Source organism: Sparus aurata, chromosome 5, assembly GCF_900880675.1.
Source record: "Sparus aurata chromosome 5, fSpaAur1.1, whole genome shotgun sequence".
Classification (NCBI taxonomy): domain Eukaryota; kingdom Metazoa; phylum Chordata; class Actinopteri; order Spariformes; family Sparidae; genus Sparus; species Sparus aurata.
Genome location: NC_044191.1, coordinates 1,692,241 through 1,818,422, shown reverse-complemented (window position 1 = coordinate 1,818,422; position 126,182 = coordinate 1,692,241). Strand labels below are relative to the sequence as shown.

The 126,182-nt window shown below is 39.9% G+C and overlaps 2 protein-coding genes across 2 annotated transcripts; one reads left to right on the top strand and one right to left on the bottom strand.

Annotated features, from left to right (window-relative positions):
- Positions 1–21,010: 21,010 nt before the first annotated feature.
- nr5a1a (nuclear receptor subfamily 5, group A, member 1a) lies at positions 21,011–45,729 on the top strand. Its single transcript, XM_030417297.1, has 7 exons — positions 21,011–21,261; positions 23,505–23,623; positions 23,889–24,030; positions 24,823–25,478; positions 35,087–35,206; positions 36,784–36,931; positions 41,448–45,729. Exons 1-7 carry the CDS (start codon positions 21,240–21,242, stop codon positions 41,699–41,701), a joined length of 1,461 nt encoding a protein of 486 aa, XP_030273157.1. The 5' UTR covers positions 21,011–21,239; the 3' UTR covers positions 41,702–45,729.
- adgrd2 (adhesion G protein-coupled receptor D2) lies at positions 45,671–93,845 on the bottom strand. Its single transcript, XM_030417295.1, has 25 exons — positions 93,305–93,845; positions 92,980–93,037; positions 92,564–92,803; positions 91,844–92,473; positions 89,620–89,742; positions 87,977–88,071; positions 86,408–86,698; positions 84,772–84,883; positions 82,551–82,685; positions 82,088–82,196; positions 81,570–81,675; positions 81,396–81,451; positions 81,075–81,201; positions 80,765–80,868; positions 80,393–80,495; positions 79,458–79,611; positions 76,356–76,489; positions 75,556–75,671; positions 70,851–70,971; positions 63,188–63,229; positions 62,995–63,048; positions 62,640–62,787; positions 56,323–56,381; positions 56,199–56,229; positions 45,671–48,130 (listed from the first exon to the last, which is right to left on the bottom strand). The coding sequence occupies exons 1-25, from the start codon at positions 93,347–93,349 to the stop codon at positions 48,123–48,125; spliced, it is 3,201 nt and encodes a 1,066-aa protein (XP_030273155.1). The 5' UTR covers positions 93,350–93,845; the 3' UTR covers positions 45,671–48,122.
- Between the last annotated feature and the right edge of the window lie 32,337 nt (positions 93,846–126,182).

The window sequence follows — 126,182 nt, the reverse complement described above, 5'->3', positions numbered from 1 at the left end:
GAGTCAGTCAAGGCTGCGGATCCCCCTGGGCACAACAACATCACTGACGGGCTGGGGATGGGGAGGGGGTGGATTTTATCCATGATTATATAAGAGTGCACAGCCTGAGCCTCACTATCTGCTGGGAGATGGCAGAACAGGCACACGATTATCAGTGTGAAGGGTGTTTATTTGCCTGATGTGTTTCTGGTCTCACCTTGGCACAAAGCATCTGACGCTGCCCTTCACAGACGCCAACAAGTAAAGTTATGTCATCTGTACCTAAAGTCCAATCCTCTGTCTCTTTGATGAAACACATAGATGTCTCATACACAGTGAGAAGACCTCAAACTTATTATTTGAACACTGCTTTGATCACAATGATAGATGTAACAGAAATGCAAATGATCAGAAATCAATGCGGTGATGCTGCCCATCCTCATTCCAAGGTTGTCAAATATCAACATTTTTCACAGTATTTGGTGTCTCATACTGTTCATCTGAAACACACCACTTTTTATCTCGATCTAATGTAATATTAGACCCCAGAATCAAATGCCATTCATTCACACCAGTACTTGGCCAACGTAGTCTGAGGAGCACCACTGTTTGTGTCCTGTGTGAAACCAAAAGTTAATCTTTTTCTGAATCAAACTGATTACTTTTGATGCCTAAACCTAACCAAACTGTGACTGTGTTTCTGATCATGTATTAACCACGTACCTTGTGCATCTGTATGGCATGCCAATGGCTGTGACAACGCTTTGGTATTTGGCATTCTGGGACTAAGAACAGGTTAGGTTGGGTGGTCTCTATAAGGTACCAAACCAGCCAAGAGAAGGTCAAGGTCAGCATAATTTGCTTTGCTTTTCAAGACATCTTTACACATCAGTCTGCACTGTGTTCATAATTATTTCACATGGTGAACAGTCAGTGAAGGCATACTAACATTAAATCATCATCACAACAAGTGTTGGAGTTACAAGTTACTCGAAAAATGTTTTCAATTCCTCTTTGCATGTTTCTCATTGAAACATAATTTGATAATTAGACCAATCACACATTGGCAAAAGTAATTTGTGCATCTTCACATCCTTTCCGTTACTCAGTTCACTTCAGTCAGAGGTGCCTTCAAAGCAACTATGCTCACCCATCATGTCTTCACACGTTGTCCAGCTGTGAGTAACACCAGGTGTTTCCTGAATGTAGGCTTACCAGCGGTTATAATTACTGGACCAGCTAAGGACATGTAATTCAGCAGGAATCACCTTTCTCCTCTTGTAGTAGCGGCTATCATCTCTGGTTTCTGCACCGCACTTGCACAATCTGGACTGGTCTGTCCACTGACCACCAGCTTCCCATGCTTTTCTTCTTCCTCTGCAACTGTCTAGCTGGCTAGCCTCTGTCTTACCTCTTCCCACCAACCTGGTATCATGCCAAACTGTGTAATAGACCTGCTGGTCCCAACACGTTTGGCCTTGCCTACCCGCGATAACAATGTTGTCATTCTGTGGTCAAGTTAGCGATTTTAAATATGCATGTCTGGTAACACTTTCAAATTAAAGGTATCAGAACCACTTGGTTAGGTTTAGGAAAAGATCATGGTTTGGCCAAAGATAGCTGGTACTTTAATTGGCTTCACCTGGGTTTAGAACCCTGGTCTTCTGTCCGGGGTAACATTCTGTGACCTTTCCTCCCATCAACCCAGTTCCCCCCCTCATGTGGACCCTCCGGCTCTTTATATGTTGTCCTGTGTCCTTGTCATTCTTGCCCCATGCTGGTATTGCACTTTCTTACATGCATGTACACTTGCACGCTGTGGTTGCTAGTGGATTCGGCGTAAAACGCGTTATCACATTTGTACCAGCTTGCCGATTGCCTTTTCTCTCTGAGCAGTCTGTTATTTGATGGTGATTTTGTTAAACTTGTCTTTGCACTCTTGGTTAAGAATGTCAAAAGATAAAATCTGGACTCATGATCCCTGGCTTTTGGTCTCTCTTGTCTGTCCTGGCGCTGTAGTGCAAGGTTGCTGCTGGCCTTTCTTACCACATGGTGCAGGGTGCTCTTGTCTTTATTACAGTCCTTACAGTATACTTTGTCCTGTTCGGCTCATACTTCAGTCCTCTCAGAGACCCTATGGGTGGTCTTCTATTTGTAGTATTCACTTAGGTTTGGGAGTAAGTCATTGAGAGACTAATAGGTTGGGTAGCTAACTAACCTTTAAGTATTAAAACACAATGACTTACTCAGTTAAGGATTTGATTGAGACAGCAACCTTTTTCTAGGTATAAATTAACAAATCATATTGTCCTTATATTGTAGCATTTATGTTTGTCTTCCTGGTTTGTTTTTGTGACAACATAGCTTGTAAAGGTAAAGTTCTTATGATGCTAATTCATGGATTTTGATTGCTTGGATTCCATCGATTCATGGATTGTGGGCCATCTTTACACAACCTACCAAAGAAATTTTCCACAATTGTTCAAAAATGGCTGCTGTCAGATAAGCCTGTACAAATGCATTGTAACAAAGCAGCAAACATGCTGCTTTAAATGACGTTTGTACTTTAATGGTTCGTGTTTACTCATTTTCTCTGCATACAGAGAAGCACTGTGTCAATACTATTGCTTGCTATTTCAACTAATGACCTTGCTTCACAAGGAAAAGTTCTGCGTCACTTGAGTCTCACTAATGGAACAGCATGACGTCAACTGTTGTCCTAAGGAGATGGTTCAACCAGATGAGTTGCTTGAAGAATATTTTGTTCTAAATAAAGAAAATACACCACAGTGTGTCTCTGCATGCAATGTCTTTATGTTTAACTTTGGTGAAGATGATATGTAATGTTGAAGGACTGGTACAGTCCTTCAACATTACATATCATCTTCACTTTGCACTGTCTGTGGACACTGTCCACTGTCTGTGTGGACTGAAGCTGTATTATGATAATGATGAATGATAAATATCTATATTTTTGAATCATGAATCCATATTGAACATAATTCTTTCAATGTTTTTCTATACAGTACAACTAATCATTATGAAAATAATTGTTGTTTGCACAATGTGCAATACATATGGAATAATGAAACCATCGTGTTTGGATTGGTTCCCTTTCAATATGAAATTTTGTCTGGATATATAGATGAATATGAATCTATATATGTATATATATCGGTAGCAGCACTAACAATAATATCACATCGAAAACACGAGGGAGAAAGAAGTTGTCTGTTTCCACTTTAAGATGTTCATCACAACATTCTATTCATCAGATGAAGCATCATCCTCCAGCGTTTCAGTTGGAACACACATTAGTTTGGTTTTTGCCTACTGTATTTACGTCAGTCAGGACACATGTCAAGGCTAGAACTGGCTGTGCAACTCTGCCTAAACTGTTCCGCTCTGGCGTGCGCGCCACCATTCTCCTGAAGTGTGCCTTCACCAGGTGTGGTCCTCCTCCCTCCACACTCCCCCGCCTCCTCGGCCCCTCCTCCCTTCCCTCTCCCTCTCATCTTGTTCCCCTTGACCCTGACCCACTGCAACCTCGACGCCGATAACGGGAGAACAGCCCCGCCATTCCTCACCCCTTGCCAACTGACACACTTCCAGAGGGGGATAACCTTGTTCCCTCACATTTCTCTGATGCCTCTGCTGCTATTTGCTTAGTGCTCCTGAAAGTGCTCTCTCCCTGTCTGTTTTATGTCTACTTCCACTCTATGTCAATGACCAATCCATGACATAGCTTTACAAATAATCCGTCCCAAATCCAGTAAATCCACTTTGTGATTGTCACCAGCATTACAACATATCCAACATTACACAATAGTGACTCGCATGAACAGAGAGGATTGGCCATTTAAGGCAGGAAATTAATTCTGCATTTTTTGGGGGGATAAGAACAATACAGCAGAAGAGCAAATGTGACATCCAACACTTTGTGAAACAGTAATAACAACATATAAAAGAAAGCCTGGTGTGGAGCCTTTTTATTTGGCAGCAATGAGAACCAGTTGTTACCAGACATGTATTTCAGACAAGCAGTGACAGAATCATAGCACCAGAGATATATACCACTAAAGCTATCACCAGTACCTTTGTTGCAAGGATGGATACATTTTAATAAAATCAGAGCATGGGTCCTGCATTTACAGTGGATGTTGTTCTTATTCATCAAGTCTGCTGGATGCAGTGCCTGAAATGCCAAAATAAAACATGTTCAGGTTTCTTGCAACAGATTTGCATTGTCTTTGCTTTCCAACTCATAACCTGTTCCGCATTTTAATAATACTAGGCATTTACTGATTCATTATTGAGGTATATCAATGTTGAACACCAGAGTTTCCCTCCAGATTTTCACTCCATTAAAACTTATCAACTTTTTGAATTCATTTTTTAAAATTCCGCTAATTGATAATGATCAGCCCGGTCTAGTTTTTTACAACTAATTTGCAACAGCAAATACTGTATGTTTTGAAGGAAATGTAATTACATTTTCTCTTGACATTTGACATAATGAGGAAATGTTTCTAACATGACTGACAAGTTGCAAAAATGTCTATACCGAATGTGTTGAATAGTTTACTGACATTTTAGCCTATTTCTTTGGTTTCCTGCCAATAAGCTATCCAGCTGTACACTATCCACAGTGACTTGAGCATTGTTTAACTGTGATGGTTATGTTTAAGCACTGGCAGCACTTAGCTAAGACTAGTGATAGATCATGGTCTGCTCCAATACAGTAAGTCAGCTGTGACTTGAGATATCACATAATTTTTTTACATTTTACATTATCATTTAACAGAGATCACGATCTTTTCCGTAACCTTAACCGATGTGCTTTAGTTGCAAAAATGTACATTCATGTTGTTAAGACAATTTAGTAATATTCAAACATAATATATTGAATAGATTGTGATGATAGTGTCAGGACATGTTGAGTATGTGCTTAACAAACATGATTAATAATCACTGAACATTACGCTTAAAGGACTAATAGCCTGCAAAGACACCCAGCTAAGATACACAGCTAAAACCTACAGCTCATTATCATCTTCACTGTGTGTTTAAATCCAACTGATATGTGGCAATATGCAGCGTTCTAAAATGACGTGATGCTATCCTAGGACAGCTGTAGCTCAGGAGGTGAAGCGGGTTGTCCAGTAACTGAAAGATCGCTGGTTCGATTGCCTGGATCCCGTGGCTGCATGTTGAAGTAACTTTGAGCAAGATTGCTCCTGATGAGCAGTTGGCAGCCTCTGCCATCAGTGTTTGAGTGGGTGAATGTGTTGTAAGTGCTTTGAGCAGTTAGTAGACTGGAAAAAGTGTCCATTTACCATTGGTAAGTCTTAGTCACTACTTCTTTGAGGCTGTCTTGACTTCTATTTTCCTTTGGTGTTTATGATTATGTGTTTGCTACAAGAAAGTCATGGACCGATCAAGATGGAAAAGTGGGTTTTAATAAAGGACCAGTATTGCTGAGGGTGCAACAGAAATTGTAGCAAAGTTGCAACAACCGGAAGCCCTGGTTTATTAAATACTGATGACACACATGCAGTTCTGGCTCAGATTCTATTGTCAGTTTCTGTCAAGTCACAAGTGTAAGTGTGATGTAAATTTAGTTTTTAGGTCTACATGTACACGAAATCACTGACCGCTAATGTTTAAACATACCTGCTCTCTGTGTACATTTTGAAATAGTTCTACAAAGCCAGTGCATCAGTATATGTTTTATTATCTGGCTTCACTAATCCCAATAATCGCTGTCACATGAAGCTGGTTGTCAAATCTATAAGTCAACCTAGGTTTTCCTCATCTAGCCATGAGTATGTGCACATCAAAGGCTGCATCAGACCAATCAAAAACATGTACAAGTCAACTATTTGATGGTGAACATGGCGCTTTTATATGCGTTGATCTGTTATCTCCAACATAACCTGCTCCAGAGGAGATTAGGTGTGCAGCATTAGTTGCTATGGTGATGTACCTGGTAAGAAGTGGACAAGCATTTGAAAACCAAGAGTTAACCCTGAAATTAAGTCCTTCTGTTACAGCTAATCTGGTTGGGGTGAACAGGGACATTGACAATAAGAGCAGGTTATCACTTTTATGTCACGTGGATCTTTAGCGGCTGTGGAAAGGTGAAAAATATAATTTGATTTTAGCCAATGTGTTGTGCATTGCATGTGCTCATTTTACAGTGGCATTAAAAGGAATTGAGTGTTCATGCTTCCTTTTAGACATTACTTTCACCATCTCAGACCAACATATGTTCTTTGTTAACAATCATCGTGCAAGACTACATTTCAAAACAAACAGCTGAAATGTAGTTTTTGGTACTTTTGCAATTTATCCTACAGCCATATACTGCTTACCAAACAAGCACTTAATAGACATGATGAGTTATGTGAGAGGCACGGTTACTAACTCTTGACTATACTGTCACTATTTGTCACGTCCTTTGAATGTACTATTGAACGTTCTCACTGACTACATAATAATAACTGGGGGGCAACTCGACCAACATATGCCCCCTTACCACAGCTGGAATGGACAAGCATTTCATTCACTGTGAAAGTAAAAATGTCCTTTCTCTCAGTGTTTGCTCGTCATTCAGTCGGATTTGTGTGGTTTTGTAAAAGCCTCTTTTATGACAGCTAATTACCAACCAGCCTGCTGTGGCCTTGAAAATGAATGTGATTCTGGCATACACTTCAACATCTGGTGTCCAGATAATAAAATGTCCCAGCACCACACACATAATGTAATAAATTCATGCTCAACATAAATAGTGATAAGACTGGCAATTATCTAGTGGGGAAAAGCCATTTAAGGAAACCAAAAGGAGTTCGTTTTATATTCAGTTGTTATGAAATGCATTCAAAAACTTTTAAGATCTCTCTCCAAATTCTCAGAGGGGAGTGTGGGTCAAGGATTATTCGAAGGGGGCTCGGATAGAGTGTTTGGCATGGCTTCTGGCAATATTTGGACTTTAAGATGTGTGCAAACTAGCAAATAATTTCAGAGTGCAAACGTTAACATAGACAGGTGTTGAGAGAAGGGTGTGTTAAACATTGTCTGTATTAACAAAAGCTGTTAATAGCCTGTTGCATTTCTCTCAATGAATATACAGTATATATGATCTTGTAGATGTATTGATTATTTATTTCATGATTAATTAATTAATTCCATTTTACTTTTATTGCATATCTATGCACATGCATATTTGCACCCATATCACAATATCCCTTACTCATTTTGAATACTGTAAACTAAATCCCTGTCCTTTTTCTCTCTTATTCAAACTTATGTTAAAAAATAAATAGGGTTTGAAGGATATTTACCTAGTCACAGTGCTCAGATTACTCTCCCAAGTCGACATTGTCTAGCTTAGGAAAGGAAAAAATACACAAATTAAATAAATAAAAGATAAGTAAAATAAATTCCAAAGGATGGAGTAACGTAAACTAATAACAAAAATAGTTATAGTATTAATGATTTCAGTGGAGGAAATAAAAAATAAAAGAAAGCGGAAAGAAAAAATAAACAAAACACACACACACATCTCTCTATAAAAGCAAGGAATCTGTGTGTGTGTGTGTGTGTGTGTGTGTTCCTCAAATATCTCTGCGGATCAGGATCAGACTGACCTGAGACTTACAACATGGCTGCTGCTTGGTTTAAGGGTGTGCGACGTCGCATTTGTTTGGACTGCAATGATACCGTTAATAAATTATTTCATAAATGCTTTACGAATTCCGCTAGCATTGTCACCGTAGCCACCTTAGCCACGTGCGCACCAGAGCCAATTACTGCAGAGCCCGACTCCACGACACACCTTAAGAAACAAGCGGATTTATACCTGCAGCAGCACGAGCTGGACCGGGATTTTGCTGGCGGTTCCGTTCCGTTCTGTGCATCTAAACTGACTGTTGTGGATTAATGAGACTAAACGAGTCCGGACCGAGTCTGTTCCGGTCTAAGGAGATCAGATACACAAGGACAACAAACTGGAATAGGAATCTGTGGAATTCGTGTGTAGCTAACGTTAGCTGCTAGCCCACCCACACGGCCCACCTCCCGAGTCGACGGACCGGACACACCGGCACGTCCAAAACCAGACTTAAATAACCGGGTAAATAATGTCCGCCACGCTTTTTCGCGAACATTGCCGTCACGCTTGCTTTGTGTCTGGTGCAGGAAGAAACGGTAAACACGGGCTTTTGTCACTTAAGTGTCAAAGCAGCAAGTTTGGTTGTTGAGGAACGGGGGAAGTTGTGGGAAGGACGGAGGCGGATGAATGACAGGCAACGACGGTCGGTGCAGAGACAGCGATAGAGACAGCGATATTGAGAGTTGAGAGATTTGTGACATTTGGCATGTTTGGAGTGTGTAGTTAGTGTGTTATGTAGTGTTTGGTGTAGTGTGTTTAGTGTGTAGTGGAGTCGGTTTTTTGTTTAATGAGTCAAAACAATGAGGAGACTGCTGAATGTGGAGCAGGCAGTGCAGCTCTTCATTCAGCTGGAAGGAGCTCAGGCAGATCTGAGCATTGCCTGCATTTAAATGTAAATAGTTACATATAACTTTGTAAATTTTTAAAATGTATACACATATGTAGCAAACAACAACTTATATTTGCATTATAAGTAATAAAAACCGGTTTGTTAAACATATTTGTGGTTTTCACAGTAAAAAAATCTAACTTTTTCTACTCTGATTTTATGTTTTTTTTGTGATTTTAGGTCCATTGTGTTAATACAGTATGTCAAAATAAAAAAATTAAGAAAACCCTACGTCAGATTCACCAACTCGTTCGTAAGCCTCAGAATTGTTCGCAGCTGTGTTCTTACATTGATGAAAGCCGCAGGAGCAATATATATGCCATTGTTTTGTGGGCCTTGGATGGAGAAATGCCACGTATAAATAGCGTGGGGGGGTTACTAATTGATGGCATGTTTCCAATTTACTTGATTTATCTTAAATCATTGGCACATTTAATTTATTTTAGAATTTAAATTCTTTGTAAATTACCAAAAATATGAAATAAATAAATAAATGAATAAATATGACAGAATTATCACTGTAATATTGCATTTTATTGAACTACACAAGAGAAGAAAACACAACCATGCCAACATTTCGGCACTGAAATGTGCGTAAGAGTACTCCTGAGTGTTCGTAGGATTTGTTCTTGCCTAAGAAAAAATCCTAGATAAGAAAAAAATCATGAATGCCACAATCTTCGTAAAATCTTCGTAATTCGGACTTAAGAACAAATTTGTTCGTAAGAACTGTTCATGAATGAGGCCCAGTGACACCAAGTAAATATTTTTTAAGGTGAAATATAATGGCAAAATTAAAAATAGTCCAAAACAGCCAATTATACCCTGGAATATCGGATTTCACAACAAATCTAAATATCCCTGACGTCCCACCTTCAAACACAGCCTCATTTGGCCATCCATGAAAAAGCTACTTAACCTCCCACTTTTCTATAGGAATACATATTTCCTACGCACTAGTATATGAAAATAACTGTAGGTCCTATGTTTATATAGTGTGAAGGGGCCACTGACTTGTATTATATTTTGCATCCCTGTGATGTATGATAACAAATAATTCACCTTAAACCTTGAAAAACAGCAGAGCAGTGACACTGAGTTAGAGTATTTTAAGGGTCTGAAACAAACCAGACTCTTGCTCTTTTCTCTTGAATATAGCTGAGAGTTTTACTTATTATTTCCTTTATAATCAATATATTTCAAAGCACTAAGCACAGACAAACTGTTTCACATGTGAATTTCTGCAAACCAAGTGGTTCCTTCCAGAGCTGCTGCCAATGGTGATGGATTACCACACAGGAGATATATTTAAGAGCGAGCAAGGTTGCAATTGAATTTAGCCTTAACTAACAGTGTTTTCCTATTGTTAACTGAACACAAAAGCCAAGTTCTGAGAAGAGCACTGTCAAGAATAGGGGCTGTTCAAAATAAGAAACCTTGTCAAGGGCAAGAAGAGATGGTGATTTATTATGTACCCCCCCAACACACACACACACACACACACACACACACACACACACACACACACACACACACACACACACACACCACCACCACCACCACCCCCACCTCCAACTCCCTGCATCAATACTGTACAGCTCTTACAAGAGCCCTATGCTGTACAGCATACACTTCTACGATAAGGTTTTTGTGTTGTTATTGATTTGGTTATTCACTGCCCTGATAATGACTTTCTCACAGAATAATGTAGTACCTTTGTGTCTGGCACCCATTTATGAAAGAATGGCTATTTTTAGGTTGTTAACAGCTTTGGATAAATACATCAAGTCAAAATAACAGTGAAATTTCTACCACAGTAAAGTATGTTACTGAATCATGTTTTTTTCATTAGTTTGTTGGTTGGTTGGTTTTTTCAGAGGATTACACGAAAACTGAGAAATGTAAGAAAACTGGATGGAGGATGGGTCTCGGCCCAGAATAGACCTCATTAACTACTGCACTTGAATACAGGGCAACATCCAGGAATTTTCTTTTCACTTTCGTTAACATTATGAGATGGGGCATTTTTCATTTCAACTGAGTTTCAACATTTTCTATAATTTCTTAGTGGATAATATATTGATCTTGATGGGATAAAAAACAGATGTATTAAGGTGACTAGCATCTATGACTGAGTAAAAATTTGATGTGGATCCTAGATCTGGTAATCTTAAAGAATGGATAAGCAGTTATTGGTTTAATATTGGATTAGGTTTCATTGATTTAAAGAGGACTGTTAGGCCTTGGTGGAGCTATGTGCTCTACTGAGTTCCGTTCTAGTTTACTCATTTGTTCGTTTGATATCTTATAATTGAAAAATGAGTTTTAAGTTAAAAAATGCTTTCTTTGAATCTATTTTTTAATTAACTCATTCATTTGCTCATTTAATTTCAAATGAAAGGCATTTTCTAAAATGCCTTTCATTTGAAATTAAATGAGCAAATGAATGAGTTGATTAAATAAACAACACCAAGCAACAGCACCAAGCAACAGTATATTTGGCCATGCCCAGCAAAACCGTTACAATACAAATCTCCCCTTTTCCAACAACTTCTCATACTCAAACAAATGAATAGGTCTCCCAAAATGACAAATGTCACCGTTTCCGAAACAATATGACTGTTGCAGAATACCAGTTGAATATGTTTAACGGACCTTCAGCCTATGGTTGCAGTTTGGTTAGGATTAGGAAAACATTGTGGTTTGGTTTACATTTACATTTAGCAAACACTTTTGTCCATATCAGTTTAAAATGAAATAATTAACAACAACCTCCCAAAAACAAACATTCATAGTGGTCGCAATAAGCTGCTTTAATTTTCAGTCGATATGGTTGTTTTTCTGATGAGGGCAGGCTCCCCATTTCACAAATGATAATTGCTTGAAAATTGATGATACATTTGTGAGTCCTAGAGGGCTCAAATGTATGCCTGCCTGAGTCACAATGTTTGTTTGGATTTGTGAGACATGTTAAAAGTAGGGTAAAGGGAGAGATCTTTCATATTGCAAATTTGGTCAGATAAAGGGGGTCCAGAGGGCTAGCGGTTGGCTAACGTGAGCCAGGGGTCAAGCCACAGCTCTTCCACAGAGGGATGCTGCTGAGAGCCTACAGCCAGACACAGGCACAACAAGTCCTGGCAATTTTGAGAGCGCTCCTCATTCATGTTGAATTTGTTGCTCAGGAATTTTGGTACCATTGGTATGATGAGGCAGTCTTTGTGAAACAGCTGAGGGCAAAGTCAATCAGCTTCAAGCGTGGGTGATCAGGTCTCGTCAAGATATGCTCCCATGCTGCTTCTACCAGATGCTACAGAATAAGTCTTTCAGCAGATCATGCAGGACAAGCAAACAAACTGTGCCAGATTGCAGAGCTCCAACAGGGCCTCTGGTGTCATAGTGCAGTACTGATTGGCTCACTGACAGGTAGAAAGAGGTTGCATTGACTGGGTTAATCTCAGCTGCCTGTCCTGGGGCTCCTGTCCAGTCTGGTTAAACGTGCATCAATACATTAAAACACAAAATGTATAAACAAATTAAGTAATCCAGGCAGGGGTAGAGTGGTAACTGCCATGTCCTGCAATTAAAATGACGCCTTTCTTTCGAAACCAAGATTATGTGTTTGCATTCCATTCAGCATTTGTCTAAACTCAGTACTACGAAATAGCTGTGCCCGCTGCTTTCTCACAACACACAAGAAGCAGCAGCCTGGTCAGTGGCCCTGTGCCTCTAGGGTTAATGTTGTAGTTACCCTCCAGTGTAATTTCTGAATGTTCCCCCCAGTGTAGTGTAAAAAAGCAAGAAATGTCTCTGTTGGGGTGTGGTTTGATGGGTCATATGCAGGACTTTCCTATGTGTGATAAATTGTCAACATCGATTGTTTTTATTCATTAAGTGTCAATAAGTTAACTTGCATTGATAGCCTAACCTAAGATACCTAAGGGACTTGCCTGAATGTTATCTTGACACAAAACATGTTTTTCAAAACCAAAGAAAGAAGAAGAGTTTTTGTGCCTAAACCTGACCAAACCACCACTGTTTACAACACAGTCCAAAAGTCAAGATATGTCCTGATATTTTAACTTTTTGTAAGGAATCTTTTTTTTCAAAGACTAGTGGAAGTTGTAAGTAGTTCTTGGCCTTACTTGAGCCCTTCATGTGCAAAACTAATGCTATAGTGTTAAGTACAGTGTCATAGTTTGAAACTCAAGGCTTCTGACCATGCTGCTGTATCTGACGAGTGGCGAGTCAGAACGTGTTGGGTTAGAAGGATTATTGGCTATGTATATTGGCTATTAAAAGTAAAAATGTCACAAGGCAGTATGTGCATTTTTATGTTATTGTTATTATTCAATTATGTAACATGTGAGCAGCATATTTATGAATCATCTGCAATGCTCAAAGGAAATGAAGATGCAGCTTTCAGCTGCAAAAATATTTTTAATAAATTGGATGGTGGTGAAACAACTTTGTGAACTCTCGGGATACAAAACGTAACTTAAACAGTCTTGTCATGTCTTTTGGTAAAGTTTATTTGGCAGTGACATTCCAAAGTTGCAGTTTCAGTTCAGTACAGTTTATACTCACTGCAGAAACAGTATGCTAAGACAAGTACTTGAAGGTTCCCCCACAGGCTTGTGAGATTAATTGAACCTCTTTATTGACACCCTGTATCATGTTCCAAAGGTCTTTGTTTGTATTGACCTTAACATTGATTTTATTTTACACTGTCACCTATTTTCAATCCTAAACATTTTCAGATTGTTTTGATAAGTCACGTTTGGTCAAGTTTATAGTCCTACTACTTCCACCTGGAGTAGCAGATGTTTGCAACCCCCACTTTTAGCTGGTAGCATTGTTTATACATATTTTTTTGGTCAACAATTTCAGCTCTTTGATTAATTTTAGTTATTTCATCTTCAACGGGCATCACTGACGTTGGTTATTGCTCATTGGTTATTGTACCAATACACTTCCCTAAAGGTCTTATCTAAATGGAGGTTTCTAACATCTGCTGGAAAGCCTAAAATGAGAAAAGATGAATGGAGGCTGTTGTGGAAGCACTAATATGTTAGTCTTGGTTGCTGTCTGCTACGTGGTACCTGTGCAAGATCAGATTCTCTCCAGGGAAAACAGCAGTTGATTAATGGTTCTCTGAAAATGTCACTTGCTTACTCACATATTGTCTACTTGAGAGTCATAAATGGGTGTCTGCTATTGGGGAGTAGTATAAATAAGTGGCGAGTACCACTAATAATTAGGTTACATTGATTATCTTCTGTCTTTACATGTTGTACAAATGTTAAAACTTTATATTACATGAATTTGTAATACATCGTTGGTCAGTGATTTAAAAAAGAGAGACCAGAATGTCAGTCAGTGATTATAATGCACCAGCAGGGGGCATGAGTCAATCAGACAAGTAAACAGCTATGATTTATTATCATCTTCAATATTGCAATGCTAATGCAGGTCAGTTGATAGGCTGAATTCCCTTTCTTAAGTAAATTTTAAGAAGCTGTTATAGGGATCAGAGAGATAGATTAGGGTTTTTTGTTTTGACCTTGTAGGATGACAGAGAGGAAAACCCCTGCCATGTCTGCTTTCTCTCCATGCTATTGTAGTTGTTCTATTTAATTTCCCTTTTCTAAGTGGTTTGTTGTGGTTGTGCCCTGGCTTGGTCAAGGACAGACTCGGGCCACTGAATGCAAGCTGTTTAGTGCTAAATCTCACTATTCTTCTTCTCTTATTGTGGAACATGGAGCCCTGGTGCCCTCACATGTTCTCACAGCTCTCCTCTGTGGTATAAATGAACCAATTAGTTAAACATAAAGGTTGTGACTGTGTATCCCATTTGGAAGACAGGCCTCTCTTGAGGGTTAGAAAATATTTTCAGTGCTAAGGCCAATCATGGGATCAGTGGCATTTGGTAAGGTTCTCCATCATTTGAGGTGATTCAAATGGAATATCATTTGTGTCAAAATTAATCTTCTTTCTTTCTTTCTTTCTTTCTTTCTTTTTTTTTACAATTTGAGCAGGTCTGGGACAGATTTATGTGACACGTGAGGTTTTGTGCATCATATTTTTCAAAAAGGACAATTCAGAAACATTTAAAGTAACAGAAATAGTCAAAGTATAATATAGGCTGTCAACCGACCGTGTTACACGACTTGTTTTCCGGAAACATTAATCAACCCTGAAGGTCATGTACTGTATGTTTTAGAGTCACGCATGGAAAATGAGAGAGCGTGTGTACTATGCTGGAAAGTAGCCAGGCAGTGTGGCGCAGGCAGGGTCCTACAGGATGACACTCGAAGGTCAAAACCTGATAACTGGACTTTGCATAGAATGGACATAAACTGCTGAAAAAATAAAACTGATATCTGACTGACAGTCTCTAATTCAGCGTGGTCCCAAGGACATTACTAAGCGTATAAAAGTGGTGGGGACAAAAGATGAAAAACGCATTAAACAATAAGGAGATGGTATGAGGCCAGAGTGGAAAATAACACATAATAACAACAACATCAACAACAACAACAACAACAACAATAATAATAATAATAACAATAATAATAATAATATCAAAATAGATAAATGATAATAATAATAACAACAACAATAATAATAATGACAATAACAATAAATCAGTCAATAAATGAATGAATCGTTGTTTTGATGCTGCACATTTTAATGTTCAAGAAGCAGAGTGATCATTACAGTTCATGAGTTAGCTTCAACCAACCATGACTCATTCTAAGGTTTAAATATCGATATGTGCGAATGTGAACTAAACTGGAGTATATTAGATTATTTCTATTTATTATTTAACCATGTAAATAAAGAAAGATTCTATTTTTTTTCAATCATTTATTTTATTTTTTAAAAGTAGTACTTACCTTGTAGGTGCAATGTTCAACAAGTGAACATATAAAGCACGAAGATCTGAATATGTTAGCAAGATAGGCTATTGTAGTTAGCAAGGTAATTAGCCCATTAGCTATCTAGTACATTCTGATTTTATAGTACATGCTGATCATATCTATTATCTAATGAACAATAACAGTGTTCCTGCACATGTGAAGGCTGTTGCTTGGCCTTAGTGAGTAGTGTATTGTACATATTAGGCCCTGGGTAACAATTTTGTGATCATTTCACATGAGAATCAGCTGTAGTCAGTTTCAACTGCAGGTGCAGGAGTGTTCTCATTTATTAAAATGACATGGTGCCAGCAATTTCTTTTGGTTTTAATCAAAAAACACAAAAAACACAATGCTTTTAAAGAAGTGACTGGGAGAACATCTGCCATTTCAAAAAGTGGTGAGGACATGTCCCCAGCATCCCCAGAGTAAATGACACCGATTTATCAGTGGTCCTCTTGGCTGATTGGTGAGTCACAGATTAACCAAGTGTCCCTGTAATCTGGACAGTTACAGAAGATGTCTCCCACCCTTTTCACAGAGAATTTCATCTTGTTCCCTCTGTGCAGAGGTTTATAGTCCCATGGAGTAATACAAGGCAGTATGAAAATAGTTATGTTCCTGCAGCTATCGCTCAGATAAAGCAACAATTGCACAGATTGACAATATCTATATTAGTATATTAGTTTACTTATTTTGATCTGTATTTTGTTTGAGATAAATTTAAATACAAAAATATCCAAACATATGAAAACTATTGTGTTTTTTTGCAGGAGAAAAAATCCTCCCAGATAACTGTTGAAGAAGGGTGGCTGAGCTGTCCATGAGGAATTTTTGAGTGCATTTTTCCTACTTTTATTGAATTATCACATCTGTGGAGGGCAGAATAGATTGTTTAAGTGGCAATTTTATGGAGAATGTAAACCAAGCTTTTCTTTTCTGTCCATCTAATGAAGGTCAGCTTGAATTCAATGAGGAACAATGAGGAACTCATCTTAATGCTCATTCATTCACAATTCTATGTAAAATGTGGATGTTCACTCTTTCAGATGAACCAACTATATTTTGCCCCAATTCAAATCAGCCTATAATGTTGATGCTCTCAAACTTTGAATCATTCTCTTCTCTGCTATTCTTGGCTGTAATTTCAGTGCAAATTTGTTGCGACCCTCCTCCTGCTCCCTATTCACCTGTAGTTCACCACATCTGGTGCTGAGGTACTCCTCATCACACCCACATCTTCAAGCACTCTCTTCATCCCATCACCAGTGTCTGGGCTCTATCAGGGGGATCCCAGTACCACTCTCAATTATTCCCTTAGAGTACAACGAAATCTTCATGGGGCCTAATCACCAAACACTAACATTTTTCACCGTTATTGTGCACTTGACAATAAAATATTACTGTTCACTCAGAATTACATTTCTCCTGATTAAAATAACATATACAACATATACATTCTTTAAAGCGTGTGACTCCAAAAACTAAAAAGCTTGTGTACTGATATGGCTGAGTTTTGGGGAAAAAAAGGGGGGCGACTTAGGAACTAAAATCTGTTGCAGGGGGTAGGAAGGCATCATGACATAGCATGACAAGCTGTAAACTGGAACAATATTTCAGGTTTGGAAGTGATGACAATTTTTTGACTGATGGTTACTAAGCAACACAACTCAGACCGGATGTCCACACACAGTGGGGGACAGAAGAGTTGTCTGTCATCAGAAGTTCACACACTTGCTAGGTTGCAGGGCATTAATTAATGCTGGATGTGCTGGTCCAAATGTGCAAAAATTACAGCTTTTCTGGAGTTGACACATATCAGCAAGTGAAGAAGGACAGTGAGAGTGACTGGTAATCCTGACAGGTTGTCGTGGGTCTATGTCAGCATCATTGTGTGGGCATCCATCAAAAACAATGGCTGCAGGTTTTTTTTTATGTGTGGGATAAATGTATTTAAGTGGAAATGATGTGGCTTTTTAATATTAGATGTTTTGCATTTTAGCTGTACACATTTGTTTTTCTGTGTTACATTTGGTGACTGACATTGCAATTTCGGATTTAAGATTAGCGCCATACCACAAAGTTCAGGTTAAAAAGTATGAAATATCATGATGGTCAGGGTTTTGGCCTGTCAGAATATTTCTGCCATCAGAGTATCTCATCCTCTGTTGAATTTTTGTATTTCAGAACATTTTTGTTGGAAACTGTGTTTTCCACTAAGTGCAATATTGAATAGGCTGTGTATCTTTATAGTTCAGTTGACTTTTTTTCTCAACAACACTGGACTCATTACTGTGTTCGTAACAGGGGATAAGAAGGCAGCTGATCAACGAAGGATCAACAAGCTCGGAATCTGAAATCTTACAAATTATCTTCAAATTTTGCAGAACATAGAAACTCATGCTCCTGTAGCTTTCACCCAGAGTGATTGCAGTGCTATCTTCTTTTATCCACAAAGATCCTGCCACTCCAGCAGAAAACGGTTGTCAGTGTGGGGGTACAAAATGAACAAAATATAAATGATGAAGTCAAAACACGAGTCAGGCCTCAGCCCTTTCCCTTTATTTATTGTACAAATATATCTGGGAGACAGAGACAGAGCTTGTCTGAAGCTGGGGCTCCGCTGACCTGTAGCCACAGCACACTTGCAAAACAAAATTGTGCCAGAGACAAACAGCAGATAGGCTATATTTCTTGGCCTCAGTGACAGAGGGCCTGGCTCAGCAGGGGCCTCCGGCTTCAGTCAGCCTGGCTTGTTTTCTGGGCAGTGCTCCCTAATAGCTGGGTGAGTAGATATAGACTAATCGGGGACCTTGCAGTGACTGTGGGAGGTCAGGGGTGAAACAGATTGATAGATAGAACCTATCTCCCTGTGTGCATCTTCTGCTGAGCAAACAGTCTAATGGCAGAGATGCTGTGCACGTTTTTTTTTTCCTTTTGCTCTCTTTGTCAGGGACAGGGCATGGGTTCACTTAATTTACTAATCTCTGTTATAAAGTTTCTGCATCTACTATCACCAAAACATGTAATAAAAATGTATGAATGGGGAAAGTGTAGCTATCATTGAATACTGACATGACATTATTGTATTTAAAATCTACACTCATAATTGATTTAAATTGATTATATCAGTAAAACTGACAAGATTAAATGTCGACATTTTTCTCAGGGTGAGTATAGTCTTACATCTAACAGTCATGATTCTAGGTAATAATGTGATGTAGCTTGTCAAAAACATTAGGAAACCATGCAGCTGCCAAGGTCCTTACATGTATCTAAAATATATATTACCATGTGTATCATGGCTGTCCTTAAATTCTTTCTGATTTCGTAAATAAACATTTCCAGTTAACATTTGGCGAGCGGCTGGGTCTACCATGTACAGGTTTCAGCGGAAACATTATTATCAAAAACAGTTGGACAATTTAGAGTCACCGATTAACCTGAATGTCAGAGGAAACTTGAGCACCTGAAGGAAACCATGCAGACATGGGGACAACATACAAACTACAGAGAGAGAGGCACACACCGGGCATCAGAACCATCTTGATGTAACACGGCAGCTCTAAACACTTCACCACCTCTGTTCAAAGGCTGAAGCCAGCTTCATTTCAGCTTCAGTTTGAGTTGATTTAATTTCAGCTTTCCTATCTAGTCCACACAATGCAGAAGCCTACTGTATACACAAGCTTTAGCAGTTAGTAAGAAGGGACTTTTGTGTTTGTAAATTGCTTTTTTTTTGTTGTTTCATAGTGCCATTCAGTGAGCTTACCTTAGCATGCAATATCTGATCATGTTTTATTACATACCTTTAGCTTTGGAATTTGTGTGGCTTCTTTTCCCAAGCTGGGTCAAATAACGAGGAACACTAATAAAACATGTTGGGTGACAGTGAGCACATTCCAGGGCCTAAGGACAGGTCATGTGAGTCAAATGCATTTAGCCAAAGACTGTGGTTAGGCCAATTGTTGTACAGTGTTTACTGCAGTTTTAACCTATGGATAAAAACTCATCTCATTGGGGATTAAATTAGCAAATAGTGTATTCTAAGTATTTTCAGACACATAGACAAGCTCCTAAAGTACTGGTAATATGTAATATGTATTTTAAATATATTTACATCAATGAAAGGATGCCCCCAAGGTATCAATATTTGCTTTTGTAAACTGTGATAAAGACAAATCTAAGTTGGAAAAGGGTTACCTTTCCATGGTTTATATTTTGACTTATAAAAAAGAGTTTAAACTCTGTGAAAAAGGTAGTAACTCTTCTCACACAATGGTCTAAATGGGACAATTCTGGTAAACGGATATACAGGAAAGCCAAACAAACATAGGACCCCACCTCATCAAGGACATTTAGAGGTCTGGAAATTGTTATCAAGAGTGATCGCCCCGAGATCACGAGGAAGAGGAGCCTGCAGATAGAGAAACCTACACTTTACTGCAAAGGCTGAAGCCAGCTGACAGTCCAGAAAGTGACAGTAATAGTCAGAGTGAATGGATGTGGATGTCTTGTGTTGACTTGAGTCATCATTGTTCTTCCTGTCTTTAAAATTACAATGCAGTTGTATACTATAGCTGAGGACCCTCAGCTTTGTTCATGCTTCCACACATTGACCCTCAGCAGCCTGATGGATCCTCAGCAGCCACCCACAGCTTCCTGCTTCTGCTAACAATAGATGGTTTGACTTTCCATAGCGCTTACCGAGCAAAATGCCCGCACACAGGCAATTAATAACAATGCCAATGAACTTCATGCAGCTGAAACATGCTGAAAGTGCTGGTATGACTCCACAATGTATACAGTCAGCCAGTGCAGATAAATATAGAGATGGACAGAATTAAACAGCCGGACTTGTGTCAATAGCAGTGTAAAAATAAAACTGAGAACAACTGTGTGTGTCTGTGTGTGTGTATGTGTGTGTGTGTGTGTGCATTATTATATTTCAGCATAGGGTTATTTAGTGCAACATCAATAAACATGGTTGTATGTGTACAGTGTACTGTTTTTTCAAATGTGATAATGATAATGCCCTACAGCATTGCCATCATAATATTATTTTATATCGATTATTATTATTATTATTATTATTATTATTATTATTATTATTATTATTATTACTATTATTATTGTTGTTATTATTATTATTATCACTGTTTTTGTTATTTGCCGAACTATTCATAATAACATATTTTACAGGTGCAACTTTATTCTATGTTCAGTTGATGTGATGTATTCAGCAGTTTGTCATCTCAAATTTTATTGAAAAGCAAAAGTTTGTCAATGCAAATCTAAAAATGTAAAACTTTATCTGTGTCCTGAAAAGGATTTTTTTCTTTTCCCCCACATTGAAACACCGCTGAATCCTTTCGCCTGTTCTCGCGTGTCTGCAGACACTACGTGTCTCCTCCATCAGCACCTCCCTGCTCTCCTGTCCAGGCATTTTCTCAGAGGAGGCAGCGAGCATCCGTCACGTGACTCCGTGTCCACCAATGGCCCTACGGCAATCAAACTTCTGTGATAAGGGAATCGCAGTAAAGAGCGAGCGGATTGACGGAGTTTCACTCTGAGATCCTCAATGGTCACCAACACACACGTCCTGGCCCCTCTGGCTCTGACAGCAGCCGTGGTACAGACAGTGACCGACCGTCCGGATTTGTACTGATTGGTCTTTTTTATTGTGTTCTCCTCAGCAGCCCATGCAAGGCTGCATCAACACCCACATCCAGGTTCTAACTGTCTGACAATCATCGGTGACAGGCGGCGGTCCGCTGTACAAATGTTGGGAGACAAGGCTCAAGGTAGGTCTGTTTACTGCTCTACAATCTGTGGTCTGCATTCACAGCTAGCATGTCAACCACACATTGATTATGTTCGGGTCAAGAAAACAGTTTAAATCCAGTGAATTCAGGTAAATGCTTAAAATAACCCAAGATCTTCTAGAAATCCCTTACCTGTTGTTTCATTATTAAGATTAGCAATTATCTGATGAAGAAACAGTGACGTTGATATCCAAACAGCCGCGGCAATTAACCCATGCAAAGACCGCCACTTTTGGAGAAGGGAATAAAAAAAACAACAAGCATTAAAAATCATACCATATATTGTGAAATATCAGTGATAACAATTAACGCAACAAAACAAAACAAAATGTAAATAATACAATAGATAAATAAATATAAAATATGAAAAAATTAATGTAAAAGCCTATTTAGTAAATAGAAGCCTAGTGATTCAACTGTAAATGTCATGACTGTGACTGTTCCATTAGAATCTCTTCATATCCAACAACAACAAATAAAAAACAAACAAACAATGAAACAGGTTAATGCTAGAAGAATGTGATGCTTGTATGTCTGTCTATGAGCATAATGATAATGATAATAATAATGATAATACAATTAATAATAATAATAATAATAATAATAATAATAATAATAATAATAATAATGATACTAATAATTCGATATTTGGTGTTTGTCTACTATTATGCTATAGCAAATATGACATAATATACTACACGTGTGTTGCTGATTGCACGTGGCAGCTTCCACCATCCAGCATCAACCCGCGGGACCCCACGCAGCCCTGCAGCGCGTGGACTGCCTGCTTCACGGGGCGCGCGGTGCCTCTGTGTAATGTGTTGTGTCCGCGGCTGCAGAGTGTAGCTCCACAGCTGATGACGTGGCCTCCTCCATCATATTAATCTGTACATAAGAGAAACGGTCCCGGAGGCAGTTCGTCGATTAGACTGAGAGCTAAAGGCTTCATCTGTCACCTTTCAGGCCGGTGCCTGGAGCCGAGGCAACCGCCTCTCACACACTGTGGTCGCTGAAGGAGTCCACAAATAAATGCGTGTACACAGTGTGTACCAATTAGCTGGATTCAGTGCAGGTTAAACCTCCTGAACAAACAGCCACATTTTATTCTGAAATAAATAAAATTGACGAGCATTACATACCAATTAATTTCCTATGTAGAGCGGGTTCAAACTCATGGATTTGATAAAAGGGGTCTGAAGGGAGAAAAATGTGGAACTATTTTTGTTGGTATTATCAGTTATTAGTCGGAGTGGATGAACGGTGCGGCGGGTTATAAAACCTCCGTTTTAAACAAGTATTATTTCAAAGGAACCATTTCATAATGCAGGCCAACACAGAGATGACTCTACATCGACTGTATGTATAATGTTCATTACTACAGTTAAACTCAGATTTATACCTTTAGGATAAACCTACGTTTTGACAACCTTTATTTTTTAAATTCAACAGGACTTTAATACACAGAGCCCCGCCTTGTTCTGAGTTCATTTTATTTATGCCCAAACCCAAAATCACAATGCATCAAGGGCGTTACAATCCGAAGGCTACAGTGTACAAACTGCACGAATGTGTTATATAAATATAGTAATTAACGTAGAACAAAGAAATACAATAATAGGCTAAATAAGTCACTCATTTTTATGGAAAGTCTAGGGCATTTTAAAATAAAATCCAGGGGAAGTTTATTTAAAAAAAAAAAAAAAATAATAAAACAACCTGCCTTTATTCACTTAAATGTATTTTATCGTACATTGAAACAAACAAACAAACAAACAAACAAAAATGTAGATAAAATCAAATAGAATCAAATTAAATCAAATCAAGTAAAAAAAAATAAAATAAAATACAACTCGGCAAACTTCAGCCCTTCCCCATTAAATCGAACTGCATCAAAGTAAAGGCAAATTGACGAGTAACTGAAAAGAAAGAAAAACAGACATTATTCTTTTTAGTAATATAATGATTCTGTCTTTTCCCGCGTTCCACGCTCCGTTAAATATTACAAATCTTCGTCATTTAAAATAATCTCAGGAGTTTGAAACGCGATTCAATTGAATAAAACTCTATTATAAGGCTCATTTAAGTTTATGTAGGCTGCGCTCTCTCAATTCATTAATTTCTCTTCAGAAATGATCGACGAAAAATTCTGCATGTGATATTTGCATTGTTCGCTCTGAGTCACATTATATTTGTGTGTGTGTGTGTGTGTGTGTGTGGACCAGGTGTGACTCTGAAGGTTATGGAATACACATATGACGATGACCTGGAAGAGCTGTGTCCTGTGTGTGGAGACAAAGTGTCTGGATACCACTACGGTCTGCTCACCTGCGAGAGCTGCAAGGTAACACCGCGAGCCTTTCCCTGGGATAGACACAGGTACAGGTACACGGAGCAGTAACGGAGTATCCTGAGCAGTAGACGAATCAAATGAATCATAGTTAAAACACCCACACCAGGATTGGTGGAATGATTCTGGCATTTAAGATTCCCTGTTTTTAAAATTAATTTATTTCGACCATCGACTTTTATTTCCTTATATGTTATAAACCATTTACTCTCAACGCGCTGTCTACTCCGCTGTTTCTAACGGTCATGTGTTTTTTTAGGGTTTCTTCAAGAGGACGGTGCAGAACAACAAGCGGTACACATGTGCGGAGAACCAGGAGTGTAAAATAGACAAAACCCAGAGGAAGAGATGTCCTTTCTGTCGCTTCCAGAAGTGCCTCAGCGTCGGGATGCGGCTAGAAGGTATCCTACATGTTAACATCAGCTTGCTCAAATACGTTCTTCTTCTTTTTTCTAAAAAAATTCATAATAACAATAATAAAACCGACAACGATAACAACAAAACAACAACAATAACAACAACAACAATAATAATAATAATAATAATAACAATAATCATGTTATCAATCGGGCATCTATTTATATTATGATTTGTTTGTTTGTTTGTATGAAATTTGTTGGGGCTTATATTTTTGCCATTGTTACATATTTCTTATTACATAACTAAATACACACACACTGATTCTATTCATTTGAAATAATTGTACATTTTCACCAAATACTTACTGTTCATGAGTTAAAAAAAAATCAATGGAAAAAAAATTGCCCCTTTTAAATATCTCTTGATTTTGGGCTGGTGGCTCTCATGCTGTTTCCTATACACATGAGATGGGATTAATTCCCAGACAGCAATGCAGGAAAGCACCTGCTTCCGTAGCAGAAAAAGGACACATTCTTGACTTACTGATAAAACCCCTGAGACTCCCCTGTTTTAAATCAAAAGCTCTATTTAGGCTACAAGAAGGAGTAGAGCTTCACTGACTCGGGGGATTCTTCTCAGCCCTAAAAAGGGAAGCAAAAATGAACAACATGTCTGTTGTTTACTCAGTCGGGATAGCTGGGGGTACTGGTGAAATGTGAGTTATGATTTTCCTCTGTGCAGTTACAGTTCAGTGCTCATCCAGGAGTTTTAAAAGGAGATTTTGGTGTCTCATTTGTAAATCTGTGTTTCACCTCTTGTCTCTTGTGTGACAGCGGTGCGCGCGGACCGCATGCGTGGGGGGAGGAATAAATTTGGCCCCATGTACAAGAGAGACAGGGCCTTGAAGCAGCAGAAGAAGGCTTTAATACGCTCCAACGGCTTCAAGCTGGAGAGCGTAGCTCCTCCGCCGGCCTCTCCTCTGCAGACTGACTACAGCTTCACAGGCACCCTGCACAGCCTGCCCACCATCTCTAAAAGCCTGCTCCCCTCCACCCCAAGCTCCATCACCCCAACAGACTACGAAGCCAACCTCTATGGACCCCCATCCTTGGGCATGGCCATGCAGTCTCACGTGCCCCTCACCACTCAATACCAGTACACAGCATTCCCCGGCCGGGCGATTAAAGCAGAATGTCCCGACTACACCAGCTCCCCCGAGTCACTGACAGGATACCCCTACCCAGACATGTACCCCTCTGCCTCACCGCAGCCGCCCAGCCTGCCTCCGCTGGTGCTGGAGCTGCTGCGCTGCGATCCAGATGAGCTGGTGGTGCAGAATAAGATCGTTACTCATCTGCAGCAGGAGCAGAGTGGTCGGGGCCGACTGGACAAGCCCAGCACCTTCAGCCTAATGTGTCGCATGGCAGACCAGACTCTCTTCTCCATAGTGGAGTGGGCCCGGAGCTGCATCTTCTTCAAGGAGCTCAGGGTGAGTCCCAAGTCCTTTCTTCTATCTTCATGCTCACGCAGGCAGACACACGCCTACTCTAAATGGTGGAGAATTAAGTCACGTTTTACAGCTGCACTAACTCACAATTTCTTTTGTGCAAAACTCCAGTCTTTACAGCTGTCTATACCACAGAGTTCAAGAACAGCACTGATTTGTCTTCCTTCCAATAATCTTGTTTTATACAGACTCTACACAACCCATACTTTGACGAATTATATCTTATGAAAAGGCAATCCTATTTTGTGAAATTTTTGAGGCCTTACAATACAATTCTATTTTTGCCAACTAACAATGAACTTGCTGAATTCTCCTGCTTAGACCAGAACAGATCAGTCCAGTTCAGTCAGGTTAGTTGTGATGTCAGTATCACAAATTCAAACACTGGCTGAATATATTCTCTAAAAAAATAAGCTAAGAACAAGCACAAATAAACATTAGTACCTCAAATTGTATATTCATGTGAGATTTGGAGTCCACCAGTGCCGAAGAAATGTGCAAGAGATGGCTTATGTAAGGTTTGTTTTAATACAGTTCAGAGACAAGATGTCTTTCCAGTATGAAAAAAAATATGTTATGAAAATCAACTTGCAGAAACTAGAGACCTGTTTCACGTAAATAATGTCAATGTTATGACCAATTTGATATTTGCCAATGTTCATGTTCACTGCGATGAATCACCTAGTCCAAGCATGTCTTAGCAAGTGGCTTTTCATACATTGTGGTAATGATGGGAGATGGGAAGGAACAAAAATCGAGTCTGTTTGACAAAAATAATATAGAGCATACATTATTATTATTTTAACTTAAATATACACAAAAATTGAAATAGTCCTAATTCATCAAGAGAGAAAAAAGAGATTCTAAAAAATAATTTATTAAGTTTTATGTAATGACAGTATAGCAACTTTATATTATTAAATTGTGTTGCATCATACCCATTTCACACACTTGATGTAGGTTATATATACTGTATATGGTCTGGTGTTTCATATGAACACATACGCACACTGAGTTCAATAATGTTTAGTAGAAATACACAAGAGCACTAAATCACCACAATATTTGTTGGCAATGTACGCTTCTGCAAACCACAAATATTTTGAAGCTTGTTGCAACATAACGTTTATTTTCATTCTCAATTTTCAATTTATGTTGAGGCTACACCATGCTTATGCTCTGTTTGGGTCAAGGCACAAAAAACAATTGTTGTTTGGAGAAGATCGTGTTTAGGCCGAAAACAACTATTTTGGTCGCACAAGCAAGACTGGAGATGTCCTGAACCCCTGTCAAAAACACCTGTTTTTTTGTCTCCACAAACATGGCTAGAAATTGGGTGCAGTGGCTTATACATGCTGAAACACAGTCTCTAGCTGTGGTCACTGGCTTGGCAGCCTCCTCACCTGTAATGTGTACGAAGGAGTGAGACTGAAGTGTTACAGCCATTTGGTGGAGTACTTTGAGCATTGTAAAGATGAATGTTCGTCGCTGATGTTCTCTGTGTGATGAACAGTAGCTGAACACACACACACACACACACACGCACACACACACACACACACACACACACACACACACACACACACACACACACACACACACACACACATACATACATCAGTGTCCCACTCCATCATCTCCAGACACAGTGCAGTATTGGACAGTGATTTAGTAACCCAGTCAAATTGAAGTTCCACACTGGAGAAATCAATGCTGTTGTTGCTGCTGCTGCTGACAATATGGCTGAATACACTGAGTGAAAATGGAGGATTATAATTCTTTCTGACAAATCAGGCTGGTTACAACAATGAAGACAAATTGTACCTTCTTCTATGAGTCATGATATTATCAGACTGTGCTGACAAACAAACATCTGTCAGCAAGCCATGGTCAAACTAATTCAACCAATTACAGAGTTTAACGAGCAACAAAGGCTTCATTCTGGCCTTGGTGAGATTTGGTGAGATTCCTTCCTGTCTTTTGATCAAATACAGTTTATTTACTCTGGTATATTCAGAGCAGGTCTGCTCCTTTTCTGCTCAACACTTGTTCACTTGTTGATATTCATTGCTTGGACTGGACATGTGGTCCTCTACAGCTGGTTACTAGGTTAATACACATGAACATAATCTGTTTCTAACCACACTTGGCAGGACTTTAAGCACCTGGGATGTCTATTTAGCTCAAAATACTAAATACTTAGCAGAACCGAATCAACAGTGCGGTATCACTCATCAGTATTTCAGATTAGAGCAACATGTGTAAAGCTTTATCGGGCTTCTTTCTGTTTCGATACTCTGCTTACATCAACAGAGTGAAGCAGATGTGCCTGTGTCTATAGAAACTGCAGCCTGGACCTTTAAATCAGGTTTTGGGCCACTAGACACACATCACTAGGGATGGGTACCTTTCACATTTGAACCGATACGGTACCGATACTCGGTACCTGTGAATCGGTACCGGTATGTATCGGTACCTGTTTTCGGTACTTTTTTGCGTATATGTGTGGTAATTAAAGTTATTTTGTATATAAAAAAACAATAGTCAAAACTTCTGAATTTTTAATATTTATTTCTCAATAACATCAAGGAACTCCAACATAAAACTTAAGAGAACTTGAGAAAAAATGTGCGTGGGGGAAAGTAAATAACTTACTCTATAACATTTTTCACATTAGAAACTAAAACAAACCACCCATTCAAGAACCATACCACACATCTTTAACAGTTCTTTTTAAGGAACACGAGCATATCTACTTTATCTGGCAGGAGCCGAGCCCGTTCCATGCTGACTGTGTCCCTAGCTGTGGAGAATACTCTCTCAGACGGAGTGGAAGACGCTTGCACACAAAGATATTTTTGTTGCAGCTCTCACTGTAACTGAGGGGCGGGTAGAGAATAGGGCAGACGGACCTGTAGATCAACATAAGAGTGTAACATTACGTTACGTGGAACTGAACCGATTATAACAACAAATGCTAATCAATCATTGCAAAGTCACTTTAGCTCATTATTTAGCCTACCTGGAGCTGACAAACTTGATGATGATGCCTCGCTAATTGAGTCGTGATCGTAGGCGTCGTCATCGATTTTTGACGGCGGATCTTCTCCCGCGATGCTGGCTGCAGGTGATGAGCTGCCAGCTGCTATGGTGCCTGCTGTGGGAGTCGTAGTGGCCTGCGTTTTAAAGCTCTCCAAAATGGTGCACTCGTCCGCCTTTAGGAATATTTTGTGTTTGACCAAGTGCTTCCTCAGGTTTGTCGTATTGACATGGCTGGCCTTGCACTTGGCATCACAAATATTGCAGCGTGCATAGTCTACATCAATCTTTGAGAAATGGAGCCACACCCACGAGCGCTTTCGGTCCGCCATGCTGCTCACTGTGATCATCAAGCCGCCACTGACGTAATCACGCTCTTCTGCGTCCACTGCCATCGCCGCGACTTCCGCTCTAACTGACACCCGTGAAGGTGCGTTCAGGTACCGAAATGTGGTACCGATTGACTTCACGTGACGGTACCAATAAAAGTACTGAATTTGGTACCAATCCCTACTATGAAACTAATACTTACATACTTCATATGCTACATCCGGTCACATTAAAGGTAAACTGTGGAGTTTTTCACCACTAGTAGCGCTATGGAGCAATGTTTTCACAAATGGGTCCCTGTTTTTTTTGTCATAACACACATTATATCAAACAAAGGCAGGGAAGATGAAGACTGCAAGCTAGTAAACATGAATGTTGTATTCAAAAATCCTTTTATCAGCTTCATGAATGTTTTATTAGAAAGGAATGCATTTTTGCATGTTTGTTGGGCCTCAATGATTCAAAAATAGTTTGGGTGAAAAAAAATCCTTGAGCAATGTAATTTTCTTCCCTGAATTTTTCTCCACTCTGATCGAGGCTCTAAGGCCAGAGGATTCAGTTCACTGTACAGATTGTAACACCCAATGGGGCAATGTCATTGTGATTTTGGGGTTTGTTAATAAAATTTAGTTGATTTGATTTGAATGTGAACAGAACTTTTGTTTAGAAAACTCCACTCAGCACCTTTAAAGGGTTAGTTCACGAATACAAAAAAATTTAAGAGATGTTACGGAACCTGACCTGCTGCACGAAATGCAACATTGCTGCGTATGTTGCATCATCTTCACTAACATTAATGGACCGTCAGATGACTTCTGGGGTGTAGTGTTAATGAACAAACCATAATCATGTTAAAACTGATAATGGCTGTGGTCTGTAGTGCAACAGGTATGCATAATGTATTTAATAATTTCAACAGCTACATCTCTTTGTAGAAACACCATCTCTGCCATGTCATCTCACCACAGAACCCACTGACAAAGCTTTAACAAAAGTAATTCCTATTAAAAGAGTTGAAACTGTGTAAATTATACAAAGGTAGAAATTCTACAAACAGAGAAATCTTAGAGATTAGTATGTCAGATTACCAAAACATGTTGCATGGTAAAGTACTATTGGAATTGTGTAAGAAAAGATGTTTTATGTTTTATATCCTAATTGAGTTTTTTGGTCATTTGGTGTATACAGTTAAACCCTTTAACTGTATTCTTTGCTATGAGTGCTGCAGTAAGGACAGCAGCTGTCATCTCTGTTAACAGATATGATCACACCACTAATGCAGCAAAATGATTTGATGCAACAAATAAATCAGTTCATCCTGGTATTTTGTGTTCCTGTAATGAAAAGGCAATGCTGAAATGATCTCACAACATTTAACACTTTTCTCCAAGTCCAAATACCAAGCCCATAGTATGAAAAAGACCAAAAATGATGATTGAATTCTCAGTTTCTGAGAACATTCAGAAGGATTAGTCTTTTTCATTGTTACTTTTGTATTTTATGTGTCTCAAAAAACAAAGACCACATTGTTGTACTGATGTGATTTGTTCCATCTTCTCCGACTAACAACAACAAGGTATCTTTATAGTGCAGTGTTAGGGGGCTGCTTGGTTGAGATGAAATGCTCATCTGCATTACTGACACAGGAGAGAAGCACACAGGCTGCTCATCTGTCATCATCGTTCAATTGTTTTATACAAATATAGATCTTAATAAACCTTTTACTATTGAATCCTACCCAAATTATGCAGATTATTTATGTAGTCTACATAAATGTTTAATATACTTTTCCATTTGTTTCTAAATTATGTTTATATAATGATTTACATTTTCTGTTGAAAGCAACTACTGTATGAGGGAGTCGCTGCTTTATCTGAGACTTCTTGTGAAACTTACTCTCATGGTTGCTCAACTATTTATGACATCTTAGGCACAAGATATATTACCTTTCTAGTTACAACACTGAGAAAACATTTCTGTATTACAAAAACTGCTGCAGAGACCAGGCACTTAAGTTAGGTTAGTGAAGAAGTACTATTTCTGTTAAATGTAAAAAGAGTAAAGTCTACCATACTCATGACTTTTGCATAAAGCTAAGACCATCTCCTTCTTTTCCGTACCTTAAGCAAGGGCTGTAAACACCTAAACATAACCATGAAAACTTTAAACAGTGTTGTAGTTGCCAAATTCAGGCATTGTATTGTAAAATAAACAAATCTGTTGTTTTCCATTTTCCTGTTTTTATAACATTTACCACCTCAAAACCTCATGTTATAGACACCTGCTACACCCCTCTTTATAGTTGGAACATCTGTATGTACAGTAAACAGCCACCATGGACAGTGAGAACAAAGCTGTGCATATTTTGCAGGGAAAATCTTGTTCAGAAAGAGCTATTTCTCTGGGCTGGATAATTACATTCCATGCAGACGATAACAGGGAAATGTCGGCTCTTCACAGCAGCCCCGCACTGCGCTTGTCTACATTGTTGTTAAATTGTGAGCAGAATGGAAGCTATTGATTGTTGCAGTTCCCCAGAGGTGGCTTTTGTCCTGTCTTGTGTTTGACCTTCCATTCACCTGTTGAACATGGAAGATGTTGCCAAAAGAAGTGCACACAATAAATAGTCTAAAGGTTCAGCTACTAAAGGTAGTGTACTGCAGACAGTTGCTTTAAAAAAGACCTGTCTATGAAGATTTTGAAGAGTTTTAAGCAGAAAATGATATAGTGCTTAAAATTATAACTAGAGCGATACTGTTTAAAATTGGTGTTGATAAACGTGCCATTTTTACATGACAACTAATCTAACAATTTTAGTTTCTTTTGGTAATTTTTTCTTTTTTTTTTTTGGTTGTGTTAACGATTTGCTTATGGCCTGGCTAGGTTCTGCTACAAAATCCCTTTGATTTATTAAAAATACTTTAAAACGCTGCCTCGAACAGTGGTCTCTTGCTTGGGAGCTGTCTTGCCCAGCGGCCATGAGATCACCATCCCCTCCACCTCCAAAACAAGGAATTCAGCTAGTAACACAATATGTAATCTGAACATTATGTAACATGTATTCTGGAATTTCTGATATTAAAAATATTAATCAGACAAAGTTGAACATATTGATAATTTACAGAAATGTACAAAGCCAGCATTTTATTCTGGTGACTGGGCTGATATCTGATGCTACTTGAGGAAATTCTGAACATTGCCACCTGTCCCTCCAGGCCAAATACTACTCCGCAGCACTCAGCACACTGAAGAGTATTCTCACATCAATACAGCTACACAGTACGGAGACATTTTTGTGCATGGTTGAAAACAAATACCACTCGGGACATATTGGGCCTCCACCAATAGGTCCTCAAAATAGAAAGAAATGATTTGGTTAGCAAGTATCAGAAGTACATACTGTAAATATGTCTGTTTTCCCTCACAGCAGCTTGAATTCAGACTTGTTGGATTCAAATTGTTGCTAATTTCTGCTGATATGAGATGTCCATTACAACATAAGCCATTGTTTCTTGAGATGTGGTCCTCATATCCTTCAGCCTATGGATATTCTATCATATTATAGGCTATTATATTATATGATATGATATGATATGATATGATATTATATTATAGGCTATTATATTATATTATAGGCTATTATATCATATGATATGATATTATATTATATTATATTATATTCTTGCTCTCAGGCTCCCATCAAAATGCTCATACAAAAGAACACAAGTGTGTAACACACAAGTAAACTCAGGGATGAGGAAAGGAAAATAATGAAAGATCATGCAATATACATTTTGGTAGACCAGTGTCTGGTAGTGATGAAATTAATAAAACTGTAGAGTCAAGGTTGTGCAATAATGTATATGCTTACATTGGGCAGTGTGGCTTAGATCTGCAGTCTAATTCTATGTTATGCTCGCCTGCCTTAAGCATAACACTTAACACAATAGGGAATCTCCAAATAGGGCCAACCAGTAAGAAACCGTGTATTATGTAGAGAATGAGGTATTGAATAGTTTAACCAGCTATATTGGTGATATCTTTACCTTCACACATGTAAAAATCAGTTCCAAAGCTGTTTTGTTATCTGACCTAAGGTGTAAAGATTCCTGAACATCTGAAAATCTGAACTCTAACCCATTGGTGGAAAAAAATAGAATACTAAAACCAATTCATAGGACAACCCAATTTCCAGAATAAATGTTGGCAATGTATGTTTCTGCAAACAATAGATATATTGAAACTTTACATTTCTTTAGGTTCTGTTTTCTATTATTATTTATTTATTTTTATCTTGTGAAAACACTGTGCTTATGTTCTGGTTAGGTTTAGGCACAAAAACTACTTGGTTAGGTTAAGGAAAAGATCCTGTTTTTGCCTTAAGTACCAGTTTTGGACTATGTCGCCACAAACACAGCTGAAGATGTCTCATGGTGTTGTGAAACATACTCACTTTTGTCGCTTTAAACACAACTGTAAATTATTCAGATGTCCCCTTAAAAATATCCAGTGATGTCATGCTTGAAAAGGTTGAAATGCAGTCTTGAAGTGCAGCCACTGGCTTTGCAGCCTCCTGGTCTGTAACTCCACCACCATCCCCTGCACATTCCAATATGAAAGACAGATCACAAACATATATTATGAATGTGATATGACAGGATTGATTTAAATGTCAATATGGTATAAAGTCTATGACATGTACAAATTCAACCATTTTCTTGGTTTAAATTTTAACTGTCAACATTTCATTATGGAGACGAGATGTTTTTGAATTTTAAGAGTCACCAGTTACTTAATCTCATACCTGTTAGCATAACAAGCAAATTGAGAGGGGTGTCTGTATAAAAAATCTGTGTAAAGTGTCCTCAGGACTAAGCTCACTGCTTTTTTCATGACCACCTCTGTTCTGCTGCTGTCATGTTTGTTAAGTAGTCCATTTAACTCCAGAAAAAAGCCTGCTGCCTCGAGCTACCAGAGTAATGTTCACACAGTATATTTCATCTTTGAACCAGAATTATGATGCACACTTTTTATTTTCTGTGACAATCCCAGAGATTTTTACTTCATGGCTGTGAGATAAAGTGTGGCTCTCACAGGTAAAACATGACAGTTGACAGGTATGTAACCTGAAATATCACTTTAACCTAGTATCACACTCCAACATGGACAGATAGAAATATTGAGAATCCTTGTGGGAGATAAGATAATGCCCTTTTCCTCAAGTTGAGAACATTAAAGTTTTTTTTTTTTTTTTTTTTAGAACAATGTTTTTGGCTACAGCTGAATGTCCAACTCCTCTTGGAGAGGAAGCGCAGTAGGTCACCGAGACCTCTTGCTTCCTTAACCCCCTCCTTTATCACTGCACACCCAGACCCCCACCAATGCACTAGTACAGATGAGTGTGTGGCCAACAAGATTGGACCCTCTCCTCAGCGACTGATATATAGTTTCATTCAGCTCGACAGTAATTCTGTCAGCTCCGTGTCAGATGAATGTGTGTCTGGGGCTATTAGCAGCTGCGGCTGCAGAATTACTGACTGCCGTGTCCTTCAGTTTACAGACAATATTGCGTTTGGGAGGGGGGGCTCAATCTGAAAAAAAAACACACACCCATCCCCCAGTGCAGAGCAGATGTGACTGGAGCTTAGGGAGAGGTGAGCAGGTTGAAGAGGTTGGAGACTAGGCTTGTAAATACAATACACGGGAAACAGAAATAGCACCAACACCCAGGACATCATCACATACACACTCACACACAAATACCACAGAGCACAACTCCAATTCTCTTCTGTCCTTGTTTTTATGGTCTCTTCATTTTCCATTTGAGCTGTTTTTGTCACACACTTGGCTCTGGATTAATAACATTGACCGTAGGATAGATATATATTTTTTTCTTTTAAATCAGAATCAAATTTAATGACTCAGTGAGACAGATGAAAATCATAGAAGATATTGGTTCCATACAATATGAACATAGAGGCTTAGTAGATAGTAGATAGCTTAGATAGTAACAGAAGAATGATGAGGAGCACTGGTCTGTGCAGGTTCCAAAGAATATCAATCAAGATTTTCAGTAAATGACGAAGGAAACAAGCTACAATATATATGTACATGTCAGAACAGAGTGAACCCCGTACTATAGACTTGCTGCTTTAAGATTGTGTTTTTTTGTTTCAGTCATTTTCTTTATCTGCCTTTGTGTGTGTGTGTGTTTCCTGGAGGTGGGAGATCAAATGAAGCTGCTGCATAACTGCTGGTCTGAACTTCTGGTCCTGGATCACATTTTCAGACAAGTGCAACATGGACAGGAAGACAGCATCCTGCTGGTGACTGGCCAGGAGGTAACAACTCCCTCACACAACTTCCCACCAGCATACTGGACACTCTGCTCCATTTACTTCATTCAAAATGTAGTAGAAGTGGGGCTCTTTTCCAACTCTGTGTGTGCTCAATCAATCAAATGGACCAACTTGAAAACCGAATAAATGTCGGTATTAAAAATCTTTTTGTAAATGTGCAGTCACTTGTAAGGCTTGAAGGTTAACAGCAATGTTGATGTGTTAGATGGAAACCACTGATTTGACTATTTTGCATTCAATCTCAAAATATCTTTAAATGTGGTCATTTTCATGCCAAAATCTACATGAACAATATGTTATATTGGATCTTTCCATAGTTATCTGTTTTATCAGCTTCAGAAACAGATGCAAGTGGGATTCTGTTAGGGTTAGGGGTCCATTAACTTAAATTAAAGAAGTTAACGGATGAAATATGTTGATTAATTCAAATTAAAATGTTAATTAATTCAAATTAATATGTAAAAAAAATCAAATGTCGGGATTTTCATACTTTGTGGTTCATGAGGAGATCTTTATGGTGGGCTGACGGTGGCTAACATTTAATGCCATACGATAATCCGCTGTATCAGCGGATCAATCTCAAAGGAACAGTTCAGCCTAAAAATGAAAATTCAGTCATTATCTACTCACCCCATTATGATGGAAAGTTAAAGTTTTTGAAGTTTACAAAACATAATGTTGCACATGTGAAGTGGTGTAATCTTCGACCCAAAACAAAACAAAAAGCATAATATTGCATCATACAGTTTGCCCGACGTAATCCAAATCTCACGAAGCCCTGAGATCCCAAATTGAATTGAAAAGACGTTAATTACACTCTCATGCACTGTCACATTTTTAGCTCAGCAGCTGCAGTGCAGATTTTGGCTTAAAAAGTGTAAAGAACATTTTTTCAAATCAATTCTGGATCAGTGGGGCTTTCAAAGAAGAAGTCCTCTAGTGCTTTTTTCCACTTGTTTTTTATGTTTTAAAACAACTATGTGTCAACTAGTTGGTGCTTATTTAATAGAAAAAGGAAATTGGTTACGTTACAGCTGCTCCCATTCAAAGTCCAGAAATATGCAGAAAAATAAATAATAACAATAATAATAAAAATAAAAATAATAATGATAATAATAAAAGGTCTAATTTAACCCAAACCATGTTTTCCTACACCTAACCAAGTCTTGTTGTAACTAAACAGCAAAAAACTGAAAAGAAACAGAAATAGTGAAGTGAATTTTAGAACAATTTTAGAACAGCTGCAATCATTGAACAACATGGATTTGAGCATTAGTTTGAGATTCTTCATTTTGAAAAAGTGTGATATCCTTTTAAAACTAGTTAAAAAAAAATGTATTTCAAAATATGTGTGTGCTTCAGTCACCATGTACCCTGATACTTGAGGACACTGCATCCTTTGACACGTAAACTGATATTGAGTATGAACCCCATTCTCTTTCTGAAACATAACCAGAAATACAGGAGAGTAGCTGGGGTTTTAATTTGAAGAGCTTCACTTCAGAATCTCATGAATGTAAATGACTTAATTAAAAATAACCAGTAGCCTCTGTCTTCAGGTCGAGCTGTCGTTCATCCTGTCCCAAGCTGAAGCAACTCTGTCCAGTCTGGTCCAGAGAGGTCAGGAGCTGGCGGCGAGGCTGCGGGCCCTGCAGGTGGACCGCAGAGAGGTCGCCTGTCTGAAATTCCTCCTGCTGTTCAACCCCAGTGAGTCAGACTCATGTTTGTGATTATTCACTGTGCTGTACTGTATATGCATATGGTGTAAAGATGAAGTACTGAATAATGACTTACCGTCAGTGATCATTATCTGGCAAAACATTTAATTTTATGAAAAGAGATGTTGTCATTATAGCTTGTATTTGACATGTTGAGGTTTGTAACGCTCAAACAGGAAAAACTGTATTAATCTTTCATTTAGGCTATAGGGTCTCTTTTTCATCTTCATCTATTCCTTAGAGTAAGAGTGATTCATTCTTCATTGACCTATCCGTTTTCAAAGACCTGACCTTACATGTGTAGCCTGTAGATGTGTTTTCAGAAGAATAGCAGGTTTGGATGTAAAACTCAATCAGCTTCTGGGGGCTGCAGGGCCATACTGATGCTGTCGTTTAGCGGAATTTGAATAGCAACTCTGACATTTTAATGAAAATATTGTCACAATTGCAAATTATCTGCAGTACTTATTTATCTGTGAGGTTATAAGCGTTTTCTGAACTGGCCTTTTTCCCTCCAATACATTCACTTAATTAAATTTCTAGGGTTGACAAAAGCCAATATTAACAAAGACATCCTCCTCCATTGTCCACTAATGGCATTCAAAGGAAGCGTAATGGATGGGTCTATCGTTCGATGGCAGGACCGACATTCATGTAGTGGCTTGTACAGATGGAGAGAGCATAGATTTGGCTTGCCCAGATTCCCAGAAGTGTTTGCTGTTTAGCGCTGGCAAAGCGCGGAACAAAGAGCTTTTGAATGGTGAAAGCACTTGTCATAGGCAGAAAATATTTGCTGTCTTTGCCTGTGGCTTCTGTGCTCACGCTCACGCTCTCCCTCTCCCTCATCTTCAGAGTCAGGTTTGTCGGGGGTAATTTAATTGCCCTTAAGCAGTTTGAAAAGATGATTCAGAAAATTGATTCAAAACATTTAATTACTGTGTGAATGGATTCTTCAAGATGGGCTCAGCTGATGCTGAATGCTGGTCCACCAGAGGGCACGGCTATTGTCTAATACACACACAAACGCAGCCATCCAGCCTCCATGCACTCACCTCATTCAACACACAAAGTATAGATATAGCATATATAGGTATAATCTAGCATCTCATTTCATAAATGAATGGGTTACATGTAACATAGAAGATGCTACACTTCTTCATTATATTAAGTTAAAATGCTAACATACTCAAACTAGACAAATTGGAATTTCTCTAAAGAAAATGGTCAAATGTTATACTGAATATAACTTTGAGCAGCTTGAGTGCAAATATATTATCTGTATGGCCTTCAAAATCACACACAAACTGGTTTCCATGCACATGTGCAAATTTTAAGCTAGATTTTTATAAGAATCTGTGAAGACTGTTGCTATGAAGGAATATACCCTGCAGTCAGTTAGGCTTGCTCAACAGCACAATATGCAGCATTACAATTTTGTTTGGTTTTCAAATTACCTTCTAATGGACACAGTGCTTCATCTCAGAACCTGTTGTACTTACCACATGCACTCTCTCTCCACCTGGGTCTGCCAGCAAGCCCCAGGGTGCAACTGCCACAGCTGTGGCCAGTAGTTAAAGTGAAACTCTCGCCAAAAAGCAACCGAGGCTTTATTTGTGATTGAATATGAGTCAAACCTTCGTGTAAAACCATCATTACGACGAAAGAGGCACTTTTAAGATTTATTGTGGTTTCGTTTTCTGGCAAGCTAATTTTCCAATGGAGTGCAGGGGCATTTAGCGCTAGCATCAAAATCGCTATTTTTAGAACAGTAAGAAGGCTCGACACAACATGAAACTTTGCTCGTAGCATCACCAGGGTCTCTACTCATGAACACGACCATTGAGAAAATTGTTTGTGTGCACATAGTTTACTAAAAAGGAGGTTTTTGAACTACCCACTGTGGCAGACAAAAAGTGTCGATCCCCGAGTGTGACCTAACAGGTGGGAGTTCCACCATTACACTCCTGCCTGTTAGGTCGCACTCGGGGATCGACACTTTATGTCTGCCATGACGGCGGTGCGCCGGAGGTCCTACTGCTAACGTGAGTTGTCCTTCTTTTTAGTAAACTCTGTGTACACAAACAATGTTCTCAATGCTCGTGTTCATGTGTAGAGACCCTGGTGATACTACGAGCAAAGTTTCATGTTGTGTCGAGACTTCTTACTGTTTTTAAAACAGAGATTTTGATGCTGGCTCTAAAGTGCCCCTGCCCGAAAACGAAACTACGGTAAATCTTAAAAGTGCCTCTTTCTTCGTAAAATCGTCATTTTAACCTACCATACATCTCTCTATCGCACCCTTGACAGACAGTGCAGAGGCAAAGGGATATTTTCTGTTAAAATGTTAGAATCTATGGCTCCGACCATGGCTCTGAAAACAAAAGAGCCAAAAGAGCCAGTTTACTAGTACAAGATTCAAGATTCAGGATAGGTGAATGAAACAAGCCAGGTCCACCCCTTCTTAGGAATAAATACATTTCCTGCTGAATCGGTCTTTCTCAGTCACGTGTGCAGTGGACCAGTCGACGGTTTCTGTCAGGAGTACCAGAGAGAATGAGGTGAAGGCTACTATATATACGTATATACTATACGTAACTTTCTCTTGTGTTCTATTATAATCCCAGGCAAAATTCAGATCTGGTCCAATGACTTTATAAAATAGTGACTTTATAACTTTATGAATGACTTCACTCTCTCATAGGCCGTCTTGGCAGTGCCTGCCTCCACCTAACTCCCAGCTATTAAGAATGGGAAAAGAGGTGGAGCATTGGTGATGCTGAAGCAGGCCGAGTTACTTAAATCTGAAGTAGCTCTGGGCTCTAGCTGTCTCTTTCACAGCTCTGGCAGTTCCAGCTTCTGTCTGGCGTTTAACGCAGGTTTCTGTCCCTTGCTCCAAGTTCAGTGACTTCAGTTAGCTGAGGTGAAGCCAAGGAGAGGGCTCATGGGTACTTCTCAATGAAAGTGGCCACGCCCATAAATATACATAACTTGTGCTTTTGCCACCAGAGCAGACTCCACCGTTTCTGTATTTTAAAACTGAACAACTTACAAGTCTTTTTCCTTCAACACCATCGTATACCTTTTTCACACTGGCCAAAAAACCCACACTGGCTTTACTGCAGTAGTCACAGGTATTTATTGCCTCCGTCCTGGCTCAGCTGTAATGTGAACGCATCTGGGTGAACGTGCTAATTCACCTGTATTTAAAAACAAAGTATATACGTGAACATTTCTGAGTAAAAAAGGTATTGCTGTCATCAGCAGTATTGACTTTGCTCCGTTGTCATGAAGGTATAAAGTATACTTGTATAAAACTCCATTTAAATCAGCAGAGACTAGTGAATGAAGTCAAGAAAATGTTTAATCCAACAGCTGATTCAATAATTGTGTCTTGTCAGAAAGTCTTTGGCGGCTAGGGAGATTTTTGTGAACAATGGGTGTCTGCCCTGAGCAGCACCAAGAAGACTGCTGCCATGGAGTCCATACACTGGTAGTGATAGTGGTTGATAACATTTCCGAGACAGATGAAACGGTGAAGCTGATGAAGTTTGTGAATCTGTGAAGTTTGGGTGGTGATGGTGAGGTGGAAGGTGTGTGCAACATAGCAGCATGAATGAACTAGAGGCAGAGAGCATTATATTTAAAAAGACAGCAGCAAGACAATAGGCTAACAGGGAAGATATGTTGCTGTTATTGGATAGATGTGAGCAGCTGATGTGAGCAGCTGATATCAAGTGATAGCCCCAGAAAATGATATAATATAATGATAATAATGAGTGAGCATGAATGACAGGAGTAAATGAAAGGATGGTTTGAGAAATAACCCAGGGTCTGAACATGCAAAAGAAGTCTTATTGTCTGAACCTTTGCCAGAGTTTCATTCCCTGATGGAGACTGTGAGATGCAATTGAAAGCTCCAGAAATACACCTAATACAGTGAGTCGCCACGGCAAAACCTGTGTGGTCAATATGGTCAAATTAATAGGTAAAAATGATCAGATTTTCTTTGCCTGTTGTGTAATTTAAATAAAAAAGAAAACATTTTAAAAAGAATACAGACACTTTTAGGAAAGGCCAGGTACATGCAGCATTGTAATTTTTAATTCAGTAATGTTATTGCACAATTTGTATCAATAGATCCTGCTCCTTTATCTTTTCAATGACATGGATTTTAATTACAGTATAGTTTTATTCTTTAAGATTCTCCAAATTATGTTTGGAAAAATCATCTCATTCAACATCTGTCTGGCTCATATACATGTATTCTGTTTCTACTTGCTTCAGCACACTCAACACACATATACTTCATATATATATGTATACATATATATATATATGTATATATATATATATATATATATATATATATATATATATATATATATATATATATGTATATGTATATATATATATATATTCTACTTCATTCTCAGCCACACTCTGCCACATTAGATCATTTATATTTCCCTCACTGAGTTGTGATCCGTGTGTGTGTTTGTGCGCAGATGTGAAGCTGCTGGAGGATCAGGCATTTGTGGAGGGCGTCCAGGAGCAGGTGAATGGGGCTCTGCTGGAGTACACCCTGTCCACCTACCCACAGTTCCAGGAGAAGTTCAGCCAGCTGGTCGTGCGGTTGCCAGAGCTGCGCTCCCTCAGCACGCAGGCCGAGGACTACCTGTGCTACATGCATCTGAGCGGGGAGGTGCCCTGCAACAACCTGCTCATCGAGATGCTGCATGCCAAGCGAGCGTGTGTGTGAGGGACGCACCCAGAATGCTTCACCATCATGTGTTATTTCTCTAGGTGAGACTGAGTGTGTGGGAGGCAAAGTGCGAGTGAGATGAAAAAATCAAATGAAGATGGACAGGTTTATATTGGGAGGGTTCATTATTGAGTTAGAGAGGAGAAAATGTTCTTTAGAGTTTGGAATTATAAAGCTCCATCTTTATACAAGGCTCATATAAGGATTCATGTTTGCATATCTTACAGAGCTACATAATGTGACCATTATAAACTGCATTTTCTACCCTGTTTTCAAAAAAATCTAAAATTAGATTTGCCTGCAGAGTTATATTAAATCCTCTTTGACCAAATATTGCATGAATCCAAAATCACAGGCACAATTTTCTACATCATCCACGGAGCTGCCCAGCATACATTCAGACTGAGAGGAGCAGGCTCCAGCCTGCATCAGTGCTCAGCAGTTATGGAAATGTGGTGTGAAGATGACTGTTGAGATATCCATAGCTGCAACCTACATCATTTTAAAACATCCACACCTAAACACCTTACAGATTTCACTACAAAACAGTTTCGTAGACTGCTTTGATTGAAATCCTTTTGTCGGATTGGGTGCTGGCTAGTGTGAAGATGAACTGGTATCATCTGCTGAATGCTTGCTGGGTGAGCTAATGTGCACTTTTTAAGGCCGATTTTGTAGCCTCTTTTGAGAAATCAAATTTTAGTGTTTTGAACGAGCTATTTTTGATCCAAACGTAAGATGTGACTTTATGATTCCAAGGCCACCAACACTCTTGTGTGGTAATTATTATTATTATTATTGTTATTATTTTTAGATGAAAACAGACTTCAGGATAACATGACACTCTGTGGTCTCATCAGACTACACTAGCACTGTATCGTATATCTGCACTGATTGTTCTCATCACCAACCTTACAAAAAACCCAAATATAAAAGCTCTATGGGGTTCATTGTGACTTGTTTTAATCTATTTAGATGTTAATATACTGATATATCAAAGCCATACACATAGTGATGCTTTGTAGGTGAAGTAAAAGGAAGAAGAGAAGAGAGAAGAGCAAACAGAGGAGGGATAAAGGATAAATAAATGTACAAATGGTAAGGGAGGGAAGGATGACTAGCCAGTATTTTTAAGTTAACATGTTAAGCAAAAGGAAGCTTCCTCTGTAAGTGTTTGCACCTTGGTTTTCACAACAGAGCCAGAAAGAGACGACACAGGGAGGAAAAAGACGGATCTGGCAACGTTTGGATTCAGTTTCTTTATATAATTGAATTTATTTATGGGTCAATGCCCAAGAAACAACAGACCCTGAAAAATGACGGTGTCATGTTCACTCCTATATTGTGTCACTTTTAAACAAAATTACACGTGGAATAGGGATTGACTGATCTGAGTGTGTGGAGGCTGAAACTGAAGCTGCTGCAAGATGTTTTTTTTAATACACACAAGTAAAATGGTTACATTTTCCAAAGGTATACTTTCTTGTAAATAATGTTTATGCATATTTTTTTCTTATTGTCAAAAAATCTCATGAAATGACCAAAACCAGCAATGTGTTTCTGACTACTCCCTTGTCTGTCTTTGGCTCTCATCTTTAGGCCTATTGGTTCCTACAGAATACATAAACCCTTAAAAGCTGCTGACAATTCATTGGTATATTCTCAAAGATGACTAAAAAGGCTGGTCACTGTACATCTTAGTAAAAGTTACTCTAAAGAAAGAAATGGTGTATTTATTGGGAACTATTTCATACTAATGTATGAAACATTGACAATGACAGTCATCAAATGCCTCCAAAATAAAGCACATTTTCTTCATTCATTGTTAAACCATCTCCAAAACCCTGAACTCCTCCCTCTTCATGTTACTGCATATGTGAACCAGTAATGGTGACGCAACAGCTGTGCACTAATGAGCATATGTCAAAGCTTTTAGCCCTTCTTTATCCTCAGTGAGCTCTACACAGTTGAAATGGCAGCATCACGGGTGCACATGTTAAGTATGAAGCAGCATTGCTGCTGCTGTTGTTGAACACGTGGGCATGTCTTTGTCAGTGGCTGACAACAGGACAGCGATGTAGTGATTGTTGATTTGCCTTTTCTTTTATTCTTTTAGTTTCTTATTTTTATGAGAAGTGGTCAATTCATCATTTTACCCTGAAGTCATGTCAATATTAACCAGTTTCAGTTTGGAGTTATTTCGTTTTGTAAAGCTCTAAAAAAAATATGTTGAATTAATTTTAAAGCTGTCACATTGAGCTTACATTTTTTGTTGATTCTGACGGCCCATGTGGACAAACACGGTATGAGTGCCAACTCTTCCTGTGACAAAGATCTTGATCTGGCATGCATTTGAGATGGAAGCTAGACTGAACTTTTTTGTTTAACACAGCTGTTTACAGGATGCATTGTGATGAGCTAGTATGTATTTGTAGCTATGTAACCTTTTTATAACTGTAAATGATGATGGTGAAACAAAGTTAACTTTGTTTTGATGCTGCATCACCAGACTACAGAGCAGCTTCTTTCCTCAGACTGTGAGCCTCCTCATTTCATCATCAGCTCTTCACCATGAAAAATTGTTTTCATTTTTCGACCTGAAAAATCCAGAATTTAACCTTGTAACAGGCATTGAAAATAAGTATAATAACTAGAAATAGCTAATCTTCTCACTGATGGTCTTGTTTGCTTACATAGGTCATATAGAGGCATCCGTGTTGTTCAGACTGAGACTGTTTAAAAATTTAAAAACATGACTCACAACAACAATGTGTACAATTTGCTATATCTCATCCACATCTGTCGCCATATTTACATGAATTATTCTGATGCTTATTTTCCTGGATGTGGCTAGGTAGCTAGTTGGCTGTGTAAGAAGACGTCTCTAATCTTTAACCTGCCTACTGAGCTCTGATTGGTTAATTGTTTCTGAAACTGGTGGAATTAGCAATTTGTGAACACAATCCAAGAATCACTTGTTGTGGAATAAGACAAGAGAGAGACAGTATTTCATACACAAAATTATCTTTTGTTTTTTTGAACATTTTATGTCTCTATAGATGAGTGAATGAATAAATGAATGAATGAGTACATAAACAAATAAATAAATAAATAAATAAACAACTTAGTGTTTGAATTTTGCTCTTGCCAGGTTGATGAGGGTTACTATCATGGGTCACTAAAACTTAAATAAAATAACAGATATTGCTGAATATTGTTGACATTTTAAGCTAAATATCTCAGACATCTAGAACAGAAAACTAGACAACAAGGCCTTATCAGCTCCATACACAGTATCATAAACCTGAACTATAGGTCCAAACCACTGTACAGTGTATTTGTAGCAGTCAGTATTTTATCCGTGGCACTTACTGTGTTGAAAAGTAACACTAATGTATTATGTCCCAGACTGGACAGATTTGTGTGACACGCCCTTTATAAAAGCACACGACTCTCAGCGATGATGACAATGTAACTGATATTCACTGTCACTGTCATCAGGACCAGCAGTGTTTGTAATACTGTGCAGCTCAACTCTCTCACTGTGGACATTTAAAATCATTCCTTGTTTGTCAATTGACTTGGCAGGGACCGCTATTTCAAGATATCGTAGACAATCACTCCACCTGCCTTAACTTAATGCTTATTGTCTGCCTGAAAACACACACACACACACACACACACACACACACACACACCCCTTTTCCCATTGAGATGGCTGTGTGTAATCACTCTGTATAGTATATTTATGTTGTGAAGTGAATATCTACTGCAAGATGAAGATACATTTCAACACTGAAAAAGTTCTCCGCTTTATGTTGAGGTCAAATTGCTACTGTTGTGGTATTGATTCTCTTGATATTGCCTTTGTTTTTGCTCTTTGACTTTTTCTTCTCCTGTGAGTTGACAGTTCGTCCCGTCTTAAACTGAGATGTTTTTCTCCCAAAAGTGAAAGTGACCAAAACATTTTCTTTAGATATATTTTATTGTAATAGCATTAAACCAATAAAATTCAGTGAAGTAAAGCTCCACTTGTGTGTCGGCTATTATTGCATAGCATCCATCAGGTGTGCACAAGTTATACACCAGCTCATATATACAAGATTTCACACGGCAGCAAAGTGTGGCTGTTATTTAGCCTTGTCTGACTTATAACACTCGAGAGGAATCATTGACATCAGTTATTCTAAAACAGTTTTAGAAAGTTGTCAGTCAGAGTCTAAAAAATAGGCATCAATTTTACTGTGAAATTTGTGACTTAATTCTCATCTTTTGAGGATGTGATTACATTTCATGGTGGAACCCGAACTACTGTGTCTAACAACACAACAGAGAGAACACTTGTCAGACTGTAACAAACCTTTGGAATACAGTAGCTAATATTCATGATTGTGATTCTTATTTGAATACATACAGCAATTACAACATGATTTCTGGCAGGTTAGACTACAAACAATGACTACAAACACACTCATACTGCTGTCTGTTGGTATTTAACAGCTTCAAGCCTGTTGAGCTGCAATGTCTGAGTCGTATTGAATGCTTAATGTAATCATCTATTTATAACAGTGAGACTATAAACAGACCCTCCAGCAAGCCATAAACAAACTTGGTGTTCCATTCTGACAGTGTTTGGCAACTTAAAGACATTTCATGATCCACAGTGTATTGCATTTTGGAGCCATAGGCCTTCGTTCTTTCTGTTTATTGATCTTTAGAGCCATTTACATGAAACATGAGGGAAGAGGAATTAGGAGTGAGATACAGACCAGCAATATTGGTTATGCACATGGGCTAATAAGAGCATTCTTACTAAATGTAATTATATGGAAAAAAAAGGAACAGCAACTGTTGCTTCCCAGATTTTGTTGCAACGACAAGTAGGCACCGTCATGGAGTATCACCAGAATTTAACTCGAAACTGTGTTTGTCTAAATGTCTTTGGTAAACACTGTTGCTGATGGATGTGGGTCTTGCTAAGATAAAAACATTTCAGCTAAAAGTAAAGAGAATAATCTCTCTCTCTCTTTCTCTCCCTATCTTTGTTTTTAATTCAAGGGTTAGTTCAACAATTTTGCAAAATAAAACAACAACAACCCAACAATACAGTGTACTGATTATGATGAATCATTCGGAGGAACAAAAGTTTCTCTCTGTTGTACAAATTCTGAACAAAAGATATTCACATTGAAGTCTGTGGTAACCAAGACAGTGTCTTCTGAGAAGACATGTTAACCTTTTCGGATTCTAGGAGTGCAAAAAAACCCCCCAAAAAACAGCCTGTTCTCAGCCCCAGCTCATCACTACAGTAGCCTGGTCAGTGGCCCTATGCTTAAGTATGACGCTGTTGTTCAGTAGTATAAAAAACAAGAAAAGTCAGAGCCATGGTGGCTGAATGATTCACATGATTTTCATCCAGGAGAGTTGGAGTCTTACAAAGTGTCAAGACTGATTTGTTACAATAGTAAGGCAACTGACTAAACTAGCATAAGTAACCAAGTCGTTTTTGGGCCTTAACCTGACCAAACTGTAACTGTTTCACAATGTTATTAACAGTCAAAAAGACATCATATGTTAAAACATGTGAAATTTTTGGTAGCAAGGTTAATTTTAACAGACAAGCCAGAAGTTGAATATTAGGTAATATAGCTAACTTAACCACAGAGCCATTCACATATAAAACTGACGGTAGCTGTTCCCCCAGTTAATAAATTCTGTGAAGATTTTTCACAGTGCTCAATCATTTCTTTCTATCAGCCTAGAGCCTTGAGTTTTAACCTATAGTTTTATTGACTAAATAACTAAATACATCTTCACCTCATCACTTGAATTAGTAGAAATACTCAATGCTGTTGTGAATGAGTTCATATTTAGAAGTTTCTTGTCCATGAGGGACACCGTTGCTTCTGGAGCTTCGCTAACGTCTGTTTTAGAGGGAGGTGTGAGCGAGGGAGTGATTCAATCTAGAACCACACAGCTACATGCCGCTAAATACTCGATTCACTGTACCTTTAATACAAAATTGTTACTTTCATATAGAGATCTTGATATGTCAACATTAGGGGTAAATTGCAGTTGGTAAATCCAACAATCTAAATACTGCACTACTCGATTTGTTCCAAAGCTGATAGTAATCTGCTACAATACCAAAGGATTGCTGGCCACACAGAACACGTTGTGCCATGTGCTAAGTGGTTGAGGGAACATGAGAAAAGAACAGTGACAGTTTTAGAGAAAGTGGAGTTCACTTCTTCATCCCGACTTCATTTTCATCCAAACTCTCCATCTGAGTAGAATGTAAGTATGTGTGGTGGCCTTGCATTTCTTCAGGTGGAATCTGTGTGCGTCCTGTTCTTCCTTCTTTCAGCGTGATGTGTGTTCATTGGAACTGAGTATCAGGATCCACTCCATTCGCAGTTCAACAACCTGTGGTGAAATAAAGGCATTAGCTACGACTCCCAGCTCAATCTGATGTTTAATGTTTTTGCATTACAGGAGTGCAAGTGTGTTTGTGTACAAAAGCGAAACAAGAAAGGAGGAAAATGAAAGGCAGAGTGAGAGAGAGCAGGTGTTGGAGTGGTTAATGGCTGATAGTGTGAATAGCCAGCGCTGTCCATTCTTGATTAAGGGAATGAACTTCTCCTTTGTCTCGGCCTTCAACAATGAACACCCAGTGGCACTCAAACACCATCCATCAGGCGTTCTTCACACACTGCTAAACATTTAATGAATCTATTACAAACTTCTTTCTCCTTAGTGCCAGGCAATTTAGAGCTATTGACAGTGACTTAACCCTCTGGAAATATGGGACCATCTGTTGTGTCCGCCTGCACATTCATATCAACAAAAGACACTGGGGCAGGTTTCACACAGTCCAAATGCTGTACACTGTGCAGGTAAATGGAGAAAATCAAGGAAAAATAAAAATCCCTGTCGCTCTTTCTCCTCCGGCCATTTGTTGGATCGTGTGTGAATCTTCTTTACATCTCCTGTCCTATTGGTGGCTGCGCTCTGAAGCTTGCACTCCTCACACATGTTGATCCACGAGGATTTTAGAAAACGCATACTGTTGACATTAAAGGAATGGTTCAGCAAAAAATGAAATTCAGTCATTATGTCCTCCCCCCAGTGCTACTGGAAAGTTTCATAGTCAACAAAACATTTCTGGAGCTTCACAACAAAACAGCATTGCAGCATTCTCCTTAACAGCTGAAGTAGCTTGGAAATTGTTTTCAAACATAAAAAACATCATAAGATGGCTTCATATAGCTCTTGTTGTGTAATCCAAGACTTTATTTACACGCTCCATGTGCAGTTGAGCTCTTGCCCCCGCTTCACATGGGGTGCATGCTAACTCTTTAAGCTTAGTAGCAGTGAAGAATTTGGCTTAAAAAGGGCATAAAGAATGTATCTTAAATTTGCTGTGAAGCGCCAGAAATGTATATTATAAATATATTATCCTTTCTACAAACTCTCAGTGCCTTGTGATGTTTATCACAACAGAACAATAACAGCTATTCTGTTTTCGTATGTTTTATGTATAAGTGAAACTTGAAAGTTACAAATAATCAAAATTCAGACCATCGTTCCATAATACACCACCACTAAAGAACACTTATGCAAACAGTAAGATTATAAACACAAAGATTCAAGAATAATGACAAAAATATAAGTCAGTTCATTCAGTCAACTCAAATGAGATGCAAATACATTTTTTTCTTATTTTCCCCTCAAGGCTACGTCAAAATACTCCCTATGTAGTGTAATATAAAACAAGACAGAAAGAAAGCAGGTTGAGCTTAATGCATTCATGACACGAAGAACCGTGAAAGATACAGAGGAAACAGGTGGATGCTGGAATTTAAAACTCACAGTGGGTGAACAATACACTGTAATTTTCTGAAATATATGATGGCCTTGACCCAACTCATTTCAGAGTGTGAATAAATGTAATCATACATTTATTTCGCATCAGCATTGAGAGATCATTGCAACCCCGTAAGTCTGTCTTCACCACAGGGTCATCATGCAGTACAACCAAGGCCCAGGGATAAGGATTCAGAGCACCTTCAGTGAAATGTCCTCAAAGCATGTGACTCATTGAAATGTAATTGGACGGTCTCTAGGGCACTTGTGGGGCTTTTCCTTACACATATGCTGGCTTGGCTTGATTCGGTTTGATGCGGCACTTCAGCCCAGCTGGCAGGTATTTGCATTTCCTATCAGCTACCTGCTTTAAGTGATGACATTCTTGTCTTGAGTATTTGTAAAAGGGTCAGTTGATCCCTGCAGTAATATGGAAGAATAGCTGCAATTCAGTAGCCCCATTCACACTGCCGTTTGCATGCGGGGATCCTGCGCAAATTCTCCGCACCCTCCTCTGTGTGAAAGTTTCAGATGAAGAGAGGGGGGAAATTTTGTTCCAGCGCTGATCCGCCTCTGGAGGTAGTATCAGGGCCGCATAATTGGTGAGCCGTCCCAGTGTGAACGGATAATCCGGAGGTGCGGAGCTGATGGTGATTATGTAATTATGTAATTTTGCGCGAAAAACTTAACTTTGTCACTTTCCAGGATGTTTGGTGGGTCAGAATCTCAATCACTACACATTATAACAGCACCCATATGATTATAAACTGTCCGGACAGGGGAAACACCTGGGAAACACCGATGTCGGAGCCGCAGCGCCGGCTTTCTGTGTGAATTACAGGCGGTAAGGCGGAGATGCTTCGCTCTGTGTGAATCACCACAAATAAACAATAAAAGTCACCGATTATGTGGTAGATTCTGGCATGTTATGCATCATGTGAGTCTAATTTACCACTTTCTGCTACATATAAATGGATTTGCATTTATATAGCGCTTTTCTAGTCTACTGACCACCACTCAAAGTGCTTTACAATACTTGCCACTAGGGCTGCACGATTCTGGAAAAAATGTGAATCACGATTTTTTTGCTTAGAATTGAGATCACGATTCTCTGGCACGATTTTTTTCACAAAACGTTTATCGCACTGATGAACTTGATCAAAACCAAAAAAAAAACATTGTAGTATGGCAGAGGTATGCCTCTGCCGAAGCAATGTTTTTTTTGTTTTATTGAAGTTCTATCATTGATGAGAAATGATTTTTACAAAAGTAAAAAAAAAAGAGAAAAAAGTCTCCAAGATGATAGGGCACCTTTAATCCCTCATGTTGTACAGTGTTTATTAGGGCCGTATCCTTGGCTAGGTGATCTGTGATAGCTGCTGTGGTCAGCTTTCTAAAACGGAGGCGTAATATTCCTTCTTTTCCAAAAGCCGCCTCTGGGCTATAGCTTGTTGTAGCGCAAGCTAGGAACGGTCGCTACTTTCAAATTAAAAGCCCCCCGCTAAGAACCCAGTTCTAAACTCCAATGGGGTGCAATGTAAAGCTCTTATTTTGAAGACAAATTTGTTGTCCTTGTTCACAGCCCAACTTCGGGCTTCACGTCACGTCACATGTTTATGTATGCATATGTGGAAGGATACGGAGAGTTAAGTTTCTTTTTTATCGAAAGTAAAGCTCTCGTCTAGCAGCTGGGCCTCGCGCTGTATTCCGCCGCTCGCAGATCAGCTGTTGCCCAGTTACGCTAGTGCGTAGGGATACGGGGGTTCTGCGGTTGAGAAAATGTAGTGCCAAAAGAAAGCGCGGTCTGACTGCAATGTACACTTGAACTGATGTAAACATTTTTAGGTGAGCCTTGTTTTTGTTGGTTAATTTCGCTTTTTTGCTGAACCCCGTTCACTGCAGTACAAAGCTGAGCGTCTGGGCTGGAGCGGCTCTCTACTTCTCCAAACTGAGGCTGCGCTGATCGGTGATTACGGTGGGAACAGATCGACTATAGATATGTACTTTATATGACCCCACTTAAAAAAAAACCGAACTATCCCTTTAACTTTACCCCTGACTGCCTCCTGCAACTCTGATGGTGGAAAACATTTGCTTGACTTCCATCCGGGGGATATTTAACGTTATCTATCGCTAACCTGCAGCTCTTTAAACTCTTTGAACAAGTCTGCATTACAATACATGTCTGTCAGCTGAAAGTGGCATGAGTGCTCCTGCCGACCGTCCTAGGCTTGTTGAAAAAGCAGACTGTTCGTTGCCGACAGTAAGGGCAAGCCCACGGACTCCACAAAGCCCGTCTGTAAACGGTGCTTTAAATCCGTAATGACCACAGGAGCCAACGTGTCTGTCTCACTCTGCTCTGTGACTGTCCGTCACCGTGAAACCACGCCCACTCTGTCTGCAGGCAGTGAGGAAGCAGAGAGAAGCTGCACACAGACACGCTGTCACACAAAGTTCATAAAGCAGACCTGCCAACCTGGGCGCATTTTGCGTAGTAAGTACGCAATTTGAATAAATACGCTGGTACGACTCGCCCCTCTAAACTACGCAAAAAGCTGCGGACATGTGAGTTTGGTGGCAAATGTGCGGTACACATGTCTGACAACACGATGCAGCAGCGTGGTGAAGCAGTTTCAGCCAATCATTGTTGAAAAGCGGAGAATAACGAGTCTACCGAACCTATAACAGCCCCGCCCCCCTCCTCCCTGCCTCCTCCTGCCCTCTGCCTCCCTCTCCGTCCTCCGTTCCCCACTCGCTGCAGTTGGCGCTTAGAAAGGTGAACTGTGTGTGTGAGTGTGTGAGTGTGTGTGTCAGCGGACCTGCCAGCTTTTGGTAAATGTGAACCGTTACGCGTAACGTTACTTTCACTGTGGAAACATTCGAGCAGAAGTCTAAGTGAAAAAAAGAAAAAAAAAAAAAAAAAGATTTGCGAGGTGTTTTTTCTTGGCAAACCTATCGATCATGTTCCCCTAACGACCCCAATGCATCGTCAAAGAAAAAGAGAAAGAAGAGGCAGCGGTGCATCTGTGTGTGTGTGTGTGTGTGTGTATTTTAGCCTTTATATATACTAGTTTATTGCCCGTAGGAAGCATGTATTTCTATAGAAAAGTGGGAGGTTAAGGAGCTTTTTCATGGATGGCCAAATGAGGCTGAGTTTGAAGGTGGGACGTCAGGGATATAAGCGGCTGTTTTGGACTACTTTTGATTATACCATTATATTTCACCTTAAAAACTATTTACCTTGCCTTACTTGGTGTAATTATTTTAAGCACAACCTCACATGTGTGACTGTACAGTAATTTTTTCATTTTAAGGTACTATATTAACACTATGGAGCTAAAATCACAAAATAACATAAAATCAGAAAAAGTTAGTTTTTTTAACTGTGAAAACCACAAATATGTTTAATGGACCAATTGCATTAGTTATAATGCAAATATAAATTGTTGTTTGCTAAATTGGTGCATAAGTTTTTGAAATTTACAAAGCTATGTGTAACTAATGGAGTTATTATAACTAAAGTTCAGGAACAGGACCACGCCAATCCACTTGCCGACCTGCCACCCAGGTCCAGCCACCTCGTCAACCTAACCACCTGCGCCTCATCAATCTAATCACCTGCGCCCAATCAACCCAACCACCTCCACGCTCGATCTCATCACCATTCCAGCCTACATAAGGTAAGCCAAACCATCTCTCTCCTGTTCGTCGCACGTTCTGATAACCCCCCCCCCCCCCAGACCCTCTCTCTCTCCACCAACCCTTCTCTCAGGACCACTGGCAGCCCAGCCTTCGTCACCACCATTCCACGGCAAGGAGACACCAGAGTAGGGACCCGGGCCATCCAGCACACGAGCGGGGGGGAAGATGAAGCCACGCCCGTAAGGACGCGCGCTCATCGAGACGTACCCCACCCTGAGTCTCGATCATCTCCCCCCCCCCTCGGCCACACGATGGCTCGGCCACCCCCTTTCATCCACCGACCCCGGCCCCCTCCTCCTCATCCAACCCCCCGACCCTTCTTCCTCATCCAACCCCCTCGACCCCCCCCTTTTCGTTCCGTCCTCTCCAAATCGTCTCAATACATAATAAACTATTTCAACCGTTCAACTTGGCGTGGTCTTGTTAGTGAATTTACATTTAAATGAAGGCAATGCCTCAGGCTCCTCAGCTCATTCCTGCCTGTTCCACATTCAGCCGTCTCCTCCTTGGTTTGCCTCACAACACGACTCCACTACTCACTAAACACACTACACCAAATACTACATAACACACTAACAATACACTCCAAACACGCTATATGTCACAAATCTCTCAACTCTCAAAACTCGCTATCTCTGTCGCCGTCTCCAACACATCACTGCTGCTGTCAATCATCCGCCGATGTCCCTCCCACATCTTCCTGTTCCTCAACAACCAAACTTGCTGCTTGGACACTTTCGTGACAAAAGCACATTTTTACTGTTTCTTCCTGCACCAGACACAAAGCAAACGTAACGGCAATGTTCGCGAAAAAGCGTGTTGGACATTATTTACCCTAAATCCAGTTTTGGACGTGCCAGTGCGTCCGCTCCGTCGACTCGGGCGGTGGGCCGTGTAGCTAGCGCTAGCTAGCGGCTAGCGCGGCTAGCGCTAGCTACACACGAACATCCACAGATTCCGATCCCACTTTGTTGTCCGCGCGTGTCCGGATCTCCTCAGACCCGAACAGACTTGGACTTGTTTAATCTCATTAATCCACAACAGTCAGTTTAGATGCACAGAACGGAACGGAACCGCCGGCAAAATCCCGGTCCAGCTCGCGCCGCTGCAGGTATAAATCCGCTTGTTTTTTAAGGTATGTCGTGGGCTTGAGCTCTGCAGTGATTGGCTCTGGTGCGCACGTGGCCACGGTGTGCAGTGATTGGCTCTGGTGCGCACGTGGCCACGGTGTGCAGTGGCTGGCTCTGGTGCCCACGTGACTGTGGTGGCTCCGGTGGACAATGCTTGCAGAATTTGTAAAGCATTTATGAAATAATTTATTCACGCTATCATTGCAGTCCAAGCAAATGCTTATTGCACACCACTGAACCACGCAGCAGCCATGTTGAAAGTCTCAGGTCAGTCTGATCCTGATCCGCAGAGATATTTGAGGAACACACACACACACACACACACACACACACAGACAGACAGAGATTTGTTGTATTATAGATAGATACATTGCAGATAGAGTAGGCCTGTATATAAGGAGGAATGTGATTATTTATACAGTTTAAACATGTAGCCAACAAATCTTTTGCAGCAAGTTTTGCAACCACTGCCATGGCAGATGAGGGAGATGAAGACAGGGAGGGACAGGGCAGCAGACCTGCTAAAAAGAAGAGGGTCCGTGTCCCCCAGAAGTTTTTGAATAAATATCAAGAACAGTGGCCATGCTTGCAACCCTCTAAAGTTCCTCATCATGTATTTTGCACAGTGTGCAATTATGATGTGGACATAAGCCACCAGGGAGCTGCAGGTAATATATAAATTAGCCCGGTGATGTGTGCCTATGTGCTGTAAGCCAATGTAATTATTACATTCTTGAAAACAAAAACACCTATTGCAATATCCAAATTAATTATTACCATTTTAATTAAATACATATTAAAATAATTAATTATAATATTATATCATATAGCCTACTATATATTATTAATTAATTAATAATTAACAGCATTTTCATGTTTTGAAAGTGTTGCTGTGTTCCATTGAAAGGCTGTCATGATAAGGACATAGCATTTTTTGGTTTTCTGTTGATGAGTGCAAAATTTCTATATTTTCTTTATTAAAAGTATTGCAATCAAAAATATAGGTTTTATTGTTTTTTTTATAACGGCTTTCCAGCCAGTGAATGGGGAAATTACTGCGTGCAAAGCAATGGAGTTGCAAAAGTCTGCGAAAAAAAGCCGCACAACACAAGTGGTACTCAAAATATTTTGACAAGTTGGCAGGTCTGATAAAGTACCGATACTAATAAAACGTGAAAAAGTATTGTTCTTAACAGCTGGGTACCGCGGTACCTTTCTAGTATGGGTTTACTGTGCAACACTCCCATGGACACTTCGACATGCAGCCAGGGTGAGCTGGGATTCAAACAGCGATCTTCCAATCACTAGACAACCCACTCTACCAGGTAAATACCCCCTGAGCTAGCCCCAAACACAGACACAGAGACAGACAAATTACACAGACAGTGTACTCTCCAAATTTTGGGATAAACGTCTTCTGCTCATTCAATCACCATTGATCTCAGCAGACCAAAACAATGACTGGACAGCAATTCAATTACACTGCACCATTAATCTAATAAAAGTGCAATAACTGCATTTTGTGCTGTTAACGCTGCTATCAGGGAGTCAAGACACTTTACTTATCCTCCAATAAAATTTCCTTCATTGCAGTTTGTTGAGTATATGTAATTATTTATTAATTTAATTTGTGACAATTGCTGTCTCAATACACCTGACAGTTACTAATTATGTTATGTGTCCGGTCCTGATGCTTTGTCATTTCTCTTTTTGGAATCAATAACTTTTGGCTTCAGTGTTCATTAAATCTTATATCAACTCTTAAAGTTTTATATCAAGTGATGTTAGAGTTTTACCTGATGGCTTGAATCCAGTCAGCAGTACTACCTGTTTTAAATGAAAAGACAAACACAACGCCCAGTCATATAAAAAGAATGATATATGATAACAGTGCAGTTATATTATATACAAATTACTTACTTGGTTTCCTGATGCTGGTTTTAAAGAGAAAGTCACAAAACTCTCTTTTCTGAAGCTCTCTGAAAGACAATAGCACAGCCATTTGTATTTAAAGTTTGCAATTCTCTTTCTGGACCAATACACTCTTGTATCCAAGCCAAAACATGAGAAACAAAGCACAACACAAAGACAGCCTCATATTCACAAAGAGAAATAAAATGCTAACAGTTTGAATGACAATAGAACATTAATAGAATTCTTAGAATAAAGTTTTTTAGTTCACTCTGCATGCAGATTCCTGTTTGTTGCCTTTCTATCTCCAAACAATACTGTAATTTAATCATGGCCTTGCTGCTGCTGATAAAATAAACTGAGATGTTAAATGAAGTGAAATGGCATCATCTACAATCTGATGTTTTTCATAGGCTTATTCATCATTTAATTATTTCGGTCCCAAAGTGTAGGGAAGGTGCAGGAGTGTCCCATTCACAGCAGCGATGGACACGTCAGCAACTCTCACATAGAGTTAAAGATGAAATGATGTCAGCAAAGACCATCATTGACCCTAAATGACCTTTAATCTGGAAGATGAAAACTCAAAATACCATAAATCATTGTGTCTATGATGTAGCACATTGTTTTTATTCAATTATATAGTGGTTGATGATGTGTTTTTATAACTAACCCTGAAGTCAGCACCCCTTTTGTTCCCCGATAAAAAGCCTGATTATTTAATTGTATTTTGCATTATAACAGACAAATTTCTATGTGACAAACCAAAGATAGTCTTCACAGCTGAACGCGTAAATTAAATCTCTAGCAGTAAAAAGTTAATATTAAGTTATAAACAGACAACATCACGGTCACATGATTTAAACGTTACTACACGGGTCTATACAGGTGTTCTATAAACTGATCAATGTAGAAGTTATAAAGTTAGAGTTAGAATAGTTTGTAACTAAAGTGGGCCTGTAAAGACTGACTAGTGAGTAGATAAGTCTCCGTGTTCATGGAAGACGTTTAATGTCCCTGACAAACTCTGAAACCTTTCTATTTTGTGCTGACTAAAGTGACAGAGAGGCTATAAAAAGATTGCGGAAGAGTAAACCTGTTCACAGTCATACATACAGTGACACTTTTAGGAGGAATGTGACAGATGACATAGGCGATAACATTTGGAGAAAGCCTATAAAAATGGTGGTGGGGTCATTATATAAAAAAAACAAAAAACAAAAACGATAGTTCTCTATTACTTTCATGTTTTTATTGGAAGACAAGTGCACATTATCTAAGGGGCCGTCCACATGGGCGAAAACGATCTTTTTTTTCTCCGTCTTCCTCGTCATCGTTTTAAGAATATTTGCGTCCATACGGATCCACTGAAAACGACCGAAAACGCTGTAGTTCATACTCCGGGCCTCTAGGTGGCGCTTGACATTCACCAAAAACAGAGAAGAAGACACAGAGCATGCGCATTAAGCTTGCGCGCTGTAAACAGACAGTAGACGGAGAAACCGAACACAACAAGAAGAAGATGAAAATGGCTACTGCAAGGAAACCAGAATCGTTTGTGCGGACCGTTAACGAGGTCGAACTGCTGCTGTGACTCACACTCGACTACAAGGAGAGGAAGTTGCAAGAAAGGCTCAATATCTTCTGCGGCACGAACACGAGCATGTAGGCCGCCGTTGTTGTTATGGGACGTCGCGGGGTGGGGCGATTGCGTCATCGTTTTTGATGCGGATTCGCCGTCCACATGAGAACGGGAGGGCTGCGTTTTCGGATTTCTCCACCCTGAGACCCATTTTCAAAAAAGTGCGTTTTCAGGCGCTGCGTTTTCAGGATCCGTATGGACGGTCGGCCAAAACGATGCAATACGTGTGCGTTTGCGAAAAAAAAGTTGTCGTCTGACTGGAGCCTAAATAATGAGGGGGACGTGACTTTGAGGGGCCGTCTAGACGAGAACGCTCTTTTGCGAAAACGCACATGCCGACCATCCACACGGATCCTGAAAACGCAGCACCTGAAAACGCACTTTTTTGAAAACGGGTCTCAGGGTGGAAAAATCCGAAAACGCAGCCCTCCCGTTTTTGTGTGGACGGCGAATCCGCATACTTTCCAAAACGATGGCGCCATCGCCCCACCCCGCTGAACCCCGCGACGTCTCATAACAACAACAACAACAATGGCGGACCACATGCTTGTGTTTGCGCCGCAGAAGATATTGAGCCTTTCTTGCAACTTGCTCTCCTTGTAGTTGAGTGTGAGTCGCAGCAGCAGTTCGACCTCATTAACGGTCCACACAAACGATTCTGGTTTCCTTGCACTCGCCATTTTCAACTTCTTGTTGTGTTTGGTTTCTCCGTCTACTGTCTGTTTGTTTACAGCGCGCAAGCTTAATGCGCATGCTCCGTCTCTTCTTCTCCGTTTTTGGTGAATGTCAAGCGGCACCTATAGGCCTGGAATATGAACTACAGCGTTTTTGGTCGTTTTCAGTGGATCCGTATGGACGCAAATATTCTTGAAACGATGCCGAGGAAGACGGAGGAAAAACAGATCATTTTCATCTGTGTGGACAGGCCCTGAATTTCCATCCTAATCCATGCTGATGTGGGAAACAGAAACTACTAACAAGTAAACTAGTGGAAAAAATAACATGCTGCATTGTCATTCCTGAAGTTGTGGTCAGACCTGCTGTAAATCACCTCCATACCGTATCCCCTGTTGTCAAACTGACCTCAGTCTGTCTTGTAGGCTGAGTTCATCCCCTGTGCAGTGCCATGCCATGTTCACTCACACCGGTCACATGGTTAGTCCCCCTATGATCCGAGGTTGCAATTCAGACAAACTCTAAGGCCACTGGCTCCAGGGCTAATTGAACCATGAGTTATGTAGTTGACAGTAGCTAGCTACAGCCAATGGTAGCAAGTAGGAGCAGCAGATGTTGGTTACTCTGACAGACTGAAGTGTTTCCTGTGTAATTCTGTTGACTGAGTTAGTAGAAGTTGGTGGTGTGGTGTCATTGGCTTCCCTAGTTTTTTAAAGGGAAGTTAATCTTCTGTTGGTATTATCCTTTTGTGGTCTTGTTGAGACAATCTATGATTTTGGTAATACAGCCTAAAGCTTGATCTGGGAGTTAAGTTTTATTTTGTAATGTGTTAGACCCCACAGTCCCTAAACCGCCCAGGTAACGTAAGATAAGGATTTGCTGCTTTTATTTGTCATTAAAAATTGCAAAGAACAAAGTCTTAAAAAGAAACTGAACATTGCTATTGAACATATTCTCCATACTAACATAACAACCAGATAATTATTTAACAAAGCAAGTGCGGCTGAAGTTATGTCCCATAACCATGGCACAGTTTGAAGTGGATGCTGTGTAAAACTCATATTCAGGTTTGTGATTGGCAAAGGACAATAAAGTAAAATATACTGAGCGCAGAGCGTGATGCATCGCACATAGGGACATTTCATACCTTTTCGTGAAATCTATTAGTTTGCTCCATAGTGCATGAATCAATATTAAAATAATGTATTAATGTTTGCAGTCGACATAGTATTTATGTGCCTTTTGCAGAGCAGAAAACATAATGCTGTCTTTCCACAAGCACTTTTCTAGTCAAACCGTGCCTCCCCACCTCCAAGCTGGCCGTGGTGACAACTCATGACTGTGACCAACTCGTAACGAGCACCCATCTCCCCCCTTAAATCGATACTCAAGTCATGTCTGTGTGGGAAACTTGAGAGAAAGAGGTTTTTAAAAGTCAATGTGTTCAGAATTTGTGCTTTCTGTACTTTTGAGCTTCAAACTGAATCTAGTTTCTCTCGGCTTGTTTGTCCCTGGAAACATCTGCTGTGTTTTACTGTTTCAGGAGTCATGTTCAGCTACTGCTTCTGAAAAACAAGTTTCCTGTAATGCTGCTTCACAAAAAAAGCTGTAAAAAATGACTCAATAATGGAGGTCTTTATTATAAAGAGGTTATAGCCCAGCTGTGGTGGAAAAGCAAAATCCTGGCTGCACCGAGTCAAACTGAGAAGAGCCAGGCCAGCAGATGTAATGGAAAAACAGCAAAACATTCTAAATGTATAAACTGCACAGATATGTAAATGTGAAGTGAAAATACAGTTACCCTGCATCTTAAGTGCTAAAAGGTTGGTAAACCCCAATATTTAAAAAGTCTGCACCCGGGCTACCATCAAGTTTAATTCAGTAAATCAGCTGGAATGCTCGTGGCATTTTATTTAAAATATTCACCTCTTGTTCACCTTGGTGACTGCAGCTTTAAGCACTCCCTGAGGCTGACCACTACCCAGTTCTCTTGTCCATCCATCTCCAGTGATGGCAGTCTCTTAATTGGTGTATTAAAATCAATAAATAGTAACTGTGACCTGCAAGTAGAACAAACTAGGGCTGTCAAAGTTAACGCGTTAATCGCACGTTAACGCAACATCCTCTTAACGCCGTTAATTTTTTTAACGCGCGATTAACGCTCGGTATTAAAAAAAAAAAAAGGAACGCGCATTGTTTGATTTACAGCCGTCAATGGCACCTGTAGTCTTGATCCAGAGGGTGGCAGAAGAATAAGAAAGGGAATCAGAAGAAGAAGAAGCAGGGTTGGCGTTCGGGAAAAACATGGTGGACTGAAAAGCGAAAGTGAAAGTAAATGGAGAAAGGACTTATGAAAGGCAAATTCACTTTCAAAACACTGCCAGATGGTTTGGTCCATAGGACAAAAGTTATCTGCACGTACTGTCGACATGAAATGAGTTACCATTGAAGTACGTCGTCGAGTCTCAGATATCATTTGCAAGTCAAACACACGGCAGATGCAGAGAGCCCCCCCCCCCCAAAAAGCAGACATCACCATGTTTTGATCCCATTTAGGGTGAGGGGATGTTTTTTGAGCCTTTTATTTTCCTGAATGATTTGAAGTGTTGAATAAACATTTTCATAAAGCAAGCATATTTGCCCTTTCTTATGTTGTATGTATTAAGAACATGAACAAAATACATTAAGGTACATTTAGAACAGAAAAAAATGTGCCAAAAAATTGCGATTAATTTGCGATTAATCGCGAGTTAACTATGGACAAAATAAGATTAATCGCGATTAAAAAAATTAATCGTTTGACAGCCCTAGAACAAACTCATCTGTTTACCACATCAGTATGAACCCAAAACAGATTTTGTTGTGATCTGACTGCAATAAATGGATCAGAAGGACAGCAAAAGAAAAAGCCTGAACACATGCCTTGGCATCTTCAGGTTTAAACCATCAAGGAAGTTTATCATTGCAAGTCCTTGTGCACATATGTGAATGCTGCTGGAGGATCGCAGGTAATGTCATTAATACTTTCCTCATTAAACATGTATTTCACCCACTTGTTATTGATCATAATTATATTTTTATGACCTGTCCCACCTGACCCTGACATGAGATCTGCGCACATACAGGGTGACTCATAGGCAGTCTAATGGAGTTGTCAATGATTGTGAGATGGCAGAGGCTGAGGGTCTAGCAGCAGAGGAGCGCATACCTGTTCCTGAAGACGAGTGCCACTGTTTAAATGCTCCTAGACTGGCACACCTGGCTCTTAAAGGGAATGTGAGATGGCGTCCTGATTGGTTTTATTTATGTTACATCCAAAAGACCCTCATAACTTACTCAGAGGCATTTAGTGCCTAGAGTGGCATATCTCCTATGAGAACAGGGCAGTTTGTGTTGAGTGAGTGGAGAGTGATTTAAAATAATGTACTCTGTGCAGAAAGACAGTCGATGGCTGAGCTCAGAGGAGACAGCTGTTAGCCACGGGAGTAAACGGAAAGTTTAGCAGGGAGGTTTTCTCGTGGCACTAAATGTACCGTACAGGTAACAGTTTGACCAAGAATAAACTCTGCAGCTCCTCGGTACACAAGAAGAACTTGTGTTTGAATGACAGCTATCACTATCCCTGCTAATATCCATGCTATTGCTATCCATGCTAATGATGTGAATCGTGCTGAAACGACAGCTTCTGGAAGCAATGTTATACCGTCCAACCATTAACCACAGCCTATTGTCAGTTTGAGATGGAAACTTTTTCATTCAGTATTCTCTGCAGCGTTTAGTTATCACCTCCATTATGTTTACAAAGCTGCTGTGGAACATGTTAAGGGACATAAGGTCAAGAAGCGTGTAATGTTTATCAACACGTTATTTTTTTCAACGTTAACAATGACAATATTAACAATTTGACTGTGTAGTGCAGAAAAAAAAAATTGTCCACATCGTTACCAAATATCTCCCCTAGGATTCTGGCACATAGCACATAGCACAAATAACAAGCTAGACAGCCTACCATTTTTGATGACCAGTGATGTGGAGGATGAGCTGGGGGGCCCAGATGTCTCACTGGTCTCGGGGCTGGAGGGGGTCAGAGGACTGTGACCCCAGGAGGGAACTGGGGCCCTTTGGGAGGGTAGGAAGCTGGTTGGCTGGGAACAGTTCTGGAAAAAGCACCAGAACTAAATCAAAAGAGCTTCAAAGTAATGTAATTACATAAAGTATTTGCACTTGTCTACTACACCACTACATTACTGAAAAACTATCCACACGAATGCAAAGATAGAGTTCGGTTAAAAAAAAACATTTGTAAAGAGGTACTTTATTTTTGGTACTGTGCTGGACCTGATCATTGCTTTATACTCACTAACCGTGAAAGATAAGGCCTTCCTCTTCTCTTTGATCCTCTTTATAGCATTCCTCACCTAAATGAGAAACAGTGTTTACACCAACTGACTTGTCGAAAATGCTGGCTGCCTCTCACACTGCGCGAAGATACATTCTGAAATTCTTCTGCAGTGGTGACAGATAGATGCAATGACAATGGACTGAATGTCTTCTTACCTCACTGTTGTAAACAGCATACACTAAGAAGATATACAGGCCCTGTGGAGAGGAGACAGGCACTTTAGGTAACACATGTGAAAGGGGGAGAAGAATATACTCCATTCATACAGCTTTTATTGCAAATATCTTCTTTAAGTCCACTTAGTTCCTCACTCTGTAATGTCTGTGTCAAACTCTTCTTTCTCTTAACCAACAACCATGAATTGCAAAATACCTCTTCATGCTCTCTATCTGTGTGGTTTTCTACTCCCTTTTGGCATGAACTTCACTTGCATTAGACAGGGTGTGGCTGACCTGAATCCAAATTGGATCTCTTTCGTCGTACTATAAATTTGACCAAGAAGTGTAATTTGGAGAAGGTTTTTTTCTTATATTGCAGTTCAACGTCTTGTATGTCTAGTGATGAACTGAAGAGGTGAGGATACCACAAAAACATGGCCCATCAGCAAGTACAAGCGTTAGTAGCTGGCCAACGGCCATAGATGTAGGACATGTGTTCACTATACGCTATACATAAGAGTGGCCATTTTGAGAAAGTCGTTCCCGAAATGCACTCACAGGGCTCTATCTAAGCGCACACTGCAAGTGTCATTGCTAGTTTCAGACTGATGCTGTTGTCATTTTCACACCTAGCACCCACCTTGTGTAAAAAACAAATATACCTACGCCACCTGTGCACCCCTGGGCATGTTGGTTTTAAAGTGAGGTGTGGTTGGGCACACTGATAGTGGATGGCTATCTAGAGGCAGCAGAAAGTGACTGCACCACAGACCAACAAGAAGATGGTCTGAAGTCAAAGGCGCAGTCTGTTTCCTGCTATTTAAGGATGTTCAGGTGCTATTATTCAGGTGTTAAGATGCATCTACAGAGGCAGATCCACACCGTGCATATGCTCAGATGTTATCATTTAAGAGGCTGCCTTTACTTATTTTAAACACCTTTACATGAACGCCGTAATGTCACTGTAACAAATATTGTGGCACATTTAATCGGCAGGCAGCAGTGCTCCTCCTCCTCCTCCTCCTCCTCGTCCTCAGTTAAATATCAGTGTATTCTATCATATGCAGTCAAATAGAGTTGCTGATGGGACAGATGATTGTGAAATGGCAGGGTAGAGGTTCCAACAGCCGAGGATCACATCCCTGTCCCTCAGCGAAGATGAGAGCTACTGTTTAATATGCTCTCTACAACATCTCATATGAGCATTTTATCTAGCACGCCAATCTTTAGGAAAACATTGTTTGTTAGTGCCTTGCAGAACATACAACAATGTTTATTGAGCATTTGGTTAAGGCTTGGATTAGTTAGGGAACTTAAACTACTTTGTGAAGAGCAGTACAAGATTGTGGAAATCGTTGGAAAAAATAACAACACTGGCTGTTGGCATGGGAAAGCAGATGTCTGAAGGTGCAAACAGGGACGCTGAAGAGAAACTACACTTCAAACTACAAAGTACTGAGAGCTGAACACAGAGACTTCTGAACATCTATCGCAATGGGGGCTAGTCACAGGATGGTTGCAGTTGTAAAACATCACCCCAGCATGCAATCTGAGGGTACACATATGTGAGAATGTACATAATGACCAAATGAAAAACTAAAAAAACTCTGCTGTTTTGGTGTCAGTAGCATTTGTTTCTACCTGCAGGTTTGCCACATTGGACATGTCAGCTGACTCTTTAGTACCTACAACATCAGTGGGCTCAATATGCAAGTTGTACTTGTTTCTGTAGTTACCTATAGCTTTGCTTGCATAGCTGTGTGCAAATACAGCAAAATACGTCATCATCTCCGTATTTTTCCTGTTTTCAGGGTGACGTTTGTTCTTCAATATTACCATTATAGCCCTTTTTGACAGAAATTCGCACTGACTTATGCAGCGCCGGTATAAAGCTGGAAAGTTTCACAGATACATTGTTTGCTCTCAATGACATCACATTATCACCATCAGTAAAATAGAAAACAACATCCCTCTCTGAAAGCCCTCACTCGCAGAGGGGGATGTTGTTTTCACTGAAGTCTCGGTCAGGAGGGCTGCCTGTTCCACAATAAATCTAATAAAAAGACAGGAACTACACCAATACAATAATGAAAAGCAATGAAGGCATTATAAGTTAAAGATTTTTGCCATTAAATCACCCCTGTTCTGTGCCAGCTGCCAGATTAGAGGCGAACAAAACTGTGCCCCCATTTCGCCTATGCAACTTTCTGACAGAAAGAATATTGGCGCAATATTCCCACCTTGAAAAAGTGAATGGGGCTAATGTGTCACTGTATTGTCATTTGTATGATGTCTGTGTCGTCTATGTTGTGAGCTATCTTCAGTCCTTGCTCAAAGTCCATCATTTTCAGTATCATCCCAATTGACATATCATTCCATATTTTCTGTATACGCTCTTCTCAATCTCAGATAATGTACCCTAATTCACATTCCTCTATGTGTGACAAACACCACTGCGCCGTCCTGACCGATAACAACTGCTCATTCTTTCTTCTTTGGGCAGTCCGCTTGCTTGCAGTACACTTTGTCTCCAGTTTCATATTTCTCATCTGTGTGACAAAGCTGTTTTTCTGCATGCTCTCAGTATTCTTCTGTCGGTTTATTGGTTAGCGACAGGCAGGTTGGGATTCTGTCCAAAAAAACAGCTGATAAGGACTGTCGCCATGGACATTTGCATGTTTTTCCTCCATCAGAGCCCAGTCCATTGCAGTGTTCCAGCCACACGAGTTACATGTCTTCATTTTCCATATTATCTCAGCAAGTGGTTGGTGATGTCGTTCCTGAAGTCAGTCGCTCCATGCTGTAGGCAGCTGTTGATAAGTTTTCTGCCATATCTCTCACTTCATCTGTGTTGAACAGTTTTCTGAGTGGACAATTCTGTCATGGACAAAGTGTTCAAATTCTCACTATTACAGAGGAGTTCTTTCTGGTCAGAATGCTTCCTGGACTGAAACGAGTGAACTGGTCATAAATGTGGAGATACCACACACCTGGTTCAAGTTCATGTAGATCTACAGCCACACTACATTTCTGTGTAATTTTACTGTATCAGTTTTCTGCAGGATGTCGTAACATTCTGTCTCTTTATTGCCTGCACTCTTCCGAAGCCTCTGTAGTCTGTCAGCAGATGCATGACCACATTTTTTAAGAAGCTTCAACAATATTTTCTGTTTTGTTGCAGAGCTCATTGTTTCTGTTATTTTTATATTGACACACTGGCTTTTTAATGTTCATTCTCCTGGTCTTGTTTTTGTTAATGTTCACACAGTCATTACCAGAACTTGTGAAATCAAGTTTCACAGGTTTGTTTAACATCATTGCTCTGTCATTTTCCCTATCCAGTACTGTACCCGTACAAATGTAAGTGGAAAGCAGAATCTGGTCCACTTATGTTTGAAGGAGAAAGGATGTGGACCTCGGGGATACACTGGTTTGGGTTGGACAATTATGGAGTGAACGATTCCGGCCAGAGAATCAGGTTTGAGAGGATACTTAAATTTCCAATGCAGGGAAATTAACACCGCGAAGGCGTGGAATTTAAAAAGGAAGATATCTTTAAACTCAATCCTCAAATTGTACATACGCAGTCTTTCAATCGTTACATTAACACTTTTTTAGTGCATACCATGATGCAGCTATAACTCACAATGGCAAACTGGAAAATACATCTATGTAGGCGTTTTAACAGAAACTCACTATACTCTACTCACACAAGCATATTCTCATCTTGATCACTTACGCACACCAACCCAAAGGGAGAAGGAAGAGGGCATAAATTGTCTGTGCTGAAGTTTACTGCGGAGCTCTCACCGCTGAATTTCTGCTGTTTTGAAGCTCAAGCTGGCAATTTGTGCCCTGATGTCTTCGCCAGTCAGCTGAGGGCACACTAAGGGCTTTTGTACAACAATAATGAACACATCTTGGCCAGAGAAGACAGCTGGTTTGAAGTGGAGTAAAATGATCCACCTACTTCAAACTGGAACGACCATCTTTGAACAGAGGAGGTGGCCTACGACATTACTGATCACCCACTTACAATGCTGTACTGAGTTCCTTAATGACTCTGTAAGGACACTCCCACACAGATTCTAAAAGCCTGAAACTCCCCTCCAGGTAGTTACAACTGAGGAAGCCTCTTGGATGAGAGGTGAAACGTCTTAAAGAAACTGAAACGAGTCCAGTTGCCTACGATACAGCACTTAGAATTACCATGACCTGGATGACTGAGAATCTTCATTAATTCTGAAGTTATTATTCAGTGCTGTTTTGGCCTTTTAGCTCTAACTGTCATACTTTACTTTTATAGTCTTTTGAAGCAACCCTTCAACAGATATAAAAGAGAAAAAAAACTTTGTTTTTGGTAAAAAGAAAAAGATGGTCTGGCGTCATCCTCCTACCTACATGAGGAAGAACTCCTACTGTAGTGTTATCTGCTCTCAGCTGGACACTGGCAGTAAATCTAAATTAACTAGCAGTTCTCTGGGGGTCACCCAGGGGCTAGCTCATTTTGATAAATTAAAGACCAAGGAGTAGCACGGATGGATGAGTGGGGTAAGTGAAGATATCTAGGGAGGGAGAGAGAGAGAGAGAGAGAGAGAGAGAGAGAGAGAGAGAGAGAGAGAGAGAGGAGAGAGAGAGAGAGAGAGAGAGAGAGAGAGAGAGAGAGAGAGAGAGAGAGAGAGAGATGTACAGAATTGACAGAATGTGTAAAAAAAACAGACAGTGTATGGTAAGAGGTTGAAGTGAGAGAAGAGTGTCAGGAAGTAACTGCTATGTTATCAGGGGAGGAGGGTTGGAGGTGGATGTGGTATGACCTGTCATTCAAAGGCCTGACTGCCCACACACACACGCAAACACACACACACACACGCACGCAAACACACACACACGCACGCAAACACACACGCACGCACACACATGCACACACACCCTAATCTTAACCTTCGACTCAAAAATTAGTTTTCCCCAATTAAAGACAAGGGAATACACTGTAGTAAATACATACACAAAATGTATTAGGCTAATTGCTATGAACTGCTGGGTTTAGGCAAAAATATTGAGGACCCAAATGCAATACTCTGGAGACAGGCAGGATTGGGAACAAAAAAAAAAAATCAAGCTTTATTTAATGAAAGCTGAAATCTAAAAACCATATAATCCCAGAAACTAAGAAGAGCAAGATGCCAAAAACACGAAGTACAAACACAAAATCTAGAACAAAGTGTCAACAAAGAGGGGCAAATCTAAAACTCAGGAAAAACAAGGGGGATTAAAGCAGAAAGATGTAGCCTGGAACACAAAATTGAAAAATATACTAAGCGGAGACACTGGAAGACACAGGAACAGGTCAGCAAATAACGCAGGTGAGTAACACAGGACGAACCGACAAAGATGTCAGGGAGCACAAAGACTATATACACACAAGAGCTGATGACCAAACAAGACACAGGTGAACACATAAAAAAGGCGAGAAAATCACACAAAAGGAGGAACTGAAAAGCAACACACAACACATGAGGGCAAAACTTCAAAATAAAACTGGAAATCACAGAAACACAAACTGAAACATGAAATGAACCCTTATGCTCCCCAATAAACCAAACGATTAATCACTTTATGTCTACTTGTAAGACAAGATATCAACTCTGCTCTCCACCCCATGAAATTAACAACATGAAACTGATCTGACTAACACACATAAATAAATAATAAGTGAATACATACTGTAAATACATAAATACATTAAACTGACCGATTTACCACCACAACTACAGTGGCTCTACTAAATAGTTTGGAGTGTATGTTGTTTCTTTCATGTAAGATTGATATAGAATAAATAGGTGAGGTGATAATGTGCTTTAGAGAGCAATTGTTGCTTTTAAACAGTTGCTTCTCTCGCTGTTCGTCGCCTTTGAACCATTCCAACAGCTGCCAGTAGTCCCTCATAAGACACTGATTGTTTCGACAACTGCATGTTCTGTCACATAGTTTGAAGCCTGGCAAGAGGGATTCTTGAGATTAAGTGATCATGCAAAGTACAGTAACATTTTGAATGCTTATTGTATTTTTGTTAGATTCAATCCTTGGAATCTTTTTAGCTGCTTAATACTCTGCTACGTCCACTATAGTTTCTAACTGTGTCTGTTTGCCGTTTGCTGAGGAGCAGGTGTGCAGTTGGTTTGTAGAGCTTTTTCACTGAAAACAGCTTGCTTCGTTTTAAATACAATAGAGGGTGGTTGGAATTAACCCAAATAGTAAAGTTTTAGCTAGACTGCAGAAACATATGCTGAAAGTAATCTCATTATAGCCAAAAGATGCTGCAGATACATGTGATAATTCTTTGTAGGTTAATCTCTACACAAGTGCAACACATTGTTTTCACATTGTCATTTGATACATTTTTACCATTGAATATTGAAAATAGCCACTTCAATGGTAATACCACTATGTTTTAGTTTGCCAGTTACCACACATAATCTTAGACTCTTAGACATGATTATTGCAGATGTAGTGATTTACCTAATTTTGCGATATTGCAATTAAAAAAAGAAAAGCTGCAGAACCGTCATGGGACTGTGACCATATCTGCGGGTCTATCACATGGTTATTTTTTACGTGTAAAGCTCATTGATCTAACAAGGGAAATCAGTATGTATGTGTTCCACTACTACCAATAAACATACTGTAACTGAAAATACCAAATAATAATAAGAACTTTCGTGATCCTGGTAGTGCACTGGATAACAAGAGGTAGGGAGATTGGTGGGACGGGGCCCATGGCTGACCCCCGTATCACACCCCCCTGGATGTCCTTGTAGTCCTGCTGTACAACCAGAGGGAGGGTTAGGCGCTCTATTGTTTTGCAATATGTAGTCCAGTGGCTACCTTACACACACGCTTTGGTCATGGCTCACTACTTTTATTTTACTATGGATGGAAAGAAAAAGGTAAAATGTAAAAACGACTATGTATATACATATGTATATGGATAATAAATGCTGAACACATCACATATATTATTAATAATATTTTTCAAGTAATTCTTTCTCTCTCTTTTTTTTCCAAATATAGTGAGAAATATTGTACAGTGAATTATATATTGTGATGATATCGTACCGTGAGGTTTTGGTATCGCTACATCCCTGATGATAATGATCAAGATCCCGTGGGTTGGGGAATAAAAGGCTATCAGTTTTGTCCCATGTTCCAATGCCAGCACAAGAAGATAGCTCCACATTATTCTACATTTTTGAAGTGACTTGTCATTTTCGACTTTATTGCAGCAACACTGTCATTATCATGGGAGAAGAAAGCAGGCGTTTTAAATTAAGAGCAGGGGACTTTGAGATGATCACAGCCCATGGCATCTTTTGACCACCCAACCTGCCCTTTTGATCCAGGGAGAAAGAGAGTTAGAATAAGAGCCATGCTAATTCAGCTTGGTTTAAAGCTGCTCCTGGCTAATGTCTGGTCGCAGGTAAAGGAAATGGACAAAATGGGACAAACTAACGTAAAATCATAGACTGTTGTGAGACCTGAACCTCGGTTTAGGCAGTTTTAAATTAATTTTTTTATTATACAATAATCCTGACTGCATAAAGCATGAGCTTTGGATGTGAAAATGAGATCAACTTTGCAGAAATTGTGTATCTCTGTTTACCTGGAAGGCATTGAGAGCGATGAAGATATAAGCAACTACTACAGACAGATGGACAAGCACTCCACACAGCCAGGTCAGACCCAGCACGGGCAGCAGGATAAGAACTGGACGGGTAACAGCCCTGCAAACATACACAAAGCACAACAATGATGAATGAATATAGGATGTACATTTATCACACACACATAGCCTCAAGTACAGATGCACTAGAGTGAGGTCTAACAGACCGCTGTGTTGTGGTGCCTTTTGATTCTGCAGTACTCTGTAAACCTTCTTTTTGTCAACCTTTTCAGAAACATGAATATATGTAGACGGAAGGAGACAGCAGTATTTTCTTCTCAAATATTTCCTCCTTGAATCCTCATCAAACATCTCTGCACAGCTATAGATTTTACCGCCTACCACAGTCGTACTCCTGTGCCTTTGCAATCATCTTTTCAATGGTGCTTATATGGCCAATAACCATTTCATGGGGCAAGGCGGAAAAGGTTGCCTTTGTTCAAACCACTATTGTTGTCACACTGCTGCACCTGGGTAGAAAGATTGAGTTTTCAGACTACACTGTGTCTGCAAGGACAAAGCCGGCACCCACTTCTCTCTCTTCCCTTTTATTTTTGAAAGATGTTTTCCCTCTAATCTCCTGAATTCATGTAACATTCTAGAGCTGGCACAGACGTCAACTTTCAGTCTGTTTGTGAGGGAATGATGAGACCCAGTGAAAATGGAGATGCCGTTATAGAATTTCCATTAGGCTAAGACAAATGTGTGAAAAGAAATTTGGATTGAAGTTGCATGTTGGGTTGAAGGACTTTTTACTTGAATATGAAAAAAGAACCAAGCCTTTCCTCAGGCTTGGTTCTTTGTTAGTAATATTTAGATGACAACTGCACATTCAGTATGAATCAGCTAGTCATAGGCAATGGTTCATTAAAGAGCATGTTCATCTAAATTACAGAGAAACATCATTTCTCACTGAATGGTGAATAGTTTTGGTTTTGTTTGTCCAGGTTTTGAATTCATTTTTATATTTTCCTTTTTCAGATACAAAAATGAAATGAACATGAAATGGACATATGGCAATAAATGCAGTGGGTGCTGTGGTTATGCATGTGTGTCAGGCAATCTATACTCATCTGCAAAGGTCTGTGGCAGAAAATGTTGTGTCTTTTTTGTTTCCTTTAATTTGTAGCCTAATGCCCTGGTGTTAAGTGACAGGGATGTCCATTTATCAACTTCTCTGAGAAAATGACTTTAAAATCATGCTGAGTGATTTGTCAGATAGGTATTTTTTCAGTTTGTTGTTCTCCTGCTTGGTTAGGTTGTTGTGCAGCTGGGGCATCTTACAATAGGGTCCACGCTTTTTCATGGCTTCTCTTCTGCACTGCAATGATATTAATTGTCTCCTTGCCATCATGCAGTACGATAGTAATATAAGTGCATGTTCTTTCTGGATATTCTCCTTTGAAGACAGTGGACCCAAAACAGGGGAGCCCTCTTATTTCCTTCCTTGAACCCAGGTGATGTGAAAGACAACATTTAACCCAGTCTGTTCACACTGCTGCCATCTGACAAAAGATACAGAAGTACCTGCTGCCATATCACTAGATTACAGAGCAGCTTCATTCCTCAAGCTGTAAGACTCCTAAAGTTATTGTGTGCACTCCGGCATGAGTAGTTTTTATGAAGTTTGATTAATTAACCCATTTATAATGTTTTTTTGTGAGTATAATAAAGGGATTATTGAGGAACAAATGAGCTTGAGGCTGTGTGCCACTGACAGAGGGAAGGCAGAAAATCTAACTAATACATTGTAAAGTGTACATTGGGGTTGTCAAATGTGTCAATACTTTGATTTTCTTTTTGATTTCACATGCTACAATCTATGTTTATTTTATATTTGATAGTACTTAAAGTACCAACACTATAAAAATGATCTAGGGGCACATTTTCAAAGCAAGGCAGCACAAATAAAACAATGAGAAAGAAATCAAATGGTTCTCAACCTGTGGCTGTTGTGGCATTCTCTCCAGCAACAAATCCACCAAATGACTGGAGGCAGAGGCAAAAGTAGACAGCACTATGTGAGTGGATGTCAGAATAGCCTGCAAGCAACTTTTTTTTCTGTTAATAAAGAAATGTTATTCTTTAAAGCTGCTTAAGTACGGTGACAACTAGGGGACCTCTACACATTTGGCAAATCTGAGGGATCAGCACCCTGAAAGACATGAGAGAGGATATAATATAATTTACTGTAATTTATAAATGAAAATCCAAGTTATGTTAATGATGCAGCAATATGATGCTGATGAGCTGTCCCCCAAGTGAGCTATTGTCACATTAGCAGCTATTGTAAAAGGCTAAGCTAGCAAGCTTTTTTTTTTTTTTTTTTACCTCAGAGCATGGCGAACGTTAGCCAACGCTGGCTGCCTTGAGCCATGCTTAAGTTTGCCAGTTACTTTAAGCAGTGGCTGGACAGCCCAGTCAATAGGATATAATATCACACCAGTGGATGGTTTTAAGGACACCTGGGGAAATTTCCATCCATTTTTGTCATGTCACAAGTGGATGTATTTTTTAAGGAGACCTGCTGACAATTCATGTGGTTATTGTATCGACCAAAAAGGTTTTTGTGAAGCCACAGTTTCTTCCTAACCCAGTGTCACGGTGCCTGTGGTGGCAGTTGGGGCTTTTGTTGGTCTGTTTTCCCCCTCCTTTCTCCTTCATGTGCACCCTCCCTGTGAGTGGCTGTGTCCGTGGGCGTGGTCACCAGTTCCCGCACCCATTTCCCATCAGCTCATCATCCTCTGGCTGGATTAGCCTGGTCTCTCCACTACTACTACTAGATACTAGATGCTAGATTGTTCCATTGTATATGGTTGATATAATCAAGCTCAAGTTATTTCCAAAGTGGATTTTGTCGCTACATGCTTTTAGTGTTTTTTGCTATTGTGCTTTTGTCTGAGATTGGATCTCAACTCATGATTTTGCTTTTTTTTCCTCCTCTGTCTTCAGATTTTCCAGCATCTCTCTTCTCAGCTCTCAGCTGCTTTGGCCAACCTGAAAACTGTCACCTTCATCTCCAGACCACACCAACCAACCTGCCTGCCCTCACATTTCTTTGTTTAACTTTTGTATGTTAAATAAAGACCCTTTGACTGTTTCTCTGCCTCCGGTCTCTGCATTTTGGGTCCACATAAAACCCCCAACCCTCACACCCTATGCAAGGGTAATAATAACTAAGCCTAAACAGAGAATACACACAGCATTGTGACAAGAGATAAATAGAAAATTCAACCTGAGCATGAATGTAAAGTTTCAACATAAAGAAATCTTCAGTTTGAACTTTTCTGTGGTTTTGCAAAAACATACTTATTAGCTAACATTGAGTATGGCCTAACTGATCTGTTTCTAGCTCCTTCTGTTTTGATTCTATAAAGTTAAAAATTAAAAATGTGTACAAGGTAGGAAAAATCCAGAAGAGTAAAACTAATCTAAATCACTATGAATATTACAGATGTTTTGGTATGTGTTCAGTGGCTTTTACTGTTTGAGCACCTGTTTGGGTTAATAAAGTAAGAAAAATGTCAGACTATTTTTGTAACTTTGATTTGATTGTTTTTAGCACACTGGTATTATATCTGAGTTTAAATTAATTCTGTTATTGTGGCAATTTTGGTGTTGTGACATTAGGGTACATTGAACAAGAGAGACTGCATTGTTGGTATCAGTCATTTCATTGTTTTTTAAAGGTCATTATGAATATGTATGTATTATGATTTGCAATAAAGTGTGACATAAAAGAAAACACACTTTAGCAATATACAGACGATAGCATTGAACAGTTCCGTGTGTTTGTATGTATGTTTGGATCAGAGGCAGTGGCATGGACAACATGATAGAGTGTTAATGTTATAGTGGCAATCAATATGATTTAACCACAATAACATGGGATTTGATGACAATAGGGAAAACATAGCCATATTTATCCTGTAACAGGAACATAAAAGTAGCAGTATTTTTGTAAGACGACTTTGATGATTCGGAATTGCGTTTTCAATGTGCTATAACAAATATGAAGGATCTAGATGTAACAGAAGGCCTTTATACAGCCCTCAGTGTTTATTTATTGAATGGCAGAAACTTGAAAGTTTCCAATTTACCTTTGCTTTTGCTGTTTTGTTACTTTTTTAATGGGTGATTCATATTTTTCAGACAGTGATCATATTGTAAAGTGTCTAGATGAACTGAAGAACTGAAAACCGCTTGATGGAAGCATTTAATGTGGCAGCGCTTGAAAAGAATAGTAGAATGTATGGTTGAATGTAGTTTTAATAAAAGGCAGATCCTTAGATACAGCACAAACACATTCACACACACACACACACACACACACACACACACACACACACACACACACACACACCAAACACTCACATTTATACAGACACTGAGTTGTGTTAGGACCAGGTGCTAAGCTGATAAGCCCTTCCAACTCCCACAGCAACTCCCGAGCCTAAACTCTCAATCTCTCACACTGTCTCTATTGACTATGGCTGGCTTGACCGAAAAGGAAACATGTATGAGAGAGAGTGTGTGAGAGAGAGAGTGGGTGCACAAGAAAAAACGACGCATGAAAGAAAGCAGACAAAAGCAGGAGGAGAGAGAGAGTGTGACAGAGAGAGGTAGAGAATCCATTCTATCTCACCAGGTGAGGTCAAAGGTCTGCATCTTTGATGCTGAGCTTGGACTGAGCATCTTAGCACGGCGACGAGCGCTGGAGACGGTCACCATGACAACCCGACACAGCACAACTGCATTGACCTGCAGGCAGAGGACAACAGCATCAACATGGCCTCCAGCAAACATGAGACGTACCTCTACAGATCCACTTGGCCTCAAGCTCACCTTTAGAGGAGGAAAGTTTACCCTCCTCCTCAGGCTGCAGGAAATCACATCATAGTCATCAGTACTAGCTACTCAGTAGCTGATGAGCATAATTTCATTTTTCATTGCTCCAGGCCTATCCGAAATTATAAAATAGAACATAGAGGAAAAATAGAAGGGAAACTGAGAAGCTCAATCTGATAGCTTGCTACTATGATCTTTCTGTGTTGTCTGAGATTTTGGAGGATGGTAATACAAGGATTATATCACTCATGTTTAAAGGTGTTCTGTGGAGTCTGCAGCACTTAGTCTTTCTAATAAAATACATTGCATGTATCATTGAGGCCCTGGAAGAGTGTTTCCTTAAAATATTTGTGAAGGCACTTTTTGAATATTTATAAACTTGCTTTTTCCTTGTGATTTAGGGCAGAAATGGATCATCCACGTATCAGTTTAGGTCTGTTCACATGTTTGCACTAGATGCAGACAAATAGGTGACTCACTCATCAGAACATTGCTTTATAGTGCTACTAGCTATCAGCTAGCTTTAAATAAATTAAGAAATATAGCAAAGACACACACACACACACACACACACACACAAAGAATGTGATTACATACCGCCAAGACAAATATAACAGGTCCCACAAAGGCCCAGATGGTGTCAGACCTCACATTGAGCCAGCAGTGATCCTCTGCCTTGTACTCGTCCACTGATACTGCCAATGTTACACCAACTATTAGAACAGGTAGTCCTGGAAAACAATTTAATACAAGATGAACTATGTCCTATGGCAACAAAAGAAACAAAAGAAGCTGTGTGTTCAGACATATTTATGGATAGGACTGCCGTAGCAACAATTGGACAGATTATTTAGTCTGCTCTGTTTGCTCAGTCTATTTAGTCTGAAGGGGAACGTTGTGAACATTTGCATGTAGAGCTGAAGAACACCTGAATATTGAGTGTTTGTGTTCTCAGCTCATAAGCGCCATAACACACTCACAGACAGATTTGGGAACATGAACAGTAACAGCTGCAGGATGTTGTTCTTTCTAAATGGGTTAAGGATGCAGTATGGAATAACATCACACCGATCACATGTTGTATGTGTAAGCATCAACAGTGGAGTGAAATATCAATAAATCATCATCAGGTTGGTCAAAGAATCTGCAGTCCCACTAGCAGCCTCTATAGGCTAAGAGCACAGAGGCCACATTGGATCCCATGGAGCATGAATGTGTGCAGTATGACAATCTTCCTGTCCATTAAAGAGATCACTTATGTGTGAAGTGAGACTTGTTCCTGTGGATAGTGCAGGAGGAGTGGTGTTTCCACAATGGAAAGGGTTGATCACCTGGGGAGCACACCTGTGTTGAGTATATTTCATTACATCAGCCAATTAGTTTTGAATATTTATTGTGTGTAAATGCAAATCTTGGTCTGATGGTAATGTTACAGAGAAGGTAATGGGGTCACCACATCGGGGGTCATCCTCTGAGGACTATTAATATCCACAATGTATTTTATAGAAGTCTGGCCAGGAGTAAAGATGCTTAGCTCTAACCACAGACAACCACATAGAATTATCACATTTTAAGAGAGTGTTTCTTTTTAAACTGGTGTTTAAACATCAAACATTAAACATTTACTTTCTTCTGTGCGGTTTAGCGGCACAGTAAAAGCATTAAGCATTGTGATTTGAGTCAAACACGCGCACACATACACAGACAAAACAGACAAGATGAGAGACAGCAGTCAGAGATTATTGACCAAAACAGAGCTTTAAATCAATAAAGAACTCTTACATGTTCATCCTACGCATGGACAGCTCAAAATCAGCATGACTCATATATGACTGTAGCAGTTATCAAAAGCACCAATAGGCTACTAGACAGCAGAGAGCATGTCAAGCAAACATACCCACCAACCATGACTGTGAAATGAAATACGTTGGACTGGAGTGAGTTGTGAATCATAATGCTTGAAAAAAGGCTCTACCCAGTTTGTCTGTTTTTAGTGAAATGTGTAGCCTATAAAAGAACCTCAGATTTTCTCAGTACCTGAAGTGCTATTGATGTATTTTCTTTACATATTTGGATTCATTATGGACTTTGAATGGAGCTCTGTGCTTATCGATATGGTGCTGACTGGCTTTGGACTGGCTTCTGAACATGTATTGTCATGCCATCATAACAAAAAAATAAAATAAATTAAAATCCTACATAGCAATTCACATCTGGTTGTGGTTCAGTATCTTTACTGCCAATATTGCAGTACTTACATACTGACATAGCTATATTTGATATAATTATGGTCTATAAATGGCTAAACATGGTAAAATGTGCAGCTGGTAAATCACAATCAAATAACAGTTTCTATGTAAAGCATGGACATGTACTCATAAGTTGGCCAGCATGCTATGAAGCCCTGAAACTAACAAAATGTAGTAAAAGCTAAGGACATAAAATGTGTGATGATATACATGATGTGAATTAAATAATCTCTGCATGTCATGTAGCAATGTCATGTTCTTGATTATTTTATTTCCCAGAAGGAATGAAATAGAAGAACTAGCCATGTTAGCTGCCTGCCTGTGCCCTCCCCACCTGTGTGTCCCCACATGAACTCTCCCTATCATCAGTCTGAGAACAGCAACATGTCCCATTCCTCCAGCAGCTGAGCCAGGAAAAAGTAAATCCCACTCTCAGTAACATTACAAGTGAAGTTGACAGGGATGACTAAACACACATTAAGTGTGAATGTAAACTCTCTGGGAGACTATTGCTCTGGCCTTCAAGCAAATTGTGCTGTAGCACTTCAAAGGCAGAATCATTTAAAACACTTTTCCCTGTTTTTGTTCTTTTCTGCTTATTGTTGTTCTTAATTCTGATTTGACAGCTACCTCGCAAAGATTATTGCTCTTTTTTTGATTTCATCTAAATTATGCACAGTGAGCGAGAATAAGTTAGTGTGTTGGAACAACCACGGAAATAGAGTCATATTTCGATTTAAAATGTGACGGCCGCATTTTGTTATGTTGCATAAAGACATAGTGAAACCAATGACAGTACAACTCCATCAAATTTAGATGCACTTCTGTTTAACGGTCTATAATATGTGTAAAATAAAAGCTCTGATTAAAAAAAAAACACATATTCATGCTTACTGATTACCTGAGAATGAAACTTGGAGTTCAATAGCCATATCAAGGTGATGATTGTGGCTTAATCACTGAAAGTCATTATCAAGAGGAAATAAAAGTACAGCTTAAATTTATTGACTGGGAAAGTGATGTGACTGTTGTGATGATATCATGATGCAGGACCATTGTGTGGAGGATGTTGACTTTATAATTTCACTAATTATGGATTACTGTCCTGTAGACCACAAAGTTGCCTATTATTTGATCGTGTGTGATAATGATATATTTTGATATATTGTAATGGAGAAAAAAAGGCATGAAGTTAAAATAAAAAACACGTATCTCTGCTGTTCTTGTCTTCATCACAGTAGAAAAGCAATATAAAGCCAGTACCAACATATATCTGTAATTTCTGCTGCTGGACAGGATGTAACATATGGTACACCTTGTACTGTTAGAGTATTGTTGAGTTTTAGAATATTATCATGGCAGATAAAAGAAACTGATCCAAATCCACAATTTACTAGGTCATACATCAAACTCCAACCTGACAAGCCACTAAAGGGAGATTAAATCATACCCCAGCCAATGAGGTAGTAGAGCTTCATCCTTCGGTCCTCACTGATGTTGACAGAGACGACTTTGCTCCAGAGCAGCAGGCCCTCAACTAGCATCCAGGAGAAAGAGGCCATGAAGAAGAGGTGCAGCAGTGCAGTCACGACGAAGCACGCTGCCTACAGGATAAGAAATATACACAAAGATGCACAGTGAGGTAGGCGGCAGTGTTCACTACACTCATGAGATGAAAGGGACTATTCTTTGAGTTTGTACCTCATCAGTGGAACAAAACAAACATTTTATCCTCAGAAATGTGTGCCTTAAAAACACATGGAGATCATCAGTAGATTTCACGACAATCTCTCATTTATACTAAACTGCAAAAGTCTGAAACAGAGGTCTGCAGCTAACGCTAATATTTCTTATATGCAGGTACAATTTGTGGCCTAATGTTTGGGTCACAATAGCGAAAAAAAGTCAGATACCCCTGTGAAGAGACTTAGAATATCTACCCAAAATTTCAGGTAAACCCAGCAATCAGTTTTTGTAATACTTTGATCAAGTGTGAGTTTAGAGGAAATTCTAACTGACCTGTCCTGGCCTAAGGGAGGTGCTACTGACAATGTCAAAGAGTCACCAAATTAGCATCAAATCTTTCTTCAAAACAAGAGTGACCATCACAGTTTGATGCAGAAGAAGAGGGCAACTATCTATCACATTAGTTGCAAAAGATGACATGATTATCTTCTCTTCAAAACGTTTATAAGTCAGCCAGACAACCTATTTTTTCAGTCAGCTTTGTACTCTTCTTACACAAACACATCATTTTCTCTCAATAAGAAGCAGGTTGTCAAAGTTTATGTTTTAAACTTTTAATAAATGTGTGAATTTTATATAGTAATTAATATTTAATGTTAAAGAGAAAAGCTTATTCCACCCACTGTAAAACAGTCTCACCTCATAGGCAGATGCCCAGTCACTGCACATCAACAGCAGCTCTGCGATACCCAGAGCAACAATCAGGTTCTTATGGACAGTGGTACGGTCAGATTTAGGGACACTGCACAGACGCGTGTGCGCATGCACGCACACACACGCACACACACACACACACACACACACACACACACACACACACACACGATAAAGTGAAGATCTCCCAGTATTTCTCACAATTTTTCAAAAATGTTCCACTATGGTGCTGTTGACATGTCTGCAGAGCACAATGTTCTGTTTTTTTCTATTTATTGATGTGAATCTAGCAGGGTTTATGAAATGCTTTCACCCTCTATGCTTTACAGAGTGCACTCGGTGATGTTTGTGACTCACCCCACAGCGATGAAGAGGATGAAGGTGAAGAGGAGGCCACACAGAGACACTCCACAGCCAATGAACGTCAGCACCTGCAGAGCTTTTTCGTTCTCTGGGCTCCTCTAACAAAGACACAGACACACAGAGGCAGACACAGGCACACGCTCGTTCATGCGCATGCACGCACACACGCGCGCATGCACGCACACACACACACACACACACACACACACACACACACATAGAACATGAGCTGTAAATAGCAGCACATACTGTAGATGAAAACCTAATCAAGATACACAGTGATAATCTGAAAGAGGACTGTTACCTGGGCTTCATAAACCTGGAGCAGCAATGCAAAATTGGTGGTGTGGTTGCAGTAGCACACAGTGTATCCATATTGTTTGGACACTACCTCACAACCTTTGGTATTCCACCACCCACCAGCCTCCGGACTAGACACAAACAGCACATACTTACATATCTAGCACACACAGGAATATCTAGCACACACAGGAATGCTTGGAATGAAAATATTCTCCGATCTAAGTGTTTTTCAGCTATTATCACATTATTATAGTGCAACAAGTTAGATAAATGTGGTTACAGCGGAATCTGAGACCTCCAATTTGTTATAACTGGTACTTACATGAGACCAAAATCCCAGAAGGCGCATACTGGATCATACACAGTACCAGAGGGATTCTGTAAGAAATATAGAATATGTCATGAATATGTTTAATATATTATACATTTAATTCAGGAAAAAAACAAAAAACGCTGGAGATGTCAATAAAAGTTCAAAGTGTAAGATTTTGTTGACCTGTACTCTGTGCTGGAGCTGGAAGTGAACTGCTGTGCTAACAGGCTGGTCGTCTCCCAGCACTGTGGTGGATATGACAGAAGAGCCCAGAACGGTGCCCAAATACCTGGTTATGTACACAAATTCACACATCATAACATAGACTCAAAGAGCAAATCATGGAAGAATATGCAGAATACTACATTTTATGTTTCAGTTAAAGTTTGGTGTATAGATGTGACTTTTTTCTAACATTATAACTGTCATGTTAGCTGTTGTTTTTTTTTAACAGTGAAGAGAAGAGTAAAAGAACCTGAAGTCACCACCCACCAATTGTCAGATGATAATAAGTAAACAACAAAAAATATCACAAACATAAATATTATCTAAATTTGTTCCATAATTCTCTTGGTACCTTGGCATGACAATTTTATTTTAGTGATAATTTTTCAGTCTTTTGAAGACTGTGCCACAATATGTGGTGCACAGCATTGTACTGTGAAATGTGTGGTGATAAAATCCATTTTCTTGTATGTTACCTCTGGCTGCCATCAGTGACAGTAGGAACCATGGTGATGTTCTCTTCAGAATTGAAAAGAGGCCGCAGAGAGCCATACCACGTGTTGACCAATGTGAGCTTATGGAAGCCTACACGTTCAACACAACAGCAAGATGAGGCTTCAGGTTAAATCAGACAGCCAAATAAAAAAGTACAAAGAGAAATGTAGTAAATTTAGGAATTGCTTATTGTTCAAAATAAATAGTTGTTGCAAAAGCCAACAATGCGCCTCCATCTGCACTTCACTGCAAGACCTTGGGGGTGTAAGTAGATGAGTACATGCTACACATTCAAGTCTATCGTTAGTGCATTGCAAGACTTAGGTTAATAAAATGTGCCTCATCTCTTTGCAAACACTCAGTGTTGTGACATACAAGTCTGAATAAGTGACTGCTGTAAATGCAAGTGGAGGAAGATGATTGGTTCTTTCAGCATTTTCCTACCATTGTTACGGAGATCCTGTATCTTCTGATGTGGAACTGAAATACAGTCTATGTTGGGGTGTTTCTCTGTCTCAGGCCCACAGAAGCTTGATCCTCTGGATCCTTCCTGCAGTCTCTGCTGCTGCACCTCCAGTTCTGACAAGGACACGACACAAAGCAGATCAAAGAGTTACTGTTACATTTTTCTGATTAGAGAAGCTTAAGTAAGCATATACTTTATTTGACAAATTTCCTTTATAAAGGAAATTGTACTGAATAATGATAAAATAAAATAAGTAAATAATAGACTGTTTTGTCATGTTACGTGCATGTTACAACATGAGTTTCTGTTTCCAAGCCTTTATGGCTCCTTTTTCTGTGCTTGTCAAACATCCTTTTTTAATAACTGCACCGCTTAAACAACAGTAATGGTTTGTATTTCAATCAAGATTGATTAACCTTGGCTGAAACAGTGTTACCATGGCAACTTTGGCATATTTCTGCTGGATTGTAAGAAGGCGGTACTTTATGTTATCTCAGAAATCTACTTGAGATTTTTCTTTCTGCATCTTTAGGTACTATGCCAAGTGACAGAAAATTTTACACTTTAAAAGAAAAGTTTAAGAAGTTCCATGAACAAATCTTACCCAAGGCTGTGGTGAGTATGTCATAATTCATTATATTCAAAGTTCTTCCTTAATCCTGCTCCTTTCTGAAATCACTTTAATCATTTGACCTCAGCACTATCGTCAAAAATAGGTCCAAGCAATCAGACAATTAGAAAGGTTATAAAGATTACAACAGTTTGACCAGATTAGAGTCCACTGTATGTGAAGTTCAAATTGAAAGAGAGCACTACTGAAATGTTGCTTGTACTATAATTGCACTGTTTGTGCGCACACCAACTTTGAACATACGGTACTGAAACTGCGATGGATGTAAGACACTCTGAGCAGCAATTTTACTTAATATTTAAGTAATTTTAATATTGTTTCACCTTCATTTTCTCTTTCACATTAGTTTGACTAACCAGTGGGTTTGTTTACAGCCTGTCTGACTGCTACAAAAATAAAAGTGCTATGATAAACCATAGTTTGATTTAAAGCCCAGAGATAAACTTGAATGTTGATCTCCTGACCAAACCCTGAGTAAACAATTCACCAAAGAATGACTTGAAGGCTAAAAGATGAAAAAAAATTGAAAAATTTAAACTCAGTTGGAGCTTGCAGCATTCTCCTAAACATCTGCTGTAGCTGCAGCATTAAATTGGTTCCCTGCAGCTAAAATGGCAAATGAATTTGTCAAGGCAATATTCACAGTCTCAACACACAGTCGAGCTCATGCAGACGAGCTTCAGACGTATTGCAATAATGCATTCACCTTAGCAGCTACAGTGGCTTTAAAAAGGGTGTTGACAAATAATGTCTTTTCAAATCAATTTGGATTCTGGAGACTTGCCAATTGTGTTGTTTTTCTTCATGTTTTAAAATCAGTCTCCAGCTACTTCAGTCATTTAGGAGAAAGCTACAACACTGTTTTGCTGTGAAGCTCCAGAACTGTTTTGCTGACTACTAATCTTTACCCAACTTCAAAATGGTGATGACTGTTTTTTTCATTTTTGGGGTCAACTTGTCCTTTAATGGGACAATTAATCAATTAATCATTAAAGCTTCCTCTAAAGAGCTGTACATGGCTTTAAGATGAAATAATGTACACTTTTCTGGCCATTCTGCAGGTCCACAGTTCTTCGGATGTGAGTTTTTGGGAGACATTATGTATGCATTTGGGTGTAGCTGATCACATCATACATGAAACATTTGATTTGATTTGGTGTTAAGGTACTGGCTGATTATTGTTAGCAAACATAGTCTGGTCAACCATGATTTTGATTACGACATAAAGCTGATGAAACATAATGAAAAATTGCATAAAGTAACAAGGATATAAAACCTATTATCCTTAATAGGGTTAGGGTTAGCTTTTTCCTAGCTTTCTAGCTACTTCTGGCATGGTTTTTGTGCGTGACTTTTTTCAAACTTGGTGATTATTCTGTTACGATTGGTGAATGGATCTTTATTCTTCTAATAGGTCAACTATTACATAATTTAGCAATTCTTTTCATTCAGTGCAGCCATTTTCATGATGGACCTAGACCTAACTTGAATGTGTCTTCCTTTAGTTCAAATTCCTATATCTGTTTAAGTGTTTTAATTTAATATCAGTGCAAGTGTGTGTGACTCACTGATGTTGGGGCTGTGAATGGTCAGGTGATCATTCTCTGCCAGTAAGCGAGGGCTCAGGCTGGTAACCATCCGGTCAATACTCTTGACCACATCCATGGGGCCGTTCACCACCTAAAAAACACACAGAGCACTGGCATCCTAGGAGCAGCAACATTCCACCTCTTTGGCCTGCTGTGCACAGTCAAGCTAAAGAGGTTCATTTCAAAATGCCATTCAAATGCCACATAATGAGAAAATGCTTTCAGTGCGGTTCACTGTTTGCCACGGTCTACGCACAGTTTGGCTGAAGAGGGCACACACATTTCAATAGACTGGCCTACAGTGCAAGGTACAATTATGGTTTTGCATTGTCTGTTTTGAAATCCCTCATTCTGAATACAACGTGCCCATCTAAGAGCTGAGCCTTGGAGACAGAGCCGGAAGCAGAGCGAGGGAGGTTTGTGGATTAGAACAAGCCACAGTTTTTCAAAGTGCTGCTCATCCATTGAGTCTGGGCTGAGGTGACCTTGGAGCACACAGAGGCCTGGGGGGAAGGGAGGCAAGAGCTGAGAGAAACGCAACACTTGTCAGAAAGCAACCTCATCAAGTTGCACAGATCAATAGTGCAGAAGTAGAAGCGTTAAAATAGAACTTGGTAATAGAATTTTGAGAGAACACAATGTACCGTAACTGTGAACTAAGTTTGAATATGGTTTCCTCTTAAAAACATATTTTTCCATAAGTATGTAGGCTGCTGTAGTATTTGTCAGCTCTGTTCTACTATTCTTATTGTAACTTGATCATTCCAGTGCAGATGACGAGCTCTTATGAGAGCGTATCTATAGAAACATACTGCTCTCTAGTGCTTATGAGCTGAAATAGCAGTCTATCTATCCATCTATCCATCTATCCATCTATCCATCTATCTATCTGTCTATCTATCTATCGAACATGTGGTCAAATGCTGAAAAGACAGGGTAGACAATCACTGCAGTGAATCTATATCTGTAACTGTCCTATCTGTCTAGTATTAACATATTTGTTTGGTATTGCATTACTGGAATGACTTGACCGAATTAAGAAAAATAAAGCCTACTTGAACATAACTTCTAAAATATATAGCACAATCCATAAATTAGGTCACTGTGTAATAAGTGACAAAGCTTTCCTGTTGCAAGACAAATGTTACCGGTGGGCCTGAGATGCATAAAGTGTTTTTGTAGTTGCGCTGAGCTGGATGTCAGTAAAGAATACAGTGTGAAGAGTTTTAAAAAGTTAATTTAGTATGGGAAATACGTTAGATTATAAAAAACTGTACAGGGTTGTTCCACTGAACAGTTTATTTTTCCCAGAAAGCCCTGCACAGCCTGTGAAAACAGCTGCAGAATGTCTTCTGTGGCTCAAGAGGATTTTTCTAACGTTTCTAAAAATAATCTGATCATTTTTTCTTGGCTTTGGTTTTTTCAGTGTCATCAGAAAGACCATGTCACAAATTGGGGAATAGGGTTTGAAAGACCAGTTTTTGGGAGCTTGACCTTTATTTGAGACCAACAGACATATCTTGGCCTCTCCAGCTTTAAAATTGACCATGTATCATGGCTGAAGATGAGGCGTGACCATGCAGTGCTACTGTATATATATGTATATATATGCTACCCCTTTGATGGCCTGCCACTTGAGAGCGTTGTCTTCACAGATAATGCTGTCTGCCACATTGATAAAGTGCTGGCCAAGCTCCTTGATGTTCTCCTGGCTGCCGTTGGTGGCATCAGTGAGGGGCTGTATGGGTACATCAGCAGCGAGAGACAACAGCTGTATGAGGGACACCATGTCTGTTGGCTGCAGTCCCTCTTGCTGGGTGTCCTCCAGGGCCCGGACAGAGACGTCCAACAGGGCAGATGCCTGGGCCAGGCTGCTCAGCTCTGAAGGCTGCTGCCCCAACACTGCCTGGGGGTGGAGGAAATGGGTTCAAAAGAGCTATAGCTACTTCTTCCATTTTGTCATCACATGTTTTTATATTTATTACAGTAAAATCACTGGTTGAGGTCAATCTTTCATGAGACCAAATCGGAAAGCCAAAGAGTGCTCAATCTCTTATAGCAAGGAAGATTAATTACATATTTGTTGTATAATTTTTCTAAACCATTCAGGAGCTGTTAACTAACTACAACATTTATTCTAAAATGATTTTTTACATTATTTTTCTGTTTGGCTGATAATAAATTCTGGTAATATCCCTGTAAATGATTAATTTTAGTTTTGAATAATTCAGAATGAAAATGAGTTGTTCATATCAACATACAACATTAAGCTGTTATCTAAAATATTGATATCAACATCAGCTTTTAGAAATATATCAAATTCTGGTGGAAATACACATTAGACACACAATTGAATGTCTTATTAATGAAAAAAGGTGTAATAAAAAAAAATAAAGCTTCATGCAGTGATGAACAGGCCCTCACAGTCCACGCGCGTCAGGGCATGCTGCTGTTGGGGTGTGCTGTGTAGATGTATTCAATAAAAGACCCTCTACATGTTTGAGTAGATGGCAAATTGTATGTGAAAGTTATAATAAGTTGATGGTTTTATGGCGAGGCATCAAAATGGAGCACGCTACCAGGATTGACGTAGGTGAAAGCTTTTGATAAGTTTTGTCGACAGATACTACTTGCAAAGTTTGTTGCAAATAGGTCAAATGGCCTAGGAGGAGTTTAAATAAAAAAATTTTTTCACAAAGCCTTAGTGGCTCATGGGGAAGTAGTCATCTAGGTTTCATGTCATTCATGTCATATCCAACACTTTGTGTTTTGAGCAAAATGTAAAGGAAGTTGTTATTTAATAACTTAAGTATTGTTTGGAATATCAAAATTGTTTTAATAACTTTTTCTCAGGAGAGTCCACAGATGCTGTGTGCAAAGTTTCGTGCAAATCGGTGAAGTCGCCTGGGAGGAGTTTGAAAAAGTAGGTTTGTGACATTTTCGTGAATTTGTGAGAAAAAAAAAAACCTGTGGATATAAGGTTTTTGAAATTTGATCACCTGCTCAGGCCCTAAAAATGGGAGCTGCTTTGCTGAATGCACTCTCTGGTTAAACTGAAGACAAGAATGAACTCTATGTTAGGTGGAATGTTTCAACTAATTACATATTTAAAGACGTGGGGAAAGAAGGGACAGTTATATAAATATAAACCATATATAACCAATAAAACATATGGGTTGTCTACCTGGGTTTTGTTGGAAAGCTTCATCACATGGTTCATAAAGGCAGTGGGATGAGAGTTCCGAGAATCACTCATCTGCTTCATCTTCAGGTATCGCTCTATGCCAAAAACAACATAACATCAGCGTGAATGATGTAATGGCAGGATATTCTGCTGCGCAAAGAACTCATCCTTTAGCTGGTCAAACCTGAGCCACTGAAGCGTCCTAGAATAAACCAATGAACTCCCAACAGAAACTGACCTCTGATCACCATGCTGACAAGACAAGACTTTCCTCACCTAAAGCTCAACTGTCATAATGTAATAACAGCAGGCAAATATCTGATATATTTCTACTCTTCATTTGATAAGTTATAATTCTACTAACCACTGACAGTACCCACTCAAAGTCACAGATCAGCATTATCTCACAAAATTAAATGACGTATTGACTTCACATCATGTCTTGTATCAGCATTATCAGATGGCTACCTCATGACGAAATTTTCATACGTACAGCCTGTTGTGTTTAAGCAAGATTATGCTGTAAAGAGAGATCCATGAAAGTGAATGTTATTAAATACATTCTATTTGTTTTACTGATATTCAGCTCTAGCATCAGTCAGCAGAAAAATGCTGACTCTACATATAAATTTAGATGAAATGTATTTTGGAAAAACAAAATGAGCGCCTTGCAGTTCAATTCACTATCATTTTGACCACACCCATCAGTGAGAATTGAGCTTGATTATCCTCACCTTGTTTCTTTGTCTCCTCGGCCCTTCCTAAGTCATGGGCAAAGCACCGCACTGGAGTTTTATTTGCAATTTCCGCATGCTAGTTTGAGTCCAGATCTCAAGAGTTTGACTGGCAGGTTAGATGCAGCACTCTAATCTAAAACCAAATGCTTCTTAAATGAAAATGGCAGTGAATTGAAATGCGGAAAGTTATGATTGCAGTATGTTAACCTTAATGATGCAATAATACTTAAATATTTAAATTCAGTTAATTAATGAGTAACAGTTTTATATTAAAAGCTACATTACATTTCATGCACTGAAACATTTTTTTTTTAAATGAAATGAAAATATACTGATAAGTAATTATGTAATATTTAAATTGAAATAGCATTTAATTTCCATGAAATTACATTTTAATGAAAAAGTAACTGTTTTTAATTAGTTTTCAATTAAATTTATGCAACATCCTAACCTTCATATGGAGAGTACTGTTGTATATGTTAAAAAGCGGTATAAAGCCTTTAGTGGCGCCAGAGGAAGTTGCATGTAATCTGACAAATTGCCTCCAGTGATGTCCCTCAGTTGCTAAGTTGCATTGTGGGTAAAGTAGGTGAACATTTTTGAAAAGAATGAAGAATGCTTGGCATAAAAAATTGATTTCTTTAGTTCTGCTGTAATAATTAGAATAATTTGCCCAGAATAAGTCCAAAAGAGTTATATGTGTAGGAATGGAATGCCAGACCGGTGGACTTTCAAAACCTGAAGTATAACTTGATGCAAGTTACACAATAATGAATTGACTTTAGAGTCAACATGTCCAGTCACAATTACCTTTTACATTCATTTATATTAACAATTAGAGTACAAACCCTGACAATACCTGACCACCCCTTTTTCCTGTTGGACAGTGTGTTGTGTTAGGCTCACCTCTGCTGCTTCTGCAGATAAACGGCAGCAGATCTGAACAGTCTGTCTGGCCAAACAGTGGGAGCTGATCTGACCAGCCCTGCAGCGTCTTGCAGTCCTGCAGCTCCATCTGCTGATGTACTGCTACAAACACACACACACGCAGTTACGTGCAAAAGACAAGGGTCAGCTTAAGTATGTCTAAATGTCCTGACTACTACAAAATATGACCAAAGTATGAGGTAAATATGAGCTTTGATGAACAAAGAAAACATGAATTCATTACAAATTCAAATATATTATAAGTATGAAAACAAATTAAGCTTTGTTTATTACTAGAAAACGTGACCTCATGGATCTTGTAAGAGTGAAATAAAATTAGACAGTGGGGGAGTTCCTGTTCACCACTGCATGGAGCTCTGTTCCTCCCCAAGCTACCCACACACTGTCAGTTGTGGGAAACCCCTCCATCCATCCCTCCCTTCCTGCTTCTCAGTCCCACTTTCACTCCCCTTCATTCTGTCCACTTAGTCAACATAATGTGTTGTCTCTATGTCAGACTGCTCAGTTTCACACTGTCTGGGTTTACAGGCCTTTACTAAGGAAGGAATTATTTCTGAATGGCTCTAGTACTGTGAGACTGACAACTTAGAGAACCACTGGATAAGTTATGCTACCCATCAGACCCAAAAATGTGAGCTGAAACACAAAACATAAGAAAACAGGGTCGGAAAATGAGACAATAATGTAAGCTGTCCCACAGAGAATGTTATGAACGAAAGTCAATGCTAAATATATGAACAATACTGTAACATGAAAAATAGAATATATATATATTGACAAATGGAATAAAGGGGAACTACAGTTCTGCACACAGTAGTCAACTTTTACCTGTAATGCTTTATGGAAAACATATGCAAAAAAGATATATGGAAGATACAGTATGATGGATGATGAGGAGGAAGTGGACTTAACAGTATACAACTTGTTTGATGGATAGCTTTGGTAAAGCTTCACTCCTCTAAGTTTGACATTCTGCTGGCATTAAAATCACTGTCTTGGAATGTATTGAACTGTATTTCAAAGACACAGTATGGGGTTAATTCAAGACTGGAGCATTTCAGCGGTTTATACTTCCATAAAGGTGGGAGACTCACAGCAGACATGTTTTTGAAAAATCAAATCAGGAGAGGTCTTCTGACGTTTGGTCCCCATTTTAGATTGGCCATAATGCAACCTCAAGACTCATACATTATGTTTACTGAGCAAGACTCCTCTTGACTTCTGTTGGCTGATTTGGATATTGTTGTTTCAAGCCTGATGCACTAGTCTTACAAGATGTCAAAAGTTTTTCTCAGGTGTCTTGATGTGGATATCTAACTCCATCTGAGTTTGACTACCTTTGTTTTCACGTGTCAACTTTTAAAAATATAATTCCAGTTTATTGTAACTTGGGTATGAGTTTTGTAGTTTTGCTCCTTAGTTCTATTGGTTATAATAATTTCATACTTCTAAATTGCTGAGATCTCAGGATACAACATTGCCACAAGTCCAAGGTGTGCTTCTTGGTTAAGTCCAACAATATGTCATGAATGTTAAATTGTTACTAATTTCAACAATGTAAACCGCCTTAGGATGCAAAATTACTTTTGTTGTTACCTTACATTAAAGTCATACTGTAATGTAGCATATCGTTATCTGACAGGGTGGAAACAAACAAACTGTTTATCTGGAATAACTTGGAGGTATAAAACGTCACCCATCAAGGTACTGCCAATCAAATTATATGCAAGCACACACTCCTCAAGGATTACTTTATCCTGTCAGCTTTGTATCTCTACTGATGGTCTCGCAATCTCTGCAACAGAAGTTAAATGACAATAAAATGACCATCATAGTGATAACTTTCTGGAAATGTCAGATCAAGTTTCATAACATCCTAAACCACTCATGGATCTGTTACTCAAACTGGACCTCCTGGACTGTATTTCATTGTCTCATCAGTACCAAAAATCCCATCAATGCAGCTGCTGTTTTCAGTTGGAAGCCTCACTTACATGGTGCCCTGCCTCTCACCTTCAGAGACATTAGTTGTTTAATTTAATCTTGAAAGATTCTGGAGGCCACAGACAGACATTTTGTGGACCCTGTGAAATCAATCAGTCCTCCTGACCTATTATGAGGCGCTTACCTGAAAGAGACAGTCACCGATATGGAACTCTGCATATGCAAAATTTGATCTTACCTGGGCAAAACAAAAAGACCTGCACCTCTTTGACCACTGGGTGACTGCTTAGATGGTCAAGGTTCCAACTGAAAAGCATTTCCTTGGTCATGGGTGAACATGCATTGATAGCGAGGACATGCCTTTTTTCCAGTGTAATATTCCAAACATTCAGGTCAGTGATATTTCCAAAAAATGGCTCTGTGAAATTCCCTCCAAATGAATCTTGGTCCTGACCCAGAATGAATATCCCATCTCCATATATATCTCTGGAAGTATCTGTGCCTGAGCCCATGTCCTTCCTGTCCCCATCCACATAGATTGCCCAGTCGCCACTGCTCCGGCACCATGTGACACAGATATGATGCCAAGCTCCATCATTGGAGAAAAACGCCTTGTATGGCAGGTGCTTCCCATGGATGATGAGGGCCAGAAGGATGCGTCCCTGCATGTCCACTTGGCCCCTTAGCTGGAACTCATTGGTAAAGACAGGTGCAGCGTAGGAGAAGATGGTGGACACCTCATTCCACTCTGGGTTCCACTGAACACGAACACATACAGTGACAGACGATAGGGCAGGAAAGGACATGTTGACACGAGTGAACCCATCTTGGGATTCCTTTGGGAAGTTTAGAGCTGAGAACTGTAAATCTAAAGAAGAGTAGAAGAAGAGGTCATTGATCAAATCTTTATTTTGTATTACCTTACTTATCAGCTTATATGTCCACTGATTTCACTCACATTGTTTGGAAAGGGCCACAGGCTTAGAGGCTGTGTTGCTGGGATTCCCAACCCAGATAGGTGAGCGCAGTCCAGCCTGCCGAATCAGCTCCAGGGCTCCTTCCTGGTCTTTTGACTGGTCCAGGGTTGTAAGGGAGCTGAACTGGCTTCTGCAGAAGCTGTCAGCCCTGGAGAAGGTCAATGAGTCATTGACAAGCTGGAAAGCCCAATGAGAAGTCAAATGGACCAGTCTGTCATGTCCTACAAGTTAGACATAGAAGACAATCACAAAAAAAAGGAATTAATGAAAAAACAAAAACAAACAATATGTATTTAATGACTTTTTGACGGATGGAGTAGACACACAAGGGAAGCCAGCGCTATGAATAGAAACTGCTGGCAACTAAATGGCCACTTCACATGATTAGTAGGCTCACCATGAGAGTCCCCCACTCTGTCTGGCCCAGCATGTGTTGGCTCACCCCCACATACCACCTACAGGACAAAGAGTTTATTCTTTATTTTATGGTTGCCAAAGAGAAATTCCCTGCATATCTCATGAAAGCAGCATCAAAAGCAAAAGTCGGTGTGACTTGAAAATAGATGGGTGAAAGGTGTTAAAATATCTCATGCACTAACTCTCAATATAATGCATTGGCATTACACAGCAATGAAATTCTAAATACGAGTGAACAATTAAACACACTGAAAACTGTTTTCATGTATCTTGTTACGTTATGTAGAGAATAAGGAAGTTATTACCACAAATGAGAAGAGTATGAGTCCAGTTTGCAGGGCTTCAGTCATCTCTGAGCAAGTACAGTCTCCTTACTAAAATAAACCACTGAGCTTACCTCGGAAATAATATATCTGCTTGATCCAGATGTACCTCAGTTTCGAAAAAAGGTCCAGATCTCCTTCAAATCCCAGACTTAATACAGGACCCTCCTTACTATGGTTGTTTAATGCAGTAATACCTAAAATGTAGCTTTGAGTATTGCATGCAAAGGCAACACAGAAGCATTTTATTGTGTCACTCTACACCCAGTAGTTTTAAAAGATTCTGTATGTGTCCTGGGTCATTGTTCCACTCTCAGTTGTAGAATCCCCATTTTCCCCCAAAGCGGTATAATGTCTCTTTGAGTAAAACTCCATGTGTGGTATGATCAAACCCAAATCTGGTCCAGACTCCTCATCCAATTCCTTGGCTTCGATATCCAGCATATCCAGTTTCTGGTCTCCTGACTTGGGGAGAGCCAGTGATTCCAGTGCGACTGACCAAGAGTCCCAGTCTGTCTCTTGCCTCCCGTCAGACCCCCCACCCCTCCCTCCATCCTTAGTACCCTGAAGCCATCAGCCTTTGTCATGCAAATGAAGTCATTTTTTAAAAGAACCCAACTTACGCAAGCAGTGTCAAGCATTTGGCACAGAGAGTTCATCAAGAGCAGCAGGGTTGCAGACGTTTTTACCACATAGCCCTTCTTTATGTCCTCTGTAAGACTCTCTAAAGTTAACTGGGACATCTGTACTTCATAGGCAATAAAACATTAGTACAACTAATTCAAGCTGTTCACAGTTAAGCATTTAAGTTTGTCTGGGTGGATGACTTTCATCTGGTGGTCATCTGTGCAAAATGTTTGAAAAGCTTTTGTATGCCCTTTGACATCAAATGCATCTATACTCTCAAAACACCTGCCACATGCTTTTCACAGGCATTTGCAGATTAACAGATTAATGACTAAGTAACTGTATTAATTACAGAAGTAAACACAGCATCTTAAAATTAAGACTTGGGCAAAAGAGAGAGAAAATAATGTGTCAAGCGAGTAACAAAAGCCATGGGTGACTGAACTAAACTGAGGACACCTGTCAGTCATCATTTAACCTCTATTTCATACATACACCTTGATAAACTATATGAATCATTTATTTGGCATGTTCCAGAACTCCAGTTTATTCCAACTTGGGTCTTATTTTCTGAGATTTGACAATCATTTCTAACAGTGATGATGGTGATGATGAGATCTGAGCGAGGTCTGGGAACATGGAAACATCACTAATAAGAAAGGTCAGGAAACAGAAGCAGTCAGGTGATTCTTGTCTCATGTAAAGAAACAAATATTTAAGCTAATTTAGCTGCACTTTACTCACTGGATCAGTTATTTAAATAGGCACAATTTGAGGAATATTACCAATGCAATAAGTAACACTATAACCTGCAAGGTGAGGGTCATGTGACCAATATGGCTAGCTGAGTGAGCATGAGAGCTAGAGGGTGAGTCTGGCACACTGTTGGAAGACCACCAGTGTTAAAGCCTATATTCCTACCTTTATAGATCACAATTCTTGTAGGTTTGCAGATGTTGTTTGATGGTTATAATTTACTTCGGCAGTAATTTGCTTCAGCAGTGTCTACTTAAGTGTCAGATATTTCTCTAGCTGGATATTATCAACAGAGTTGTTGGAAATTTTTGGTTGCGAACAGGCCAAGTGAAATTTATTTGCAATGTTTCCGTAATAGACCTTCAATATTGCCTGATGGAGGTCAGAAATGTTGAATATTAAATGTATTTTTGCTTTGGCATTACTGGCTCATGAAATTGATGTGCAAAGTATTTTTCTGTTATGGAAGTCTTTGGGTTACCATGATATAATTTCTCTTTAGCAAACCATTACACATTCATAAATTAATGTTTCTATGATTTGCTAACCTAACCTTTTGAATGTTACTTATCAGATTTGACTTATAAAATTATATACATACAGGTTTATGTCCTAGTGACAAGTTATCACTTTCTTATGGCTCCCCATTCATTATGATAGTGAATGGCCATGTGTGATATGTGGCCATGTATGATAGTGTTCATGGCCATGTAGAACTTAACAAAGTTGGTGATTACAACATTATGACAATCGGAACAGTCCTTTAACATGAACATCTTGCACAGCTTGGTTTTAAACACAAGCAGCGACTGATGTATTTGAAAGTAAGACTGCTGGAGTGAAGCCTAACACCCCAACGCCCAGAATCCAGTGATCCACACAAAAGTTGATTAAGACAAAGCCACCCATTAATATTCCACCTAGGTGTCCACTCTCACTTTGAAACGTTGGACAAGAGCCCACAGAAACAAGACTGAGACTTCTGGACATTGCTCTCCCTCGTGCCCTCCTCTCCTGTCGCCTATTCATCTAACTGAACAACAACTTTCTTTTTCAATCACACCCGGGCTTGGACGTTGCTGAGGAAACCCAAGCATTTGCTTTTCAGTATTTGCATTAAGGAGAAATTGATAGGGAAAAACACTGAGAAAAAACTGTCAGGACTGACAGGGTAAAACCCAATCGCCAATAGTGATGCCATTTGTTTTACTTGTATATTTAGGTTTATGAATTTGGCTTTTAAACATACAGACCAATATGTGATTTCTGCTGCTATAGGGGTCTCCCTTTCAAAACAAAAGAAGAGGCTTTTGAAAAGTGTCGAGTGGGGAGGGCTTCGCTTCATGTAAGAGTTTGCTCTGGAAGAGAGAATCGGCTCCAGGGCAGAGTATCTGGAGTAACCATTGGTGACACTAGATTCTGCTTTGATTCAGAGCTGTTACAGAAGAGTGGAGAGCATATATACATTTTTAACTTTGGGATTAAAAACAACACAATCATTTTTTTTTTTAATGTTTTTTTTTATTATTGTATTGTAAAATGTATTTTTGTTTATCAGTCTGACAGCAACAGAAACCAAGGCAGTGACCTCCATTGTGTTTATGTTCCGTGATGCTATCTACTAACTGAAGTTGGAGGGGAATGTTTATTTCATGAATGTCAAGGGGGAAAAGAAGAGCAAGAACTGGAGTCTCTAGTGAGTGCTGAGTTAACTAAGAATTTGATCAGAATTCAAAGACACAGGCACAACCTCGTGCACGCTATCGCCTTATAGCCTACCACTAATGTACAGTAAAGTAATCTGGCTTTTTGGGTTGAATATCTGCTTGCACAGAGAGACACAAATGAACCCTGTAGTCAAAATTATTAACACTATTAAACAACTGTCACTGCTGATAAAAATATCTACTCAGCTACCAACATTCAGATATGGTAACGTTTCAGTTTTGTTCAGGTTACACTTATTTGCTGACGTTCTCTCTGACTCTCCCATTTGGATGTCTCTGGTTTAAAAGTGGTAGAAAACATTTTACATTGTAAGTTTATTTTTTAAATTAGGCTTAATTTAGTTTTGCATGGTTTCAGTACATATACTGAGACTTCTTTTGATGAAACCGACAACATATGACTTTTTCCTCCACTGTCACCTGTGTTACTGCAATGAAACCCATAAAAACGTTAATGTACAAAAAAAAATAACCTCCACATTAAAACTGTGTCCTGGCCTATAAGCACTGACAGGGCAACATATAGAGTATACACAGAATACCTTTTAATTAAAATGTAATACTCCACTACAGTATACATTTGGTACCTGCGGTATATTTGGACTCTTTTTTTGAACTTTGTGAGAAACATGCATGCATGAATTTTACTTGTAAGGCAGTATTTCTACACTATATAATGCTACTTTTATTTAGGTTGAAGAGTTGAGTACTTTGCCCACCACCAATTATGAACTGGGTAGCATAATTGCTAAAGTACTTTTTTTTTTTTTTTTCACTGAAAGTCTTTATTTAACATTTGCAAAAAGTACAGACAATCAGAACAGGCACTGAGTGATAAGACATGATACAAAATGAATAAAAAAATATATCTCTTTATAAAATAATACCTGTAATTGAAATAAAATAAATTAAATATGTATAAGGCATTTCTTATTTTGGGGTAAGTGAAAATGAATGAAAAAAGTATAGTAGTGTGCATTTACTTTTCTTATTTGGCAACAGTTTCAAGGTATCGATATAAAAAATAAACTCGTTTATGAAGACATTAAAGGGATAGTTCGGGTTTTTTGAAGTGGGGTCATATAAAGTACATATCTATAGTCGATCTGTTTCCTACCGTAATCACCGATCAGTGCAGCCTCAGTCTGGAGAAGTAGAGAGCCGCTCCAGCCCAGACGCTCAGCTTTGTACTGCAGTGAACGGGGTTCAGCAAAAAAGCGAAATTAACCACCTAAAACAAGGCTCACGTAATTTTTTTTTACATCAGTTCAAGTGTACGTTGTATAGGTAAAATTCACACCGCTTTACATCACTGTCAGACCGCGCTTTCTTTTGGCACTACATTTTCTCAACCACAGAACCTTCGTATCCCTACACACTAGCGTAACTGGACAACAGCTGATCTGCGAGCGGCGGCTGGACGAGAGGTTTACTTTCGATAAAAACGACACTTAACTCTCCATATCCTTCCGCATTAGCGCTCATGCGTAGGTATACGGGGGTTCTGCGGTTGAGAAAATGTAGTGCCAAAAGAAAGTGCGGTCTGACTGCGATGTAAAGCAGTGTGAATTTTACCTATACAACGTACACTTGACCTGATATAGATTTTTTTAGGTGAGCCTTGTTTTAGGTGGTTAATTTCGCTTTTTTGCTGAACCCCGTTCACTGCAGTACAAAGCTGAGCGTCTGGGCTGGAGCGGCTCTCTACTTCTCCAAACTGAGGCTGCGCTGATCGGTGATTACGGTAGGAAACAGATCGACTATAGATATGTACTTTATATGACCACACTTCAAAAAACCCAAACTATCCCTTTAAAGTTTGGGAGGGACTTGGAAAATTTACTCTTGTGGATGTGGAATTTACTTATTAAAATCATAAGGTTTATTGTGGAGCAAATTGATTTGTCGTTATATTCGAATTTTGAAATAATATCTTTGGGTCTAATTGTTACGTACTGTTTAGTTTTAATCTAGATAAACTTTTCCATGTCCCCCCAAAATATAGATGACAACGGGCAAATACAGAACAAATGCAAAATTGTCTCAGGCTCATCTCCACAAAAAGGGCACATTTCCTCCACTTCCGCAAACCTGGAAATTGATTTGTTACAAGGGTAAATATTATGTAAAATTTTAAAATGAACTTCTCTAACCTTATTAGAAATGCAGAATTGAGAGGGACACAACCATGCCTTACGCCAGTTTATATCAACCAACTGCAAATCCCCAAAAAACTTTCCTCTGGGGGAAAACTTATGTCTCTGAAATACTTTCCTTAGATGTTTGTTTGTAAACTTAAGTGACATTTTATTAACTCAATCATACAGGTGGGGACAGCCTTTACAACCGAAACAAACTCTCTGCATTTGACTGGAAAGGATTTAGCTTTCAGGAAGTCATCATAGCTGTAAAGATTTCCATTATCGTCAAACAAGGCCATCACAAATATTATGTCCCTCTCAATCCAGCTCTCTATATATATACTTTTGTTGGTAATGGCCATATGACCATTGTTCCAAAGCAATTCTTTGTGTGGAGAAAAGTTGTGAACATAACACAATTTCCAAGAGCGTTGTGTGCAACAGCTTGACAAATGAATGACATACTCACAGAAAGTATAGGGAGATCAAAAGGCATGGGCAAAGAGCGGAGCATGTCTGGGGGGCAGGACTGAGGACTGGGGCATGAGGCAGGGTTGGAGATGGGCAGCTGGAGGTCTGGCCTAGGTTCAGCGGGTATGGATGACTAATGTCCTTGAGCAAACCAAGTACGAGTATGTGTATTTTCATGTGTACTTGCCGAAACAAGTACCGATACCGGTATTTTTACCACAAAAATATCTATTAGGTTACAGATGTACTGAACTGGAAAACAGGATTTGTTTTCTTCTCTGCTTGTTACAACAAATTATAATCAAATTAAATAAAAATAAATAATCATAACGTCCTGTGTCAACAAAAAGCCTCCACATTGGCACTGTCTTCACATTTGACAAAATTAAACTTAGCAAAATATCAATGAAATTTGACAAATTAAACAATGAATGTTATTACACAGTTAACACAGTCAACTTAATATCTCAATTAAACTATTATACAGTCCCCACATTTGAATCAGTGTGATATATATTAAAGTAGCCTAGTAGTTGTATCAACGTCTGCATGTAATCAAGAACTGACTGTCAAATCAAATAAAGAAAGAACATATCAAAAACATTTCTGCAATATTTTTTGTCACTTGTCAGGGCTACATTTATATGGAGGACTAAACCTGACATAAGTATAAATAAATAAATAAATAAATAAATAAATAAATGCTGAAATAAATGAATGAATAAATAAATGCATGAATAAATATATAAATAAATACAGGAATAAATAAATAAATAAATAAATGTATACATAAATAAATGCATAAATAAATGCTGAAATAAATAAATAAATGCTGAAATAAATGTATAAATAAATAAATAAAATAAATAAATGCTTTTTATTTATTTCTGTATTTCTGTTCACCTACATTTATTTATTTCTGTATTTCTGTGTCCATATGTAAATGAGGAGGTAGGAGGTCCTAACCTCAGTCAAGAGCATGATTGGTCAAATCGGAGAGCCAGACAACAGCAAATGATTCCTGATCCCAAGCCTCGCTCTCTGTGATGTTGTAAACCAGCTCCAGTTAGCTTAATGGCCTCGACCGGTGTGACAGGTTAACTGGCGTTAATTTTAACTTGCGAGGGTCCCAGATGTGCTGGTGGTGTGGTTTGAGAATCCTGTCTTGAGAGAGAGGGGTCCTCAGCCATGTCCGTTAACCAGGAAAAACATTCTGCTCATTGCTCCAAGTCATGTATACGTGTATTTGTTTCGACGTGGCTTGAACACTTCTATCCACACGGAGATGCTGGGGCTGCGACTTGCAAACCACTGCTAGACCAGCGCTACAGAGCACAAATCGTCCAAAAGTGCATGTTGTCGGGCTCATATCTTTGTTGTGAATCTCTGTACTCTTAAACAACTCATGGGTGGAACAGTATTAAGCATTTGTTCACAGCTAACATAAGAGCTAACAGCGGTCTCCACGCCGCTCTCGAGCCGCTCGGCGTGGAGACCGCTGTTAGCTCTTATGTTAGCTGTTAGCAGTTAGCCGTAGCTTTTAGCTGTTGGCTGCTCTCTGTAGCGCTGAGAGCGTAGCGTCCAGATTAACTGTTGACACATGTTACCGTCGAGAGTGAGATACATGTCTGGGCTTTCCTATGAACCATTGTCGCTACTGGTGTTTGTATCACAGGTTGATCTGGACGTCTCACGATTTGCCACAGCTGATTGACCTCACGCTGAGCTCGGGCTGGATGTCAACGTACTCTGCAGACTGTTTGACCAGCAAGCTGTATGACAGTGTACAGTTTTCACACCGACTTAGCTTCAGCTTAATAACGATGTATGCGGCTCGGGACAATGGCTTTAAGTAACCATTTGAACGCAGTGCGGTATGAAAAATACCCGATGGTAACCGATGTCACAAGGTAACCTGGACGCTGCGCTACAGCGAGCAGCTAACAGCTAACATAAGAGCTAACAGGGGTCTCCACTCCGCTCTCGAGGGCTCTCGGCGTGAACATATGCCTCAGCCTGTTCCACCCATGAGTTATTTGAGAGTACAGACATTCACAACAAAGATATGAGACCGACAACATGCACTTTTGGACGATTTGTGCTCTATAGCGCTCGTCTAGCAGTGGTTTGCAAGTCGGCTCGAGAGTGGCGTGGAGACCCCTGTTAGCTCTTATGTTAGCTGTTAGCTGCTCGCTGTAGCCCAGCGTCCAGGTTACCTTGTGACACCGGTTACCATCGGGTATTTTTCATTCCGCACTGCGTTCATATGGTTACTTAAAGCCATCGTTCCGAGCCGCATACATCGTTATTAAGCTGAAGCTAAGTCGGTGTGAAAACTGTACACTGTCATACAGCCTGCTGGTCAAACAGTCTGCAGAGTACGTTGACATCCAGCCCGAGCTCAGCGTGAGGTCAATCAGCTGTGGCAAATCGTGAGACGTCCAGATCAACCTGTGATACAAACACCAGTAGCGACAATGGTTCATAGGAAAGCCCAGACATGTATCTCACTCTCGATGGTAACAGGTAGGGCTGAACGATATATCGTTATCGTATCTATATCTAGATATGAACATTCAAGATATTCATATCGAAAAAGCAACGATATAAACGATATAGATTACCCCGCTCGCCCTGCACGTACAGCTCTGGCAGTCACAACAAACAACCTTTTTATGATTGCCCTTGACTGCACCGCTAAGGCCAGCCAACCACAAAGCTTATTTCATGCTTGCTGTGGATCGACAGCTGAAGCCAACCAATGACAAACATACGAGGGCGGGAGTGAGGGAGACGGAGACTGAGACGCACACCCAACTTGGCGACTTTTAGCTAGTTTAGCGACTTTTCAGACCCTCTTAGCGACTTTATTTCTGAAAAGCGACTGGCATCAAATTTAGCGACTTACTCAGATCATCAGGGGAAAGGCGAGAAATATATTGTATTGTAATTCTCCTGCTGCTGAGAGTCATCACAGTCTGCGGCTCCCCTGCAGCAGCGCCGGCTCTCTGTCCTCTCACACGGCTGCAGGCGGCAGGTGTGTGTGTTGGGGGGCTGGCTGGGGCAGCAGGAGCGGACGCTGCGGCCACTCGCTCTGTGGATTTGAGACCGTATAGCTGCCGTTTACTCTGTTTTGATCCGTTAATTCTCTGACTTCTTAGTCTTTCTAAATTCCACTGGTACTTTACCAGCGATAACCTGAAGCTGCTGAGTCTCGATCTTCACTCTCACTCTCTCTCCAGATTAGGATGTCATCGTTCATCTTGTAAAAATGCACATAGTTCGTTTGATCTTCTCCCTCCCTTTACTGTTGTTACTTCTAGGGCTGAACGATATGGACAAAATTTCATATCTCGATATTCATGCCAGATATCTCGATATCGATACGATATGACTACGGGTTCGGTGAAAACCAAGCATTTTTCAGAAAAATAAAGAGATTATTTTAAGCCATATACAAATGGTTGATAGAGAAATCTTTACCAAATAATCACAAACTCACTACAGAGACAAATATATTTTAAGTAACGCATTTATTTATTTATACATTTATTTATTTATTTCAGCATTTATTTATTGATTTATGTATTTATTTATGCATTTATTAATTTATACTTATGTCAGGTTTAGTCCTCCATACATTTAAAAATAAAAGCGAAAATATATAAAATAGCTTTTCAAAATAACATTTCTGTTTCTGTTTCCCCACAAGTAAGATTTCAGCAACTGCACTGATGCACTCCTGGAAAACCCCTCCAGCAGTAAATAGCTTTTTGTATTCAAAATCCAAGCAACTCAGGTGAACATTCATTAACTCTTAGAGAAGCCACATGTAGTTATTTTTCTCTGTCTCCGGCTCACCCGTCTCTCTGTCTTCTCTCCCTCACTCATCTTTCCGTCTGTCACTCGCTTCTCACCTCTTTTATCTGGCTGTATTCAGAGTTGCAATGTTTATCGCCTGGAATGCACAGATGTCATTGGCTGAGTAGCATCACGTGGGATGGTTTAACTCACATGAAATTGGTCAGTGGATGTCTTGATCCGCTCAACCTGTACCGGTCAAAATAGAAGCGCCCCGTCAAAATTTTAAATACTGCAATAATGTATTGACTATAGGTCCAGGTCCAAATAGGACCGCGTCTGGGTCCGGATTCAGACTGCGGTCCGCCTGTCCGAAATGACAACAAGAAATGACAAGCCGCCCTGTGTTTGTGGTCTTCAGTAACATGCAACGTTAGGCCTAATGCAATGAAGTGGTATTGGTGCATGGCATTGGTGAATTTTTGCGAGTACGAGTATATGAGTGCAGTATCAGCTTGATACCTGATGCCAGTATCTGTATCAGTGCATCCCTATTTTAACTCCTAAAAACTGTTCACTTAAAGTCAGCATAACCATAAAAAAAAGAAAATATATCTAAACAATCACACCATAGCCTACCAGACATGGACAACAATAACAATGTGATATTTGAGTTTTAAAAAAATGCTGCTTCTGGCCAAACCATGTCTCAATGTGAGCCTTGTTTTGTTGTACTGGATGAACTCTTTCTGCAGAGAGAGGGGTTGACTCAGCTCAGTATTGTTTCCCTTGAGCTGGAGCCCAGTCCTGTCCAAAGAGTACCTAACTAACACTGCCCTGGCCCATCCCTCTATCCGTCTTTCCTTCTCTTTCTTTTTGTTTCATGCCAACGCCCTATATTGTTTATATTGCCACTTTCAAAGGCGGTCTCCGTGGTGACGATGTGACCCCTACTACTGTCGAGCTGGTCCTCAGTAACAGATCTGATTGATGGCTGAGGGCCGGCCATAAAGACAATCTGCTGTTGCCAGATTAGGCCAGACAAACATGGCCCCAATTGCTGACGAGCTGGGAAAGTTTGTTTTCAAGGGAGCTTTCCGACATTTTCTGCCCACAGTTTTACACACATGGATCCTCTTAGCCTTTAATAAGAGTAGAGGATTGAAAGTGTCAGCTACCTACTGTACACAATGGGATACAAGCTTATTGAGAATTTACCAACGACTGTATATTTAAACCAAATTTGACTTAATGCATATTTACTCCCCACAGTATTTATGAATTTGTGTTTTCCCCCTACGTTCCATTTTCATATGATGTTACAAAAATCAAGGCGCAGTATATTTCCCATGAAAATATGCTAGAAGACTCAACTTAATTTCATGTCTGTTCTAAAACAAAGCAGCTGGATGGGACAAAAAAATGGAGGGGGGATTGTCACTGTGTTTCTTTCCTATCCTCTACTGCTCTGCTGGGCTTGGTCTTCTGGGAAAAGCCTTCAGCCTCTCTCCATATGTAGGTCACTGGCCTTTTGTGTGCAATGATGTGAGCCCACCAAGTGTTTGACGTGTCATACCGCTCTTACAATCCCGATGTTGTCATGGAAATACACTGGGTGGGCAGTGGCAGCAAAGTTACAGTCGAGGGAAGAGTGAGCAAAAGGAGGAGTTCAATTAGCCCAGCCTCCTTTGTTAGCTTCTGCTCATGGCAGCCAAGTGTGCTGATTAAGATAGCTCTGACCAAAAGCATTTGTTGACTTCAGACAAAAAGCAGGACAGATAACAAATAACCAGGAAAAACCAGAGCACTATTTATCAAACAGGAGCCTCGTTAGCCTAGGTCAAAACACGTGGGTAAAGATGCTGTGTGAGAGAGAGTGCTGAAAAATCATAAAAATAACAAAAACCTGAATGTTCCTCCCTGAATGCTCAGTCAGTTGTTCATCTACTCAACTGAAGTACGCTGAGCATAGTGTTGACTTGGAACCAGTAAAAGAGCTCTGAACTGTTTGCACACATACTCAGGGCTTGCAGTGTAAAGAAACACTCTGTATGCATCAACACACATACAGAACTACCCCACTTTCACTCCAGCCTTCAGGTCTACTGCTGTTTTGTCTGTACATACGATAAGACAGCAGGCATTAATCCACCTAAGCACGCGTTTTTGGGAGACCAAGGACACATTTAGTAAATTTTGACTTTTGCCCTCTGTATTTTCACAGGGGAAGTCTTCCAAATGTTTGATGCAGTTAAGTAGGTCAGGGCTGCGTCACCATGTTTTGTGAGCATGTTGCTCTGGGATGCACAGAGAAATGTCTTAGTATCCCCTCCCCTGCATTCCTCTTGACTGCCACTTTTTATGACCCAATTCACTGGACTGTAGTTGACCCACTCCAGCACCTTCCTGGTTTTTACCAGCAGTCAGGTTTACAGGTTCAGTTCACAGAATTTTTTATATTGTTCTATTCTTTCTAACAACTTCACAGTACATCACAATATCTTTTACCCTTCATTTGGAGTTGTCACCGTTGCCACTCACCTGGCAATTCAAATTCCAGCTCTTAAGCTGCTAAATGTTTCACTTAACTAGTCTCTAACTGTGTTTGTATTTTGGTGCTGAGCAGGTAATGTGCAGTAGGTTTGTTTTTCACTGTCTGCCCTCTGCAGACAGATGGAGAACTGTGAGAGATAGTGAACCTATACATGCAGCAGTAGCCTGGCGGCTGAAAAATTCTGTTAAGCCTAGTTATAGCCACCAAATATGGACCACTAGGAATTTTTGAAACTGTCTCGATTTAATATTGATGCCACTACATGACCTACATTTCCCAGCTAAATCACTCCTTAAAAGTCATCAAATCAAAACTGTTTTTATGGTTGAGTGCTGAGGGTTAAAGGAGTCATAGTCTGAGGGTATACAGCAGCAGTATTGCCATAACAACAACAGGCTTATAAACAGACTGGGGGAGTAACAGAACACATTTAATGGGATTACTTAATTAGAATACAAAAAATTTAACTATATTCTGGCAAGGTTACAGAAAAGAATATGCAATTAGATTACAGATACATTTAGTAAAAAAATAAATTAATTACATATTATTCTGTAACCATGCACATGTGCACAGATGACAACTCTTCACAATATCACTCTGGTCAAGAGTGAAGCCAAATATAAGTTCTTACAGAATACATGTTTATGTATTATGATTAAATAAAAGTCATCTCATCGATGTTAACTTTTGCATGTTTACTTACTATGTTTGGCATTTAGGTAAGCCAAAACAGGCAATTAGGTAAACAGGTTTTTAACAGGTAATTAGTAATTGTATGACATTAGTTTTCAAAGTAGCCCTCCCAACTATCCTTACTAGGTAACAAGGGCTGTCAAGCAATTAAAAAAATGTATCCAATTAATTACAAGCTTTGTGATTAATTGATCAAAATTAATTGCATATGTCAATATTTTCCGTAAGCATTTAACAATATTTGAATGTAAATGCATTTCAGTAGATGAGTGTATCAATGGATACATGGACATTCCAAACTTTAAAAGGAGGTGATATTTCAAATTTGAAAAGTATCAAAAGTTCTCCGATTGGTATGAAAATTCCTTGCTGCATTAATAACACAAAACAGTTCTCCTATCATCTGTCCCATCTGGGTGTTTTCTGAAGTTCCACTCAAATGTGTTTTGGTATTTTTATGATTTTTATTTTGGACCTTCAGCCTGTCCACTCTCTTTCTCGCCAAGAGACACTCCGGCAGAGCAGTAGCCAGCCAGTCAGGAGGGAGTGCAACAACTCAATTAGAGATACACTGTAGCTCTCTTCATAACACACAGACACAGGTCGGTTCCTTGAAACAGGCATTTATTGCTTCTACATGTCTTGCTTCTATGGTGCATCCACGTCTTAGTTACGCCGTGAGAACTCGTTGGCCGCTTGTCATGAAAAGAGTTTCTTGAGTCTTTAGAAAGCTTCTTTGACTGCTTACATGACTTCAGAAAGCAATCATAACAACTTTGATGCAATTTAACGGAGCTTAGAAAGGAAATTAACTCCGTTGGAGTATATGGTCCATCAGTGAAATGCATCGTAGTAACACATCAGACGACATTGGTTCCGCGCAGAAACGTATAAAACAAACGCCTTTAAACTCATATTAATTCACCTGTTACACATCAGTATATTCCTGAATTGTACGAGACAATTATTTACTAACATTAAACATACATTTTAACCTTACAAACATTAATTATTTATTTATTTCATGAAATGATAGAATTGATTATGAATTAATTGTCATCTGTGCCTCATGAACATTAAGTATTTTACAATGACACTTACATACACTATATTGCCAAAAGTATTCGCTGACCTGCCTTGACTCGTATATGAACTTAAGTGACACCCCATTCTTAATCCATTGGGTTTAATATGATGTTGGTCCACCCTTTGCAGCTATAACAGCTTCAACTCTTCTGGGAAGGCTTTCCACAAGGTTTAGGAGTGTGTTTATTGGAGTTTATTGACCATTCTTCCAGAAGTGCATTTGTGAGGTCACACACTGATGTTGAACAGGAAGGCCTGGCTCTCAGTCTGCACTCTAATTCATCCCCAAGGTGTTCTATCAGGTTGATGTCAGGACTCTGTGCAGGCTAGTCAAGTTCATCCACACCAAACTCTCTCATCCATGTCTTTATGGACCTTGCTTTGTGCACTGGTGCACAGTCATGTTGCAACAGGAAGGGGCCACCCCCAAACTGTTCCATGGAATTGTCCAACATTGGTATGCTGTAACATTCAGAGTTCCTTTCACTGGAACTAAGGGGCCAAGCCCAGCTCCTGAAAAACAACCCCACACCATAATCCCCCCTCCACCAAACGTTACACTTTGGCACAATGCAGTCAGACAAGTACGTTCCCCTGGCAACCGCAAAACCCAGACTCGTCCATCAGATTGCCAGATGGAGAAGTGCGATTCGTCACTCCAGAGAACGCGTCTCAACTGCTCGAGAGTCCAGTGGTGGTGTGCCTTACAGCACTGCATCTGATGCTTTGCATTGCTCTTGCTAATGCAGGCTTGGATGCAGCTGCTTGGCCATTGTAGTGATTGACTCTGCAGAAAGTTGGCGACCTCTGCGCCTCAACATCCGCTGATCCCGCCTCCATCATTTTACGTGACATACCACTTGTCACTCCACAGTGAGGGTTGTCTTGTCTTGGGGTTTTCTTCTTGTTTTATTTTGAAAATAACTCTCCTCTCGTTTCAGGTCACTTGCCCTTCCTCATGTGCCACCAGTCTGACGTCTCCCCTGATCCCCGATTATTTCCATCTGTCACTGCATGAAAAGTGGGATTTTCGTCAGTATGCGGCACTGTAGATTGACGTGGAATTTCAGGTTTGCGACTACACGCGGCAATTTGCAGGCAACACCGAAAACTGCCATGAATTGTCGGAAATTGACTTGGGCACTTCATGGCTGAGTTGTTGTCATTCCCAATCACTTCCACTTTGTTATAATACCACTGACAGCTGACTGTGGAATATTTAGGAGTAAGGAAATTTCATGACTGGACTTGTTGCACAGGTGGCATCCTATCACAGTACCACACTAGAATTCACTGAGCTCCTGAGAGCGACCCATTCTTTCAAAATGTTTGTAGAAACAGTCCGCATGCCTAGGTGCTTGCTTTTATACACCTGTGGCCATGAAAGTGATTGGAACACCTGATTTCAATTATTAGGATGGGTGAGTGAATACTTTTGGCAATATAGTGTATTTCAGATCAAAATCCCTGTTAATATCACCGCTGCTAAGCACTGGAGGATAATCTGGAAAATGCGATGCAACGTGTTGTTTTCATGATGAACATTTCGTGTTAGCCTTGCTAACAAGCTAGTCTTGCATAGTCAGACCTATTTCCATCATGCTTTGTCAGTGTTGGAGAAGATCTGGCTGCATAAAATTCTCATTCTGGCATTGGCTTGTATGTATTGTTTTAAACCAAGCACAATCGTCCTGTGCACTGCTAAACCCAGACTGCAGCAATAGTGGGGACTTGTTTTGCAAGTGGGAAGGTAAGCCCAACAAAATCCACCACAAAACAGAATTCACACTAGCCAGCGTGCAATAATCTTGTACTGCCATAAAAGCCAGTTACAGTGTAACACCGGTTACCTTTTGTTAACTTTTACGTCAGTCTCTCTTTCAAACTGAGTGCCAAACTCATGTCTAAGTGCTGCTTGAACAGAGATAAATGGAAAAGTATGAACAACTTCATACCATTGCACCTAATAAGGGCTGCAGTGGATAAAGACCTTTGACAACTGCATAGTCATTTGACGCAGGAGTTAATGCAGATTCTACCATTTCCCATTAGAGACAAAAGTCAGATGTAAGCATGAATTCATGGATTTTTTGTCCAGTGTAAAAAGGGGCAATAGAAACATGGACGTACAAAAGATACTCAAGCTGAAAGTTCTGGGAAAACACTTAAATTAATGTACACAACTTTTTGTAGATCATATTATGTGAGTATTTGAAATGATGCACAGGGTCTGAATGTTGTGCTAGTGTAGCAGTATGAAGCAGTGTTTGATGGGTTTCAGCTGTGTGGCTCTTCCCAGCCAATCGCTGTGGGGGAGCACCTGGTTGTCATCTTGCCAGAAGGAGCCTGGGTCACGTCATTTCGTGGCGCCCTTAACTTCTGCTTTCGCTTGGTGGCAGGTAGGCTGCCGTCGGCGACTACAGTCTGGTCTCACGTTGTCCATCCAATTGTTTCATTCTGGTTATTTTATTTCAGCGGCTCGCTTGGGTGTTGCTGCTGGCCGCACGTTGCTCACTGCTTGTTGTGTGCCGCTCGCTGTCCGTTGCTGGTTGCTGTGTAGCTGATCGCTTTGCTCCATGCAACCGCTAACCTGCAAGAAATCACTGCTGCTTTACTTTGCTTCGCTGCTTTGCCCCGCGGCTTCGCTGCTTTGCCTCGCCGCTAGCTGATTTGCTGCTAACCGCTGACAGCTGTATTGCTTTGCTGCTAAAAACTGTTTTATTACAAACAAAGAAACGAGACACAGGCTTAAGCTACTCACCATGTACTTAATTTTGTTGTTTCCTTCCAAAAAAGGAAGGAAGGCATGCAATGAAGTTTGTTTGACTAATGGCATTGCTTGCCCTCTGTTGCATTAACAATCTAGAGGCGTGCATCAACAACAGCAGTCGTATGAAAATATGAAAAAGTAAAGTAGGCACTGAAAAGCTTAGACAGAAAAGGAAGCAGGATTAGAGACTCAGGTTTCCAAATACAAAAAAATCCCCCAACTGTTTGTCCATCATGATCATCAAGTGTTGCATTGTTGATTTAAGGAACACATTAAAGCGCTAACACTGATGTTTAATGAATTATGGGGTATGTGTTCAGTATATTTTGTTTGAGTTTACAAAATGACCCCACTGACAGACAAGTTGTTATCAGCCGACTATTTAATGCATTGATGCGTTTTAAGTAAGTTTCAATTCGTTTTGTTTTCTTCCGCTTTTCCGTGAGGGTCGCGGGGATGTAACCGCTTTTATCCCCCCTTTTTCAAGGGGTCGTGGGATTACTAGGGCCAAATCCAGTGAACTCTATTGGCGAAGGCCAGGGTACACCCTGGACGAGGCGCCAGCTCATCGCAGGACCCTTACTGATGGCAGCCGCACAAGGTGCCAACATCAGGAGCAATTTTGGGGTTCAGTATCTTGCTCAAGGATACTTCGACATGTAGCTCAGTTCCGCCCCAGGGGAGCCAGAAATCGAACCAGCGACCCTCCAATCACTGGCCCACCAGCTCTACCCACTGAGCTACAGCCGCCCCTAAGTTTTAAGTAAGTTGAGTAATTGTATTGTAGGCAACGGGACTTGTTTCAGTCTCTTAAAGGTGTTTCACCTCTCATCCAAGAGGCTTCTTCAGTTCTAACTAACTGTTCACTAACAAGACCATGCCATAGTTCAACGTTATGGTATTTTATCTAAATTGGTTGAAGATTTGGGGAAGGATAGGAAAAAGGGGTCTGGGTTTTTGAATGAGGGAAAGGGATCGAAGTTGGGGGATGAAGGAAAGTGGGGGGGTTGAAGTTGGTGGATGAAGAGGGGGCTCTTAGTTGGATTGCAGAGTGGCTGGACCATCTAGGAACCGGGAAGGTTGAGACTCAGAGTGGGGGCACATCTTAATAGGTGCACATCTTGGTTGCCGTGGCTTCATAATCCCCCAAAAGGTATTACTGGGCTATGCAGAAATGGGTTCAATGAATATGAGGTTGCTGTGGATGTAGCCGCTGTAGGTTTGGGAGGACCAGTGGCCAAGGACTTTGATGGTGTGGTAGGGAATTCATTATCTGGAGGCAGTAGTGGCAGCGCCTATACGGAAGGAGTGGCTAGAGTAAAGTTCAAGAGAAATCCCTGACTTGGATAAGACCTGGCAGAGATGTTGGTGGAACCAGAAGGGTGTGGCGACTCTGCCCCACTCTGGTGTATGTACGATAAGATTGGTTCAAAATGATTTAGGTATGAGTTTAATCTGAACAGGAAAATGGGCTGATTGATGCAGCTGAGTTATACTTGGGTGGTGGATGTTCTGATTTTGAGAACCATATCAAATCAAATCAAATCAAATCAACTTCATTTATATAGCACCTTTCAGACATGTAAAAATGCAGCCCAAAGTGCTTTACATTAAAAGAAAAAAAAGTGAAACATCCCCACTCCCCGCACCCTCATTCATGTAACACACACGCGCACACACCCTTGAGCACACAGCATACTACACCGATATGTACGTTGAGTTTGTTCCGGACTATGTCATAATGAACTGTTAACTTTGTCTGCCTCCATTTTCTCTCTGCGCTCCTGCAATTTCTTTTCAGTTGTTTTATTTCAGTATTTATCTAAGGTGGTGTAGGTTTGATTGATACTGTTTTTGTGGAAAGTGGAGCCACTGAATCTAGGTCTGACCTGAGGTTATTGTTAAAATGATCAACAATAAAATCGCAGGGTGCAGGTAAAATGTCAGCAGTGCTATTGTGTAAAATTTCAATAAAATTTGCAGCCACTTCAGGAGTAAGGTTGCGCTTCCTCACTGTTCTCACTGGGGCCTTCTGTTGGATAAAACTGGAGATATTGAAAAACACACAATAATGGTCAGACACAGCCAGGTCGACAACAGAGGACACACCAGTGGACAGGCCATATGTTATGAACAGGTCCAGGGTGTGTTCATGCTACCTCAGTGCATGTCGTTGAGGACAGCGGAACAGCTTCTGGCTACTGTCTGGTCCGGTCCAACATGGTGAGGAGGTGTGTGAAACCATGGGAGGGGTGTAGGGGTCCCAACAGGTCTATGTTGAGGTAGTCGAACCTCCTCTTGGGCACAGAGAACTCTGCCAGGGAGGCCTTGGTGTGGTGGTGCACCTTAGCACGTTGGCAGTCCATGCAGGCGTCAGTCCAGGCCCTGACATCCTTCTTGAGACTGTGCCAGACGAATGAAGCCACTACAAGTCTTTGAGAAGGTTTCCTGCCTGGGTGAGAGAGGCCATGCACAGCCTCGAAAACTTGCCGTTTCCACCCGGCGGGGACGATGGGCCATTCCAATTGCAACCTGGTGATCGCCGTCCTGAAAACCTGCCTCAGCCGCTTGGTCTTTTGTCATGCGGGCGTAGTCAATCCCCAGGTGGGCAGTTCCTGCGACGGCCCTGGAGAGGCAGTCTGCAACCAGGTTGTGTTTTCCAGCAATGTGCTGTATGTCCATTGTAAACTCCGAAATGTAGGAGACCTGCCTCTGCTGGCAGGCATACCAAGGCTCAGTCTCTTTGGCCATGGCAAATGTCAGTGGTTTGTGGTCCACAAACGCCGTGAACTGCCGTGCCTCCAGCAGGAAACGAAAGTGTCAGATGGCGAGGTAGAGTCTGAGGAGTTCGTGGTCAAAAGTGCTGTACTTTCTTTCGCTGAGGCGTAGCTGCCGACTGAAGAAAGCAAGCGTTTGAAAGGCGCCGTTCACCCACTGCTCGTGTACTGCGCCCACTGCATAGTCTGAAGCGTCTGTGGTGATTGCGAAGGGTAGTGTTGTTCCGATACCATTTTTTGGCCCCCGATACCGATTCCGATACCCGGCTGTGCAGTATCAGTTGATGCCGATACCATACCATTACCACGCCGTTTGATATAAATATATAAGAGCTTTTTTTCTTCTAATACTAAAGAACTGCATACGCACTTGGATGTAAAATCATTGCTATCATGGCTTGGTCAGGCACTGATTAATTTGTATTTTGTACAGCACCTTTGAAACAGGTCTCAAATTGCTGCAGTATTTTTTTCCAGTAAAAGACAAGTGAAAACACAAGAGAAAATAGCAAATTCTAGACAAGAGTAGGCTAAAGTTACCTTTGACTTGGGGATGTTCCAGTTAAGCAGCATATTCTCTATTGCTCCTGCAATTGCTTCACCAGTGTGGGATCCTTTGAACTCGTTTGCATGCAGCACCACGCTTTCCAGATTGAACGTTTCAATGTCCACCCAGTGAGCAGTTAAACTAAGCAAGGAAAGTGGGGAGACGTCGCTGCTCCAGATATCAGTAGTAAAGCTTATGGCCTGCACCTTTTCTAGCTTCCTTGAAACATGCTCCGTCACCTTCTTTTTGAGTGCAGGGACAGTCGTCTCTGTGATGTATTTGCGGCTTGTGACCTTGTATTTTGGTACTGCGTGAGCCATAAAAAGCCGGAATCTCACGTTGTCAACAAAGGAGAGGGGCAGGTTACAGAGCACAGTCATTTCGGTAATTTTCTCGGACATCTTTCTTGCTGCTTCACTCTTCTCATCCCACTGGTCCTTCCTCTGAAGTGAACTGACCAGGGTTTGTTGCTGTGGTCCATCCCCCTTTCTCTTGCTCGCAGTTGCCACCGCCTCAAACTCTTTCTGTTCGTTCACATGTTTTGTTCTCAAATGTTTTATCAGGTTCGAGGTATTGAAACTGACCGTTTTAGTTCCACCTCTTGCAACTTTCAGACCGCAAATCTTGCATGTAGCTGTTGTACTCGCTGGAGTTTCTATGTTGAAATATTTCCAAATCGCCGACATCTTCTCTCCAGTGGCACGCTGGTTTGTTTTTCCTCAACATGAGAAAGCTGCCCCGCCATTGGTTAAGAGCGGCCATTGGCCCGCTCCCATTGGCCCGGAGCGGGCCAATAGCGATAGCTGCTTGGCATGGCATGCACTGAACACGTGTGATCACACAGCAGTGAGTGTCGGGCGAGAGACGACACAAGGCGCTGCGTTCAAAGTCCCATACTAGTGTCGGTAAATGGCATCGGCGCGTTATTTGTTAGTACTCGCCGATACCGATGCCAGCTTGTGACCTTGTATTTTGGTACTGCGTGAGCCATAAAAAGCCGGAATCTCACGTTGTCAACAAAGGAGAGGGGCAGGTTACAGAGCACAGTCATTTCGGTAATTTTCTCGGACATCTTTCTTGCTGCTTCACTCTTCTCGTCCCACTGGTCCTTCCTCTGAAGTGAACTGACCAGGGTTTGTTGCTGTGGTCCATCCCCCTTTCTCTTGCTCGCAGTTGCCACCGCCTCAAACTCTTTCTGTTCGTTCACATGTTTTGTTCTCAAATGTTTTATCAGGTTCGAGGTATTGAAACTGACCGTTTTAGTTCCATCTCTTGCAACTTTCAGACCGCAAATCTTGCATGTAGCTGAAAGTAGCTCAGTCGGCATGTTACTCGAGTAAGAGTAAAAAAGTACTTGCTTTTAAAGGTACTTAAGTATCTAAAAGTACATGCTTTTAAATTTACTTTAAGTAAAAGTAAGAGTAAGAGTAAGAGAAAATTTCTTATTTTTCACATCAATGAATTACTATAATTTTTTCTAAATGAATTTAAGGACCTTTTAACTCTTGTTTCTGAGAATTAACTCTTTGAAACCACCTGCACTGATGTGCTTGCTTTCAGAAGGACAATGTTATATAAAGCCTGCAGAAACACCTATAAAAACAAATCAAATGAATGGGATCACAGGAGGACAGCAGATGTTGCAGATGCAGATGTTTATGAACAATCATTAAAACTGTAACCAAATGAACCTGCACCGTCCAACTAACTCTCTATCATTTAGCTAAGTTGGGAACTGGAACCCCCTCAAAGACCAATGTTGTCCCCAGACCACTGGTTGAGAATCACTGCTTTACAAAAAACTACATCTGATGCAGCCATTGTCGCGGTTTTGTGTTGACAAACGCAGTCGAGAGCGTGGCTACTTTGGTGGTGTCCTTATGGGGAGTGTCAAAATAGTTGAGATCCATTTACTCCTGTCTAATATAAATACCAGTATGTACACACACACGGAGAAAGTTGAGAGTCATACACTCCTGTCAGACACAAATACAAGAAAGGGACATTATACTTTGTCCTGAAATGATTCTGCAATATATCAAAACTTTACTTGCTGCACTGTGTTTGCCATAAATTCATTGGAAAGTGTTAAACCATTACATTAAAGGTGTGTTGAAATAGGAAGTAAAGAGGAAAGGGCAACACGGGGTGTCTGTGAAAAAGAGGAAGTGTTACACTCAAGGCTCTGTCTGTCATTCTGTCTCTGATGATCATTTTTGACTTAGTATTAACTTTGCAAAGTTAAAGGAGGTGTAAGGTGTAACCATGATGTATTGAAGTTTAGAGATCTAATGAAAATCAGTAAAGAAACAGTGTTGAGCTGAGGTCATGAGAAAGTGTTAAAGAACTGGTCAGGTCAACGTGAGGCTCTAAGGATGTGTCGAAATCTGATCACGCTTTGGGCACGGGCACAGACAGTGACCTAGGCATGCTGGATCATTATGAAATCGTCAGCCGTCATCAAGGGACTATTAGTCATTGAACGGAGAGATGGTGGGAAAATGTCCTAATAAGGACATAAAACCGTGCCACCGTCCAAAGCAAGAGAGAAGCGTTATGAAATCTTAATCAAGGGGTTATCAACCAGTGAATGGAGAGATGCTGAAAACATGTCCTAATAAGGACACAAAACCAAGCCAGTGTCCGAAGCAAGAGTGTATATAACCTGAGGAGCATGGACTAAAGTTTGTTCTTCCACTCGCTCAAGCTTTGAAGAAACACCTGAGACGGAGAATGTGAGCAGACTAAACATCGCAGAAAGGACTTCAAGAAATCTTCAGCAGAAACAGACGAAGGAATTAAGAGCACAACGGATTAACCATTTTTGCCAACATGCTGTGGATTACAATTTGGATATTGGAGTACTTTTGTTCTCGCTGCTGGCGTGAAGTTTGGACTTTGAGGAAGTTACGAGACCTTGGCCGGGGTGGTGATTTGCCTCAAGGACTTGGACTTTCAGCAGGAAGGGAAAGGCAAGCCATTGGATAGACGTGACCCTCTCCATCTCACCTAAATTTAAGTATTTCTAACCGGGCCTCAGCTCTTTTAGATTAATTTGTTATTTAAAGTATTGTGATTTATCAAGAAGTATTTTTGATAATGAGTGATAGTAATTGAAATAAGTATTGCGCTGTATGCTTTGCCCTTGCCAAAATCTATGCAATAAAACCTACATAATATAGTTAAAGTTAAAGTTGTGGACATTGATTTTATGTCTCTTTGATTGGAAGTAAAAGTCAGGTGTTAAGTGTGCGCATAATATCTTAAAGGTTCTTAAAGGTTACTCTAGCCTACCAAATTGAAACAGGCCCTTAGGGTTTACCAAAAGCCCTTAAAATCAAACCTAGCACCATACCAAGAGCCCAGATCATTTAGAGGAGAGCTGTCATTAACGGGCGTGGCTGGTGGCCGTATCTGACTCAAGGGCTATTCATATCAGGTGCCAAACCAGAGGAAGCAGGGAAGGCGTTCGGATTCAGGCAGTTAGAAGCTAGGCGAGTCTCCTCATTACCAGCTTAAAATCCCTATTTAAAATTCCCACTTTTTAGCAACCTTTTATAGGTTATAGGGATCTAACCCTTTATAACAGAGAGCTGGTCGAGTACCTCCTGGACAGGGGTAAAGCTCGGGATCTAACAGGAGGGATGACATATTTCCGCTTTTACGTAGATCCCAGTGGAGAGCGTGCACTGTGATAGGTTTCCTTCTTTGACAAACACAGCTTGTGTCCAATAGTATTTCAGAAAAAAAAAAAAAAAAAAAAGAGCAGACCTGAAAGTAACGAGTACTTTTCAGCCTTCCTAGAATTTAACTTGAGTAAAAGTAAAAATATTTGTCTTGGAAATGTATTCAAGTAAGAGTAATAAGTACCAAATAAATCTAATACTCAAGTAAAGTACAAATCCTCTGGATATGTACTTAAGTACAGTACTCAAGTAAATTTACTCCATTACTGTCCACCACTGAATGTCTGTTACGTTCTCTGATGATTCTAAACGTTATCTACACCTCATATGTTTAGTGTACAGATGAGCACCAAACCACAGGATGGATTTTTATAATGTTTTTCAGTGTTTACAGCTGCCAATGTATATAACACTGTTACTGTGATGATACATGACAGTTTAATATTAAATCTGTGTATAATAACCAGATCCTGACATGTAAATTTGACATCTGTGGGAATAAAAAGCACCAACATTGTTTTTATAAATACAGTGTTTTTTGATAATCTAATTACTAATAATAACAATCATGGAGACAAAAAATTAACAAAGTCTGCAAATCAAGATAAGAAACTGCAACTGGCAGTGAACCTGTTGTCTTTTCTTTTAGCAGTGAAGAGATATACTCTATGACAGAACATTATAAAATATTATATTGCTTAACATGATAAAAAACAAAAAACTAAAGTTGCAGTAGGCTACTTTTATAAATATGCAGCATATATAGTTTTTATTATTATCATTATTATTATTATTGTTATTATTATTATTATTATTATTTGTTTTATTTATTTATTATTTGGGGATTTTTTACATTTATTTTCTGCATATTCTTGACCATGAATGAGAGCAGCTGTAACGCAAGCAATTTCCTGTTGGGGATCTATAAAGTATTTCTGATTCTGAATCATATATTATTCAGCCAGTTGTACATTATATAGCCTATATCTTTAAAGTTAACCAAATTGACAGTATGGTAGACAGATGTCACATTTACATGTCAGGATGTGGTTATTATAGACACAGATTAAATATTTAACTGTCATGTATCATCACAGTAACAGTGTTACATACATTGGCAGCTGTAAACACTATTCCTCAATGTATATAGTTGCTCATCACAACAGACATGGCAACAAGATGTAACCTGTGAACCCTGGATGATGTGCACACTATCTCATTGGACAGCAGCGTTGTCCATCACACACTCTGCATTGTGATGGTTGGTTGATTTTGAAGACTCTGTACAAAAAGACAGCTGGGAGCGAAAACAAAACACACATATGGACCTGGAAAAAGAAGGTAAGCTACATTATTAATGTAATTTGAGTGAATCGAACATTTAGAGAGCAAGTGTTCATGCTTGTTATGATTCCCTTGGCAAAAACGTGTCTGCATATTGTAACGTTAGCGTGTTACCTAACGTTAGCATCAAACCACCTTATGACTACTAGTGCAGTGCCCGTAAGAAAAATGTATTCCTATAGAAAAGTGGGAGGTTAAGTTGCTTTTTAATGGATGGCCAAATGAGATTGTGTTTGAAGGTGGGACGTCAGGGATATTTAGGTTTGTTGTGAAATATGATATATCAGGGTACTATTGCCCGTTTTTGACTATTTTTGATTTTGCCATAATATTTCACCTTAAAAACTATTTACTCTGTGTCATTATTTTCAGCACAACCTCACATGTGTGACTGTACAGTTATTTTTGTATTTTGACATACTGTATTAACACAATGGACCAAAAATCCCCCCCAAAAAATATATTTTTTTTTTACTGTGAAAACCAAAAATATGTTTAACAAACCATTTTTTATGACTTATAATGCAAATATAAATTGTTGTTTACATACATTTTAAAAATGTACAAAGTTATATGTAACTATTTACATTTAAATGCAGGCAATGCTCATTCAGCAGTTTCCTCATTGTTTTGACTCATTAAACAAAAAAACGACTCCACTACACACTAAACACACTACACCAAGCACTACATAACACACTAACTATACACTCCAAACACGCTAAATGTCACAAATCTCTCAACTCCCAATATCGCTGTCTGTACACCGACTGTCGTTTACTGTCATTCATCCGCCTACGTCCCTCCCACAACTTCCTGTTCCTCATCAACCAAACTTGCTGCTTGGACACTTTCGTGACAAAAGCCCGTTTTTACCGTTTCTTCCTGCACCAAACACAAAGCAAACATGACGGCAATGTTCGCTAAAAAGCGTGGCGGATATTATTTACCCTAAGTCCGGTTTTGGACGTGCTGGTGGGTCCGGTCCGTCACCTCGGGAGGCTAGCCGCTAGCTGTGTGTAGCTAGCCTCTAGCTACACACGAACATCCACAGATTCCGATTCCAGTTTGTCGTCCGCGCATCTCCGGATCTCCTCAGACCAGCAGACTCGGTCCGGACTCTTTTAGTCTCATTAACCGCTGGCAAAATTGCTGCAGGTATAAATCTGCTTGTTTCTTAAGGTGGGGGGTCGCGGTGGACTCTGCAGTGATTGGCTCTGGTGCTCACGTGACTGTGGTGGCTCCGGTGGACAATGCTCGCTGAATTGGTAAAGCATTTCTGAAATCTGAAATAATTTATTCACGGTATCATTGCAGTCCAAACAAATGTGAAGTTGCACACCACTGAACCAAGCAGCAGCCATGTTGAAACTCTTAGGTCAGTCTGATCCTGATCCGCAGAGATATTTGAGGCACACACAGACAGACAGACAGACAGACAGAGATTCCTTGCTTTTAGAGAGAGATGAACTTGTTAGCATTAGCAACATTAACTATAGTAGTCCAGTTATAGGGTGGAATTAAACCAGCTGGAAATTCAGCGACCTCAGCCGAAATATGTAACGTAGATTAGTTTAGATGGTGTGCAGAGGGCTCAGTTTTAAAGCTAATGATATAGCTACACATTAGCCTCTTAAAATGACCAGAGGACACCAGCTAAATCTGCCAAATGTTACAGCTAATGCGGTTTGAAGCTGTAGTTAAAACTCTGGTTTTTCTTTAAACTACGCAACCTAAGGTGACTTTGGTACCAAGCAGGCCATCCTAGGGTATGGGCAAGAGGGTAAAATAATGCTCTAAAATTAGGTTACATTTTGCTGTGGGGAAAAACTGACATGGCCATTTTCAAAGGAGTCCCTCAGTATAACTATGAAAATAGATGCTTCGGGTACCCGCAGGTCTCCCCTTTGCAGATATGCCCACTTCATGTTTAATGCATGCAATTTGGGGTAGAAATCATTTCTTTTGCATGCAGTTGTAACAGGGTTGTTATAGATTAATCAAGTTCATCAAAATATATTTTTATATTCCTTCAGTATTTATTTTATTTTGCAAGCAAGGTATTTTGTTGTTTTCCATTCTCATTATTTTCTTGTGAAACGAGTTCTTATTTTTTGTGTTTATCCATGCAAGGCCCCTTTCATTTGTTGTAATCAATTACGGCAACATCATCAATTTCACCCTGTTGCCATTGACGACCGCAGTTGGTATGTACTGTGACAGCTCCGTGATTTAATCAGATATTCATCTATGAAACTGCCTTTATATAAGTTTAAGTTCATGTGATGTTATTTGAGTTGTCCTGTCACATTTTTTTTACTATCACTGTGTCACCGTTTTATTGTTTATTATTTCTGTCTTTTCTTTCTGAGTGAAACTGTGCTAGCTTGCTGAGCCCATTAGTCATGACAACCGTTGAGCCTCGAGCAGTACTGTTTGAGTTGTAAAATGTAAATCATGTAATATGGTGACTGTTACAGTTGTTTATTTCATTCATTTTTAATGTGTAGGGCAAGGAGCTGTACAGCAGATCACCACCAGTAACATTATTGTGTTTTTGTAATTATTCAACAGATGTGCTGCACTGCTAAATAATCTGCTGTGCTGTGAACCCAAGGAAAAGTCGTTGAGTGGTCTCTTCAGTCTGCTGAGGTTGAGCTGAATAGATGAGGCAACACAGTCCAATCGCTCTTTTCACCATCTCTCTATTAAAGCAAGGAATCTCTGTATGTCTGTCTGTCTGTGTGTGTATGTGTGCCTCAAATATCTCTGCAGATCAGGATCAGACTGACCTGAGACTTTTAACATGGCTGCTGCGTGGTTTAAGGGTGTGCGACTTTGCATTTGTTTGGACTGCAATGATACCGTTAATAAATTATTTCATAAATGCTTTACAAATTCTGCAAGCATTGTCCACCGGAGCCACCACAGTCACGTGCGCACCAGAGCCAATCACTGCACACCGTAGCCACGTGCGCACCAGAGCCAATCACTTCAGAGCTCAAGCCACGACATACCTTAGGAAACAAGCGGATTTATACCTGCAGCGGCGCGAGCTGGACCGGGATTTTGCCAGCGGTTAGGTCCCGTTCTGTTCTGTGCATCTAAACTGACTGCTGTGGATTAATGAGACTAAACGAGTCCGGACCGAGTCTGTTCCGGTCTGAGGAGATCCGGAGACGCGCGGACAACAAAGTGGAATCGGAATCTGTGGATGTTCGTGTGTAGCTAGCTGCTAGCTGCGACGGACCGGACCCAACAGCACGTCCAAAACCAGACTTAGGGTAAATAATGTCCGCCACGCTTTTTCGCGAACATTGCCGTCACGTTTGCTTTGTGTCTGGTGCAGGAAGAAACATTAAAAACGGGCTTTTGTCACGAAAGTGTCAAAGCAGCAAGTTTGGTTGTTGAGGAACGGGAAGTTGTGTGAGGGACGCCGGCGGTGATACAGACAGCGACAGAGATAGCGAGTTTTGAGAGTTGAGAGATTTGTGACATATAGCATGTTTGGAGTGTATAGTTAGTGAGTAATGTAGTGTTTGGTGTAGTGTTTTTAGTGTGTAGTGTAGTAGTTTTTTTGTGTTGTGAGTCAAAACAAGGAGGAGACGGCTGAATGTGGAACAGGCAGGAATGAGCTGAGGAGCCTGAGGCATTGCCTGCATTTAAATGTAAATAGATACATATAACTTTGTAAATTTCAAAAACGTATGCACACATTTAGCAAACAACAATTTATATTTGCATTATAACTAATGCAATTGGTTCGTTAAACATATTTGTGGTTTTCACAGTAAAAAATCTAAATTTTTCCTACTCAGATTTTATGTTATTTTGAGATTTTAGGTCCATAGTGTTAATATAATATGTCAAAATGAAAAAATAACTGTACAGTCACACATGTGAGGTTGTGCTGAACATAATGACACCAAACAAGGCAAGGTAAATAGTTTTTAAGGTGAAATATAATGGTATAATCAAAAGTAGTCAAAAACAGCCAATTATATCCCTGACGTCCCACCTTCAAACACAGCCTCATTTGGCCATCCATGAAAAAGCTACTTAACCTCCCACTCTTCTATAGGAATACATACTTCCTACGGGCACTGCACTAGCTTCTTAAATGAGGCATTTAATTATCTTTGCATACTGTGTACCTTAAATAGTTTGTGTGTTGCAAAAAATAGGTATGAACAGAAAGCTGTGACTATTGTTGATCCAAAGAACATCATATTATTGATCTATGGGGATCTGAGCTCTCAGTACTAGTCGTTTATAGTAAGAAATAATTTCAGTAAGCCCATTAACAACCTTGAAAGAAAGACCTGTAGGGCATTTAGGGATTGTATTCTTGGTGAAGTGACTGTAGCGTCAGTAGTAAGGTTTCTGTGCACTACATGATATTAATGTAGGATTTGCTGCAAGAACTTAATGAATATGTAAGTTGAAGTTGAAGTTAAATAAGAGCCACATTTAAAAAAAAAAAAAAAAAAGTTTTGTACTTTGCTGTATTTCGCAGAAATAACAATAATAATAATAATAATAATAATAATAATAATAATAGATTTAATTTATATAGCGCCTTTAAGGGTACCCAAGGACACTTAACAAAGTGGAGCAAACATATATGAAAACAAACAAAACAAAGAATAAATGGAGCGCCTGTCAGTCAGTACGGAGGGAACAGCATCCTTCGTCTAGATGTGAACTTGCATCTGGAGGCTCCGTGCACACAGCGGGGGGCGATGCAGGAGACCCAGAGATCCAGTTCCAGCGACGGAGACCAGGGAGAAGCGACAGCAGAAGTCCAGGAGCTCCTGCGCTGAACACCCGCAGACCCCACCAGCAACGGTGGAGCAGCGACCATCCAACACCGCCGCGAGCAGGGAGAGACCACAGCAGCAGAGGAGAGCAACAGCGGAGCCAGATGGTGAATAACCCCAAGGTTGTGGTGGAGGGAGGACCAGCGGAGCAGCTATGGACAGCCTACAGAACATCGAGTATGTCTGCTTATAAGTTAGCGTTGTTATGCTAACAGCTGAGCGGTGAGGCCAACAGCTGATCAGCAGAGAAAGTGAGTCCATGGAGCCAGTTCTTCAGGTGTGCAGGCTTCGAAGGTAGTAGCACAGCCTCAGAGCTTGTAAAGATAACTTGGCTTTCTTCTTTTATCAGAAAAAAGCTGTTTTGTCACGGATCGAGAAGCGGCGATATTCACGCCAGCGTCCTCTCTCATCCGGGTTGCCATGGAGATGAAAGAAATGAAAGAAAGAATTGTTCAGCAGGAACAAAAAAAAAGAGATGGCCAAAAGATTGCGCTACCCACTGAAGATGATATCAGCCAGACCCTGGCTCACCCAAGGATGACCAAAATGGTAATGCACAGTTTTACATTTGTAAAACCAGTGTTTCCCCTAGTTTGACTGTTTTGGGGTGGTGGTGGGTGGGTAGTGCCGTCAGTGTCAACCGCTCTTTTCCTTGTGTTTCATTTTGTGGTTTAGAAAATTACGTCTCCTCTACCTTTTGAATGATAATTCCTGTCTAGCATAGGGTTGCAGTCGTTTGACCTATCTTGGCTGCCAGTGCTCTGACTTAGGCCCCGTCCAGACGACAACGCTCTTTTGCAAAAATGCAGCGCCTGAAAACACACTCTTTTGAAAACGGGTCTCAGGGTGGAGAAATCCGAAAACGCAGCCCTCCCGTTTTCATGTGGACAGTGAATCCGCATACTTTCCAAAACGATGACGCCATCGCCCCACCCCTCGACCTCTTGCCTCTGAACCCCGCGATGTCTCATAACAACAACAACAACAACAGTGGTGGACTACATGCTTGTGTTCGTGCCGCAGAAGATATTGAGCCTTTCTTGCAACTTACTCTCCTTGTAGTTGTGTGTGAGTCGCAGCAGCAGTTCGACCTCATTAACGGTCCACACAAACGATTCTGATTTCCGTGCAGTAGCCATTTTAATCTTCTTCTTGTTGTGTTCGGTTTCTCCGTCTACTGTCTGTTTGTTTACAGCGCGCAAGCTTAATGCGCATACTCCGTGTCTTCTTCTCCATTTTTGGTGAATGTCAAGTGCCACCTAGAGGCCTGGAATATGAACTACAGCGTTTTCGGTCGTTTTCAGTGGATCCATGTGGACGCAAATATTCTTGAAACGATGCCGAGGAAGACGGAGGGAAAAAAGATAGACACTTCTTTTAAGAAGTTTCACTGAGAAGAGACACATTAATAAACTGTCTTTACACTACCAGCTGAAATAGTCAGTTGTTACAGGTTGGTTAAGGCAATCTGCATTTTTTTCTGGAGATCACTATTGTCAGAAATGTTAAATGTTATCATGGTTCTGTGCAAACTGTGCTTTATAAAGTGCTGCTGTGTTGTATACTAAAGATGGTGATTTGAATACAGGCCTTTTTTCAACGTTTTCAAAAGTGTCAATAAATATGCTCCAGAATAGCTCCAGTATTGCTCATTTTTGTTTTCAAAGTAGGTCTCAAATAAAGCTCTGCCATGTCTCAAGTAAGGCTCCTGTTGCTAGCTGTCAAGTCTCAACTATTGCTCCTAAGGAATTTTAGGAGAAACAAATGAGAAATCTCAGTTTTGGCCCCCCAGTGCTAGAAAGGAGCAAGGTTTAAGCAGTAAAAGTCACAAGTCTCACCTATTGCTCCTAAGGAATTTTAGGAGAAACAAAATGTTGAAATGTTTGAGACCAAAAAAGACTACAACGAGAATGAAATGAGAACTCTCATTGAGCTTGAGCATCAAGCTTTGAGCAGTAAAATTTTCCTCTGGGAAACCATGTTCTATCTGGCAAAAGTAAGATAGTCTTTCTGCCCAGGCTTACCAATTTGTCCAGACATTTTAAAATCCTTATGCCACAAAGGGGAGACTTGAGAGGGGATAGAGGAAAGAGCTGGCATCCTGTTACGTGGTTGTTATCTGTGTCCTACTTGCAAGTTTCTCACCCTCATTTTGTTTTTTAATTTTTGACAGCTTATTTTGTAGGGCCTCCATTTCTCTGATTAATTTAGTCTGCTCCTCACTCTTCTCTTCTGCTTGACTTTGCTGTGTATCCTTCTCAATGTGTTGTTGTGCTTGTTCACTTTCCAGCTGTAACATGGTAACTTCTTCACCACATTGAGACACACTTGGAGAATTCAAGATTCAAGAAGCTTTATTTATAATATTACGAAAATTTCAGTAAAAACGCAGGTATATACATATACAACAATAAATTACCTCCAACTGCAATTTTTCTAGCTCCGATGACTGCATTATCCACAAGGCGAGGGGGGAATGGGCAGCAGCAGGCTGTGATTGAGTTAGCTCCAAGTAGCGGCGTTAGCTCTACTGGTAAAATTAAGTATTTTATGTTACATCATACTTGTAGTCCACAACGTTTAGTTGACAGCTAAATACATTGTGGATTAACATGTAAATTATAAAATGATCATATAAAATACGATTGTGTTTACATAAATAGTAGGCTATATGAAATATAAAATAGTGCCACCTAGAAAAACTATGATTATATTAGTATCTATTCTATAATAGAATAGATACTGCATCACTGACAATCATCCAGTGATAAACTATTGTTTTTGTTGTTATTAAGATACATGTGCCTTCCTACATGACGAGGACTACTTCTGATGATACTTAATCAATTTAGTCAAACTTGAATATGGGAGTTTTACTCTGAATACATCGTGTTCTACATCGTACTATTCTGTTTTTAGGTTGCCTTAGGACTCCAACCTAGTTTATGATTCTAAAATGTTCTAAAAAACTCAAACTGCTCTTAATTTTTATATGTATGTTCTGGCAAATGTTTAAGATTGAACAATGACCCTTCAGGAGGTGGACAAGATATACAT

Coding starts and splice junctions, on each gene's coding strand:
- nr5a1a (XM_030417297.1), top strand. CDS start 21,240: ATGTTGGGAGACAAGGCTCAAG. Junction 21,262..23,504: donor GTTGGGAGACAAGGCTCAAG/GTAGGTCTGTTT, acceptor TGTGTGGACCAG/GTGTGACTCTGAAGGTTATG. Junction 23,624..23,888: donor TCACCTGCGAGAGCTGCAAG/GTAACACCGCGA, acceptor GTGTTTTTTTAG/GGTTTCTTCAAGAGGACGGT.
- adgrd2 (XM_030417295.1), bottom strand. CDS start 93,349: ATGACTGAAGCCCTGCAAACTGGACTCATACTCTTCTCATTTGTG. Junction 80,869..81,074: donor TCCAGGTTTATGAAGCCCAG/GTAACAGTCCTC, acceptor TGTCTTTGTTAG/AGGAGCCCAGAGAACGAAAA. Junction 63,230..70,850: donor TCGCTCTCAATGCCTTCCAG/GTAAACAGAGAT, acceptor TCCTCTCCACAG/GGCCTGTATATCTTCTTAGT.